Raw genomic sequence first — 144179 nt, 5'->3', positions numbered from 1 at the left:
AAGGGAAAAGATGAAGGTGTAAGTCAGGTCACAGGCCAGGGTCAATAACAAGACACACATAGCGGATAACAAGCCAAAGGCCAAGACACAGGGATAGTCAGAACATGGTCCGAAGGGTCAGGCAGCAGAAGATCAGAACTAAGAGTAACAGAATCAAACTAGCACTCACCAAGAAGCACAAACTACATCTGGCAGGGATCGGGGGCAGACAGCTCAGTTAAGTAGCTGGGCAATCACCAGAACACCGAACACCTGGAGAAAGTCCCGCTGCTCCCAATCACAGATTGGTCAGCTGATCTGTCAATCAAAGCACCGATAGCCCAGCAACTCCATCCTAGGATTGGACCGCTAAGGTGTCAATCAAGACATAGACAGCTCATCAGGACAGTTTCCATAGAACAGCATAACAATCACTCACTGAACGGAGGAATCGTGACACGTTTACTTTTTATTTTCACCATGTCTGTTATACAGCTAACTGTAACAATTACATTTCTACTTATTCTAGCTCTATATATAATAAGTAGACCTATAATGGCTCAGAATGTAGTTTGGTGATTTGATTTCTATAGATGAGAGGGGGTGTAGTGTGAACATAAAAATGGATATTTTGAGTCCATATTGAAATATACAGAATGCATTCAGACCATGACCAAGCAGCATTGCTGGTCATACATTACAGACAGACAATGCTCATAATGACACAATCTTGAGAACTGTTTACTTATTGTCTAAAAGCCTTTACCTCACAAAATAGTTCTATATTTCTCTGTTTGTTGTTTGTTATTGTAAAAACTAAAGGTTTATTTAACCTCTGTCTGTTGTGGACTTATCTAATCCTTGAGAGCTTTTGATTTGTCAGGGTTTATTGCCCATTGTCTGATGTTTGCCTGGAATCCTTGATTCATCTTATCTTGAAAGCTGGCCACTGGAGGTGGAAGGTGAAACCAGAGTTACTACATAGTGTAAATCATTATATAAGGCCAGAGAAACATGACTAAGATAGAAGCAGAAATTTGGGTACCTGTAGTTACACGTGTACAGTGTTGTGATACCTGCATAAGTGGGGACGCCCATGCAGTGTTGTGAATTTTCCAGGGGCTCTCTGTCTTGGTGTTGCTTCTTAGATTTTCCAGACGGATGAAGTTTAAAAGCTCCTTGATGATGATGTGAGTATGTGTAGTTAATCTTTATGTGTACTTAATCTTCATAGATATTTAATCTTTATATGTACTTAACCTCTGTATGTTAAAATATACAAAAGTGTACACAATCATACTATTCCTTTAATTTTGTACCTTGAAATAAAATTGCGTTATATCGCAAGTATTAGCCTTCTTTAAAGCTGTATCCGAACCTTAGTGTTAAAAACTTGGCAATACAGGGGGTCAAGATCATGCGGGATTTCTATTAGGGTTTGGGGTTTTCTGAACCTTGGATAGACTGTCAGACAATGCGCCTGTGAAGGACGACACCGGAGAGATCACGCAGATCCCACTGCTGCCACCACATGTGACGAAGCTGCACCTCGCCACCCGCCTGATGTCACTATTATGTTGGAGGGATCACGCGGTATGGTCTCCGCATTGGCACCAACGTGACGTTCTGCACCCACTGGGGACATGTAAGGTCAGCTTGGCCTAGTTTTACACAGACACAAAGAATGTGGTCCATGCAATTGCTGACATGGCACCACACTCGCTCATAACCCTGACAGGCAGAGAGGCCCTTTTCACTGCACCAATTGAAACAGTGCCTGGTGAGCCCGGTAGGACTGCCACCAATTCCTCGTTAGATATAATCCTGGTCCGTTAACGGGATTATATCAGGCTAGAAACCAGCCCCGATAGCATGGAAAATTAAAGGGGTTGTTCACTACTAGGGCAAGCGCTTCTTGAACTAAATGTTTGGTCCCGATAAAATAAACAATCCTATACTCACCTTCCGTGCCGGCTCTGTTTCTGCACTCTCACCACTTGTGGTCCCGGAGCTGTAATGCAGTGGAATGACACGTGATTCCCAGCACCCAATCAGCGGGGGCCTCAGTGTCAGGAAGAGGAATCCAGGGATCAGCTGCAGGCCGGACTTCCTCTTTATGTTCAGTTCATATGAAGGCGTGGACAGGGACACCAGCTCTCATTGGGCGCCAAGCATCACGTGTGTTATTCCACCGCATCACAGCCCCGGAACCGCAAGTGCCGAGACCGCAGGAACAGAGTCGGCACAGGAGGTGAGTATAGGTTTGTTTATTTTATCGGGGCCGAACACTTAGTTTAAGAAGGGGATGTTCTAGCAGTGGATAACCCTTTTAAAGCCAACAAGAACATGGGCGTATGGATTCGTGGATCAAGATAAAAGAGCAGCCCAAGGTTAAATTATATATTTAATCTCCTTAAGGGCGCACTAGACAATACACTATATACACAAAGGATATATAGACTCAAAGGTCAGATATGCAAATACGGGTGAAGTACAAAAGATATGAGCAGATGATATAAAAGTCAGTTCCTGGCGTGATGTTCGGCCGTTGGATGCTGGCAACATGGAAGGTGTAGGGGCCAGCTATTTTCGGTTTCTTCCAACCCGCTGCACAGCATGACCTCCTTTGGCAGAAAATGAGGGCCCACATCGTCACACGCACACTTAACCCCTTGGTCAGTCACTCCCATCCCCTCCCCCAGGATGGCCCTAGTCTCCCTCCCACTTGCTCTGGCAGTTAAAATTCCAAAGCCTATGATGGATCATGACTTCTGTATAGAAGATCACAAGGAGGCGGGTTGGGCGCCATCGGATCTGGCTGGGTCCCCGTTAGACTAGGCATGGCTTCTGTACCTGGCTTCTACTAGCTGTTCTACATATCTCCCTATCCCTTTGTGCTAGAATGGATCGAGACCCCGCTTGGCGTTCGGCCTGTTCCCGAGATCTCGAAAATGTAGCCAGTATACAGGTAGGACGTACGATAACTCTTTATGACATTATGGTTCCCGTCCGGCTGGGGGAATTCTTTCATCAGTTAATTAGCTTGGCCACTTACTGAGAATGGTTTCATGACTCAGCTTCACACTTTGTAAGGCTAGTTTCACATTTGCGTTAGAGGCCTTTCAGATGTGTGAAAACCTACTGAAGCCATATTCCAGTCGGGATTTGAACCACACTAAAAGGATTTATAACTACAGACTGACCAGGGCCCGAAGAATAGTAGAGTGTACCTTTGGGATTCTTGTCTCAAAATGGCGCATTCTTGGGACAGCCATTAATCTAAAAATGGAGACAGTCGATGAGGTTGTCAAAGCCTGTGTGGTTCTCCACAATTACATAATGGCTAAGGAGCGACCCAACATTGAACTGGATGAACCAGTTGCAAACCCATTGCCAGATTACCAGCATCACCCGCTGCGGTCAACTGTTGAAGTTGGCCACATGCGGTACCAATTTGCTGCCTATTTTGTTTCTGATATTGGACGTGAGGCATGGCAAGACAATATTGTGTAAAATGTGCCATTGGGTTTTGGCCCTGTTCCAGATATGTTTTAAATGTTACTACCGTTACCGAGTCTCCTATGTATTTCCTCTAAAAACCACTTAGGTTGCTAGTGGTAAGGTAGTTGACGTCATTACATCCTGATTCTGTTCTGCAGTATGACTGAAGAGACGATGGAGGTATAATACAAAGCCGATCTATACTCACCAGTTCATGTGTGAGAAATAATGAATTCATGATGCACAAAACCCAGCCTCATGAATTCACTATTTCTGACACCTCTCCAGGTGAGTATAGATATGCCTTGTATGACCTACATCGTCTCTTCAGTTTGTGTGAAATAGATTACTCACCAGGTCAGGTGTCATAAATAATGAGTTTTTTGACACATGACCTGTTGAGTATAGTTCTGCCTTGTATTACCACCATTGTCTCTTCAGTCTGCGACACAGATTAAGCAGGCTGAAGAGATTATGGAGAAAATACAAGTAATATTATTTTTTGACAACTCATAGCTCCATACCAAACACACAAAGCTGCAATGTTGTACTTAATAACTACTGGAGCTATGAGGTGGCAAAAAAATAAAGTGTACGGCGCAGTGTGTTTAATCGGCGCACACCGGCGGAAAAATACACAAATAAACAAACAGTATTGGGGGCAAAAAACATTAACATTTATTTAAAAAAAAAAGCAACAAACCACAAATTAACTGCGCCTGCTTGGGGTAGAGTGACGGAACTGGGGGATGTGTAGCTGTGAGGCCTGGCTAACTGTAGACGACACAGGAGTTGCAGGAGAAGGGGCAATTAAAGTAGTTGGGTCTGGGAGTTCGGGGATGGTGCTAGACGCATGAGAAGGCAGAGACGCACTGGAAGGGTGAGACAAACCTGACATTACAGACACATTGGGAGGTGAGGGGGAGGAATAGCAATAGTCCGCTGTTTTTTTTGTTTTCCTTTCCCTTTTTGGGCTCTGTGCCGCGGGCTGGTGAGCCTCGTGGGCTCATTTGTTGCGGCCTGGTCATGGTGGCCGACCTATCAGGGTCCGTGTGCTGCTGCTGCTGCATGGTTGTGGTGGGAAGGAAGGCCATGCCAGGGTCCTGCTGCTGCATGGTGGTGGTGGGGATGGCCATTCCAGGGTCCGGCTACTGCTGCATGGTGGTGGTGGGAATGGCCATGCCAGGGTCCGGGTGCTGCTGCTGCTGCATGGTGGTGCTGAAAAGCATGCCAGGATCCGGGTGCTGCTGCTGCAGCTGGGACCTGGTGATGGTGGCCGACCTGTCCTGAACCGGGTGCTGCTGCATGGTGGTGGCAGTGGAGGATGTCCAAGCAGGAGCAGCAGTTGGCATGGTGGTGGCGGTGGGCTGTCCAACAGCACTAATGGTGGTAGCCATGCAGTGGTATGCAGCAGAGCTCGGCATTGAGCTCAAACGTGACAGTGTTGGCACAGGTGGAAATGCCACAACTGACTGCTGAAAATACCAACTCTGCTGCATAGCCTGCACGTAAGCAGCATTGCAGGCCTGCATGACACTAAGCTGGAGATCAGGAGTAAGGTGTTCCGACATGCCCTGCTCTATTTGATTAAAAAAATGATGTGCTGGTCTCTGGAGGTCAGCTTTCACTTGGTCAAGGCTTTTGGTGACATCCTGGATAAGTGTATTCATATGGTTTATGGCACTATCCAGTTGGTCTCCCATCGTCTTGAGTCCATCATGAAAGACCGAGCTCAAGTGCAAAAACTCGGGCATGAGTGACCTGTCCGAGGCCCTCTGACGCTGATGGGAAGAGCCCCAAAAAAAGGAGGCAGAGGTAGAGGACTGGGACAGGGGAACACCTGATGGACCAGCTTCCTGGTCTCCAGTCTGTGTGGCAGGCCCACTTGCTGCAGCGCTGCTGGATGGCTGGGACGGGTCCGTGGCTGTTTGATGAAGGACCACTCCAGAACCAGAGTCAAGAGTGCTGCTCCATGTGCTGTGAAAAAAACCCCCAAAAAACATTATTACCAAACATTTACAATAGTAAAAGCGCCAACTCCTGTGGAATAGAAAAATACAGATTAGGCAATACAACACAATCCAATACACCACAAAAATTACTTACATTCTCAGGGCAAGGACCGGTCTCAAAAATGCCAGGATGAGGTGATATTTATATTTTCGGATCCTTGCTCCCGAACCACTAGGAACACGGCACTCTTGACGAAGGTCCTTGTTGAAGCGAACCTTCATCGAACGCCAACCTGTTTTGACTTTGAGCACTGTTGAAAAATAAAAATTATGGTTAGACAATGCACTTTTGAACGTGATCACACAACTTTGTGTGATGAGAGAAACTCTCAGGAGTTTCTCTCATCACACACAGTTGTGTGATCCCAGCCAAGGTCAGTGCTACATCATACCGCATTGCAATACTTACAAAATGCATTGCGGACCCGAGTCGGGGTGTTGTCCCAGCCATCCCACATCGCTTTGGCCACCTCATTCCATAGCCGCACTTTGTCCGAGTGCTGCGGAACCCGGGTGTCCCACAACGGGACTCGCTCATGGACCAGGGAGATGAGGATATCGTTGTCAATGAGGTCCTCATCCCGTGCTGGAACCTAAAAAATAAATAAATACATTAATGTTGGAGACCTTAACATAAGGAAAAGAAAGAAAAAAACAGAGACAGAAAAGTGGCAAGAATATTCAAAGTCAAGAAAAAAAAGGAGTCAAGAAGAAAAAGGGAAAGAAAGAGGAAAGTAAAGAAATGAACAGTCAAGAACAGTAAAGTCAGGATACAATAAAGAGAGTACAGTCAGCCAGGTATACTTACACGCCGCCTTGCCACACGACCGTGTGCACGCTGCTCCTGCTCGGCCTCTGCCACAGTGGAAGAATTGTTCTGAAAAATAAAAAAAAATGAAAAATTTGTCACATGTGTAGATGTGACAGAGAAAACTTACCAATCTGAGGAGGTGAGTACTCACTTCACTGTCATTTCCACCTTGTGCAGGCCCAAGACATTGCTCCTCAGAAGAAGAAGATGACATTCTGATGCATGCAGCAAGAAAAAAAAAAGAAATTATTAGGACATATAGAGACAGAAAAAAGAAAATAAAGACATTTGCTTTGATACTCACATTGTTCAGAGTGTAGATTCCTCCCAGGTTCTTTCCAGCGTCTGATCTGCTTCCCAGTCTGCTGAGTAGTGACCTGCCAATGCCCACTCCCTCCCATTATCAGTTTGTATGTCGGGGGTGGCTAATCAGTGTCTAGACAGGTTTTCCTGTGGTACAACGCATGCGTTTACAAATGCAAACAAACGCATGTGCTTACGAACGCATGCGTTCACATTGACTGTAATGCGTTTTTTCAACGCATTCCTTCCGCTAACAACCGCATACGTTTCGAGGCGGCAAATTGACTCCTCTGAAATTCCAACATGTAGCGTTTACCACGCCAACGAAACAACGTATGCGTCGTCAAATGCGGCAAAACGCAACCTATCGCAGGCATCTGCATCCCTAATGTTAAAGATAGAAATACACGACGCATGCGGAAAATTGCGGCACAAACGCTGCGGACACAACCGCAAATGTGAAACCAGCCGAAGAGAACTATAATCTTGATCCAGATATGATAGTTCATTGGCAAGAAATTATAGCCCCCATAGCCTTAGCAGACCCCAAACCCAGTTAATTCTGTAGATACAATATTAGGGTGCGGGTGTCACCACCTTATAGCAAAGTTACTGAAACCCATCAGGGCTTGTCCAGGGCCTCATGGTTGATAAACTTGCTACCTCCGTGGGATATATAGAATTGATATTACACATATGGACATTTTGTACAAACTTTAATTTGCTTCCTGTAAGATAATATTCAGGGGATGGTGCATGATACTGGGTGTAATGGGATGTAGAGCTTAGAGGATGATGTAGTGCTATGCAGTGGGCTCTTTATGAGCAGATGCGATGCTGCCATTAATGGGTGGCACTGGTGCTCAGAACAGACTTACTGGAGAAATGTCCTTAATGTATTCATGTATTTGGTGCAGCATGGTGGCTCAGTGGTTTGCACTATATACGGTGGCTCAGTTGTTAGCACTATATACAATGGCTCAGTGGTTAGTACTATCTACGGTGGCTCAGTGGTTAGCACCATATACAGTAGTTCAGTGGTTAGCACTATATACAGTGGCTTGGTGATTAGCACTATATAAGGTGGTTCAATGCTTAGCACTATATAAGGTGGTTCACTGGTTAGTACTATATACAATGGCTCAGTGGTTAGCACTATATACGGTGGCTCAGTGGTTAGCACTATATACGGTGGCTCAGTGGTTAGCACTATATACGGTGGCTCAGTGATTAGCGCTACATATGGTGGCTCAGTGGTAAGCACTATCTATAGTGGCTCAGTGGTTAGCACCATATACAGTGGTTCAGTGGTTAGCACTATATACAGTGGCTCAGTGATTAGCACTATATACGGTGGCTCGTGATTAGCACTATATAAGGTGGTTCAGTGGTTAGTACTATATACAATGGCTCAGTGGTTAGCACTATATAGCAGTGGCTCAGTGATTAGCACTATATACAGAGGGTCAGTGATTAGCACTGTTGCCTTGCAGTGCTGGGGTCCTGGGTTAAAATCCCACCAAGGGCAACAGCTAGAAGGAGTTTGTATGTTCTCCCCGTGTTTACCTTGTTTCCTTTGGATTCTCCGGTTTCTTCCCACACTCCTAAGACATACTGATAGGGAACCTAGATAGTGAGCCCCATTGGGGACAGCGCTGTCTGTAAAGCGCTGTGGTATATGATGGCGCTCTATAAGCAATGCATAATAAATAAATGTATTCACAGTAAGAAGAAGCGGATTCCTGCAGAGACTGCATGAACCTCAGAATTTCCGCATCGCTGTTTTCTTTTCTTTGTTTCTTGTCGGTTCAATGTGTTAGAGGAAGAAACAACATAAGATTGTATTATGTGGAGATTATTATACTGGGAAACCAAGGACTGAGCATGGAGGAGCTGGGTCTTCAGACGCCCGGATTACACCCACACAGGTGCAGGGTCACGTGATGACATCCGCAATGCCCCCTGTGGGAAGTTGTATCTCCAAAAGTGCAACAATAATAAAGATTGTTACATTGTGACAACGGGTCTGAGAGATACGGCGCTGTCAGAGAAGAATGCTTGTGCGTCTGAGCTCCATTTGGGGATGCTCTTTGCTTCTGGAGTGCCCTCGTGAGAATCTGGAATGTTTTCATGTATTATTTTTATGTGATGATGGTTGTAGTTATGTACATTTGATGAGCGAGTAAAAAGTCTCTGCTTTCTGGGAAAATGAAGCTATTTCATCCTCATAATGTTTTTCATGTCCATATGTCAACTGGGCCTTCATTATTTACATATATTTTAAAGCCAAATGAGGCCCACCTTTGTCCCAACCCAGTGAGAACACCCCCAGGGAGGTTTGATGACGGCACTTACACCATTTACTGTAGCAATATTACATAGACAATTGGGCTTTATCAGTTTATGGACATTCTGCATTTGGAAAGAGTAAAGAATGATCAATTTGCCCTTGACACCCGCTTGCTGGTTCCTCCCATTGTTTATTAGAGGGCCAGCAAAGACCATGGCCATGTAATGCACTGAGCTAACGGAACCCAGAGAGGAGCGTCCTGTAGTCCCCATTTTTAAACTAAAAGACTGTTTTATCATGTAAAATAGAATTCCAAAACGATGGGAACTCCACTGTATCAGTGGTGCAGGAGGAGGGTGAATAGCGCAAAATCAGAGAAGTCCCGGCTCTCACGGAAGGTGTAACTTTATGTCTTTACTTCTGAGACCCTTGTCCCGTGTGTAATTATGGGTGATGAGGATTTTGAATGGTCTACAAATGTGCTGTGATCATTTCTTCATCTATTCTGGAGGCACATTGTTATCTATCAGTGAGACTGTAGACGTCTATGAAGCCTCCATTACCGGGGTATCATGACCCGTACATAGGATCAAATCATTGTGGATCCAATTATAGGGATACTCCTATTTTCACCAGTGCAGTGGAGTAGTATAGGTGGCCAGCATCCGGACAAGATAAATACTCTGCACCCCCAACCTGTGGACCGTTCACACCCCCAGAATTTCTTCCACCAGTCCAGTATAGAACCAAGCACATGTACGATAATTATGTAATTAGTTTGCTCCTTTGAACCGCTACAAAAATAACGTTATACATTTTCTATGGTTTATTTTTTTATTACACTGTCACAGCTCTGGAACAATTATTAAATAAGGATGATGCAAAAGTAAGACCATTCCTCCCCCATCTTTATAATAAAAGAAAATCATTCCCCCTTCAAACTTGTGTCGGTAGAGATGATGGTAGAGATATTTGTTAGGTTGGTGGAACAGGAAAGAATGAAAACAAGTGATAATAACTAGAACTTTACCACTTGGAAATGTTGTTACCTTGAAATGATGTAGTGTTCTCACCGGCCAATAAAGGGGGAATGTGGCAATCTGTGCAATTAAGAAACTTGAGGAACAGACTTTTAAACTATTAAGAGATCAGAAATGCTAGAAAAAAACTCTTTCATCTAACTCAGGGGTCCCCAACCTGTAGCTCGGGAACCACATGTGGTTCGCGGTCCCATGAATTGTGGCTCGTGGCTGTCTGCCAGCTTGGTGCATTACCTCAAGATTTAGTAAACTGGTATGAAGAGCACATCTCAAAATGGTGAACTTTGTGAGTAGCCGTGCACAGAAGAGCAGATTTGGGTACACTTCTACTGGTCTTGGGGGTTTAGCGATAATTTATGGTAAGTATGGTACACTGGAGACAGGATGATACTATTGGTCAGAGGAGGTGCTTGAAGATGGATGTGACTGTGTTGGGAGTGTGTGATGGGAGAATGCTGAATGTGGTGGGAACCACTGGATCTTGGTATAATGCTTCGGGGAGATTTGTGTGGATAAGCTTTAGTTATCATTGTACCTGTAATAGAGGCTTTGGTTGCCACAACTGTGAGGGGGGACAGGAGATGGATGTGGCTCGTGACCCTCTTGCAGAGCTGAATGTGGCTCTCAAGGTCAGAAAGGTTGGGGACCACTGATCTAACCGCATTGTTTCCTTACAAAGAAAACTGGTGTTGATCATGAGTGAAGCAAATGGTAGGGAAATCACCCCAAAGAAAAAAATTTGAAGTCCTTCAAGTGACAAATCCGTGCAGATCTACTTTTAATTTAATTCAGAAAATTCGTAAAAATGTTGAGCACCCTCCAGCCAGGCTGATTGTGGCAGGTAATGTCAGTTTGCATGGCGGGGTGTGCCAATTCATGGGTTATTATTTAAAACCTATAGTGTATGAGCTGCCCTCTCTTGTTAAATACACAACTTCAGTCTTGAACAGACTAGACAATCTGGTTTTGGATGGAGCCGCCATTTTAGTTACAGCAGATGTTGAATCATTGTGTACCTCAATCAAACACGAAGATGATATTGAAGCTGTGTCTTGGCTTCTGTGAAGAAGCAGCATGGATTGAGAATTATGTAGTCTATATCTATTGATGGACTTATGTCTACCTTCAACCTTAAAAAATATGAAACTATGATATTTTTAGAGTTTATACTCAAAGATACTTACTTTTGTTTTCAAGGACCGCTACTATCTTCAACTGCAAGGTACCGCCAAGGGGGCCACTTTTACCCCCTTTTTAGCAAATCTATTTTTGGGAGCATGAAGCATATCTTCATAAAGCATATTGGGGTGTGTGACCCCTTCCAGGGTTCAGCACCCTTATCCACTCATCTTTCCCATATAAGGTTTTAATTGCTAGCTAGCTATGCCTGGTTTCCTTTTCACTCCCCATTCAATTAAGGCCTGGTTTGGCACATGGAGAGGTAGGACATATACACTGATGAGCAAAAGGGTAACAATGTTTTGAACTTTTGATTTTCAGGCTCCATATCTCACCATATCTTGCTTTGAATGGGAGACTAACATCATTTTATAGACAATCATTCTGGCTATCTCATACATAAATTTAACTTGCAACTATTTAGCATATGATTAGTTATGCAGTTTCTTGTCATGTCACTGTTGTGCTCCTGGTGGTGGAAAAATCTTTTTCTTCCTGTATACTACAAAATACTTACTTAATTTCGTATTCTCCCAGCTGTCATGGCGCTTACATGATACAGTTCAGCAATTTTCTTGGCCGAGAGACGGCTATCGATGAGATGGATGATGCTGTTTTTCTTTTCTTGGGAAATCGTCTTCATGGTGGATCCTCGATTCGAACCAGCAATCTTTCACTTGGGATTCATTCTAATAATACACTGAGCTATTAGGGAATGTGAGAACAGGTTGTAATTTGTAGTATTCAGGAAGAAAAAAAATATTCCTCCACCAGGAGCAAAACAGTAACAATGCAGTGGAATGACGAGAATCTGCATAACTAATCATATGCTAAATAGTTACAAGTCACATTTATGTATGAGAGCCAAGATTATTGTGTATAAAATGATGGTTGTCTCACATCCAGAGCGGTAGTGATGGTGAGATATGGAGCCTGAAGGTCAGAACACTGTTACCCATTTGCTTGTCAGTGTAGTGATTAGGGACCACCCATATTAAAAGGTATGCCTTAACGTTGTTGGATGGGTTTTATGCTATTTGATTAAAAAATGCTACTGTAAGTACCTAAAGGTTTTAACATTTACAGCAATATTGGATTTCATGTATTCATTAATTGAAGTGTGCTGTTGCATCGTGTATGTATATGTTTATCTATTGGCCACATAATGTATTTGTGTGCCTGTACTTTAATTTAATGCTAAAGGTGTGTGGAACCTGTTTTTTCTTTTTTGTAATACTGTTGTGAAGAAGCAGCTTGGATCAAGAATTATGTAGCCTATAGGTTGAACTCGATGGACTTACTGTATGTCTACCTTCAATGTTGTGAATTTGGTTTTTGGGCTCCCCCGGTGGTCACTGGTGGTACTGGACTTGTGTGCTTCACTTTCTCTGTTCACCTGTTTCCATCAGGATATGGGTGTATCCTATTTAGCCTTGCTGCTCAGTTATTCTAGTGCCGGCCATCAATGTAACCAGAGCCTTTCTGTTGCATGTTCCTGCTTCTAGACTACTATCAGCTAAGTTGGACTCTTAGTCCTAAGTTTGTTTGCATTTTTGTTCCAGTTCACAGTTATGTTATGTTTCTGTAGCTGGAAGCTCTTGTGGGCCGAAATTACCACTCCGGTGTCATGAGTTGACACATGAGTCTTAAAGTAATTTCGGGATGGTATTTTAATAGGGTTTTCAGCTGACCGTGAAGTTCCCTTTTGTATCTTCTTACTATCTAGTAAGCGGACCTCGCTTTGCTGAACCTACCTTCATACTGCGTGTGTCTTTTCCTCTGAACTCACCGTCAATATATGTGGGGGGCTTCTGTCTCCTTTTTGGGGGAATTTCCCTAGAGGTAAGCCAGGTCTGTTTTTTCCTCTATTAGGGTTAGTTAGTTCTCCGGCTGGCGCTGGGCATCTAGGGATAAAACGTAGGTACGCCACCCGGCCACTGTTAGTTGTGTGATAGGTTTAGCTCACGGTCAGCTCGAGATTCCATCACCCAAGAGCTAGTCTGTTATTTAAGTTCTCTGACGTTCCCTTGCCATTGGGAACCATGACAGTATGGCCGGCCAAGGGTTAAAACCGTTGGCAGAAGAAAGGAGAGAAAAAGAAGTCTGCAGATTTTTTTTGTTTTTTTTCCTCTGAGCTTGCTCTATAGTTGACTTAGTTGCATTTCTGCTCTAATTACAGCCTTTGCCTCTCTCTCTCCTTCTAATCCTTGAATGGCTCTGATCTCACCTGATTAAAATGGATCCTCAGAGTTTGGCTACAGGTTTGAATAATCTTGCTACGAAGGTTCAAAATTTACAGGATTTTGTTGTTCATGCTCCTATATCTGAACCTAGAATTCCTATACCAGAATTTTTCTCCGGGGATAGATCTCGTTTCCTGAATTTCAAATATAATTGTAAATTATTTCTTTCCCTGAGATCTCGCTCCGCTGGAGATCCCACACAGCAGGTTAGGATAGTCATTTCCTTGCTGCGGGGTGACCCTCAGGATTGGGCATTTGCGTTGGTACCCGGGGATCCTGCGTTGCTCAATGTGGATGCGTTTTTTCTGGCTTTGGGGTTGCTTTATGAGGAACCTAATTTAGAGATTCAGGCTGAAAAAACCTTGATGGCCCTATCTCAAGGGCAAGATGAAGCTGAAATATACTGCCAAAAATTTCGTAAATGGTCTGTGCTTACTCAGTGGAATGAGTGCGCCCTGGCGGCGAATTTCAGAGAGGGTCTCTCTGATGCCATTAAAGATGTTATGGTGGGGTTCCCTGCACCTACAGGTCTGAATGAGTCCATGACAATGGCTATTCAGATTGATCGGCGTTTGCGGGAGCGCAAACCTGTGCACCATTTGGCGGTGTCTTCTGAGAAGGCTCCAGAAAATATGCAATGTGATAGAATTCTGTCCAGAAGCGAACGGCAGAATTTTAGGCGAAAAAATGGGTTGTGCTTCTATTGTGGTGATTCAACTCATGTTATATCAGCATGCTCTAAACGTACAAAAAAGGTTGATAAGTCTATTTCAATTGGCACTTTACAGTCTAAGTTTATTTTGTCTGTGACCTTGATTTGTTCATTATCGTCAATTACCGCGGATGCCTATGTCGACTCTGGCGCCGCTTTGAGTCTCATGGATTGGTCCTTTGCCAGGTGCTGTGGGTTTGATCTAGAGCCTCTGGAAGTTCCTATACCTCTGAAGGGTATTGACTCTACACCATTGGCTAGTAATAAACCACAATACTGGACACAAGTGACTATGCGTATGAATCCAGACCATCAGGAGACGATTCGCTTCCTTGTGTTGTACAATCTACATGATGTTTTGGTGCTCGGATTGCCATGGTTACAATCTCATAACCCAGTTCTTGACTGGAAAGCAATGTCTGTGTTAAGCTGGGGATGTCAGGGGGCTCATGGGGACGTACCTTTGGTTTCCATTTCGTCATCTATTCCCTCTGAGATTCCGGAATTTTTATCTGATTATCGTGATGTTTTTGAGGAGCCTAAGCTTGGTTCACTACCTCCTCACAGAGATTGCGATTGCACCATAGATCTGATTCCGGGCAGTAAATTTCCAAAGGGTCGTTTATTTAATCTATCTGTACCTGAACATGCTGCTATGCGAGAATATATTAAGGAGTCCCTGGAAAAGGGACATATTCGTCCTTCTTCATCTCCCTTAGGAGCCGGTTTTTTCTTTGTATCTAAAAAAGATGGCTCTTTGAGGCCATGTATTGATTATCGACTCTTGAATAAAATTACAGTCAGATATCAGTATCCTCTGCCACTGCTGACTGATTTGTTTGCTCGAATAAAAGGGGCTAAGTGGTTCTCTAAGATTGATCTCCGTGGGGCGTATAATTTGGTGCGAATTAAGCAGGGGGATGAGTGGAAAACCGCATTTAATACGCCCGAGGGCCATTTTGAGTATTTAGTAATGCCTTTTGGTCTTTCAAATGCCCCTTCAGTCTTTCAGTCCTTTATGCATGACATTTTCCGGGAATATTTGGATAAATTCATGATCGTGTATCTGGATGATATTTTGATTTTTTCGGATGACTGGGATTCTCATGTCCAACAGGTCAGGAGGGTTTTTCAGGTTTTGCGGGCTAATTCCTTGTGTGTGAAGGGTTCTAAGTGTATTTTTGGGGTTCAAAAGATTTCTTTTTTGGGGTACATTTTTTCCCCCTCTTCCATTGAGATGGATCCTGTCAAGGTTCGGGCTATTTGTGATTGGACGCAACCTTCTTCGCTTAAGAGCCTTCAGAAATTTTTGGGCTTTGCTAATTTTTATCGTCGATTTATAACTGGTTTTTCTGATGTTGCTAAACCTTTGACTGATTTGACCAAAAAGGGTGCTGATGTTGCTGATTGGTCCCCTGCTGCTGCGGAGGCCTTTCGGGAGCTTAAGCGCCGCTTTTCTTCCGCCCCTGTGTTGCGTCAGCCTGATGTTACTCTTCCTTTTCAGGTTGAGGTCGATGCTTCCGAGATCGGAGCTGGGGCGGTCTTGTCGCAGAAAAGTTCCGATTGCTCCGTGATGAGACCTTGTGCGTTCTTTTCTCGAAAATTTTCGCCCGCCGAGCGAAATTATGATATTGGTAATCGGGAGCTTTTGGCTATGAAGTGGGCTTTTGAGGAGTGGCGTCATTGGCTTGAGGGGGCTAGACATCAGGTGGTGGTATTGACCGATCACAAGAATTTGATTTATCTTGAGTCTGCCAGGCGCCTGAATCCTAGACAGGCGCGCTGGTCGTTGTTTTTCTCTCGGTTTAATTTTGTGGTCTCATACTTACCAGGTTCTAAAAATGTGAAGGCGGATGCCCTTTCTAGGAGTTTTGAGCCTGATTTCCCTGGTGATTCTGAACCTACAGGTATCCTTAAGGATGGGGTGATATTATCTGCTGTTTCCCCAGACCTGCGACGGGCTTTGCAGGAGTTTCAGGCGGATAGACCTGATCGTTGCCCGCCTGGTAGACTGTTTGTTCCTGATGATTGGACCAGTAGAGTCATCTCGGAGGTTCATTCTTCTGCGTTGGCAGGTCATCCCGGGATCTTTGGTACCAGGGATTTGGTGGCTAGGTCCTTCTGGTGGCCTTCTCTGTCTCGAGATGTACGAGTTTTTGTGCAGTCTTGTGATGTTTGTGCTCGGGCCAAACCTTGTTGTTCTCGGGCTAGCGGATTGTTGTTATCTTTGCCTATTCCAAAGAGGCCTTGGACTCACATCTCTATGGATTTTATTTCTGATCTCCCTGTTTCTCAGAAAATGTCTGTCATCTGGGTGGTGTGTGACCGTTTTTCAAAGATGGTTCATTTGGTGCCCTTGCCTAAGTTGCCGTCCTCTTCCGAGTTGGTTCCTCTGTTTTTTCAAAATGTGGTTCGCTTGCATGGTATTCCGGAGAATATCGTTTCTGACAGGGGGACCCAGTTCGTGTCTAGATTTTGGCGGGCGTTCTGTGCTAGGATGGGCATTGATTTGTCTTTTTCGTCTGCGTTCCATCCTCAGACTAATGGCCAGACTGAGCGAACTAATCAGACCTTGGAGACTTATTTGAGGTGTTTTGTGTCTGCGGATCAGGATGACTGGGTTGCCTTTTTGCCGTTGGCGGAGTTTGCCCTCAATAATCGGGCTAGTTCTGCCACTTTGGTTTCTCCTTTCTTTTGCAATTCGGGGTTTCATCCTCGCTTTTCTTCTGGTCAGGTGGAGTCTTCGGATTGTCCTGGAGTGGATACTGTGGTGGATAGGTTGCATCGGATTTGGGGAAAGGTGGTGGACAATTTGGAGTTGTCCCAGGAGAAGACTCGGCATTTTGCTAACCGCCGTCGTCGTGTTGGTCCTCGTCTTCGTGTTGGGGACTTGGTGTGGTTGTCTTCTCGTTTTGTCCCTATGAGGGTTTCTTCTCCTAAGTTTAAGCCTCGGTTCATCGGCCCGTATAAGATTTTGGAGATTCTTAACCCTGTGTCCTTTCGATTGGACCTCCCGGCATCTTTTTCTATCCATAATGTCTTCCATCGGTCATTATTGCGCAGGTATGAGGTACCGGTTGTGCCTTCCGTTGAGCCTCCCGCTCCGGTGTTGGTTGAGGGTGAATTGGAGTACGTTGTGGAGAAGATCTTGGACTCCCGTGTTTCCAGACGGAAACTTCAGTATCTGGTCAAGTGGAAGGGCTACGGTCAGGAGGATAATTCTTGGGTGACAGCCTCTGATGTTCATGCCTCTGATTTGGTCCGTGCCTTTCATAGGGCTCATCCTGATCGCCCTGGTGGTTCTTGTGAGGGTTCGGTGCCCCCTCCTTGAGGGGGGGGTACTGTTGTGAATTTGGTTTTTGGGCTCCCCCGGTGGTCACTGGTGGTACTGGACTTGTGTGCTTCACTTTCTCTGTTCACCTGTTTCCATCAGGATATGGGTGTATCCTATTTAGCCTTGCTGCTCAGTTATTCTAGTGCCGGCCATCAATGTAACCAGAGCCTTTCTGTTGCATGTTCCTGCTTCTAGACTACTATCAGCTAAGTTGGACTCTTAGTCCTAAGTTTGTTTGCATTTTTGTTCCAGTTCACAGTTATGTTATGTTTCTGTAGCTGGAAGCTCTTGTGGGCCGAAATTACCACTCCGGTGTCATGAGTTGACACATGAGTCTTAAAGTAATTTCGGGATGGTATTTTAATAGGGTTTTCAGCTGACCGTGAAGTTCCCTTTTGTATCTTCTTACTATCTAGTAAGCGGACCTCGCTTTGCTGAACCTACCTTCATACTGCGTGTGTCTTTTCCTCTGAACTCACCGTCAATATATGTGGGGGGCTTCTGTCTCCTTTTTGGGGGAATTTCCCTAGAGGTAAGCCAGGTCTGTTTTTTCCTCTATTAGGGTTAGTTAGTTCTCCGGCTGGCGCTGGGCATCTAGGGATAAAACGTAGGTACGCCACCCGGCCACTGTTAGTTGTGTGATAGGTTTAGCTCACGGTCAGCTCGAGATTCCATCACCCAAGAGCTAGTCTGTTATTTAAGTTCTCTGACGTTCCCTTGCCATTGGGAACCATGACAGTATGGCCGGCCAAGGGTTAAAACCGTTGGCAGAAGAAAGGAGAGAAAAAGAAGTCTGCAGATTTTTTTTGTTTTTTTTCCTCTGAGCTTGCTCTATAGTTGACTTAGTTGCATTTCTGCTCTAATTACAGCCTTTGCCTCTCTCTCTCCTTCTAATCCTTGAATGGCTCTGATCTCACCTGATTAAAATGGATCCTCAGAGTTTGGCTACAGGTTTGAATAATCTTGCTACGAAGGTTCAAAATTTACAGGATTTTGTTGTTCATGCTCCTATATCTGAACCTAGAATTCCTATACCAGAATTTTTCTCCGGGGATAGATCTCGTTTCCTGAATTTCAAATATAATTGTAAATTATTTCTTTCCCTGAGATCTCGCTCCGCTGGAGATCCCACACAGCAGGTTAGGATAGTCATTTCCTTGCTGCGGGGTGACCCTCAGGATTGGGCATTTGCGTTGGTACCCGGGGATCCTGCGTTGCTCAATGTGGATGCGTTTTTTCTGGCTTTGGGGTTGCTTTATGAGGAACCTAATTTAGAGATTCAGGCTGAAAAAACCTTGATGGCCCTATCTCAAGGGCAAGATGAAGCTGAAATATACTGCCAAAAATTTCGTAAATGGTCTGTGCTTACTCAGTGGAATGAGTGCGCCCTGGCGGCGAATTTCAGAGAGGGTCTCTCTGATGCCATTAAAGATGTTATGGTGGGGTTCCCTGCACCTACAGGTCTGAATGAGTCCATGACAATGGCTATTCAGATTGATCGGCGTTTGCGGGAGCGCAAACCTGTGCACCATTTGGCGGTGTCTTCTGAGAAGGCTCCAGAAAATATGCAATGTGATAGAATTCTGTCCAGAAGCGAACGGCAGAATTTTAGGCGAAAAAATGGGTTGTGCTTCTATTGTGGTGATTCAACTCATGTTATATCAGCATGCTCTAAACGTACAAAAAAGGTTGATAAGTCTATTTCAATTGGCACTTTACAGTCTAAGTTTATTTTGTCTGTGACCTTGATTTGTTCATTATCGTCAATTACCGCGGATGCCTATGTCGACTCTGGCGCCGCTTTGAGTCTCATGGATTGGTCCTTTGCCAGGTGCTGTGGGTTTGATCTAGAGCCTCTGGAAGTTCCTATACCTCTGAAGGGTATTGACTCTACACCATTGGCTAGTAATAAACCACAATACTGGACACAAGTGACTATGCGTATGAATCCAGACCATCAGGAGACGATTCGCTTCCTTGTGTTGTACAATCTACATGATGTTTTGGTGCTCGGATTGCCATGGTTACAATCTCATAACCCAGTTCTTGACTGGAAAGCAATGTCTGTGTTAAGCTGGGGATGTCAGGGGGCTCATGGGGACGTACCTTTGGTTTCCATTTCGTCATCTATTCCCTCTGAGATTCCGGAATTTTTATCTGATTATCGTGATGTTTTTGAGGAGCCTAAGCTTGGTTCACTACCTCCTCACAGAGATTGCGATTGCACCATAGATCTGATTCCGGGCAGTAAATTTCCAAAGGGTCGTTTATTTAATCTATCTGTACCTGAACATGCTGCTATGCGAGAATATATTAAGGAGTCCCTGGAAAAGGGACATATTCGTCCTTCTTCATCTCCCTTAGGAGCCGGTTTTTTCTTTGTATCTAAAAAAGATGGCTCTTTGAGGCCATGTATTGATTATCGACTCTTGAATAAAATTACAGTCAGATATCAGTATCCTCTGCCACTGCTGACTGATTTGTTTGCTCGAATAAAAGGGGCTAAGTGGTTCTCTAAGATTGATCTCCGTGGGGCGTATAATTTGGTGCGAATTAAGCAGGGGGATGAGTGGAAAACCGCATTTAATACGCCCGAGGGCCATTTTGAGTATTTAGTAATGCCTTTTGGTCTTTCAAATGCCCCTTCAGTCTTTCAGTCCTTTATGCATGACATTTTCCGGGAATATTTGGATAAATTCATGATCGTGTATCTGGATGATATTTTGATTTTTTCGGATGACTGGGATTCTCATGTCCAACAGGTCAGGAGGGTTTTTCAGGTTTTGCGGGCTAATTCCTTGTGTGTGAAGGGTTCTAAGTGTATTTTTGGGGTTCAAAAGATTTCTTTTTTGGGGTACATTTTTTCCCCCTCTTCCATTGAGATGGATCCTGTCAAGGTTCGGGCTATTTGTGATTGGACGCAACCTTCTTCGCTTAAGAGCCTTTAGAAATTTTTGGGCTTTGCTAATTTTTATCGTCGATTTATAACTGGTTTTTCTGATGTTGCTAAACCTTTGACTGATTTGACCAAAAAGGGTGCTGATGTTGCTGATTGGTCCCCTGCTGCTGCGGAGGCCTTTCGGGAGCTTAAGCGCCGCTTTTCTTCCGCCCCTGTGTTGCGTCAGCCTGATGTTACTCTTCCTTTTCAGGTTGAGGTCGATGCTTCCGAGATCGGAGCTGGGGCGGTCTTGTCGCAGAAAAGTTCCGATTGCTCCGTGATGAGACCTTGTGCGTTCTTTTCTCGAAAATTTTCGCCCGCCGAGCGAAATTATGATATTGGTAATCGGGAGCTTTTGGCTATGAAGTGGGCTTTTGAGGAGTGGCGTCATTGGCTTGAGGGGGCTAGACATCAGGTGGTGGTATTGACCGATCACAAGAATTTGATTTATCTTGAGTCTGCCAGGCGCCTGAATCCTAGACAGGCGCGCTGGTCGTTGTTTTTCTCTCGGTTTAATTTTGTGGTCTCATACTTACCAGGTTCTAAAAATGTGAAGGCGGATGCCCTTTCTAGGAGTTTTGAGCCTGATTTCCCTGGTGATTCTGAACCTACAGGTATCCTTAAGGATGGGGTGATATTATCTGCTGTTTCCCCAGACCTGCGACGGGCTTTGCAGGAGTTTCAGGCGGATAGACCTGATCGTTGCCCGCCTGGTAGACTGTTTGTTCCTGATGATTGGACCAGTAGAGTCATCTCGGAGGTTCATTCTTCTGCGTTGGCAGGTCATCCCGGGATCTTTGGTACCAGGGATTTGGTGGCTAGGTCCTTCTGGTGGCCTTCTCTGTCTCGAGATGTACGAGTTTTTGTGCAGTCTTGTGATGTTTGTGCTCGGGCCAAACCTTGTTGTTCTCGGGCTAGCGGATTGTTGTTATCTTTGCCTATTCCAAAGAGGCCTTGGACTCACATCTCTATGGATTTTATTTCTGATCTCCCTGTTTCTCAGAAAATGTCTGTCATCTGGGTGGTGTGTGACCGTTTTTCAAAGATGGTTCATTTGGTGCCCTTGCCTAAGTTGCCGTCCTCTTCCGAGTTGGTTCCTCTGTTTTTTCAAAATGTGGTTCGCTTGCATGGTATTCCGGAGAATATCGTTTCTGACAGGGGGACCCAGTTCGTGTCTAGATTTTGGCGGGCGTTCTGTGCTAGGATGGGCATTGATTTGTCTTTTTCGTCTGCGTTCCATCCTCAGACTAATGGCCAGACTGAGCGAACTAATCAGACCTTGGAGACTTATTTGAGGTGTTTTGTGTCTGCGGATCAGGATGACTGGGTTGCCTTTTTGCCGTTGGCGGAGTTTGCCCTCAATAATCGGGCTAGTTCTGCCACTTTGGTTTCTCCTTTCTTTTGCAATTCGGGGTTTCATCCTCGCTTTTCTTCTGGTCAGGTGGAGTCTTCGGATTGTCCTGGAGTGGATACTGTGGTGGATAGGTTGCATCGGATTTGGGGAAAGGTGGTGGACAATTTGGAGTTGTCCCAGGAGAAGACTCGGCATTTTGCTAACCGCCGTCGTCGTGTTGGTCCTCGTCTTCGTGTTGGGGACTTGGTGTGGTTGTCTTCTCGTTTTGTCCCTATGAGGGTTTCTTCTCCTAAGTTTAAGCCTCGGTTCATCGGCCCGTATAAGATTTTGGAGATTCTTAACCCTGTGTCCTTTCGATTGGACCTCCCGGCATCTTTTTCTATCCATAATGTCTTCCATCGGTCATTATTGCGCAGGTATGAGGTACCGGTTGTGCCTTCCGTTGAGCCTCCCGCTCCGGTGTTGGTTGAGGGTGAATTGGAGTACGTTGTGGAGAAGATCTTGGACTCCCGTGTTTCCAGACGGAAACTTCAGTATCTGGTCAAGTGGAAGGGCTACGGTCAGGAGGATAATTCTTGGGTGACAGCCTCTGATGTTCATGCCTCTGATTTGGTCCGTGCCTTTCATAGGGCTCATCCTGATCGCCCTGGTGGTTCTTGTGAGGGTTCGGTGCCCCCTCCTTGAGGGGGGGGTACTGTTGTGAATTTGGTTTTTGGGCTCCCCCGGTGGTCACTGGTGGTACTGGACTTGTGTGCTTCACTTTCTCTGTTCACCTGTTTCCATCAGGATATGGGTGTATCCTATTTAGCCTTGCTGCTCAGTTATTCTAGTGCCGGCCATCAATGTAACCAGAGCCTTTCTGTTGCATGTTCCTGCTTCTAGACTACTATCAGCTAAGTTGGACTCTTAGTCCTAAGTTTGTTTGCATTTTTGTTCCAGTTCACAGTTATGTTATGTTTCTGTAGCTGGAAGCTCTTGTGGGCCGAAATTACCACTCCGGTGTCATGAGTTGACACATGAGTCTTAAAGTAATTTCTGGATGGTATTTTAATAGGGTTTTCAGCTGACCGTGAAGTTCCCTTTTGTATCTTCTTACTATCTAGTAAGCGGACCTCGCTTTGCTGAACCTACCTTCATACTGCGTATGTCTTTTCCTCTGAACTCACCGTCAATATATGTGGGGGGCTTCTGTCTCCTTTTTGGGGGAATTTCCCTAGAGGTAAGCCAGGTCTGTTTTTTCCTCTATTAGGGTTAGTTAGTTCTCCGGCTGGCGCTGGGCGTCTAGGGATAAAACGTAGGTACGCCACCCGGCCACTGTTAGTTGTGTGATAGGTTTAGCTCACGGTCAGCTCGAGATTCCATCACCCAAGAGCTAGTCTGTTATTTAAGTTCTCTGACGTTCCCTTGCCATTGGGAACCATGACAGTATGGCCGGCCAAGGGTTAAAACCGTTGGCAGAAGAAAGGAGAGAAAAAGAAGTCTGCAGATTTTTTTTTTTTTTTTTTCCTCTGAGCTTGCTCTATAGTTGACTTAGTTGCATTTCTGCTCTAATTGCAGCCTTTGCCTCTCTCTCTCCTTCTAATCCTTGAATGGCTCTGATCTCACCTGATTAAAATGGATCCTCAGAGTTTGGCTACAGGTTTGAATAATCTTGCTACGAAGGTTCAAAATTTACAGGATTTTGTTGTTCATGCTCCTATATCTGAACCTAGAATTCCTATACCAGAATTTTTCTCCGGGGATAGATCTCGTTTCCTGAATTTCAAATATAATTGTAAATTATTTCTTTCCCTGAGATCTCGCTCCGCTGGAGATCCCGCACAGCAGGTTAGGATAGTAATTTCCTTGCTGCGGGGTGACCCTCAGGATTGGGCATTTGCGTTGGTACCCGGGGATCCTGCGTTGCTCAATGTGGATGCGTTTTTTCTGGCTTTGGGGTTGCTTTATGAGGAACCTAATTTAGAGATTCAGGCTGAAAAAACCTTGATGGCCCTATCTCAAGGGCAAGATGAAGCTGAAATATAATGCCAAAAATTTCGTAAATGGTCTGTGCTTACTCAGTGGAATGAGTGCGCCCTGGCGGCGAATTTCAGAGAGGGTCTCTCTGATGCCATTAAAGATGTTATGGTGGGGTTCCCTGCACCTACAGGTCTGAATGAGTCCATGACAATGGCTATTCAGATTGATCGGCGTTTGCGGGAGCGCAAACCTGTGCACCATTTGGCGGTGCCTTCTGAGAAGGCTCCAGAAAATATGCAATGTGATAGAATTCTGTCCAGAAGCGAACGGCAGAATTTTAGGCGAAAAAATGGGTTGTGCTTCTATTGTGGTGATTCAACTCATGTTATATCAGCATGCTCTAAACGTACAAAAAAGGTTGATAAGTCTATTTCAATTGGCACTTTACAGTCTAAGTTTATTTTGTCTGTGACCTTGATTTGTTCATTATCGTCAATTACCGCGGATGCCTATGTCGACTCTGGCGCCGCTTTGAGTCTCATGGATTGGTCCTTTGCCAGGCGCTGTGGGTTTGATCTAGAGCCTCTGAAAGTTCCTATACCTCTGAAGGGTATTGACTCTACACCATTGGCTAGTAATAAACCACAATACTGGACACAAGTGACTATGCGTATGAATCCAGACCATCAGGAGACGATTCGCTTCCTTGTGTTGTACAATCTACATGATGTTTTGGTGCTCGGATTGCCATGGTTACAATCTCATAACCCAGTTCTTGACTGGAAAGCAATGTCTGTGTTAAGCTGGGGATGTCAGGGGGCTCATGGGGACGTACCTTTGGTTTCCATTTCGTCATCTATTCCCTCTGAGATTCCGGAATTTTTATCTGATTATCATGATGTTTTTGAGGAGCCTAAGCTTGGTTCACTACCTCCTCACAGAGATTGCGATTGTACTATAGATCTGATTCCGGGCAGTAAATTTCCAAAGGGTCGTTTATTTAATCTATCTGTACCTGAACATGCTGCTATGCGAGAATATATTAAGGAGTCCCTGGAAAAGGGACATATTCGTCCTTCTTCATCTCCCTTAGGAGCCGGTTTTTTCTTTGTATCTAAAAAAGATGGCTCTTTGAGGCCGTGTATTGATTATCGACTCTTGAATAAAATTACAGTCAGATATCAGTATCCTCTGCCACTGCTGACTGATTTGTTTGCTCGAATAAAAGGGGCTAAGTGGTTCTCTAAGATTGATCTCCGTGGGGCGTATAATTTGGTGCGAATTAAGCAGGGGGATGAGTGGAAAACCGCATTTAATACGCCCGAGGGCCATTTTGAGTATTTAGTAATGCCTTTTGGTCTTTCAAATGCCCCTTCAGTCTTTCAGTCCTTTATGCATGACATTTTCCGGGAATATTTGGATAAATTCATGATCGTGTATCTGGATGATATTTTGATTTTTTCGGATGACTGGGATTCTCATGTCCAACAGGTCAGGAGGGTTTTTCAGGTTTTGCGGGCTAATTCCTTGTGTGTGAAGGGTTCTAAGTGTATTTTTGGGGTTCAAAAGATTTCTTTTTTGGGGTACATTTTTTCCCCCTCTTCCATTGAGATGGATCCTGTCAAGGTTCGGGCTATTTGTGATTGGACGCAACCTTCTTCGCTTAAGAGCCTTTAGAAATTTTTGGGCTTTGCTAATTTTTATCGTCGATTTATAACTGGTTTTTCTGATGTTGCTAAACCTTTGACTGATTTGACCAAAAAGGGTGCTGATGTTGCTGATTGGTCCCCTGCTGCTGCGGAGGCCTTTCGGGAGCTTAAGCGCCGCTTTTCTTCCGCCCCTGTGTTGCGTCAGCCTGATGTTACTCTTCCTTTTCAGGTTGAGGTCGATGCTTCCGAGATCGGAGCTGGGGCGGTCTTGTCGCAGAAAAGTTCCGATTGCTCCGTGATGAGACCTTGTGCGTTCTTTTCTCGAAAATTTTCGCCCGCCGAGCGAAATTATGATATTGGTAATCGGGAGCTTTTGGCTATGAAGTGGGCTTTTGAGGAGTGGCGTCATTGGCTTGAGGGGGCTAGACATCAGGTGGTGGTATTGACCGATCACAAGAATTTGATTTATCTTGAGTCTGCCAGGCGCCTGAATCCTAGACAGGCGCGCTGGTCGTTGTTTTTCTCTCGGTTTAATTTTGTGGTCTCATACTTACCAGGTTCTAAAAATGTGAAGGCGGATGCCCTTTCTAGGAGTTTTGAGCCTGATTTCCCTGGTGATTCTGAACCTACAGGTATCCTTAAGGATGGGGTGATATTATCTGCTGTTTCCCCAGACCTGCGACGGGCTTTGCAGGAGTTTCAGGCGGATAGACCTGATCGTTGCCCGCCTGGTAGACTGTTTGTTCCTGATGATTGGACCAGTAGAGTCATCTCGGAGGTTCATTCTTCTGCGTTGGCAGGTCATCCCGGGATCTTTGGTACCAGGGATTTGGTGGCTAGGTCCTTCTGGTGGCCTTCTCTGTCTCGAGATGTACGAGTTTTTGTGCAGTCTTGTGATGTTTGTGCTCGGGCCAAACCTTGTTGTTCTCGGGCTAGCGGATTGTTGTTATCTTTGCCTATTCCAAAGAGGCCTTGGTCTCACATCTCTATGGATTTTATTTCTGATCTCCCTGTTTCTCAGAAAATGTCTGTCATCTGGGTGGTGTGTGACCGTTTTTCAAAGATGGTTCATTTGGTGCCCTTGCCTAAGTTGCCGTCCTCTTCCGAGTTGGTTCCTCTGTTTTTTCAAAATGTGGTTCGCTTGCATGGTATTCCGGAGAATATCGTTTCTGACAGGGGGACCCAGTTCGTGTCTAGATTTTGGCGGGCGTTCTGTGCTAGGATGGGCATTGATTTGTCTTTTTCGTCTGCGTTCCATCCTCAGACTAATGGCCAGACTGAGCGAACTAATCAGACCTTGGAGACTTATTTGAGGTGTTTTGTGTCTGCGGATCAGGATGACTGGGTTGCCTTTTTGCCGTTGGCGGAGTTTGCCCTCAATAATCGGGCTAGTTCTGCCACTTTGGTTTCTCCTTTCTTTTGCAATTCGGGGTTTCATCCTCGCTTTTCTTCTGGTCAGGTGGAGTCTTCGGATTGTCCTGGAGTGGATACTGTGGTGGATAGGTTGCATCGGATTTGGGGAAAGGTGGTGGACAATTTGGAGTTGTCCCAGGAGAAGACTCGGCATTTTGCTAACCGCCGTCGTCGTGTTGGTCCTCGTCTTCGTGTTGGGGACTTGGTGTGGTTGTCTTCTCGTTTTGTCCCTATGAGGGTTTCTTCTCCTAAGTTTAAGCCTCGGTTCATCGGCCCGTATAAGATTTTGGAGATTCTTAACCCTGTGTCCTTTCGATTGGACCTCCCGGCATCTTTTTCTATCCATAATGTCTTCCATCGGTCATTATTGCGCAGGTATGAGGTACCGGTTGTGCCTTCCGTTGAGCCTCCCGCTCCGGTGTTGGTTGAGGGTGAATTGGAGTACGTTGTGGAGAAGATCTTGGACTCCCGTGTTTCCAGACGGAAACTTCAGTATCTGGTCAAGTGGAAGGGCTACGGTCAGGAGGATAATTCTTGGGTGACAGCCTCTGATGTTCATGCCTCTGATTTGGTCCGTGCCTTTCATAGGGCTCATCCTGATCGCCCTGGTGGTTCTTGTGAGGGTTCGGTGCCCCCTCCTTGAGGGGGGGGTACTGTTGTGAATTTGGTTTTTGGGCTCCCCCGGTGGTCACTGGTGGTACTGGACTTGTGTGCTTCACTTTCTCTGTTCACCTGTTTCCATCAGGATATGGGTGTATCCTATTTAGCCTTGCTGCTCAGTTATTCTAGTGCCGGTCATCAATGTAACCAGAGCCTTTCTGTTGCATGTTCCTGCTTCTAGACTACTATCAGCTAAGTTGGACTCTTAGTCCTAAGTTTGTTTGCATTTTTGTTCCAGTTCACAGTTATGTTATGTTTCTAGTTAATAGAAGAGAACAAAGGAAGCTTTCTCAAATATATAAAAGCGATAAATTTATTAGTTACAAAAAACACTCATACAAAAAAGACCAATAAAATAGACATGATACAAAAACACATGAACACGTTATCTGTAAATACCCGTGTACAGAACACAAGAGTGTAAAGAAAGACACCAGGATTAATAGAGGAGCGTACCACATAAACCATTAGCTGTACATGTTCTTAATGTGGACCATAACTAAGGTGCTACCAAGCCAAAATCTCCATGTGTAACTATGAATAAAATACTATGTCTATCACCCTCTGTGTGTCCTATGCCATATGGACACGAGTAGTGAAAGAGCTATAGACCATGCGTTATGTGCACCCTAAGGTCCTAGACACAAAAACCTTGTGGACCCTGGAAACGCTAGTGGTCCTGAAAAAACGGTTATCATATTGAACACATGGGAGGCTGGTCTCACCTGGTATGCGGACGCTCCAGCACGCACCCCAACGCACGTTTCGCTACCTGTAAGTACTTGCTTTATCAAGGGGAATAGTACATATGGAATAGGACACACAGAGGGTGATAGACATAGTATTTTATTCATAGTTACACATGGAGATTTTGGCTTGGTAGCACCTTAGTTATGGTCCACATTAAGAACATGTACAGCTAATGGTTTATGTGGTACGCTCCTCTATTAATCCTGGTGTCTTTCTTTACACTCTTGTGTTCTGTACACGGGTATTTACAGATAACGTGTTCATGTGTTTTTGTATCATGTCTATTTTATTGGTCTTTTTTGTATGAGTGTTTTTTGTAACTAATAAATTTATCGCTTTTATATATTTGAGAAAGCTTCCTTTGTTCTCTTCTATTAACTATGATCTATAAGGAGGATGTTTATGGTTTTTTGTGACATATGGGGGTCACAATGATGTTTCTGGAAAATTGGTTAATTATGTTATGTTTCTGTAGCTGGAAGCTCTTGTGGGCCGAAATTACCACTCCGGTGTCATGAGTTGACACATGAGTCTTAAAGTAATTTCTGGATGGTATTTTAATAGGGTTTTCAGCTGACCGTGAAGTTCCCTTTTGTATCTTCTTACTATCTAGTAAGCGGACCTCGCTTTGCTGAACCTACCTTCATACTGCGTATGTCTTTTCCTCTGAACTCACCGTCAATATATGTGGGGGGCTTCTGTCTCCTTTTTGGGGGAATTTCCCTAGAGGTAAGCCAGGTCTGTTTTTTCCTCTATTAGGGTTAGTTAGTTCTCCGGCTGGCGCTGGGCGTCTAGGGATAAAACGTAGGTACGCCACCCGGCCACTGTTAGTTGTGTGATAGGTTTAGCTCACGGTCAGCTCGAGATTCCATCACCCAAGAGCTAGTCTGTTATTTAAGTTCTCTGACGTTCCCTTGCCATTGGGAACCATGACAGTATGGCCGGCCAAGGGTTAAAACCGTTGGCAGAAGAAAGGAGAGAAAAAGAAGTCTGCAGATTTTTTTTTTTTTTTTTTCCTCTGAGCTTGCTCTATAGTTGACTTAGTTGCATTTCTGCTCTAATTGCAGCCTTTGCCTCTCTCTCTCCTTCTAATCCTTGAATGGCTCTGATCTCACCTGATTAAAATGGATCCTCAGAGTTTGGCTACAGGTTTGAATAATCTTGCTACGAAGGTTCAAAATTTACAGGATTTTGTTGTTCATGCTCCTATATCTGAACCTAGAATTCCTATACCAGAATTTTTCTCCGGGGATAGATCTCGTTTCCTGAATTTCAAATATAATTGTAAATTATTTCTTTCCCTGAGATCTCGCTCCGCTGGAGATCCCGCACAGCAGGTTAGGATAGTAATTTCCTTGCTGCGGGGTGACCCTCAGGATTGGGCATTTGCGTTGGTACCCGGGGATCCTGCGTTGCTCAATGTGGATGCGTTTTTTCTGGCTTTGGGGTTGCTTTATGAGGAACCTAATTTAGAGATTCAGGCTGAAAAAACCTTGATGGCCCTATCTCAAGGGCAAGATGAAGCTGAAATATAATGCCAAAAATTTCGTAAATGGTCTGTGCTTACTCAGTGGAATGAGTGCGCCCTGGCGGCGAATTTCAGAGAGGGTCTCTCTGATGCCATTAAAGATGTTATGGTGGGGTTCCCTGCACCTACAGGTCTGAATGAGTCCATGACAATGGCTATTCAGATTGATCGGCGTTTGCGGGAGCGCAAACCTGTGCACCATTTGGCGGTGCCTTCTGAGAAGGCTCCAGAAAATATGCAATGTGATAGAATTCTGTCCAGAAGCGAACGGCAGAATTTTAGGCGAAAAAATGGGTTGTGCTTCTATTGTGGTGATTCAACTCATGTTATATCAGCATGCTCTAAACGTACAAAAAAGGTTGATAAGTCTATTTCAATTGGCACTTTACAGTCTAAGTTTATTTTGTCTGTGACCTTGATTTGTTCATTATCGTCAATTACCGCGGATGCCTATGTCGACTCTGGCGCCGCTTTGAGTCTCATGGATTGGTCCTTTGCCAGGCGCTGTGGGTTTGATCTAGAGCCTCTGAAAGTTCCTATACCTCTGAAGGGTATTGACTCTACACCATTGGCTAGTAATAAACCACAATACTGGACACAAGTGACTATGCGTATGAATCCAGACCATCAGGAGACGATTCGCTTCCTTGTGTTGTACAATCTACATGATGTTTTGGTGCTCGGATTGCCATGGTTACAATCTCATAACCCAGTTCTTGACTGGAAAGCAATGTCTGTGTTAAGCTGGGGATGTCAGGGGGCTCATGGGGACGTACCTTTGGTTTCCATTTCGTCATCTATTCCCTCTGAGATTCCGGAATTTTTATCTGATTATCATGATGTTTTTGAGGAGCCTAAGCTTGGTTCACTACCTCCTCACAGAGATTGCGATTGTACTATAGATCTGATTCCGGGCAGTAAATTTCCAAAGGGTCGTTTATTTAATCTATCTGTACCTGAACATGCTGCTATGCGAGAATATATTAAGGAGTCCCTGGAAAAGGGACATATTCGTCCTTCTTCATCTCCCTTAGGAGCCGGTTTTTTCTTTGTATCTAAAAAAGATGGCTCTTTGAGGCCGTGTATTGATTATCGACTCTTGAATAAAATTACAGTCAGATATCAGTATCCTCTGCCACTGCTGACTGATTTGTTTGCTCGAATAAAAGGGGCTAAGTGGTTCTCTAAGATTGATCTCCGTGGGGCGTATAATTTGGTGCGAATTAAGCAGGGGGATGAGTGGAAAACCGCATTTAATACGCCCGAGGGCCATTTTGAGTATTTAGTAATGCCTTTTGGTCTTTCAAATGCCCCTTCAGTCTTTCAGTCCTTTATGCATGACATTTTCCGGGAATATTTGGATAAATTCATGATCGTGTATCTGGATGATATTTTGATTTTTTCGGATGACTGGGATTCTCATGTCCAACAGGTCAGGAGGGTTTTTCAGGTTTTGCGGGCTAATTCCTTGTGTGTGAAGGGTTCTAAGTGTATTTTTGGGGTTCAAAAGATTTCTTTTTTGGGGTACATTTTTTCCCCCTCTTCCATTGAGATGGATCCTGTCAAGGTTCGGGCTATTTGTGATTGGACGCAACCTTCTTCGCTTAAGAGCCTTTAGAAATTTTTGGGCTTTGCTAATTTTTATCGTCGATTTATAACTGGTTTTTCTGATGTTGCTAAACCTTTGACTGATTTGACCAAAAAGGGTGCTGATGTTGCTGATTGGTCCCCTGCTGCTGCGGAGGCCTTTCGGGAGCTTAAGCGCCGCTTTTCTTCCGCCCCTGTGTTGCGTCAGCCTGATGTTACTCTTCCTTTTCAGGTTGAGGTCGATGCTTCCGAGATCGGAGCTGGGGCGGTCTTGTCGCAGAAAAGTTCCGATTGCTCCGTGATGAGACCTTGTGCGTTCTTTTCTCGAAAATTTTCGCCCGCCGAGCGAAATTATGATATTGGTAATCGGGAGCTTTTGGCTATGAAGTGGGCTTTTGAGGAGTGGCGTCATTGGCTTGAGGGGGCTAGACATCAGGTGGTGGTATTGACCGATCACAAGAATTTGATTTATCTTGAGTCTGCCAGGCGCCTGAATCCTAGACAGGCGCGCTGGTCGTTGTTTTTCTCTCGGTTTAATTTTGTGGTCTCATACTTACCAGGTTCTAAAAATGTGAAGGCGGATGCCCTTTCTAGGAGTTTTGAGCCTGATTTCCCTGGTGATTCTGAACCTACAGGTATCCTTAAGGATGGGGTGATATTATCTGCTGTTTCCCCAGACCTGCGACGGGCTTTGCAGGAGTTTCAGGCGGATAGACCTGATCGTTGCCCGCCTGGTAGACTGTTTGTTCCTGATGATTGGACCAGTAGAGTCATCTCGGAGGTTCATTCTTCTGCGTTGGCAGGTCATCCCGGGATCTTTGGTACCAGGGATTTGGTGGCTAGGTCCTTCTGGTGGCCTTCTCTGTCTCGAGATGTACGAGTTTTTGTGCAGTCTTGTGATGTTTGTGCTCGGGCCAAACCTTGTTGTTCTCGGGCTAGCGGATTGTTGTTATCTTTGCCTATTCCAAAGAGGCCTTGGACTCACATCTCTATGGATTTTATTTCTGATCTCCCTGTTTCTCAGAAAATGTCTGTCATCTGGGTGGTGTGTGACCGTTTTTCAAAGATGGTTCATTTGGTGCCCTTGCCTAAGTTGCCGTCCTCTTCCGAGTTGGTTCCTCTGTTTTTTCAAAATGTGGTTCGCTTGCATGGTATTCCGGAGAATATCGTTTCTGACAGGGGGACCCAGTTCGTGTCTAGATTTTGGCGGGCGTTCTGTGCTAGGATGGGCATTGATTTGTCTTTTTCGTCTGCGTTCCATCCTCAGACTAATGGCCAGACTGAGCGAACTAATCAGACCTTGGAGACTTATTTGAGGTGTTTTGTGTCTGCGGATCAGGATGACTGGGTTGCCTTTTTGCCGTTGGCGGAGTTTGCCCTCAATAATCGGGCTAGTTCTGCCACTTTGGTTTCTCCTTTCTTTTGCAATTCGGGGTTTCATCCTCGCTTTTCTTCTGGTCAGGTGGAGTCTTCGGATTGTCCTGGAGTGGATACTGTGGTGGATAGGTTGCATCGGATTTGGGGAAAGGTGGTGGACAATTTGGAGTTGTCCCAGGAGAAGACTCGGCATTTTGCTAACCGCCATCGTCGTGTTGGTCCTCGTCTTCGTGTTGGGGACTTGGTGTGGTTGTCTTCTCGTTTTGTCCCTATGAGGGTTTCTTCTCCTAAGTTTAAGCCTCGGTTCATCGGCCCGTATAAGATTTTGGAGATTCTTAACCCTGTGTCCTTTCGATTGGACCTCCCGGCATCTTTTTCTATCCATAATGTCTTCCATCGGTCATTATTGCGCAGGTATGAGGTACCGGTTGTGCCTTCCGTTGAGCCTCCCGCTCCGGTGTTGGTTGAGGGTGAATTGGAGTACGTTGTGGAGAAGATCTTGGACTCCCGTGTTTCCAGACGGAAACTTCAGTATCTGGTCAAGTGGAAGGGCTACGGTCAGGAGGATAATTCTTGGGTGACAGCCTGTGATGTTCATGCCTCTGATTTGGTCCGTGCCTTTCATAGGGCTCATCCTGATCGCCCTGGTGGTTCTTGTGAGGGTTCGGTGCCCCCTCCTTGAGGGGGGGGTACTGTTGTGAATTTGGTTTTTGGGCTCCCCCGGTGGTCACTGGTGGTACTGGACTTGTGTGCTTCACTTTCTCTGTTCACCTGTTTCCATCAGGATATGGGTGTATCCTATTTAGCCTTGCTGCTCAGTTATTCTAGTGCCGGTCATCAATGTAACCAGAGCCTTTCTGTTGCATGTTCCTGCTTCTAGACTACTATCAGCTAAGTTGGACTCTTAGTCCTAAGTTTGTTTGCATTTTTGTTCCAGTTCACAGTTATGTTATGTTTCTAGTTAATAGAAGAGAACAAAGGAAGCTTTCTCAAATATATAAAAGCGATAAATTTATTAGTTACAAAAAACACTCATACAAAAAAGACCAATAAAATAGACATGATACAAAAACACATGAACACGTTATCTGTAAATACCCGTGTACAGAACACAAGAGTGTAAAGAAAGACACCAGGATTAATAGAGGAGCGTACCACATAAACCATTAGCTGTACATGTTCTTAATGTGGACCATAACTAAGGTGCTACCAAGCCAAAATCTCCATGTGTAACTATGAATAAAATACTATGTCTATCACCCTCTGTGTGTCCTATGCCATATGGACACGAGTGGTGAAAGAGCTATAGACCATGCGTTATGTGCACCCTAAGGTCCTAGACACAAAAACCTTGTGGACCCTGGAAACGCTAGTGGTCCTGAAAAAACGGTTATCATATTGAACACATGGGAGGCTGGTCTCACCTGGTATGCGGACGCTCCAGCACGCACCCCGACGCACGTTTCGCTACCTGTAAGTACTTGCTTTATCAAGGGGAATAGTACATATGGCATAGGACACACAGAGGGTGATAGACATAGTATTTTATTCATAGTTACACATGGAGATTTTGGCTTGGTAGCACCTTAGTTATGGTCCACATTAAGAACATGTACAGCTAATGGTTTATGTGGTACGCTCCTCTATTAATCCTGGTGTCTTTCTTTACACTCTTGTGTTCTGTACACGGGTATTTACAGATAACGTGTTCATGTGTTTTTGTATCATGTCTATTTTATTGGTCTTTTTTGTATGAGTGTTTTTTGTAACTAATAAATTTATCGCTTTTATATATTTGAGAAAGCTTCCTTTGTTCTCTTCTATTAACTATGATCTATAAGGAGGATGTTTATGGTTTTTTGTGACATATGGGGGTCACAATGATGTTTCTGGAAAATTGGTTAATTATGTTATGTTTCTGTAGCTGGAAGCTCTTGTGGGCCGAAATTACCACTCCGGTGTCATGAGTTGACACATGAGTCTTAAAGTAATTTCTGGATGGTATTTTAATAGGGTTTTCAGCTGACCGTGAAGTTCCCTTTTGTATCTTCTTACTATCTAGTAAGCGGACCTCGCTTTGCTGAACCTACCTTCATACTGCGTATGTCTTTTCCTCTGAACTCACCGTCAATATATGTGGGGGGCTTCTGTCTCCTTTTTGGGGGAATTTCCCTAGAGGTAAGCCAGGTCTGTTTTTTCCTCTATTAGGGTTAGTTAGTTCTCCGGCTGGCGCTGGGCGTCTAGGGATAAAACGTAGGTACGCCACCCGGCCACTGTTAGTTGTGTGATAGGTTTAGCTCACGGTCAGCTCGAGATTCCATCACCCAAGAGCTAGTCTGTTATTTAAGTTCTCTGACGTTCCCTTGCCATTGGGAACCATGACAGTATGGCCGGCCAAGGGTTAAAACCGTTGGCAGAAGAAAGGAGAGAAAAAGAAGTCTGCAGATTTTTTTTTTTTTTTTTTCCTCTGAGCTTGCTCTATAGTTGACTTAGTTGCATTTCTGCTCTAATTGCAGCCTTTGCCTCTCTCTCTCCTTCTAATCCTTGAATGGCTCTGATCTCACCTGATTAAAATGGATCCTCAGAGTTTGGCTACAGGTTTGAATAATCTTGCTACGAAGGTTCAAAATTTACAGGATTTTGTTGTTCATGCTCCTATATCTGAACCTAGAATTCCTATACCAGAATTTTTCTCCGGGGATAGATCTCGTTTCCTGAATTTCAAATATAATTGTAAATTATTTCTTTCCCTGAGATCTCGCTCCGCTGGAGATCCCGCACAGCAGGTTAGGATAGTAATTTCCTTGCTGCGGGGTGACCCTCAGGATTGGGCATTTGCGTTGGTACCCGGGGATCCTGCGTTGCTCAATGTGGATGCGTTTTTTCTGGCTTTGGGGTTGCTTTATGAGGAACCTAATTTAGAGATTCAGGCTGAAAAAACCTTGATGGCCCTATCTCAAGGGCAAGATGAAGCTGAAATATAATGCCAAAAATTTCGTAAATGGTCTGTGCTTACTCAGTGGAATGAGTGCGCCCTGGCGGCGAATTTCAGAGAGGGTCTCTCTGATGCCATTAAAGATGTTATGGTGGGGTTCCCTGCACCTACAGGTCTGAATGAGTCCATGACAATGGCTATTCAGATTGATCGGCGTTTGCGGGAGCGCAAACCTGTGCACCATTTGGCGGTGCCTTCTGAGAAGGCTCCAGAAAATATGCAATGTGATAGAATTCTGTCCAGAAGCGAACGGCAGAATTTTAGGCGAAAAAATGGGTTGTGCTTCTATTGTGGTGATTCAACTCATGTTATATCAGCATGCTCTAAACGTACAAAAAAGGTTGATAAGTCTATTTCAATTGGCACTTTACAGTCTAAGTTTATTTTGTCTGTGACCTTGATTTGTTCATTATCGTCAATTACCGCGGATGCCTATGTCGACTCTGGCGCCGCTTTGAGTCTCATGGATTGGTCCTTTGCCAGGCGCTGTGGGTTTGATCTAGAGCCTCTGAAAGTTCCTATACCTCTGAAGGGTATTGACTCTACACCATTGGCTAGTAATAAACCACAATACTGGACACAAGTGACTATGCGTATGAATCCAGACCATCAGGAGACGATTCGCTTCCTTGTGTTGTACAATCTACATGATGTTTTGGTGCTCGGATTGCCATGGTTACAATCTCATAACCCAGTTCTTGACTGGAAAGCAATGTCTGTGTTAAGCTGGGGATGTCAGGAGGCTCATGGGGACGTACCTTTGGTTTCCATTTCGTCATCTATTCCCTCTGAGATTCCGGAATTTTTATCTGATTATCATGATGTTTTTGAGGAGCCTAAGCTTGGTTCACTACCTCCTCACAGAGATTGCGATTGTACTATAGATCTGATTCCGGGCAGTAAATTTCCAAAGGGTCGTTTATTTAATCTATCTGTACCTGAACATGCTGCTATGCGAGAATATATTAAGGAGTCCCTGGAAAAGGGACATATTCGTCCTTCTTCATCTCCCTTAGGAGCCGGTTTTTTCTTTGTATCTAAAAAAGATGGCTCTTTGAGGCCGTGTATTGATTATCGACTCTTGAATAAAATTACAGTCAGATATCAGTATCCTCTGCCACTGCTGACTGATTTGTTTGCTCGAATAAAAGGGGCTAAGTGGTTCTCTAAGATTGATCTCCGTGGGGCGTATAATTTGGTGCGAATTAAGCAGGGGGATGAGTGGAAAACCGCATTTAATACGCCCGAGGGCCATTTTGAGTATTTAGTAATGCCTTTTGGTCTTTCAAATGCCCCTTCAGTCTTTCAGTCCTTTATGCATGACATTTTCCGGGAATATTTGGATAAATTCATGATCGTGTATCTGGATGATATTTTGATTTTTTCGGATGACTGGGATTCTCATGTCCAACAGGTCAGGAGGGTTTTTCAGGTTTTGCGGGCTAATTCCTTGTGTGTGAAGGGTTCTAAGTGTATTTTTGGGGTTCAAAAGATTTCTTTTTTGGGGTACATTTTTTCCCCCTCTTCCATTGAGATGGATCCTGTCAAGGTTCGGGCTATTTGTGATTGGACGCAACCTTCTTCGCTTAAGAGCCTTTAGAAATTTTTGGGCTTTGCTAATTTTTATCGTCGATTTATAACTGGTTTTTCTGATGTTGCTAAACCTTTGACTGATTTGACCAAAAAGGGTGCTGATGTTGCTGATTGGTCCCCTGCTGCTGCGGAGGCCTTTCGGGAGCTTAAGCGCCGCTTTTCTTCCGCCCCTGTGTTGCGTCAGCCTGATGTTACTCTTCCTTTTCAGGTTGAGGTCGATGCTTCCGAGATCGGAGCTGGGGCGGTCTTGTCGCAGAAAAGTTCCGATTGCTCCGTGATGAGACCTTGTGCGTTCTTTTCTCGAAAATTTTCGCCCGCCGAGCGAAATTATGATATTGGTAATCGGGAGCTTTTGGCTATGAAGTGGGCTTTTGAGGAGTGGCGTCATTGGCTTGAGGGGGCTAGACATCAGGTGGTGGTATTGACCGATCACAAGAATTTGATTTATCTTGAGTCTGCCAGGCGCCTGAATCCTAGACAGGCGCGCTGGTCGTTGTTTTTCTCTCGGTTTAATTTTGTGGTCTCATACTTACCAGGTTCTAAAAATGTGAAGGCGGATGCCCTTTCTAGGAGTTTTGAGCCTGATTTCCCTGGTGATTCTGAACCTACAGGTATCCTTAAGGATGGGGTGATATTATCTGCTGTTTCCCCAGACCTGCGACGGGCTTTGCAGGAGTTTCAGGCGGATAGACCTGATCGTTGCCCGCCTGGTAGACTGTTTGTTCCTGATGATTGGACCAGTAGAGTCATCTCGGAGGTTCATTCTTCTGCGTTGGCAGGTCATCCCGGGATCTTTGGTACCAGGGATTTGGTGGCTAGGTCCTTCTGGTGGCCTTCTCTGTCTCGAGATGTACGAGTTTTTGTGCAGTCTTGTGATGTTTGTGCTCGGGCCAAACCTTGTTGTTCTCGGGCTAGCGGATTGTTGTTATCTTTGCCTATTCCAAAGAGGCCTTGGACTCACATCTCTATGGATTTTATTTCTGATCTCCCTGTTTCTCAGAAAATGTCTGTCATCTGGGTGGTGTGTGACCGTTTTTCAAAGATGGTTCATTTGGTGCCCTTGCCTAAGTTGCCGTCCTCTTCCGAGTTGGTTCCTCTGTTTTTTCAAAATGTGGTTCGCTTGCATGGTATTCCGGAGAATATCGTTTCTGACAGGGGGACCCAGTTCGTGTCTAGATTTTGGCGGGCGTTCTGTGCTAGGATGGGCATTGATTTGTCTTTTTCGTCTGCGTTCCATCCTCAGACTAATGGCCAGACTGAGCGAACTAATCAGACCTTGGAGACTTATTTGAGGTGTTTTGTGTCTGCGGATCAGGATGACTGGGTTGCCTTTTTGCCGTTGGCGGAGTTTGCCCTCAATAATCGGGCTAGTTCTGCCACTTTGGTTTCTCCTTTCTTTTGCAATTCGGGGTTTCATCCTCGCTTTTCTTCTGGTCAGGTGGAGTCTTCGGATTGTCCTGGAGTGGATACTGTGGTGGATAGGTTGCATCGGATTTGGGGAAAGGTGGTGGACAATTTGGAGTTGTCCCAGGAGAAGACTCGGCATTTTGCTAACCGCCATCGTCGTGTTGGTCCTCGTCTTCGTGTTGGGGACTTGGTGTGGTTGTCTTCTCGTTTTGTCCCTATGAGGGTTTCTTCTCCTAAGTTTAAGCCTCGGTTCATCGGCCCGTATAAGATTTTGGAGATTCTTAACCCTGTGTCCTTTCGATTGGACCTCCCGGCATCTTTTTCTATCCATAATGTCTTCCATCGGTCATTATTGCGCAGGTATGAGGTACCGGTTGTGCCTTCCGTTGAGCCTCCCGCTCTGGTGTTGGTTGAGGGTGAATTGGAGTACGTTGTGGAGAAGATCTTGGACTCCCGTGTTTCCAGACGGAAACTTCAGTATCTGGTCAAGTGGAAGGGCTACGGTCAGGAGGATAATTCTTGGGTGACAGCCTGTGATGTTCATGCCTCTGATTTGGTCCGTGCCTTTCATAGGGCTCATCCTGATCGCCCTGGTGGTTCTTGTGAGGGTTCGGTGCCCCCTCCTTGAGGGGGGGGTACTGTTGTGAATTTGGTTTTTGGGCTCCCCCGGTGGTCACTGGTGGTACTGGACTTGTGTGCTTCACTTTCTCTGTTCACCTGTTTCCATCAGGATATGGGTGTATCCTATTTAGCCTTGCTGCTCAGTTATTCTAGTGCCGGTCATCAATGTAACCAGAGCCTTTCTGTTGCATGTTCCTGCTTCTAGACTACTATCAGCTAAGTTGGACTCTTAGTCCTAAGTTTGTTTGCATTTTTGTTCCAGTTCACAGTTATGTTATGTTTCTAGTTAATAGAAGAGAACAAAGGAAGCTTTCTCAAATATATAAAAGCGATAAATTTATTAGTTACAAAAAACACTCATACAAAAAAGACCAATAAAATAGACATGATACAAAAACACATGAACACGTTATCTGTAAATACCCGTGTACAGAACACAAGAGTGTAAAGAAAGACACCAGGATTAATAGAGGAGCGTACCACATAAACCATTAGCTGTACATGTTCTTAATGTGGACCATAACTAAGGTGCTACCAAGCCAAAATCTCCATGTGTAACTATGAATAAAATACTATGTCTATCACCCTCTGTGTGTCCTATGCCATATGGACACGAGTGGTGAAAGAGCTATAGACCATGCGTTATGTGCACCCTAAGGTCCTAGACACAAAAACCTTGTGGACCCTGGAAACGCTAGTGGTCCTGAAAAAACGGTTATCATATTGAACACATGGGAGGCTGGTCTCACCTGGTATGCGGACGCTCCAGCACGCACCCCGACGCACGTTTCGCTACCTGTAAGTACTTGCTTTATCAAGGGGAATAGTACATATGGCATAGGACACACAGAGGGTGATAGACATAGTATTTTATTCATAGTTACACATGGAGATTTTGGCTTGGTAGCACCTTAGTTATGGTCCACATTAAGAACATGTACAGCTAATGGTTTATGTGGTACGCTCCTCTATTAATCCTGGTGTCTTTCTTTACACTCTTGTGTTCTGTACACGGGTATTTACAGATAACGTGTTCATGTGTTTTTGTATCATGTCTATTTTATTGGTCTTTTTTGTATGAGTGTTTTTTGTAACTAATAAATTTATCGCTTTTATATATTTGAGAAAGCTTCCTTTGTTCTCTTCTATTAACTATGATCTATAAGGAGGATGTTTATGGTTTTTTGTGACATATGGGGGTCACAATGATGTTTCTGGAAAATTGGTTAATTATGTTATGTTTCTGTAGCTGGAAGCTCTTGTGGGCCGAAATTACCACTCCGGTGTCATGAGTTGACACATGAGTCTTAAAGTAATTTCTGGATGGTATTTTAATAGGGTTTTCAGCTGACCGTGAAGTTCCCTTTTGTATCTTCTTACTATCTAGTAAGCGGACCTCGCTTTGCTGAACCTACCTTCATACTGCGTATGTCTTTTCCTCTGAACTCACCGTCAATATATGTGGGGGGCTTCTGTCTCCTTTTTGGGGGAATTTCCCTAGAGGTAAGCCAGGTCTGTTTTTTCCTCTATTAGGGTTAGTTAGTTCTCCGGCTGGCGCTGGGCGTCTAGGGATAAAACGTAGGTACGCCACCCGGCCACTGTTAGTTGTGTGATAGGTTTAGCTCACGGTCAGCTCGAGATTCCATCACCCAAGAGCTAGTCTGTTATTTAAGTTCTCTGACGTTCCCTTGCCATTGGGAACCATGACAGTATGGCCGGCCAAGGGTTAAAACCGTTGGCAGAAGAAAGGAGAGAAAAAGAAGTCTGCAGATTTTTTTTTTTTTTTTTTCCTCTGAGCTTGCTCTATAGTTGACTTAGTTGCATTTCTGCTCTAATTGCAGCCTTTGCCTCTCTCTCTCCTTCTAATCCTTGAATGGCTCTGATCTCACCTGATTAAAATGGATCCTCAGAGTTTGGCTACAGGTTTGAATAATCTTGCTACGAAGGTTCAAAATTTACAGGATTTTGTTGTTCATGCTCCTATATCTGAACCTAGAATTCCTATACCAGAATTTTTCTCCGGGGATAGATCTCGTTTCCTGAATTTCAAATATAATTGTAAATTATTTCTTTCCCTGAGATCTCGCTCCGCTGGAGATCCCGCACAGCAGGTTAGGATAGTAATTTCCTTGCTGCGGGGTGACCCTCAGGATTGGGCATTTGCGTTGGTACCCGGGGATCCTGCGTTGCTCAATGTGGATGCGTTTTTTCTGGCTTTGGGGTTGCTTTATGAGGAACCTAATTTAGAGATTCAGGCTGAAAAAACCTTGATGGCCCTATCTCAAGGGCAAGATGAAGCTGAAATATAATGCCAAAAATTTCGTAAATGGTCTGTGCTTACTCAGTGGAATGAGTGCGCCCTGGCGGCGAATTTCAGAGAGGGTCTCTCTGATGCCATTAAAGATGTTATGGTGGGGTTCCCTGCACCTACAGGTCTGAATGAGTCCATGACAATGGCTATTCAGATTGATCGGCGTTTGCGGGAGCGCAAACCTGTGCACCATTTGGCGGTGCCTTCTGAGAAGGCTCCAGAAAATATGCAATGTGATAGAATTCTGTCCAGAAGCGAACGGCAGAATTTTAGGCGAAAAAATGGGTTGTGCTTCTATTGTGGTGATTCAACTCATGTTATATCAGCATGCTCTAAACGTACAAAAAAGGTTGATAAGTCTATTTCAATTGGCACTTTACAGTCTAAGTTTATTTTGTCTGTGACCTTGATTTGTTCATTATCGTCAATTACCGCGGATGCCTATGTCGACTCTGGCGCCGCTTTGAGTCTCATGGATTGGTCCTTTGCCAGGCGCTGTGGGTTTGATCTAGAGCCTCTGAAAGTTCCTATACCTCTGAAGGGTATTGACTCTACACCATTGGCTAGTAATAAACCACAATACTGGACACAAGTGACTATGCGTATGAATCCAGACCATCAGGAGACGATTCGCTTCCTTGTGTTGTACAATCTACATGATGTTTTGGTGCTCGGATTGCCATGGTTACAATCTCATAACCCAGTTCTTGACTGGAAAGCAATGTCTGTGTTAAGCTGGGGATGTCAGGGGGCTCATGGGGACGTACCTTTGGTTTCCATTTCGTCATCTATTCCCTCTGAGATTCCGGAATTTTTATCTGATTATCATGATGTTTTTGAGGAGCCTAAGCTTGGTTCACTACCTCCTCACAGAGATTGCGATTGTACTATAGATCTGATTCCGGGCAGTAAATTTCCAAAGGGTCGTTTATTTAATCTATCTGTACCTGAACATGCTGCTATGCGAGAATATATTAAGGAGTCCCTGGAAAAGGGACATATTCGTCCTTCTTCATCTCCCTTAGGAGCCGGTTTTTTCTTTGTATCTAAAAAAGATGGCTCTTTGAGGCCGTGTATTGATTATCGACTCTTGAATAAAATTACAGTCAGATATCAGTATCCTCTGCCACTGCTGACTGATTTGTTTGCTCGAATAAAAGGGGCTAAGTGGTTCTCTAAGATTGATCTCCGTGGGGCGTATAATTTGGTGCGAATTAAGCAGGGGGATGAGTGGAAAACCGCATTTAATACGCCCGAGGGCCATTTTGAGTATTTAGTAATGCCTTTTGGTCTTTCAAATGCCCCTTCAGTCTTTCAGTCCTTTATGCATGACATTTTCCGGGAATATTTGGATAAATTCATGATCGTGTATCTGGATGATATTTTGATTTTTTCGGATGACTGGGATTCTCATGTCCAACAGGTCAGGAGGGTTTTTCAGGTTTTGCGGGCTAATTCCTTGTGTGTGAAGGGTTCTAAGTGTATTTTTGGGGTTCAAAAGATTTCTTTTTTGGGGTACATTTTTTCCCCCTCTTCCATTGAGATGGATCCTGTCAAGGTTCGGGCTATTTGTGATTGGACGCAACCTTCTTCGCTTAAGAGCCTTTAGAAATTTTTGGGCTTTGCTAATTTTTATCGTCGATTTATAACTGGTTTTTCTGATGTTGCTAAACCTTTGACTGATTTGACCAAAAAGGGTGCTGATGTTGCTGATTGGTCCCCTGCTGCTGCGGAGGCCTTTCGGGAGCTTAAGCGCCGCTTTTCTTCCGCCCCTGTGTTGCGTCAGCCTGATGTTACTCTTCCTTTTCAGGTTGAGGTCGATGCTTCCGAGATCGGAGCTGGGGCGGTCTTGTCGCAGAAAAGTTCCGATTGCTCCGTGATGAGACCTTGTGCGTTCTTTTCTCGAAAATTTTCGCCCGCCGAGCGAAATTATGATATTGGTAATCGGGAGCTTTTGGCTATGAAGTGGGCTTTTGAGGAGTGGCGTCATTGGCTTGAGGGGGCTAGACATCAGGTGGTGGTATTGACCGATCACAAGAATTTGATTTATCTTGAGTCTGCCAGGCGCCTGAATCCTAGACAGGCGCGCTGGTCGTTGTTTTTCTCTCGGTTTAATTTTGTGGTCTCATACTTACCAGGTTCTAAAAATGTGAAGGCGGATGCCCTTTCTAGGAGTTTTGAGCCTGATTTCCCTGGTGATTCTGAACCTACAGGTATCCTTAAGGATGGGGTGATATTATCTGCTGTTTCCCCAGACCTGCGACGGGCTTTGCAGGAGTTTCAGGCGGATAGACCTGATCGTTGCCCGCCTGGTAGACTGTTTGTTCCTGATGATTGGACCAGTAGAGTCATCTCGGAGGTTCATTCTTCTGCGTTGGCAGGTCATCCCGGGATCTTTGGTACCAGGGATTTGGTGGCTAGGTCCTTCTGGTGGCCTTCTCTGTCTCGAGATGTACGAGTTTTTGTGCAGTCTTGTGATGTTTGTGCTCGGGCCAAACCTTGTTGTTCTCGGGCTAGCGGATTGTTGTTATCTTTGCCTATTCCAAAGAGGCCTTGGACTCACATCTCTATGGATTTTATTTCTGATCTCCCTGTTTCTCAGAAAATGTCTGTCATCTGGGTGGTGTGTGACCGTTTTTCAAAGATGGTTCATTTGGTGCCCTTGCCTAAGTTGCCGTCCTCTTCCGAGTTGGTTCCTCTGTTTTTTCAAAATGTGGTTCGCTTGCATGGTATTCCGGAGAATATCGTTTCTGACAGGGGGACCCAGTTCGTGTCTAGATTTTGGCGGGCGTTCTGTGCTAGGATGGGCATTGATTTGTCTTTTTCGTCTGCGTTCCATCCTCAGACTAATGGCCAGACTGAGCGAACTAATCAGACCTTGGAGACTTATTTGAGGTGTTTTGTGTCTGCGGATCAGGATGACTGGGTTGCCTTTTTGCCGTTGGCGGAGTTTGCCCTCAATAATCGGGCTAGTTCTGCCACTTTGGTTTCTCCTTTCTTTTGCAATTCGGGGTTTCATCCTCGCTTTTCTTCTGGTCAGGTGGAGTCTTCGGATTGTCCTGGAGTGGATACTGTGGTGGATAGGTTGCATCGGATTTGGGGAAAGGTGGTGGACAATTTGGAGTTGTCCCAGGAGAAGACTCGGCATTTTGCTAACCGCCATCGTCGTGTTGGTCCTCGTCTTCGTGTTGGGGACTTGGTGTGGTTGTCTTCTCGTTTTGTCCCTATGAGGGTTTCTTCTCCTAAGTTTAAGCCTCGGTTCATCGGCCCGTATAAGATTTTGGAGATTCTTAACCCTGTGTCCTTTCGATTGGACCTCCCGGCATCTTTTTCTATCCATAATGTCTTCCATCGGTCATTATTGCGCAGGTATGAGGTACCGGTTGTGCCTTCCGTTGAGCCTCCCGCTCCGGTGTTGGTTGAGGGTGAATTGGAGTACGTTGTGGAGAAGATCTTGGACTCCCGTGTTTCCAGACGGAAACTTCAGTATCTGGTCAAGTGGAAGGGCTACGGTCAGGAGGATAATTCTTGGGTGACAGCCTGTGATGTTCATGCCTCTGATTTGGTCCGTGCCTTTCATAGGGCTCATCCTGATCGCCCTGGTGGTTCTTGTGAGGGTTCGGTGCCCCCTCCTTGAGGGGGGGGTACTGTTGTGAATTTGGTTTTTGGGCTCCCCCGGTGGTCACTGGTGGTACTGGACTTGTGTGCTTCACTTTCTCTGTTCACCTGTTTCCATCAGGATATGGGTGTATCCTATTTAGCCTTGCTGCTCAGTTATTCTAGTGCCGGTCATCAATGTAACCAGAGCCTTTCTGTTGCATGTTCCTGCTTCTAGACTACTATCAGCTAAGTTGGACTCTTAGTCCTAAGTTTGTTTGCATTTTTGTTCCAGTTCACAGTTATGTTATGTTTCTAGTTAATAGAAGAGAACAAAGGAAGCTTTCTCAAATATATAAAAGCGATAAATTTATTAGTTACAAAAAACACTCATACAAAAAAGACCAATAAAATAGACATGATACAAAAACACATGAACACGTTATCTGTAAATACCCGTGTACAGAACACAAGAGTGTAAAGAAAGACACCAGGATTAATAGAGGAGCGTACCACATAAACCATTAGCTGTACATGTTCTTAATGTGGACCATAACTAAGGTGCTACCAAGCCAAAATCTCCATGTGTAACTATGAATAAAATACTATGTCTATCACCCTCTGTGTGTCCTATGCCATATGGACACGAGTGGTGAAAGAGCTATAGACCATGCGTTATGTGCACCCTAAGGTCCTAGACACAAAAACCTTGTGGACCCTGGAAACGCTAGTGGTCCTGAAAAAACGGTTATCATATTGAACACATGGGAGGCTGGTCTCACCTGGTATGCGGACGCTCCAGCACGCACCCCGACGCACGTTTCGCTACCTGTAAGTACTTGCTTTATCAAGGGGAATAGTACATATGGCATAGGACACACAGAGGGTGATAGACATAGTATTTTATTCATAGTTACACATGGAGATTTTGGCTTGGTAGCACCTTAGTTATGGTCCACATTAAGAACATGTACAGCTAATGGTTTATGTGGTACGCTCCTCTATTAATCCTGGTGTCTTTCTTTACACTCTTGTGTTCTGTACACGGGTATTTACAGATAACGTGTTCATGTGTTTTTGTATCATGTCTATTTTATTGGTCTTTTTTGTATGAGTGTTTTTTGTAACTAATAAATTTATCGCTTTTATATATTTGAGAAAGCTTCCTTTGTTCTCTTCTATTAACTATGATCTATAAGGAGGATGTTTATGGTTTTTTGTGACATATGGGGGTCACAATGATGTTTCTGGAAAATTGGTTAATTATGTTATGTTTCTGTAGCTGGAAGCTCTTGTGGGCCGAAATTACCACTCCGGTGTCATGAGTTGACACATGAGTCTTAAAGTAATTTCTGGATGGTATTTTAATAGGGTTTTCAGCTGACCGTGAAGTTCCCTTTTGTATCTTCTTACTATCTAGTAAGCGGACCTCGCTTTGCTGAACCTACCTTCATACTGCGTATGTCTTTTCCTCTGAACTCACCGTCAATATATGTGGGGGGCTTCTGTCTCCTTTTTGGGGGAATTTCCCTAGAGGTAAGCCAGGTCTGTTTTTTCCTCTATTAGGGTTAGTTAGTTCTCCGGCTGGCGCTGGGCGTCTAGGGATAAAACGTAGGTACGCCACCCGGCCACTGTTAGTTGTGTGATAGGTTTAGCTCACGGTCAGCTCGAGATTCCATCACCCAAGAGCTAGTCTGTTATTTAAGTTCTCTGACGTTCCCTTGCCATTGGGAACCATGACAGTATGGCCGGCCAAGGGTTAAAACCGTTGGCAGAAGAAAGGAGAGAAAAAGAAGTCTGCAGATTTTTTTTTTTTTTTTTTCCTCTGAGCTTGCTCTATAGTTGACTTAGTTGCATTTCTGCTCTAATTGCAGCCTTTGCCTCTCTCTCTCCTTCTAATCCTTGAATGGCTCTGATCTCACCTGATTAAAATGGATCCTCAGAGTTTGGCTACAGGTTTGAATAATCTTGCTACGAAGGTTCAAAATTTACAGGATTTTGTTGTTCATGCTCCTATATCTGAACCTAGAATTCCTATACCAGAATTTTTCTCCGGGGATAGATCTCGTTTCCTGAATTTCAAATATAATTGTAAATTATTTCTTTCCCTGAGATCTCGCTCCGCTGGAGATCCCGCACAGCAGGTTAGGATAGTAATTTCCTTGCTGCGGGGTGACCCTCAGGATTGGGCATTTGCGTTGGTACCCGGGGATCCTGCGTTGCTCAATGTGGATGCGTTTTTTCTGGCTTTGGGGTTGCTTTATGAGGAACCTAATTTAGAGATTCAGGCTGAAAAAACCTTGATGGCCCTATCTCAAGGGCAAGATGAAGCTGAAATATAATGCCAAAAATTTCGTAAATGGTCTGTGCTTACTCAGTGGAATGAGTGCGCCCTGGCGGCGAATTTCAGAGAGGGTCTCTCTGATGCCATTAAAGATGTTATGGTGGGGTTCCCTGCACCTACAGGTCTGAATGAGTCCATGACAATGGCTATTCAGATTGATCGGCGTTTGCGGGAGCGCAAACCTGTGCACCATTTGGCGGTGCCTTCTGAGAAGGCTCCAGAAAATATGCAATGTGATAGAATTCTGTCCAGAAGCGAACGGCAGAATTTTAGGCGAAAAAATGGGTTGTGCTTCTATTGTGGTGATTCAACTCATGTTATATCAGCATGCTCTAAACGTACAAAAAAGGTTGATAAGTCTATTTCAATTGGCACTTTACAGTCTAAGTTTATTTTGTCTGTGACCTTGATTTGTTCATTATCGTCAATTACCGCGGATGCCTATGTCGACTCTGGCGCCGCTTTGAGTCTCATGGATTGGTCCTTTGCCAGGCGCAGTGGGTTTGATCTAGAGCCTCTGAAAGTTCCTATACCTCTGAAGGGTATTGACTCTACACCATTGGCTAGTAATAAACCACAATACTGGACACAAGTGACTATGCGTATGAATCCAGACCATCAGGAGACGATTCGCTTCCTTGTGTTGTACAATCTACATGATGTTTTGGTGCTCGGATTGCCATGGTTACAATCTCATAACCCAGTTCTTGACTGGAAAGCAATGTCTGTGTTAAGCTGGGGATGTCAGGGGGCTCATGGGGACGTACCTTTGGTTTCCATTTCGTCATCTATTCCCTCTGAGATTCCGGAATTTTTATCTGATTATCATGATGTTTTTGAGGAGCCTAAGCTTGGTTCACTACCTCCTCACAGAGATTGCGATTGTACTATAGATCTGATTCCGGGCAGTAAATTTCCAAAGGGTCGTTTATTTAATCTATCTGTACCTGAACATGCTGCTATGCGAGAATATATTAAGGAGTCCCTGGAAAAGGGACATATTCGTCCTTCTTCATCTCCCTTAGGAGCCGGTTTTTTCTTTGTATCTAAAAAAGATGGCTCTTTGAGGCCGTGTATTGATTATCGACTCTTGAATAAAATTACAGTCAGATATCAGTATCCTCTGCCACTGCTGACTGATTTGTTTGCTCGAATAAAAGGGGCTAAGTGGTTCTCTAAGATTGATCTCCGTGGGGCGTATAATTTGGTGCGAATTAAGCAGGGGGATGAGTGGAAAACCGCATTTAATACGCCCGAGGGCCATTTTGAGTATTTAGTAATGCCTTTTGGTCTTTCAAATGCCCCTTCAGTCTTTCAGTCCTTTATGCATGACATTTTCCGGGAATATTTGGATAAATTCATGATCGTGTATCTGGATGATATTTTGATTTTTTCGGATGACTGGGATTCTCATGTCCAACAGGTCAGGAGGGTTTTTCAGGTTTTGCGGGCTAATTCCTTGTGTGTGAAGGGTTCTAAGTGTATTTTTGGGGTTCAAAAGATTTCTTTTTTGGGGTACATTTTTTCCCCCTCTTCCATTGAGATGGATCCTGTCAAGGTTCGGGCTATTTGTGATTGGACGCAACCTTCTTCGCTTAAGAGCCTTTAGAAATTTTTGGGCTTTGCTAATTTTTATCGTCGATTTATAACTGGTTTTTCTGATGTTGCTAAACCTTTGACTGATTTGACCAAAAAGGGTGCTGATGTTGCTGATTGGTCCCCTGCTGCTGCGGAGGCCTTTCGGGAGCTTAAGCGCCGCTTTTCTTCCGCCCCTGTGTTGCGTCAGCCTGATGTTACTCTTCCTTTTCAGGTTGAGGTCGATGCTTCCGAGATCGGAGCTGGGGCGGTCTTGTCGCAGAAAAGTTCCGATTGCTCCGTGATGAGACCTTGTGCGTTCTTTTCTCGAAAATTTTCGCCCGCCGAGCGAAATTATGATATTGGTAATCGGGAGCTTTTGGCTATGAAGTGGGCTTTTGAGGAGTGGCGTCATTGGCTTGAGGGGGCTAGACATCAGGTGGTGGTATTGACCGATCACAAGAATTTGATTTATCTTGAGTCTGCCAGGCGCCTGAATCCTAGACAGGCGCGCTGGTCGTTGTTTTTCTCTCGGTTTAATTTTGTGGTCTCATACTTACCAGGTTCTAAAAATGTGAAGGCGGATGCCCTTTCTAGGAGTTTTGAGCCTGATTTCCCTGGTGATTCTGAACCTACAGGTATCCTTAAGGATGGGGTGATATTATCTGCTGTTTCCCCAGACCTGCGACGGGCTTTGCAGGAGTTTCAGGCGGATAGACCTGATCGTTGCCCGCCTGGTAGACTGTTTGTTCCTGATGATTGGACCAGTAGAGTCATCTCGGAGGTTCATTCTTCTGCGTTGGCAGGTCATCCCGGGATCTTTGGTACCAGGGATTTGGTGGCTAGGTCCTTCTGGTGGCCTTCTCTGTCTCGAGATGTACGAGTTTTTGTGCAGTCTTGTGATGTTTGTGCTCGGGCCAAACCTTGTTGTTCTCGGGCTAGCGGATTGTTGTTATCTTTGCCTATTCCAAAGAGGCCTTGGACTCACATCTCTATGGATTTTATTTCTGATCTCCCTGTTTCTCAGAAAATGTCTGTCATCTGGGTGGTGTGTGACCGTTTTTCAAAGATGGTTCATTTGGTGCCCTTGCCTAAGTTGCCGTCCTCTTCCGAGTTGGTTCCTCTGTTTTTTCAAAATGTGGTTCGCTTGCATGGTATTCCGGAGAATATCGTTTCTGACAGGGGGACCCAGTTCGTGTCTAGATTTTGGCGGGCGTTCTGTGCTAGGATGGGCATTGATTTGTCTTTTTCGTCTGCGTTCCATCCTCAGACTAATGGCCAGACTGAGCGAACTAATCAGACCTTGGAGACTTATTTGAGGTGTTTTGTGTCTGCGGATCAGGATGACTGGGTTGCCTTTTTGCCGTTGGCGGAGTTTGCCCTCAATAATCGGGCTAGTTCTGCCACTTTGGTTTCTCCTTTCTTTTGCAATTCGGGGTTTCATCCTCGCTTTTCTTCTGGTCAGGTGGAGTCTTCGGATTGTCCTGGAGTGGATACTGTGGTGGATAGGTTGCATCGGATTTGGGGAAAGGTGGTGGACAATTTGGAGTTGTCCCAGGAGAAGACTCGGCATTTTGCTAACCGCCGTCGTCGTGTTGGTCCTCGTCTTCGTGTTGGGGACTTGGTGTGGTTGTCTTCTCGTTTTGTCCCTATGAGGGTTTCTTCTCCTAAGTTTAAGCCTCGGTTCATCGGCCCGTATAAGATTTTGGAGATTCTTAACCCTGTGTCCTTTCGATTGGACCTCCCGGCATCTTTTTCTATCCATAATGTCTTCCATCGGTCATTATTGCGCAGGTATAAGGTACCGGTTGTGCCTTCCGTTGAGCCTCCCGCTCCGGTGTTGGTTGAGGGTGAATTGGAGTACGTTGTGGAGAAGATCTTGGACTCCCGTGTTTCCAGACGGAAACTTCAGTATCTGGTCAAGTGGAAGGGCTACGGTCAGGAGGATAATTCTTGGGTGACAGCCTGTGATGTTCATGCCTCTGATTTGGTCCGTGCCTTTCATAGGGCTCATCCTGATCGCCCTGGTGGTTCTTGTGAGGGTTCGGTGCCCCCTCCTTGAGGGGGGGGTACTGTTGTGAATTTGGTTTTTGGGCTCCCCCGGTGGTCACTGGTGGTACTGGACTTGTGTGCTTCACTTTCTCTGTTCACCTGTTTCCATCAGGATATGGGTGTATCCTATTTAGCCTTGCTGCTCAGTTATTCTAGTGCCGGTCATCAATGTAACCAGAGCCTTTCTGTTGCATGTTCCTGCTTCTAGACTACTATCAGCTAAGTTGGACTCTTAGTCCTAAGTTTGTTTGCATTTTTGTTCCAGTTCACAGTTATGTTATGTTTCTAGTTAATAGAAGAGAACAAAGGAAGCTTTCTCAAATATATAAAAGCGATAAATTTATTAGTTACAAAAAACACTCATACAAAAAAGACCAATAAAATAGACATGATACAAAAACACATGAACACGTTATCTGTAAATACCCGTGTACAGAACACAAGAGTGTAAAGAAAGACACCAGGATTAATAGAGGAGCGTACCACATAAACCATTAGCTGTACATGTTCTTAATGTGGACCATAACTAAGGTGCTACCAAGCCAAAATCTCCATGTGTAACTATGAATAAAATACTATGTCTATCACCCTCTGTGTGTCCTATGCCATATGGACACGAGTGGTGAAAGAGCTATAGACCATGCGTTATGTGCACCCTAAGGTCCTAGACACAAAAACCTTGTGGACCCTGGAAACGCTAGTGGTCCTGAAAAAACGGTTATCATATTGAACACATGGGAGGCTGGTCTCACCTGGTATGCGGACGCTCCAGCACGCACCCCGACGCACGTTTCGCTACCTGTAAGTACTTGCTTTATCAAGGGGAATAGTACATATGGCATAGGACACACAGAGGGTGATAGACATAGTATTTTATTCATAGTTACACATGGAGATTTTGGCTTGGTAGCACCTTAGTTATGGTCCACATTAAGAACATGTACAGCTAATGGTTTATGTGGTACGCTCCTCTATTAATCCTGGTGTCTTTCTTTACACTCTTGTGTTCTGTACACGGGTATTTACAGATAACGTGTTCATGTGTTTTTGTATCATGTCTATTTTATTGGTCTTTTTTGTATGAGTGTTTTTTGTAACTAATAAATTTATCGCTTTTATATATTTGAGAAAGCTTCCTTTGTTCTCTTCTATTAACTATGATCTATAAGGAGGATGTTTATGGTTTTTTGTGACATATGGGGGTCACAATGATGTTTCTGGAAAATTGGTTAATTATGTTATGTTTCTGTAGCTGGAAGCTCTTGTGGGCCGAAATTACCACTCCGGTGTCATGAGTTGACACATGAGTCTTAAAGTAATTTCTGGATGGTATTTTAATAGGGTTTTCAGCTGACCGTGAAGTTCCCTTTTGTATCTTCTTACTATCTAGTAAGCGGACCTCGCTTTGCTGAACCTACCTTCATACTGCGTATGTCTTTTCCTCTGAACTCACCGTCAATATATGTGGGGGGCTTCTGTCTCCTTTTTGGGGGAATTTCCCTAGAGGTAAGCCAGGTCTGTTTTTTCCTCTATTAGGGTTAGTTAGTTCTCCGGCTGGCGCTGGGCGTCTAGGGATAAAACGTAGGTACGCCACCCGGCCACTGTTAGTTGTGTGATAGGTTTAGCTCACGGTCAGCTCGAGATTCCATCACCCAAGAGCTAGTCTGTTATTTAAGTTCTCTGACGTTCCCTTGCCATTGGGAACCATGACAGTATGGCCGGCCAAGGGTTAAAACCGTTGGCAGAAGAAAGGAGAGAAAAAGAAGTCTGCAGATTTTTTTTTTTTTTTTTCCTCTGAGCTTGCTCTATAGTTGACTTAGTTGCATTTCTGCTCTAATTGCAGCCTTTGCCTCTCTCTCTCCTTCTAATCCTTGAATGGCTCTGATCTCACCTGATTAAAATGGATCCTCAGAGTTTGGCTACAGGTTTGAATAATCTTGCTACGAAGGTTCAAAATTTACAGGATTTTGTTGTTCATGCTCCTATATCTGAACCTAGAATTCCTATACCAGAATTTTTCTCCGGGGATAGATCTCGTTTCCTGAATTTCAAATATAATTGTAAATTATTTCTTTCCCTGAGATCTCGCTCCGCTGGAGATCCCGCACAGCAGGTTAGGATAGTAATTTCCTTGCTGCGGGGTGACCCTCAGGATTGGGCATTTGCGTTGGTACCCGGGGATCCTGCGTTGCTCAATGTGGATGCGTTTTTTCTGGCTTTGGGGTTGCTTTATGAGGAACCTAATTTAGAGATTCAGGCTGAAAAAACCTTGATGGCCCTATCTCAAGGGCAAGATGAAGCTGAAATATAATGCCAAAAATTTCGTAAATGGTCTGTGCTTACTCAGTGGAATGAGTGCGCCCTGGCGGCGAATTTCAGAGAGGGTCTCTCTGATGCCATTAAAGATGTTATGATGGGGTTCCCTGCACCTACAGGTCTGAATGAGTCCATGACAATGGCTATTCAGATTGATCGGCGTTTGCGGGAGCGCAAACCTGTGCACCATTTGGCGGTGCCTTCTGAGAAGGCTCCAGAAAATATGCAATGTGATAGAATTCTGTCCAGAAGCGAACGGCAGAATTTTAGGCGAAAAAATGGGTTGTGCTTCTATTGTGGTGATTCAACTCATGTTATATCAGCATGCTCTAAACGTACAAAAAAGGTTGATAAGTCTATTTCAATTGGCACTTTACAGTCTAAGTTTATTTTGTCTGTGACCTTGATTTGTTCATTATCGTCAATTACCGCGGATGCCTATGTCGACTCTGGCGCCGCTTTGAGTCTCATGGATTGGTCCTTTGCCAGGCGCTGTGGGTTTGATCTAGAGCCTCTGAAAGTTCCTATACCTCTGAAGGGTATTGACTCTACACCATTGGCTAGTAATAAACCACAATACTGGACACAAGTGACTATGCGTATGAATCCAGACCATCAGGAGACGATTCGCTTCCTTGTGTTGTACAATCTACATGATGTTTTGGTGCTCGGATTGCCATGGTTACAATCTCATAACCCAGTTCTTGACTGGAAAGCAATGTCTGTGTTAAGCTGGCGATGTCAGGGGGCTCATGGGGACGTACCTTTGGTTTCCATTTCGTCATCTATTCCCTCTGAGATTCCGGAATTTTTATCTGATTATCATGATGTTTTTGAGGAGCCTAAGCTTGGTTCACTACCTCCTCACAGAGATTGCGATTGTACTATAGATCTGATTCCGGGCAGTAAATTTCCAAAGGGTCGTTTATTTAATCTATCTGTACCTGAACATGCTGCTATGCGAGAATATATTAAGGAGTCCCTGGAAAAGGGACATATTCGTCCTTCTTCATCTCCCTTAGGAGCCGGTTTTTTCTTTGTATCTAAAAAAGATGGCTCTTTGAGGCCGTGTATTGATTATCGACTCTTGAATAAAATTACAGTCAGATATCAGTATCCTCTGCCACTGCTGACTGATTTGTTTGCTCGAATAAAAGGGGCTAAGTGGTTCTCTAAGATTGATCTCCGTGGGGCGTATAATTTGGTGCGAATTAAGCAGGGGGATGAGTGGAAAACCGCATTTAATACGCCCGAGGGCCATTTTGAGTATTTAGTAATGCCTTTTGGTCTTTCAAATGCCCCTTCAGTCTTTCAGTCCTTTATGCATGACATTTTCCGGGAATATTTGGATAAATTCATGATCGTGTATCTGGATGATATTTTGATTTTTTCGGATGACTGGGATTCTCATGTCCAACAGGTCAGGAGGGTTTTTCAGGTTTTGCGGGCTAATTCCTTGTGTGTGAAGGGTTCTAAGTGTATTTTTGGGGTTCAAAAGATTTCTTTTTTGGGGTACATTTTTTCCCCCTCTTCCATTGAGATGGATCCTGTCAAGGTTCGGGCTATTTGTGATTGGACGCAACCTTCTTCGCTTAAGAGCCTTTAGAAATTTTTGGGCTTTGCTAATTTTTATCGTCGATTTATAACTGGTTTTTCTGATGTTGCTAAACCTTTGACTGATTTGACCAAAAAGGGTGCTGATGTTGCTGATTGGTCCCCTGCTGCTGCGGAGGCCTTTCGGGAGCTTAAGCGCCGCTTTTCTTCCGCCCCTGTGTTGCGTCAGCCTGATGTTACTCTTCCTTTTCAGGTTGAGGTCGATGCTTCCGAGATCGGAGCTGGGGCGGTCTTGTCGCAGAAAAGTTCCGATTGCTCCGTGATGAGACCTTGTGCGTTCTTTTCTCGAAAATTTTCGCCCGCCGAGCGAAATTATGATATTGGTAATCGGGAGCTTTTGGCTATGAAGTGGGCTTTTGAGGAGTGGCGTCATTGGCTTGAGGGGGCTAGACATCAGGTGGTGGTATTGACCGATCACAAGAATTTGATTTATCTTGAGTCTGCCAGGCGCCTGAATCCTAGACAGGCGCGCTGGTCGTTGTTTTTCTCTCGGTTTAATTTTGTGGTCTCATACTTACCAGGTTCTAAAAATGTGAAGGCGGATGCCCTTTCTAGGAGTTTTGAGCCTGATTTCCCTGGTGATTCTGAACCTACAGGTATCCTTAAGGATGGGGTGATATTATCTGCTGTTTCCCCAGACCTGCGACGGGCTTTGCAGGAGTTTCAGGCGGATAGACCTGATCGTTGCCCGCCTGGTAGACTGTTTGTTCCTGATGATTGGACCAGTAGAGTCATCTCGGAGGTTCATTCTTCTGCGTTGGCAGGTCATCCCGGGATCTTTGGTACCAGGGATTTGGTGGCTAGGTCCTTCTGGTGGCCTTCTCTGTCTCGAGATGTACGAGTTTTTGTGCAGTCTTGTGATGTTTGTGCTCGGGCCAAACCTTGTTGTTCTCGGGCTAGCGGATTGTTGTTATCTTTGCCTATTCCAAAGAGGCCTTGGACTCACATCTCTATGGATTTTATTTCTGATCTCCCTGTTTCTCAGAAAATGTCTGTCATCTGGGTGGTGTGTGACCGTTTTTCAAAGATGGTTCATTTGGTGCCCTTGCCTAAGTTGCCGTCCTCTTCCGAGTTGGTTCCTCTGTTTTTTCAAAATGTGGTTCGCTTGCATGGTATTCCGGAGAATATCGTTTCTGACAGGGGGACCCAGTTCGTGTCTAGATTTTGGCGGGCGTTCTGTGCTAGGATGGGCATTGATTTGTCTTTTTCGTCTGCGTTCCATCCTCAGACTAATGGCCAGACTGAGCGAACTAATCAGACCTTGGAGACTTATTTGAGGTGTTTTGTGTCTGCGGATCAGGATGACTGGGTTGCCTTTTTGCCGTTGGCGGAGTTTGCCCTCAATAATCGGGCTAGTTCTGCCACTTTGGTTTCTCCTTTCTTTTGCAATTCGGGGTTTCATCCTCGCTTTTCTTCTGGTCAGGTGGAGTCTTCGGATTGTCCTGGAGTGGATACTGTGGTGGATAGGTTGCATCGGATTTGGGGAAAGGTGGTGGACAATTTGGAGTTGTCCCAGGAGAAGACTCGGCATTTTGCTAACCGCCGTCGTCGTGTTGGTCCTCGTCTTCGTGTTGGGGACTTGGTGTGGTTGTCTTCTCGTTTTGTCCCTATGAGGGTTTCTTCTCCTAAGTTTAAGCCTCGGTTCATCGGCCCGTATAAGATTTTGGAGATTCTTAACCCTGTGTCCTTTCGATTGGACCTCCCGGCATCTTTTTCTATCCATAATGTCTTCCATCGGTCATTATTGCGCAGGTATGAGGTACCGGTTGTGCCTTCCGTTGAGCCTCCCGCTCCGGTGTTGGTTGAGGGTGAATTGGAGTACGTTGTGGAGAAGATCTTGGACTCCCGTGTTTCCAGACGGAAACTTCAGTATCTGGTCAAGTGGAAGGGCTACGGTCAGGAGGATAATTCTTGGGTGACAGCCTCTGATGTTCATGCCTCTGATTTGGTCCGTGCCTTTCATAGGGCTCATCCTGATCGCCCTGGTGGTTCTTGTGAGGGTTCGGTGCCCCCTCCTTGAGGGGGGGGTACTGTTGTGAATTTGGTTTTTGGGCTCCCCCGGTGGTCACTGGTGGTACTGGACTTGTGTGCTTCACTTTCTCTGTTCACCTGTTTCCATCAGGATATGGGTGTATCCTATTTAGCCTTGCTGCTCAGTTATTCTAGTGCCGGTCATCAATGTAACCAGAGCCTTTCTGTTGCATGTTCCTGCTTCTAGACTACTATCAGCTAAGTTGGACTCTTAGTCCTAAGTTTGTTTGCATTTTTGTTCCAGTTCACAGTTATGTTATGTTTCTAGTTAATAGAAGAGAACAAAGGAAGCTTTCTCAAATATATAAAAGCGATAAATTTATTAGTTACAAAAAACACTCATACAAAAAAGACCAATAAAATAGACATGATACAAAAACACATGAACACGTTATCTGTAAATACCCGTGTACAGAACACAAGAGTGTAAAGAAAGACACCAGGATTAATAGAGGAGCGTACCACATAAACCATTAGCTGTACATGTTCTTAATGTGGACCATAACTAAGGTGCTACCAAGCCAAAATCTCCATGTGTAACTATGAATAAAATACTATGTCTATCACCCTCTGTGTGTCCTATGCCATATGGACACGAGTGGTGAAAGAGCTATAGACCATGCGTTATGTGCACCCTAAGGTCCTAGACACAAAAACCTTGTGGACCCTGGAAACGCTAGTGGTCCTGAAAAAACGGTTATCATATTGAACACATGGGAGGCTGGTCTCACCTGGTATGCGGACGCTCCAGCACGCACCCCGACGCACGTTTCGCTACCTGTAAGTACTTGCTTTATCAAGGGGAATAGTACATATGGCATAGGACACACAGAGGGTGATAGACATAGTATTTTATTCATAGTTACACATGGAGATTTTGGCTTGGTAGCACCTTAGTTATGGTCCACATTAAGAACATGTACAGCTAATGGTTTATGTGGTACGCTCCTCTATTAATCCTGGTGTCTTTCTTTACACTCTTGTGTTCTGTACACGGGTATTTACAGATAACGTGTTCATGTGTTTTTGTATCATGTCTATTTTATTGGTCTTTTTTGTATGAGTGTTTTTTGTAACTAATAAATTTATCGCTTTTATATATTTGAGAAAGCTTCCTTTGTTCTCTTCTATTAACTATGATCTATAAGGAGGATGTTTATGGTTTTTTGTGACATATGGGGGTCACAATGATGTTTCTGGAAAATTGGTTAATTATGTTATGTTTCTGTAGCTGGAAGCTCTTGTGGGCCGAAATTACCACTCCGGTGTCATGAGTTGACACATGAGTCTTAAAGTAATTTCTGGATGGTATTTTAATAGGGTTTTCAGCTGACCGTGAAGTTCCCTTTTGTATCTTCTTACTATCTAGTAAGCGGACCTCGCTTTGCTGAACCTACCTTCATACTGCGTATGTCTTTTCCTCTGAACTCACCGTCAATATATGTGGGGGGCTTCTGTCTCCTTTTTGGGGGAATTTCCCTAGAGGTAAGCCAGGTCTGTTTTTTCCTCTATTAGGGTTAGTTAGTTCTCCGGCTGGCGCTGGGCGTCTAGGGATAAAACGTAGGTACGCCACCCGGCCACTGTTAGTTGTGTGATAGGTTTAGCTCACGGTCAGCTCGAGATTCCATCACCCAAGAGCTAGTCTGTTATTTAAGTTCTCTGACGTTCCCTTGCCATTGGGAACCATGACAGTATGGCCGGCCAAGGGTTAAAACCGTTGGCAGAAGAAAGGAGAGAAAAAGAAGTCTGCAGATTTTTTTTTTTTTTTTTTCCTCTGAGCTTGCTCTATAGTTGACTTAGTTGCATTTCTGCTCTAATTGCAGCCTTTGCCTCTCTCTCTCCTTCTAATCCTTGAATGGCTCTGATCTCACCTGATTAAAATGGATCCTCAGAGTTTGGCTACAGGTTTGAATAATCTTGCTACGAAGGTTCAAAATTTACAGGATTTTGTTGTTCATGCTCCTATATCTGAACCTAGAATTCCTATACCAGAATTTTTCTCCGGGGATAGATCTCGTTTCCTGAATTTCAAATATAATTGTAAATTATTTCTTTCCCTGAGATCTCGCTCCGCTGGAGATCCCGCACAGCAGGTTAGGATAGTAATTTCCTTGCTGCGGGGTGACCCTCAGGATTGGGCATTTGCGTTGGTACCCGGGGATCCTGCGTTGCTCAATGTGGATGCGTTTTTTCTGGCTTTGGGGTTGCTTTATGAGGAACCTAATTTAGAGATTCAGGCTGAAAAAACCTTGATGGCCCTATCTCAAGGGCAAGATGAAGCTGAAATATAATGCCAAAAATTTCGTAAATGGTCTGTGCTTACTCAGTGGAATGAGTGCGCCCTGGCGGCGAATTTCAGAGAGGGTCTCTCTGATGCCATTAAAGATGTTATGGTGGGGTTCCCTGCACCTACAGGTCTGAATGAGTCCATGACAATGGCTATTCAGATTGATCGGCGTTTGCGGGAGCGCAAACCTGTGCACCATTTGGCGGTGCCTTCTGAAAAGGCTCCAGAAAATATGCAATGTGATAGAATTCTGTCCAGAAGCGAACGGCAGAATTTTAGGCGAAAAAATGGGTTGTGCTTCTATTGTGGTGATTCAACTCATGTTATATCAGCATGCTCTAAACGTACAAAAAAGGTTGATAAGTCTATTTCAATTGGCACTTTACAGTCTAAGTTTATTTTGTCTGTGACCTTGATTTGTTCATTATCGTCAATTACCGCGGATGCCTATGTCGACTCTGGCGCCGCTTTGAGTCTCATGGATTGGTCCTTTGCCAGGCGCTGTGGGTTTGATCTAGAGCCTCTGAAAGTTCCTATACCTCTGAAGGGTATTGACTCTACACCATTGGCTAGTAATAAACCACAATACTGGACACAAGTGACTATGCGTATGAATCCAGACCATCAGGAGACGATTCGCTTCCTTGTGTTGTACAATCTACATGATGTTTTGGTGCTCGGATTGCCATGGTTACAATCTCATAACCCAGTTCTTGACTGGAAAGCAATGTCTGTGTTAAGCTGGGGATGTCAGGGGGCTCATGGGGACGTACCTTTGGTTTCCATTTCGTCATCTATTCCCTCTGAGATTCCGGAATTTTTATCTGATTATCATGATGTTTTTGAGGAGCCTAAGCTTGGTTCACTACCTCCTCACAGAGATTGCGATTGTACTATAGATCTGATTCCGGGCAGTAAATTTCCAAAGGGTCGTTTATTTAATCTATCTGTACCTGAACATGCTGCTATGCGAGAATATATTAAGGAGTCCCTGGAAAAGGGACATATTCGTCCTTCTTCATCTCCCTTAGGAGCCGGTTTTTTCTTTGTATCTAAAAAAGATGGCTCTTTGAGGCCGTGTATTGATTATCGACTCTTGAATAAAATTACAGTCAGATATCAGTATCCTCTGCCACTGCTGACTGATTTGTTTGCTCGAATAAAAGGGGCTAAGTGGTTCTCTAAGATTGATCTCCGTGGGGCGTATAATTTGGTACGAATTAAGCAGGGGGATGAGTGGAAAACCGCATTTAATACGCCCGAGGGCCATTTTGAGTATTTAGTAATGCCTTTTGGTCTTTCAAATGCCCCTTCAGTCTTTCAGTCCTTTATGCATGACATTTTCCGGGAATATTTGGATAAATTCATGATCGTGTATCTGGATGATATTTTGATTTTTTCGGATGACTGGGATTCTCATGTCCAACAGGTCAGGAGGGTTTTTCAGGTTTTGCGGGCTAATTCCTTGTGTGTGAAGGGTTCTAAGTGTATTTTTGGGGTTCAAAAGATTTCTTTTTTGGGGTACATTTTTTCCCCCTCTTCCATTGAGATGGATCCTGTCAAGGTTCGGGCTATTTGTGATTGGACGCAACCTTCTTCGCTTAAGAGCCTTTAGAAATTTTTGGGCTTTGCTAATTTTTATCGTCGATTTATAACTGGTTTTTCTGATGTTGCTAAACCTTTGACTGATTTGACCAAAAAGGGTGCTGATGTTGCTGATTGGTCCCCTGCTGCTGCGGAGGCCTTTCGGGAGCTTAAGCGCCGCTTTTCTTCCGCCCCTGTGTTGCGTCAGCCTGATGTTACTCTTCCTTTTCAGGTTGAGGTCGATGCTTCCGAGATCGGAGCTGGGGCGGTCTTGTCGCAGAAAAGTTCCGATTGCTCCGTGATGAGACCTTGTGCGTTCTTTTCTCGAAAATTTTCGCCCGCCGAGCGAAATTATGATATTGGTAATCGGGAGCTTTTGGCTATGAAGTGGGCTTTTGAGGAGTGGCGTCATTGGCTTGAGGGGGCTAGACATCAGGTGGTGGTATTGACCGATCACAAGAATTTGATTTATCTTGAGTCTGCCAGGCGCCTGAATCCTAGACAGGCGCGCTGGTCGTTGTTTTTCTCTCGGTTTAATTTTGTGGTCTCATACTTACCAGGTTCTAAAAATGTGAAGGCGGATGCCCTTTCTAGGAGTTTTGAGCCTGATTTCCCTGGTGATTCTGAACCTACAGGTATCCTTAAGGATGGGGTGATATTATCTGCTGTTTCCCCAGACCTGCGACGGGCTTTGCAGGAGTTTCAGGCGGATAGACCTGATCGTTGCCCGCCTGGTAGACTGTTTGTTCCTGATGATTGGACCAGTAGAGTCATCTCGGAGGTTCATTCTTCTGCGTTGGCAGGTCATCCCGGGATCTTTGGTACCAGGGATTTGGTGGCTAGGTCCTTCTGGTGGCCTTCTCTGTCTCGAGATGTACGAGTTTTTGTGCAGTCTTGTGATGTTTGTGCTCGGGCCAAACCTTGTTGTTCTCGGGCTAGCGGATTGTTGTTATCTTTGCCTATTCCAAAGAGGCCTTGGACTCACATCTCTATGGATTTTATTTCTGATCTCCCTGTTTCTCAGAAAATGTCTGTCATCTGGGTGGTGTGTGACCGTTTTTCAAAGATGGTTCATTTGGTGCCCTTGCCTAAGTTGCCGTCCTCTTCCGAGTTGGTTCCTCTGTTTTTTCAAAATGTGGTTCGCTTGCATGGTATTCCGGAGAATATCGTTTCTGACAGGGGGACCCAGTTCGTGTCTAGATTTTGGCGGGCGTTCTGTGCTAGGATGGGCATTGATTTGTCTTTTTCGTCTGCGTTCCATCCTCAGACTAATGGCCAGACTGAGCGAACTAATCAGACCTTGGAGACTTATTTGAGGTGTTTTGTGTCTGCGGATCAGGATGACTGGGTTGCCTTTTTGCCGTTGGCGGAGTTTGCCCTCAATAATCGGGCTAGTTCTGCCACTTTGGTTTCTCCTTTCTTTTGCAATTCGGGGTTTCATCCTCGCTTTTCTTCTGGTCAGGTGGAGTCTTCGGATTGTCCTGGAGTGGATACTGTGGTGGATAGGTTGCATCGGATTTGGGGACAGGTGGTGGACAATTTGGAGTTGTCCCAGGAGAAGACTCGGCATTTTGCTAACCGCCGTCGTCGTGTTGGTCCTCGTCTTCGTGTTGGGGACTTGGTGTGGTTGTCTTCTCGTTTTGTCCCTATGAGGGTTTCTTCTCCTAAGTTTAAGCCTCGGTTCATCGGCCCGTATAAGATTTTGGAGATTCTTAACCCTGTGTCCTTTCGATTGGACCTCCCGGCATCTTTTTCTATCCATAATGTCTTCCATCGGTCATTATTGCGCAGGTATGAGGTACCGGTTGTGCCTTCCGTTGAGCCTCCCGCTCCGGTGTTGGTTGAGGGTGAATTGGAGTACGTTGTGGAGAAGATCTTGGACTCCCGTGTTTCCAGACGGAAACTTCAGTATCTGGTCAAGTGGAAGGGCTACGGTCAGGAGGATAATTCTTGGGTGACAGCCTGTGATGTTCATGCCTCTGATTTGGTCCGTGCCTTTCATAGGGCTCATCCTGATCGCCCTGGTGGTTCTTGTGAGGGTTCGGTGCCCCCTCCTTGAGGGGGGGGTACTGTTGTGAATTTGGTTTTTGGGCTCCCCCGGTGGTCACTGGTGGTACTGGACTTGTGTGCTTCACTTTCTCTGTTCACCTGTTTCCATCAGGATATGGGTGTATCCTATTTAGCCTTGCTGCTCAGTTATTCTAGTGCCGGCCATCAATGTAACCAGAGCCTTTCTGTTGCATGTTCCTGCTTCTAGACTACTATCAGCTAAGTTGGACTCTTAGTCCTAAGTTTGTTTGCATTTTTGTTCCAGTTCACAGTTATGTTATGTTTCTGTAGCTGGAAGCTCTTGTGGGCCGAAATTACCACTCCGGTGTCATGAGTTGACACATGAGTCTTAAAGTAATTTCTGGATGGTATTTTAATAGGGTTTTCAGCTGACCGTGAAGTTCCCTTTTGTATCTTCTTACTATCTAGTAAGCGGACCTCGCTTTGCTGAACCTACCTTCATACTGCGTATGTCTTTTCCTCTGAACTCACCGTCAATATATGTGGGGGGCTTCTGTCTCCTTTTTGGGGGAATTTCCCTAGAGGTAAGCCAGGTCTGTTTTTTCCTCTATTAGGGTTAGTTAGTTCTCCGGCTGGCGCTGGGCGTCTAGGGATAAAACGTAGGTACGCCACCCGGCCACTGTTAGTTGTGTGATAGGTTTAGCTCACGGTCAGCTCGAGATTCCATCACCCAAGAGCTAGTCTGTTATTTAAGTTCTCTGACGTTCCCTTGCCATTGGGAACCATGACACTTCAACCTTAAAAAAGTATGAAACTATGATATTATTAGAGTTCATTCTCAAACATAATTACTTTTGTTTTCAAGGACTGCTACTATCGCTATCTGCAAGTTACCGCCATGGGGTCCACTCTTACCCCCTTTCTGCAAATCTATTTTTGGGAGCATGAAGCACCACAACTTCCTGATACATCCAGTTTGTGGCATTGTCAGTGTCCAGAACTGGATGCGTTACATTGATGACATTCTGTTCTTGGGGGAAGAGACTTGACATAAGTTGCAGTTATTTATGCAAGAATTTAATAACATTGGCAACAACATCCGTTTAACATAAATAAGTGACAGAGATCCAGATTTCTTGGAAACACACATTACAAATACAGATAAGGGCAAGGAATTGATGGTTGTCATAAGTCCACAGCTGTAAAATCATGGTTCCATGCTGATTATGCTCATCTTCCTCCCACGGTACAAAATATACCCGTGGGGCAATTTTTGAGGATAATGTGGATTTGTACCTCCACTGACCACTTTGAACGACAATCTGAAGGTCTCAGGTTTCATTTTCAGGACAGAGGTTATAGTAACTGACAAATAATGAATGGATATCAACAGGCAATAAAAAACAGTAGGCGCAAGCTGCCTATATCCAAATTATGAAAGAGAGAGAATTGAATCTGGAAACAAATCCAGAACGACCGATCACAAGGTATAATGCCGAGGGGAAGGAGACGACTGACAATTAGCAAGGGGAAGAGGGAAAAGAAGGAAGAGGAGTGATTCTTTAGTGATGTTTGCAATCAGGTGATTTAATTTACTATATATATATATATATATATATATATATATATATATATATATATATATATATATTAATATATTAAATAGATCAACTGACCGAACAATGTATATATATATATATATATATATATATATAAATAATTTGTAGCCAAAAAAATTCAAATACAAAAATAGATCAATGACTACATTAGTCTGTGCTAAAAACTAAGGAAAATGTGAAATATGTGAAATAGGAAATAGCATACTGGCTTATGAACTTTATGAACAAACACATGAGATTTTTAGCACAAGATTTGCAAACGTTGTGAGCCCATTCACCAAAACGTCAAGGTAATCTCAGATCGAATGGGTAACTACACTGACTGTCTGGTGTGAACACTTACCTATGGTTTCTGAGCTGAATGCCTAATGTGAACACTTACTTGTGGCTAATGTCAGGGTAAAGCCTACTTATATAGGAGGCTCAGAACCAACTGTGTTGAGATGTAATTAAAACCTGGAGAAGGGCGGGACGTTCAAGTCAGAAAATAGTATATAGTAAATAGATCAACTGACCGAACAATGTATATATATATATATATATATATAAATAATTTGTAGCCAAAAAATTAATTTTGGCTACAAATTATTTATATATATATATATACATTGTTCGGTCAGTTGATCTATTTACTATATACTATTTTCTGACTTGAACGTCCCGCCCTTCTCCAGGTTTTAATTACATCTCAACACAGTTGGTTCTGAGCCTCCTATATAAGTAGGCTTTACCCTGACATTAGCCACAAGTAAGTGTTCACATTAGGCATTCAGCTCAGAAACCATAGGTAAGTGTTCACACCAGACAGTCAGTGTAGTTACCCATTCGATCTGAGATTACCTTGACGTTTTGGTGAATGGGCTCACAACGTTTGCAAATCTTGTGCTAAAAATCTCATGTGTTTGTTCATAAAGTTCATAAGCCAGTATGCTATTTCCTATTTCACATATTTCACATTTTCCTTAGTTTAAAGCACAGACTAATGTAGTCATTGATCTATTTTTATATATATATACACTCACCGGCCACTTTATTAGGTACACCTGTCCAACTTCTTGTTAACACTTAATTTCTAATCAGCCAATCACATGGCGGCAACTCAGTGCATTTAGGCATGTAGACATGGTCAAGACAATCTCCTGCAGTTCAAACCGAGCATCAGTATGGGGAAGAAAGGTGATTTGAGTGCCTTTGAACGTGGCATGGTTGTTGGTGCCAGAAGGGCTGGTCTGAGTATTTCAGAAACTGCTGATCTACTAAGATTTTCACGCACAACCATCTCTAGGGTTTACAGAGAATGGTCCGAAAAAGAAAAAAAATCCAGTGAGCGGCAGTTCTGTGGGCGGAAATGCCTTGTTGATGCCAGAGGTCAGAGGAGAATGGGCAGACTGGTTCGAGCTGATAGAAAGGCAACAGTGACTCAAATCGCCACCCGTTACAACCAAGGTAGGCCTAAGAGCATCTCTGAACGCACAGTGCGTCGAACTTTGAGGCAGATGGGCTACAGCAGCAGAAGACCAGGATAATGATGCTGACACTGGGGGTACAGGATAATGACACTGACACTCGGGGTACAGGATAATGACACTGACACTGGGGGTACAGGATAATGACACTGACACTGGGGGTACAGGATAATGACACTGACACTGGGGGTACAGGATAATGACACTGACACTCGGGGTACAGGATAATGACACTGACACTGGGGGTACAGGATAATGACACTGACACTGGGGGTACAGGATAATGACACTGACACTGGGGGTACAGGATAATGACACTGACACTGGGGGTACAGGATAATGACACTGACACTCGGGGTACAGGATAATGACACTGACACTGGGGGTACAGGATAATGACACTGACACTCGGGGTACAGGATAATGACACTGACACTGAGGGTACAGGATAATGACACTGACACTCGGGGTACAGGATAATGACGCTGACACTGGGGGTACAGGATAATGTCGCTGACACTGGGGGTACAGGATAATGACACTGACACTCGGGGTACAGGATAATGACACTGACACTGGGGGTACAGGATAATGACACTGACACTGGGGGTACAGGATAATGACACTGACACTGGGGGTACAGGATAATGACACTGACACTCGGGGTACAGGATAATGACACTGACACTGGGGGTACAGGATAATGACACTGACACTGGGGGTACAGGATAATGACACTGACACTGGGGGTACAGGATAATGACACTGACACTGGGGGTACAGGATAATGACACTGACACTCGGGGTACAGGATAATGACACTGACACTGGGGGTACAGGATAATGACACTGACACTCGGGGTACAGGATAATGACACTGACACTCGGGGTACAGGATAATGACACTGACACTGAGGGTACAGGATAATGACACTGACACTCGGGGTACAGGATAATGACGCTGACACTGGGGGTACAGGATAATGACGCTGACACTGGGGGTACAGGATAATGACACTGACACTCGGGGTACAGGATAATGACACTGACACTCGGGGTACAGGATAATGACACTGACACTCGGGGTACAGGATAATGACACTGACACTCGGGGTACAGGATAATGACACTGACACTGGGGGTACAGGATAATGACACTGACACTGGGGGTACAGGATAATGACACTGACACTCGGGGTACAGGATAATGACACTGACACTCGGGGTACAGGATAATGACACTGACACTCGGGGTACAGGATAATGACACTGACACTCGGGGTACAGGATAATGACACTGACACTCGGGGTACAGGATAATGACGCTGACACTGGGGGTACAGGATAATGACACTGACACTGGGGGTACAGGATAATGACACTGACACTGGGGGTACAGGATAATGACACTGACACTCGGGGTACAGGATAATGACACTGACACTCGGGGTACAGGATAATGACAGTGACACTCGGGGTACAGGATAATGACACTGACACTCGGGGTACAGGATAATGACACTGACACTCGGGGTACAGGATAATGACACTGACACTGGGGGTACAGGATAATGACACTGACACTCGGGGTACAGGATAATGACACTGACACTGGGGGTACAGGATAATGACACTGACACTGGGGGTACAGGATAATGACACTGACACTGGGGGTACAGGATAATGACACTGACACTCGGGGTACAGGACAGTCACTGCATGTTGGGTGAGAGATATCAGTAGGTGGATGATGGGTGGAGTAGTAATCTCAGTTTCTCGGATCTCAGCTTCCTGTCTGGGAACCTTCCAGGATCTGATTATGGAGCGCTCACGACATCTTGGGATTCTGCCACTGGAAGAGGTAATTAATTCAATCAGGTGAAGAGCCCCTCGGTGCAGATTGCCTCTCATCCTCCATAGTGGAGCGCGGCGGGTTGGAGAAGGAGAGGACGAGTGCTGGTGATGTGCTTCCTCTGCGGCTCTTCAGGTGTGACAGGTCTCGGCCTCATGACTGATAGGGAAGATGGCAGCAGGTAATGCTTTTCACCGACACCGCTGTGCACAGAGACACTGCACAGCCAGACTATCGCATATTACACCAGCAATGGAGGATGGATGATTCAGTGACGCTTTATTATCACTGTCCCCATCGGGGCTCACAATCTATATTCCCTATCAGCCTTTGGAGTGTGGGAGAATCCGGAGGAAACTGGAGAAAACTCACGGAACACAGGGAGAACATAGAAACTCCTTACACTTTCTCAGGACACTGATGAGGGGTTCTGGTCGCCCCAGTCCTTAGTTTGGTACCAGGCCAGAAATGATATGAAGGGTCGAGATACTGGATCCAATGGGAGAAGCAGCTCCTATCAGAGCGGATCCTGGTGGGACAAGTAAAATGTTACTTTGTGTCACTCGGCAGCTTGTGTCCTGCTTCCTCCTTTTCTCAATTCAAAAATGTATATATATAAAACTCAAAATCTGTAGTAGGCCGCTCTATACAAATCCACAGTTCTGGCCCGATTTGGGTGAAGTTTGGCACTCCTCCTCTCCACCTAATGGAGCAGAATACTGCGCACGTTAAATCTCGCTAGCGTCCCCTCGTCATGAGATTGGGGCCCCCGAAGTTAGGCCCTATACATATAATGGAGAAATGTGAAGGTGAAAGTCAAACTGCTGAGGGGAAAACAACAGTTGTGACTGACAGGGACGGATTATAGCGACGGCGCGAAAAACTCGCTGCTAAAGGGGCTGCACCACTACACACAACACACAAACATTTCACAAACACCATACAAACATCACACAGACATCACACATACACCAGACCACTGTAGGCACACACAACACAAACACCACCCCACAAATACCCCATGCACACCACTCCATAAATACCACATGCACACCACACACACACACACGCAAGGACCACACACGCATGCAAACACACTCAGATGGATGCATCCTACGCACACAGACGAACATTACTGAGCAGCAATATTGGTCAGGCGAAAAATGCCTCATAGTAAGATTGTCATTATTGCTTTCTATACAGGGACCTTTCATCACTGAAGCTGCTGAGCTCTGATTGGTTGCCTGTGAGGCGGTTTTCAATGCTGAGATGTGAGCTCCTTCAGGTCGTAGTAACATACCTCCCAACTTTTGAAGATGGGAAAGAGGGACAAAGTTCAAATTATAGGCCACACCTCTGACCACACCCATTCATAATTAGTCACACCCATATCCACGTCCTAACCACACCCATTTAGCACTGCTGATCACACTCTTTTATATACAATAATTATAAACAAAAAAATATGGCCACACAGTGCTCCATACTGTATAATGACCGCACATGATGCTCCATACTGTATAATGACCGCACATGATGCTCCATACTGTATAATGACTGCACATGATGCTCCATACTGTATAATGACAGTGCAGCGCCCCAGAGTCCTGGTCGTTGCAGTACTGTGGCTCCGCCACTATGGGGAGCTATGGTGCGTCTGATGGCACTGAAGGAGTTCATCTGATCAGGTATCACAGACACCAATACATTTCACAGCTGGGCCTCCGGGGGGAGCTAAGGGTGCTATTCATTAGGCCACTCCCCACCATAGTGGGTAAACTGGGGGTCAGGCAGGAAGTTAGATCAGAAAGCTGACTGAGTTGGAACCAGGCAACACCTTGTGGCAGAGGGTGTTGTGGCGGAAGATACAGTAGGGTCCCTGTCAGGGGTGGGATCCTGACAGAGGCTTGGCAACTTGAACGAACGTAACGGGACCTTGCCTGCTCTGGGTTGCGGCGGTGCCCAAGGAAGGACTAGAAGAGAGATAGATTGTGCTGAGTGAGAAACGAGATCACGCAAAGGAGAAATACCAGTAGGAGTCGTGCTGTGAGACCGAGGCAACACCCTACTGAGGCGCACTACCGGTGGCCGGAACGCCGAGAGGGTATTTCAACATTCAGCTTCAAGCAATACTCTAAACAGCGGCAGGACAGTCAGTCTAAGGCGGGCTGTCTAACCTAAATCACCTATGCAGTCTTGGGGGGCAACTTGTGGAGAGGGGCGACTCTAGGGTCCCGGAAGAGCTCCGAGCCTACCCGTCAAACGGGTGCCGTCCCAACCAGAACACCAGGGAGGGACGGAGGATTAGCAGAACATCATCTAATCAAGTTGTGAGGGAACTTAAGAAACGGACACAACAGTTGTGGGGACTTTCCGTAAGCACAGCAGGGAAGGACCGCAACACATAGCGCTAGAAGGAAGGCACAGATTTCCACCTGTGAAGGGAACTCTGGAGGTGCCATTGGACCGGCCGGACTTGCGCAGCCTGGTGAACCATATTCTGGACTGAGGACCCAGAGATCTTCAGTAAAGAGGTAAAGAGACTGCAACCTGGTGTCCTCGTTATTTACTGCACTGCACCACTACAGCCTCATCACCATCATCCGTTATACCTATTACACTGTGCGCCCCACGACAGGGTCACGGACCAGGCCTAGCCACCGTGACAACCCCGGAGCAGAGACTCAGAGGCCCGGTACCGGGTACCCCTCGGCCCTGCGGCAGTGGGGGCGCTACAACCACACATGATGCTCCATACTATATAATGACCCCACATGATGCTCCATACTGTAAAATGGCCACACACAGTGCTCCATACTGTATAATGGCCACACATGATGCTCCATACTGTATAACGGCCACACATGATGCTCCATACTGTATAACGGCCACACATGATGCTCCATACTGTATAACGACCACACAGTTCTCCATATTGTATAATGATCCCACATGATCCCCCCCTCCTGTATGCATGGCTCATATTCCCCCCCGTATGCATGGCTCATCTCCCTCCCATCCCATATACATGGCTCATATCCCCCCTCCTGTATGCATGGCTCATATTCCCCCTCCTGTATGCATGGCTCATATTCCCCCTCCTGTATGCATGGCTCATATTCCCCCTCCTGTATGCATGGCTCATATTCCCCCTCCTGTATGCATGGCTCATATTCCCCCCCCCCCCGAATGCATGGCTCATATTCCCCCCCCTGAATGCATGGCTCATAGTCTCCCCCTGTATGCATGGCTCATATTCCCCCTCCTGTATGCATGGCTCATATTCCCCCCCCGAATGCATGGCTCATATTCCCCCCCAAATGAATGGCTCATATTCCCCCCCCTGTATGCATGGCTCATATTCCCCCCCATGAATGCATGGCTCATATTCCCCCTCCTGTATGCATGGCTCATATTCCCCCCCCTGTATGCATGGCTCATATTCCCCACCTGTATGCATGGCTCATATTCCCCCCCCCGAATGCATGGCTCATATTCCCCCCCAAATGAATGGCTCATATTCCCCCCCCTGTATGCATGGCTCATATTCCCCCTCCTGTATGCATGGCTCATATTCCCCCTCCTGTATGCATGGCTCATATTCCCCCTCCTGTATGCAGGGCTCATATTCCCCCCCTCTGTATGCATGGCTCATATTCCCCCCCTGTATGCATGGCTCATATTCCCCCGCGAATGCATGGCTCATATTCCCCCCCCGAATGCATGGCTCATATTCCCCCCCCTGTATGCATGGCTCATATTTCCTCCCCCCCTGAATGCAAGGCTCATATTCTCCCCCCCAGATGCATGGCTCATATTCCCCCCTGAATGCATGGCTTATCTCCACCCCCCCGCTCCTGCTCCCATCTTGCATGGTGCGCCGGCTTATGTCCTCCTTCATCCCCCCGTCCCCCGTCCCTCATACTCACCTGTCCCTCACACTCACCTGTCCCACACTGCATGGCCACGCCGACATCCCCCTCGCTCTGTTCCGACTCCCGGCGCAGCACCTTCTTCCTGCGTGAGCGGTCACGTGATACTGCTCATTAAGGTCATGAATATGCGCATATTCATGACCTTAATGAGTGGTACCACGTGACCGCTCATTCAGGATGAGCTGTGTACGCCGAGACCAGGCATCGCTGGAGCAAGGTGAGGTGAGTATCGTCTTCAAGGAGGGAGGGCAGGCGGGGGGCGGGATCAGAGCGTCCCGTGCTGGACAGTGGGGCGAAGCAACAAAACAGGGACAGTCCCGCACAATGAGGGACGGTTGGGAGCTATGCGTAGTAATGCTGTGTGAGGGCTGCTCTGTATTTACTATTCATCCTATTACATCTCTTATCAGTGTCAGGTGAATACTAAAGGGTCACAATACTAAGGACTGTTTTTTAAAATGCCACCCAGAAAACGACCATCTATTGGGCAAGTTCATCCAAAAGCTAAGAAAGCAAAATTGTGTCAAAGATCTGAGACAAGTGAACAACGTGACTCACGGCTTGAAAAGAAACGGATGAGACAGTCTAAATGTAAGGTAGCTGAGACATCAGAGCAACGGGAATGTCGTCTTCAGAAGAATCGGATAAGGCAGGCTGAACCAAGGAATATGGAAACATCTGAACAAAAGGAAGAACGTTGTGAAAATGGTCGCATACGACTTATGCAACGTGTGCAAAGATGGAGGCAGGGTGATTTGAGTTTGGAAGCTTTTCACTACAACCCAATTCAGGACTATAGGTCACATCAGAAAGTCAGAATTGGCCAAATGGACATAATATGCAAACATTGTCAAGCAAAGAAGTGTAACTTGGAATCGCCGGGTATGTGCTGCTTAAACGGCAAAGTCAGTTTGCCATCTTTAGATCTACCTCCTGAACCACTTCTTTCATACATGTCAGGAACAACTCCCGAGTCCAAGCATTTTCTGCAAAATATTAGGAGATTCAATTCATCTTTCCAGATGACATACTTTGGTACGACAGCTGTACTCCAGGAAGCAAGATTAATGCCAACTTTTAAAGTCCGGAGCCAAATATATCACAAAATCGGTTCAATGCTTCCTGTAGCAAATGCAGATCCAAAGTTTTTACAAATGTATGTTTTGGGAGACAAATGCAAGCTTCCACAAGCGAAGCCGCCGGTATTCTACTAGTAAAGAAATAATGAAAACATATTTGGCATCACTGCATGCAAAAAATACAAAAATCATAATCAGTTTATGATAAACGCCACAAACACGCCAGGCCTGCCATTTTCCTGCCAAAAATGCAATGAAAAGTAATCCAAAAGTTGTATGGACCCCGAAATGTTGTCACAAACGACGAACCCTGGCACCGCTGGAAAGGCAAAACAATGAAATAGTTACAAGTCTCAGGAAATGGAGACGGAAAGCAAATTTTATTTTTTGCGAAGTTGTGATTTTTTTCAGTGATAAAATATAAATAAAACAATATAAATTTGCCGTCATTGCTCAGACTTAAAAATCACACAGGTCAATATTGCCTCATATTTAAAAGGTAAAATAAAATCCCAAAACCAATGTCCAAACTGACTTTTATTTTACTAATTTTTTAAATTGAATGTAATCTTTCAAAACTACAAGTCAACCCACAGAAAATAAGCCGTCAAGTGAAAAATAAAAAACTTATGGCACTAGGAAGAAAAGGAGTAAAAACTGACAACACAAAAAATCCTCCGGTGCTGAAGAGTCCATATACCCTGAGATTGGGCAGTCCAGTCCTGACTTCATGGTGTGACATGAAGATTGCGGCGTTGCCCCTGATGACTGACAATGCTTCATCCTGTGGCCTCCACCAACACGGTGCAACAAAAATACAACCACAATATGATTTTGGTCTCACATTGTAAGTTATACAGTATGACCGTCCATGCTGATGTCTCTCCATGCGGCTCCTCTTATGGTCACAGTATGACCGTCCATGCTGATGTCTCTCCATGGGGCTCCTCTTATGGTCACAGTATGACCATCCATGCCTATCTCTCTTCTTGTGGCTCCTCTTATGGTCACAGTATGACTGTCCATGCTTTCTCTCTTCTTGTGGCTCCTCTTATCATCACAGTATGACCGTCCATGCTTTTCTCTCTTCTTGTGGCTCCTCTTATGGTCACAGTATGACCATCCATGCTTTCTCTCTTCTTGTGGCTCCTCTTATGGTCACAGTATGACTGTCCATGCTTTCTCTCTTCTTGTGGCTCCTCTTATCATCACAGTATGACCGTCCATGCTTTTCTCTCTTCTTGTGGCTCCTCTTATGGTCACAGTATGACCATCCATGCTTATCTCTCTCCATGCGGCTCCTCTTATGGTTACAGTATGACCGTCCATGCTGATGTCTCTCCATGCGGCTCCTCTTATGGTCACAGTATGACCGTCCATGCTGATCTCTCTTCTTGTGGCTCCTCTTATGGTCACAGTATGACCATCCATGCCTATCTCTCTTCTTGCAGCTCCTCTTATGGTCACAGTATGACCGTCCATGCTTATCTCTCTCCATGCGGCTCCTCTTATGGTTACAGTATGACCGTCCATGCTGATGTCTCTCCATGCGGCTCCTCTTATGGTCACAGTATGACCGTCCATGCTGATCTCTCTTCTTGTGGCTCCTCTTATGGTCACAGTATGACCGTCCATGCTTATCTCTCTTCTTGTGGCTCCTCTTCTGGTCATAGTATGACCATCCATGCTTTCTCTCTTCTTGTGGCTCCTCTTATGGTCACAGTATGACCGTCCATGCTTTTCTCTCTTCTTGTGGCTCCTCTTATGGTCACAGTATGACCGTCCATGCTTTCTCTCTTCTTGTGGCTCCTCTTATGGTCACAGTATGACCATCCATGCTTTTCTCTCTTCTTGTGGCTCCTCTTATGGTAACAGTATGACCGTCCATGCTTTTCTCTCTTCTTGTGGCTCCTCTTATGGTCACAGTATGACCGTCCATGCTTATCTCTCTTCTTGTGGCTCCTCTTCTGGTCATAGTATGACCATCCATGCTTTCTCTCTTCTTGTGGCTCCTCTTATGGTCACAGTATGACCGTCCATGCTTTTCTCTCTTCTTGTGGCTCCTCTTATGGTCACAGTATGACCGTCCATGCTTTTCTCTCTTCTTTTGGCCCTTCTTCTGGTCACAGTATGACCGTCCATGATTTTCTCTCTTCTTGTGGCTCCTCTTATGGTCACAGTATGACCATCCATGCTTTTCTCTCTTCTTGTGGCTTCTCTTATGGTCACAGTATGACTGTCCATGCTTTTCTCTCTTCTTGTGGCTCCTCTTATGGTCACAGTATGACCGTCCATGCTTTTCTCTCTTCTTTTGGCCCTTCTTCTGGTCACAGTATGACCGTCCATGATTTTCTCTCTTCTTGTGGCTCCTCTTATGGTCACAGTATGACCATCCATGCTTTTCTCTCTTCTTGTGGCTCCTCTTATGGTCACAGTATGACCGTCCATGCTTTTCTCTCTTCTTGCGGCTCCTCTTATCATCACAGTATGACCGTCCATGCTTTCTCTCTTCTTGTGGCTTCTCTTATGGTCACAGTATGACCGTCCATGCTTTTCTCTCTTCTTGTGGCTCCTCTTATGGTTACAGTATGACCGTCCATGCTTTCTCTCTTCTTGTGGCTTCTCTTATGGTTACAGTATGACCGTCCATGCTTTCTCTCTTCTTGTGGCTTCTCTTATGGTTACAGTATGACCGTCCATGCTTTCTCTCTTCTTGTGGCTTCTCTTATGGTCACAGTATGACCGTCCATGCTTTTCTCTCTTCTTGTGGCTCCTCTTATGGTTACAGTATGACCATCCATGCTTTCTCTCTTCTTGTGGCTTCTCTTATGGTCACAGTATGACCGTCCATGCTTTTCCCTCTTCTTGTGGCTCCTCTTATGGTTACAGTATGACCGTCCATGCTTTCTCTCTTCTTGTGGCTTCTCTTATGGTTACAGTATGACCGTCCATGCTTTCTCTCTTCTTGTGGCTTCTCTTATGGTTACAGTATGACCGTCCATGCTTTTCTCTCTTCTTGTGGCTCCTCTTATGGTTACAGTATGACCGTCCATGCTTTCTCTCTTCTTGTGGCTTCTCTTATGGTCACAGTATGACTGTCCATGCTTTTCTCTGTTCTTGTGGCTCCTCTTATGGTCATAGTATGACCGTCCATGCTTTCTCTCTTCTTGTGGCTTCTCTTATGGTTACAGTATGACCGTCCATGCTTTCTCTCTTCTTGTGGCTTCTCTTATGGTCACAGTATGACCGTCCATGCTTTTCTCTCTTCTTGTGGCTTCTCTTATGGTTACAGTATGACCGTCCATGCTTTTCTCTCTTCTTGTGGCTCCTCTTATGGTTACAGTATGACCGTCCATGCTTTCTCTCTTCTTGTGGCTCCTCTTATGGTCACAGTATGACCGTCCATGCTTTTCTCTCTTCTTGCAGCTCCTCTTATGGTCACAGTATGACCGTCCATGCTTTTCTCTCTTCTTGTGGCTTCTCTTATGGTCACAGTATGACCGTCCATGCTTTTCTCTCTTCTTGTGGCTCCTCTTATGGTCACAGTATGACCGTCCATGCTTTCTCTCTTCTTGTGGCTTCTCTTATGGTTACAGTATGACCGTCCATGCTTTTCTCTCTTCTTGTGGCTTCTCTTATGGTCACAGTATGACCATCCATGCTTTTCTCTCTTCTTGCAGCTCCTCTTATGGTTACAGTATGACCATCCATGCTTTTCTCTCTTCTTGCGGCTCCTCTTATCATCACAGTATGACCGTCCATGCTTTCTCTCTTCTTGTGGCTTCTCTTATGGTCACAGTATGACCGTCCATGCTTTTCTCTCTTCTTGCAGCTCCTCTTATGGTCACAGTATGACCGTCCATGCTTTCTCTCTTCTTGTGGCTTCTCTTATGGTCACAGTATGACCATCCATGCTTTCTCTCTTCTTGTGGCTTCTCTTATGGTTACAGTATGACCGTCCATGCTTTTCTCTCTTCTTGTGGCTCCTCTTATGGTCATAGTATGACCGTCCATGCTTTTCTCTCTTCTTGTGGCTTCTCTTATGGTCACAGTATGACTGTCCATGCTTTCTCTCTTCTTGTGGCTTCTCTTATGGTTACAGTATGACCGTCCATGCTTTCTCTCTTCTTGTGGCTTCTCTTATGGTCACAGTATGACCATCCATGCTTTCTCTCTTCTTGTGGCTTCTCTTATGGTTACAGTATGACCGTCCATGCTTTTCTCTCTTCTTGTGGCTCCTCTTATGGTCATAGTATGACCGTCCATGCTTTCTCTCTTCTTGTGGCTCCTCTTATGGTCACAGTATGACCGTCCATGCTTTCTCTCTTCTTGTGGCTTCTCTTATGGTTACAGTATGACCGTCCATGCTTTCTCTCTTCTTGTGGCTTCTCTTATGGTTACAGTATGACCGTCCATGCTTTCTCTCTTCTTGTGGCTCCTCTTATGGTCACAGTATGACCGTCCATGCTTTTCTCTCTTCTTGCAGCTCCTCTTATGGTCACAGTATGACCGTCCATGCTTTCTCTCTTCTTGTGGCTTCTCTTATGGTCACAGTATGACCGTCCACGCTTTCTCTCTTCTTGTGGCTTCTCTTATGGTTACAGTATGACCGTCCATGCTTTCTCTCTTCTTGTGGCTTCTCTTATGGTCACAGTATGACCGTCCATGCTTTCTCTCTTCTTGTGGCTTCTCTTATGGTTACAGTATGACCGTCCATGCTTTTCTCTCTTCTTGTGGCTCCTCTTATGGTCACAGTATGACCGTCCATGCTTTCTCTCTTCTTGTGGCTTCTCTTATGGTTACAGTATGACCGTCCATGCTTTCTCTCTTCTTGTGGCTTCTCTTATGGTTACAGTATGACCGTCCATGCTTTCTCTCTTCTTGTGGCTTCTCTTATGGTCACAGTATGACCGTCCATGCTTTCTCTCCTCTTGTGGCTTCTCTTATGGTTACAGTATGACCGTCCATGCTTTCTCTCTTCTTGTGGCTTCTCTTATGGTTACAGTATGACCGTCCATGCTTTCTCTCTTCTTGTGGCTTCTCTTATGGTTACAGTATGACCATCCATGCTTTCTCTCTTCTTGTGGCTCCTCTTATGGTCATAGTATAACCGTCCATGCTTTCTCTCTTCTTGTGGCTTCTCTTATGGTTACAGTATGACCGTCCATGCTTTCTCTCTTCTTGTGGCTCCTCTTATGGTTACAGTATGACTGTCCATGCTTTCTCTCTTCTTGTGGCTTCTCTTATGGTTACAGTATGACCGTCCATGCTTTCTCTCTTCTTGTGGCTCCTCTTATGGTCATAGTATAACCGTCCATGCTTTCTCTCTTCTTGTGGCTTCTCTTATGGTCACAGTATGACCGTCCATGCTTTCTCTCTTCTTGTGGCTTCTCTTATGGTTACAGTATGACCGTCCATGCTTTTCTCTCTTCTTGTGGCTTCTCTTATGGTTACAGTATGACCGTCCATGCTTTCTCTCTTCTTGTGGCTCCTCTTATGGTCACAGTATGACCGTCCATGCTTTTCTCTCTTCTTGCTGCTCCTCTTATGGTCACAGTATGACCGTCCATGCTTTTCTCTCTTCTTGTGGCTCCTCTTATGGTTACAGTATGACCGTCCATGCTTTCTCTCTTCTTGTGGCTTCTCTTATGGTTACAGTATGACCGTCCATGCTTTTTTCTCTTCTTGTGGCTCCTCTTATGGTTACAGTATGCCCATCCATGCTTTTCTCTCTTCCTGTGGCTTCTCTTATGGTTACAGTATGACCGTCCATGCTTTCTCTCTTCTTGTGGCTTCTCTTATGGTTACAGTATGACCGTCCATGCTTTCTCTCTTCTTGTGGCTTCTCTTATGGTCACAGTATGACTGTCCATGCTTTTCTCTCTTCTTGTGGCTCCTCTTATGGTCATAGTATGACCGTCCATGCTTTCTCTCTTCTTGCTGCTCCTCTTATGGTCACAGTATGACCGTCCATGCTTTTCTCTCTTCTTGTGGCTCCTCTTATGGTTACAGTATGACCGTCCATGCTTTCTCTCTTCTTGTGGCTTCTCTTATGGTTACAGTATGACCGTCCATGCTTTTTTCTCTTCTTGTGGCTCCTCTTATGGTTACAGTATGCCCATCCATGCTTTTCTCTCTTCCTGTGGCTTCTCTTATGGTTACAGTATGACCGTCCATGCTTTTCTCTCTTCTTGTGGCTCCTCTTATGGTTACAGTATGACCGTCCATGCTTTTCTCTCTTCTTGTAGCTCCTCTTATGGTCACAGTATGACCGTCCATGCTTTCTCTCTTCTTGTGGCTCCTCTTATGGTCACAGTATGACCGTCCATGCTTTCTCTCTTCTTGTGGCTTCTCTTATGGTTACAGTATGACCGTCCATGCTTTCTCTCTTCTTGTGGCTTCTCTTATGGTTACAGTATGACCGTCCATGCTTTCTCTCCTCTTGTGGCTTCTCTTATGGTTACAGTATGACCGTCCATGCTTTTCTCTCTTCTTGCGGCTCCTCTTATGGTCACAGTATGACCGTCCATGCTTTTCTCTCTTCTTGTGGCTTCTCTTTTAGTCACAGTATGACCGTCCATGCTTTTCTCTCTTCTTGTGGCTTCTCTTATGGTCACAGTATGACCGTCCATGCTTTTCTCTCTTCTTGTGGCTCCTCTTATGGTTACAGTATGACCGTCCATGCTTTCTCTCCTCTTGTGGCTTCTCTTATGGTTACAGTATGACCGTCCATGCTTTTTTCTCTTCTTGTGGCTCCTCTTATGGTTACAGTATGCCCATCCATGCTTTTCTCTCTTCCTGTGGCTTCTCTTATGGTTACAGTATGACCGTCCATGCTTTTCTCTCTTCTTGTGGCTCCTCTTATGGTTACAGTATGACCGTCCATGCTTTTCTCTCTTCTTGTGGCTCCTCTTATGGTCACAGTATGACCGTCCATGCTTTCTCTCTTCTTGTGGCTTCTCTTATGGTTACAGTATGACCGTCCATGCTTTCTCTCTTCTTGTGGCTCCTCTTATGGTCACAGTATGACCGTCCATGCTTTCTCTCTTCTTGTGGCTTCTCTTATGGTTACAGTATGACCGTCCATGCTTTCTCTCTTCTTGTGGCTTCTCTTATGGTTACAGTATGACCGTCCATGCTTTCTCTCCTCTTGTGGCTTCTCTTATGGTTACAGTATGACCGTCCATGCTTTTCTCTCTTCTTGCGGCTCCTCTTATGGTTACAGTATGACCGTCCATGCTTTTCTCTCTTCTTGTGGCTTCTCTTTTAGTCACAGTATGACCGTCCATGCTTTTCTCTCTTCTTGTGGCTTCTCTTTTAGTCACAGTATGACCGTCCATGCTTTTCTCTCTTCTTGTGGCTTCTCTTATGGTCACAGTATGACCGTCCATGCTTTCTCTCTTCTTGTGGCTTCTCTTATGGTTACAGTATGACTGTCCATGCTTTTCTCTCTTCTTGTGGCTTCTCTTTTAGTCACAGTATGACCGTCCATGCTTTTCTCTCTTCTTGTGGCTTCTCTTTTAGTCACAGTATGACCGTCCATGCTTTTCTCTCTTCTTGTGGCTTCTCTTTTAGTCACAGTATGACCGTCCATGCTTATCTCTCTTCTTGCGGCTCCTCTTATGGTCACATTATGACCGTCCAGTATCACCGTCCATGCAACCTTTGGAAAGGTTTTTCCAAAGTCAGTATCGGAAAGGCTTTTTTGCACTAAGAGCAGTGCATGTTATCAGCTGCAGAATCTGCTACTGATGTTTCTCTTGCAGTCAGCCGTGCAGATGTGTGAGCAGGATTGGCATTCGTTGGGAGAGTTCAGCATCTTACAAGCAGTGATTGGAGGCAGCTGCTTTTTAAGTACAGGGGGCACAGACACACTAGGAGTACCCTCATTATCTCCAGTTATTACATTGTTCAGCTGCTGCAGTCGCTGGTCCTTACTGTACATACGAGATGTGGACGATCCTGGGTCCCTGCCATTCTGTTCAGTTTGCAGCTCCTCCATTGTGGAGATTTCGCTTTTATTTCTTGCCAATATTTACTCTTCTGATTATCGTGATTGCGGCTCCAGAACAGTAAAAATAGATCAGTAATTATACCGAGAATTCAGTGGACGAGAAGATAATTAACAGAACGCAGACACCTCGTTAAATATTAAAGTCTATTGCAGGTTCTCAGCGAATTATGGAGAGTGGTGGATTTTGTCTTAATTATGGATAATATGACATAATGAGGACTGTGTGGGCGCAGAGACCGGATTTACTACCCAGCACTGTCTCTACCGTCCCCCGATCCTGGGCTAAATATTTCACATAAAGTCAGCAAGAGATGGGGCGTCTCCAATCACCCCATTTAGTATCCATAAATGATGTAGGTACAGATAGTGTTACCTTCCTGACACTCCCTATTAGTGATGTAGGTCCAGATATTACTGACTCCCTGTCTCTTCCTATAAATGATGTAGATCCAGATAGTACTGCCTTCCTGCCTCTTCCTATAAATGATGTAGATCCAGATAGTACTGCCTTCCTGCCTCTTCCCATAAATGATGTAGGTACAGATAGTACTGCCTTCCTGCCTCTTCCTATAAATGATGTAGGTACAGATATTACTGACTCCCTGTCATTTCCTATAAATGATGTAGGTACAGATAGTACTGCCTTCCTGTTTCTTCCCATAAATGATGTAGATCCAGATAGTACTGCCTTCCTGCCTCTCATTATAAATGATGTAGGTACAGATAGTACTGCCTTCCTGCCTCTTCCTGTAAATGATGGAGGTACAGATAGTACTGCCTTCCTGCCTCTTCCTATAAATGATGTAGATCCAGATAGTACTGCCTTCCTGCCTCTTCCTATAAATGATGGAGGTACAGATAGTACTGCCTTCCTGTCTCTTAATATAAATGATGTAGGTACAGATAGTACTGCCTTCCTGCCTCTCATTATAAATGATGTAGGTACAGATAGTACTGCCTTCCTGTCTCTTCCTATAAATGATGTAGATCCAGATAGTACTGCCTTCCTGCCTCTTCCTATAAATGATGTAGATCCAGATAGTACTGCCTTCCTGCCTCTCATTATAAATGATGTAGGTACAGATAGTACTGCTTTCCTGTCTCTTCCTATAAATGATGTAGATCCAGATAGTACTGCCTTCCTGCCTCTTCCTATAAATGATGTAGGTACAGATAGTACTGCCTTCCTGTCTCTTCCTATAAATGATGGAGGTACAGATAGTATTGCCTTCCTGTCTCTTAATATAAATGATGTAGATCCAGATAGTACTGCCTTCCTGTCTCTTCCTATAAATGATGTAGATCCAGATAGTACTGCCTTCCTGTCTCTTCCTATAAATGATGGAGGTACAGATAGTATTGCCTTCCTGTCTCTTAATATAAATGATGTAGATCCAGATAGTACTGCCTCCCTGTCTCTTCCTATAAATGATGTAGGTACAGATAGTACTGCCTTCCTGCCTCTTCCTATAAATGATGTAGGTACAGATAGTATTGCCTTCCTGTCTCTTAATATAAATGATGTAGATCCAGATAGTACTGCTTTCCTGTCTCTTAATATAAATGATGCAGGTACAGATAGTACTGCCTTCCTGCCTCTCATTATAAATGATGTAGATCCAGATAGTACTGCCTCCCTGCCTCTTCCTATAAATGATGTAGATCCAGATAGTACTGCCTTCCTGCCTCTTCCTATAAATGATGGAGGTACAGATAGTACTGCCTTCCTGCCTCTCATTATAAATTATGTAGGTACAGATAGTACTGCCTTCCTGTCTCTTCCTATAAATGATGTAGATCCAGATAGTACTGCCTTCCTGCCTCTTCCTATAAATGATGTAGGTACAGATAGTACTGCTTTCCTGTCTCTTAATATAAATGATGTAGATCCAGATAGTACTGCCCTCCTGCCTCTTCCTATAAATGATGTAGATCCAGATAGTACTGCCCTCCTGCCTCTTCCTATAAATGATGTAGATCCAGATAGTACTGCCTTCCTGCCTCTCATTATAAATGATGTAGATCCAGATAGTACTGCCTTCCTGTCTCTTCCTATAAATGATGTAGATCCAGATAGTACTGCCTTCCTGCCTCTTCCTATAAATGATGTAGATCCAGATAGTACTGCCTTCCTGCCTCTCATTATAAATGATGTAGATCCAGATAGTACTGCCTTCCTGTCTCTTAACATAAATGATGTAGATCCAGATAGTACTGCCTTCCTACCTCTTCCTATAAATGATGTAGATCCAGATAGTACTGCCTTCCTGCCTCTTCCTATAAATGATGTAGATCCAGATAGTACTGCCCTCCTGCCTCTTCCTATAAATGATGTAGATCCAGATAGTACTGCCTTCCTGCCTCTCATTATAAATGATGTAGATCCAGATAGTACTGCCTTCCTGTCTCTTCCTATAAATGATGTAGATCCAGATAGTACTGCCTTCCTGTCTCTTCCTATAAATGATGTAGATCCAGATAGTACTGCCTTCCTGCCTCTCATTATAAATGATGTAGATCCAGATAGTACTGCCTTCCTGTCTCTTAACATAAATGATGTAGATCCAGATAGTACTGCTTTCCTACCTCTTCCTATAAATGATGTAGATCCAGATAGTACTGCTTTCCTGTCTCTTAACATAAATGATGTAGATCCAGATAGTACTGCCTTCCTGTCTCTTAACATAAATGATGTAGATCCAGATAGTACTGCTTTCCTACCTCTTCCTATAAATGATGTAGATCCAGATAGTACTGCCTTCCTGTCTCTTAACATAAATGATGTAGATCCAGATAGTACTGCCTTCCTACCTCTTCCTATAAATGATGTAGATCCAGATAGTACTGCCTTCCTGCCTCTCATTATAAATGATGTAGATCCAGATAGTACTGCTTTCATGTCTCTTCCTATAAATGATGTAGATCCAGATAGTACTGCCTTCCTGCCTCTCATTATAAATGATGTAGGTACAGATAGTACTGCTTTCCTGTCTCTATCAGGGCTGATATCCAGCATCCTATAATGATGTATATCTGCCCACAACCCCTCTTGTAAGAGAAGAAAAATAACTTTTATTATGCATACCCGCGGGGTGGTCCGGTCTGATGGGTGTCACTCTTCTTGGTCTGGCGTCTTCCATCTTGCGATGCCGTCCTCCTTGCTTTGTGTGGCTGACATGTCCCTGCATCATCCCCACAGTGTGCTCGGCACAGCGCTCCTGCGCAGGCGTACTTCTCTGCCATGTTGAGGGCAGCACAAGAGCTGGAAAAGGTCAAAGAGCCCCGGCACCTGTGCACTGCAGTAATTTGCTCTGCCCTTAACAGGGTAAGCAAACGGATAAGTACGCCTGTGCAGGAGCACGCTGCCGAGCAGAATGTGTGGATGGTGCAGGGACGCATCAGCCACATGAAGCAAGATGGAAGGCGCCAGACCAAGAAGAGCGACACCCATCGGACCGGACCACCCCGCAGGTGAGTATAATAAAAGTTATTTTTCTCCTCTTGCAGGTCGGGTTGGGGACAGATATACAGCATTATAGAATGATGTAGATAAGCTCTGAAAGGTGATGGTCGTATCTCCTATCGACCAGAACTGCTGACAGGTTCACATTAATGGCGTCAGTGATATGAAACCAGAGTATGTTCTGCCATGAAAAAACAAAACAAGAAACAAACCCATGAACAGCGATCACCGTGTGTAATAAGAAATAGCTTTATTAAGGTATACTGGAAACACTCCAGCTAAAACCAGTTAAAAACAGTAAGATAAATATCACCCATTAATGGCCACAGTGACAATATTGCACAACAGCATACAAAATATATAATATAGCAGTTAGGTATACTATCCAAAATATGAAAAACGGTACAGGTCTGTAAACAGATTGTTCTTGTACAGAGTATGTTCCTCCAGCACATTAGGTGTTGTGATTGTTAAGTTAAAGTTGCATAAGGGGCTGGTTTCATAGAGCGGGAGGGAGAGTGTCCACCTTATCTCCACCTGCAGAGCTGCCAGGACCTGTGTGATGTCATCATCATGTGGTCAGTCACATGATGGAAAGAGTCACATGAGCACTAGAGGCAGTCTTTGATCAGCAAGATTGAAGAGCGGATTCTCCAGTGGTTTTGTGGCTTGTCAAGAAGAGACTGAACCTGTGTTGCTTCAGAGTGGGGTGCCACCCGCATAAGTATGGACTGTGTTGCAGTTATTGTTTTTCTTGCTTTCCTGTTTTAGCCTGAAGGGCTGAGTTAATTTTTCCCCTTGTGTTGGTTTACGCTGACTTATAATAAACCGTTTTAAAATAGAACGACACAACACACAAGGACAGACATGTACATTGACCAACAGTTAATCGGACGGTATTCTGATAATAAGTCCAGAGGCAAATAATCTGTAGACAGACTTGTTCACTGCACAACCCTCATGGTCTCCATTCAAAAGACATCTACTTAGGTGAAGCAAGAGAACGGAATGCAGACATCCACAAAGATAGAAATGTGTCATGATCTCAATGGCAAGAGAACATAGCATAAGCATATATAGGAAATAGCTCTTGGAAGATGGGAACTGAGCTGACCATGAACTAAACCTAACGCACAACTAGCAGTGGCCGGGTAGCATGCCTACGTTGATTCTAGATGCCCAGCCCAGCCGGAGGACTAAATAAAGCTAGCAGAGGAAAATATTAGTCCTAGCTCACCTCTAGAGAAATACCCCGAAAGGAGACAGAGGCCCCCCACATGTATTGGCGGTGAGTTGAGATGAAATAACAAACGTAGTATGAAAATAGGTTTAGCAAATTTGAGGTCCACTTACTACATAGCAGAAGACAGAAAGGACACTTTCATGGTCAGCTGAAAACCCTATCAAAAAACACCATCCAGAAATTACTTTAAAACTCTGGCATTAACTCATAACACCAGAGTGGCAATTCCCGTTCACAAGAGCTTTCCAGACACAGTAACGAAACTACAGCTGTGAACTGGAACAAAATGCAAAAAACAAACATGGACAAGAGTCCAACTTATCTAGTAGTTGTCTAGGAGCAGGAACAAGCACAGAGAGGCTTCTGATAACATTGTTGACCGGCAAGCAACTAACAGAGCAGCAAGGTTATATAGCGACTGCCACATCTTGATGGGAACAGGTGAACAGAGAAGATGAAGACACCAGTTCAATTCCACCAGTAGCCACCGGGGGAGCCCAGAATCCAAATTCACAACAGTACCCCCCCCTCAAGGAGGGGGCACCGAACCCTCACCAGAACCACCAGGGCGATCAGGATGGGCCCTATGAAAGGCACGAACCAGATCGGAGGCATGAACATCAGATGCATTCACCCAAGAATTATCCTCCTGGCCGTATCCCTTCCACTTGACCAGATACTGGAGTCTCCGTCTGGAAACACGAGAGTCCAAGATTTTCTCCACAACGTACTCCAACTCACCCTCAACCAACACCGGAGCAGGAGGCTCAACGGAAGGCACAACCGGCACCTCATACCTGCGCAATAATGACCGATGAAAAACGTTATGAATAGAAAAGGATGCAGGGAGGTCCAAACGGAAGGAAACAGGGTTAAGAATCTCCAATATCTTATACGGGCCGATAAACCGAGGCTTAAACTTAGGAGAAGAGACCCTCATAGGGACAAAACGAGAAGACAACCACACCAAATCCCCAACAGAAAGCCGAGGACCAACACGACGGTGGCGGTTGGCAAAAAGCTGAGTCTTCTCCTGGGACAACCTCAAATTGTCCACCACCTGCCCCCAGATCTGATGCAATCTCTCCACCACAGCATCCACTCCAGGACAATCCGAAGATTCCACCTGACCAGAGGAAAATCGAGGATGAAACCCCGAATTACAGAAAAACGGGGACACCAAAGTGGCAGAGCTGGCCCGATTATTGAGAGCGAACTCCGCCAATGGCAAAAAAGCAACCCAATCATCCTGGTCAGCAGACACAAAACACCTCAGATATGTCTCCAGGGTCTGATTAATCCGCTCGGTCTGGCCATTCGTCTGAGGATGGAAAGCGGACGAAAAAGATAAATCTATGCCCATCCTAGCACAGAATGCCCGCCAAAATCTAGACACGAATTGGGTCCCTCTGTCAGAAACGATATTCTCAGGAATACCATGCAAACGAACAACATTTTGAAAAAACAGAGGAACCAACTCGGAAGAAGAAGGTAACTTGGGCAGAGGAACCAAATGGACCATCTTAGAAAAACGGTCACACACCACCCAGATGACAGACATCTTCTGAGAAACAGGCAGATCTGAAATAAAATCCATCGAGATGTGCGTCCAAGGCCTCTTAGGAATAGGCAAGGGCAACAATAATCCACTAGCCCGAGAACAACAAGGCTTGGCCCGAGCACAAACGTCACAAGACTGCACAAAGCCTCGCACATCTCGTGACAGGGAAGGCCACCAGAAGGACCTTGCCACCAAATCCCTGGTACCAAAAATGCCAGGATGACCTGCCAACGCAGAAGAATGAACCTCAGAGATGACTCTACTGGTCCAATCATCAGGAACAAACAGTTTATCAGGTGGGCAACGATCAGGTCTCTCCGCCTGAAACTCCTGCAAGGCCCGCCGCAGGTCTGGAGAAACGGCTGACAATACCACTCCATCCTTAAGGATACCTGTGGGCTCAGAGTTACCAGGCGAGTCAGGCTCAAAACTCCTAGAAAGGGCATCCGCCTTAACATTCTTAGAACCCGGTAGGTATGACACCACAAAATTAAACCGAGAGAAAAATAATGACCAGCGCGCCTGTCTAGGATTCAGGCGCCTGGCGGTCTCAAGATAAATCAAATTTTTGTGGTCAGTCAATACCACCACCTGATGTCTGGCCCCCTCAAGCCAATGGCGCCACTCCTCAAAAGCCCACTTCATGGCCAAAAGCTCCCGATTCCCAACATCATAATTCCGCTCAGCGGGCGAAAATTTACGGGAAAAGAAGGCACAAGGCCTCATCACGGAGCAGTCAGAACTTTTCTGCGACAACACTGCCCCAGCTCCGATCTCAGAAGCGTCGACCTCAACCTGAAAAGGTAGAGCAACATCAGGCTGACGCAACACAGGGGCAGAGGAAAAACGGCGCTTAAGCTCCCGAAAGGCCTCCACAGCATCAGGGGACCAATCAGCAACATCAGCACCCTTCTTAGTCAAATCGGTCAATGGCTTAGCAATATCCGAAAAACCAGCAATAAATCGACGATAAAAGTTAGCAAAGCCCAAAAATTTCTGAAGACTCTTAAGAGAAGAGGGCTGCGTCCAATCACAAATAGCTTGAACCTTGACAGGATCCATTTCAATGGAAGAGGGGGAAAAAATATATCCCAAAAAGGAAATCCTCTGTACCCCAAAAACACACTTAGAACCCTTCACACACAAAGAATTAGACCGCAAAACCTGAAAAACCCTCCTGACTTGCTGGACATGAGAGTCCCAGTCATCCGAAAAAATCAGAATATCATCCAGATACACAATCATAAATTTATCCAAATAATCGCGAAAAATATCATGCATAAAGGACTGGAAAACTGACGGAGCATTAGAAAGACCAAAAGGCATCACTAAATACTCAAAGTGGCCCTCGGGCGTATTAAATGCGGTTTTCCACTCATCCCCCTGCCTGATTCGCACCAAATTATACGCCCCACGAAGGTCAATCTTAGAGAACCACTTGGCCCCCTTTATGCGAGCAAACAAATCAGTCAGCAACGGCAATGGGTATTGATATTTAACAGTGATTTTATTCAAAAGCCGATAATCAATACATGGTCTCAAAGAGCCGTCTTTTTTTGACACAAAGAAAAAACCGGCTCCTAAGGGAGATGACGATGGACGAATATGTCCCTTTTCCAAGGACTCCTTTATATATTCTCGCATAGCAGCATGTTCAGGCACAGACAGATTAAATAAACGACCCTTTGGGTATTTACTACCCGGGATTAAATCTATGGCACAATCGCACTCTCGGTGCGGAGGTAACGAACCAAGCTTGGATTCTTCAAAGACGTCACGATAGTCAGACAGGAACTCAGGAATTTCAGAGGGAATGGATGATGAAATGGAAACCACAGGTACATCCCCATGAGCCCCCTTACATCCCCAGCTCAACACAGACATAGCTCTCCAGTCGAGGACTGGGTTGTGAGATTGCAGCCAAGGCAATCCTAGCACCAAATCATCATGTAGATTATACAGCACCAGAAAGCGAATAATCTCCTGGTGATCCGGATTAATACGCATAGTTACTTGTGTCCAGTATTGTGGTTTATTATTAGCCAATGGGGTGGAGTCAATCCCCTTCAGAGGAATAGGAGTCTCCAAAGGCTCTAAATCATACCCACAGCGTTTGGCAAAGGACCAATCCATAAGACTCAAAGCGGCGCCAGAGTCGACATAGGCGTCCGTGGTAATAGATGACAAAGAGCAAATCAGGGTCACAGATAGAATAAATTTAGACGGTAAGGTGCAAATGGAAACAGATTTACCAAGCTTTTTAGTGCGCTTAGAGCATGCTGATATAACATGAGTAGAATCACCACAATAGAAACACAACCCATTTTTCCGTCTAAAATTCTGCCGCTCGCTTCGGGACAGAATTCTATCACACTGCATACTCTCTGGCGACTTCTCAGTGGACACCGCCAGATGGTGCACTGGTTTGCGCTCCCGCAAACGCCTATCGATCTGAATAGCCATTGTCATGGACTCATTCAGACCCGCAGGCACAGGGAACCCCACCATAACATCCTTAATGGCATCAGAGAGACCCTCTCTGAAAGTCGCCGCCAGGGCGCACTCATTCCACTGAGTAAGCACAGACCATTTACGGAATCTTTGGCAGTAAATTTCCGCTTCATCTTGCCCCTGAGATAGGGACATCAAAGTTTTTTCTGCCTGAAGCTCCAAATGAGGTTCGTCATAAAGCAACCCCAAGGCCAGAAAAAACGCATCCACATTGAGCAACGCAGGATCTCCTGGTGTCAATGAAAAAGCCCAGTCTTGAGGGTCGCCCCGGAGCAAGGAAATCACAATCCTGACCTGCTGTGCAGGGTCTCCGGCAGAGCGAGATTTCAGAGACAAAAATAATTTGCAATTATTTCGAAAATTCTGAAACCCGGATCTATTCCCCGAGAAAAATTCCGGCAAAGGAATTCTCGGCTCAGATACAGGTGCATGACAAACAAAATCTTGCAAATTTTGTACCTTCGTGGCGAGATTATTCAAACCTGCAGTTACACTCTGAAGATCCATTACAAACAGGTGGACACAGAGCCATTCAAAGAAGGAGAGAAAAAAAAAAAAAAAAAAAATTTCAGCAGACTACTTATTTCTCTCCTTTCTCAGCCAAGGATTTTAACCCTTTAGTGGGCCGGTCAAACTGTCATGATCTCAATGGCAAGAGAACATAGCATCAGCATATATATGAACTAGCTCTTGGAAGATGGAACTGAGCTGACCATGAACTAAACCTAACGCACAACTAGCAGTGGCCGGGTAGCATGCCTACGTTGATTCTAGATGCCCAGCCCAGCCGGAGGACTAAATAAAGCTAGCAGAGGAAAATATTAGTCCTAGCTCACCTCTAGAGAAATACCCCGAAAGGAGACAGAGGCCCCCCACATGTATTGGCGGTGAGTTGAGATGAAATAACAAACGTAGTATGAAAATAGGTTTAGCAAATTTGAGGTCCACTTACTACATAGCAGAAGACAGAAAGGACACTTTCATGGTCAGCTGAAAACCCTATCAAAAAACACCATCCAGAAATTACTTTAAAACTCTGGCATTAACTCATAACACCAGAGTGGCAATTCCCGTTCACAAGAGCTTTCCAGACACAGTAACGAAACTACAGCTGTGAACTGGAACAAAATGCAAAAAACAAACATGGACAAGAGTCCAACTTATCTAGTAGTTGTCTAGGAGCAGGAACAAGCACAGAGAGGCTTCTGATAACATTGTTGACCGGCAAGCAACTAACAGAGCAGCAAGGTTATATAGCGACTCCCACATCTTGATGGGAACAGGTGAACAGAGAAGATGAAGACACCAGTTCAATTCCACCAGTAGCCACCGGGGGAGCCCAGAATCCAAATTCACAACAGAAATGCTCCTGTCAGAAAAGAAAAAACATCTATAGGGTGATAAATCAATACCACTGATGATCACTAGTGTTGAGCATTCCGATACCGCAAGTATCGGGTATCGGCCAATATTTGCTGTATCGGAATTCCGATACCGAGTTCCGATATTTTTGTGATATCGGAAATCGGAATCGGAAGTTCCCAGTGTATGGTTCCCAGGGTCTGGAGGAGAGGAGACTCTCCTTCAGGCCCTGGGATCCATATTCATGTAAAAAATAAAGAATTAAACTAATAAATATGGATATACTCACCCCTCCGGCGGCCCCTGGACCTTACCGATGTAACCGGCAGCCTCCGTTCCTAAGAATGAGGAGTTTAGGACCTGCGATGACGTCGCGGCTTGTGATTGGTCGCGTGAGCGGTCACATGAGCGGTCACGCGACCAATCACAAGCCGCGACATCATCGAAGGTCCTAAACTCCTCATTCTTAGGAACGGAGGCTGCCGGTTAAATCGCTAAGGTCCAGGGGCCGCCGGAGGGGTGAGTATATCCATATTTTTTATTTTAATTCTTTATTTTTTACATGAATATGGATCCCAGGGCCTGAAGGAGAGTTTCCTCTCCTTCAGACCCTGGGAACCATCCAGGATAGCTTCCGATACTTGTGTCCCATTGACTTGCATTGGTATCGGGTATCGGTATCGGCGATATCCGATATTTTTTGGATATCGGCCGATACCATCCGATACCGATACCTTTGAGTATCGGAAGGTATCGCTCAACACTAATGATCACCCGTACTATGTTGTAAACAAGAGGAGACTCATAAACATTAGAACGGTCTCACCCAATTATGACGATGCTTTACACTGAAATGTGTCCCTCTCATCCAGACAAGAATCCAATGGGTCACTTTCCACTTCATTAGATTCGTTATATTCCAGGACCACCTCCCTACGCTTTCATCCCAGGGGGGGAATCATCAGGGGACAGGGCAGTCAGTCTGTGGTCATAATGGTGGAGTGCTCCACCATTATTGGTATCTCTAAGGAGCCTCTCATGAGAGTGATCATCGGTGATCATTGGCTGATCATCAGTGGTATTGATTTATCACCCTATAGATGTTGTTTTTTCTTTTCTGACAGGAGCATTTCTATCTTTGTGGATGTCTGCATTCCGTTCTCTTGCTTCACCTAAGTAGATGTCTTTTGAATGGAGACCATGAGGGTTGTGCAGTGAACAAGTCTGTCTACAGATTATTTGCCTCTGGACTTATTATCAGAATACTGTCCGATTACCTGTTGGTCAATGTACATGTCTGTCCTTGTGTGTTGTGTCGTTCTATTTTAAAACGGTTTAAAATAAACGTTATGTTTTAGTTTCCCTTTCGCTATTCTAAAAATATATTTTGGGTACCCATTTTTTTCATTAATTGAGTGGTTATCAACCTTTTTGCTAGAGCTCTTATAATAAACCAACCAAGATTTAAAGAGACAGTGTTCCTATTTTCTACCTCCATATACCGCCACGTGAGTTGAACTACAATAGTAGGTACAGATAGTGTTACCTTCATGACATTTCCTATTAGTGATTTAGGTCCAGATAGTTCTCTACCTCCCTGTCGCTTCCTATAAATAATGTAGGTCCAGATAGTACTGCCTCCCTATCTCACTATAAATAATGTAGGTCCAGATAGTACTGCCTCCCTATCTCACTATAAATAATGTAGGTATAGATAGCACTGCCTCCCTATCTCTCACTATAAATGATGGAGGTACAGATAGTACTGCCTCCCTATCTCTCACTATAAATGATGGAGGTCCAGATAGTACTGCCTCCCTATCTCTCACTATAAATCATGTAGGTACAGATAGTACTGCCTCCCTATCTCTCACTATAAATGATGGAGGTACAGATAGTACTGCCTCCCTATCTCTCACTATAAATGATGGAGGTACAGATAGTACTGCCTCCCTATCTCTCACTATAAATGATGGAGGTCCAGATAGTACTGCCTCCCTATCTCTCACTATAAATCATGTAGGTACAGATAGTACTGCCTCCTTGTCTTTTTCTGTAAAGTAAGACAATCTAGACTCTGATCTCTAGTTATAAATGATGTAGCACGAGATAATATCACCTTCCTGATCCTCACTTCAAATGATGTAGGTACAGATAGTACTGCCTCCATGTTTCCCTATGTAATGCTGAAATATACATGCTAAATTTCCCAGCAGGAGATTGCTTACATAAAACCACCATGCAGTGCTTAAATAATACTTAAAGTGTTATTCCAAAATTGTTAAGTTAGCCCCTAACTATAGGATATAGGACAAGTTACTGATCATTGGGAGTCCAACAGCGGTGACCCCCAGATATTCTGAGAGCAGGGCTCTGTAGGTATGTATGGATGACCTTTCCATTGTCTATGGGACCTCCAGAGAAAGCTGAATACAGCACTAGAATATTCCCGACAGTCCCATAGACAATGATCGGAGCAGAGGTTGAGCATCCACACCTTCAGAGTACCGATCTGGGGATTGCTGGTGGTCCCACAGTGAGACCCCCAGCGATCAGTAAGCCATCTTACCTCATGGATAGGGGCTCTTTAAATGTAGGTGAAGGCGACTAATGCACCTTTTCACCATGGAATGATCTTTGTTTAGCTGTCCCTTTAAGTTTAGAAGTAGAAAAGCGTTAGGAGAATTCTGATGAAGTGAATTGTGCTTCTCACATTCCGCACATGGGACCGCAGCGTCGCCTGTCACATATCAGATGTCCTTGTAATATACTTCAAGGCTGCACGAAATATACGAGTTCAATCTTATCGTAATTAAGTGTAAATACAAGGGAGCGATGACTGCGGCAATACATTCCCCTAATTATCCTAATACAGAACTTGTCAGGAGGTAGAAGAGCGAGGAGGGCGAAGGAGGGAAGGTGAAGAATTAACCCCTGTGTGACTCTGCTACAAGTCAAGGGGCAATAGGAAACAGTATCTACCCCTGAGGTCATTATACAGAACTATACCAACATTTGTCAATATACTGCCTGCGGGGGACACTGGGGGCATCAGTCTGTGTGTAAGGGGACTGTGGGGGTATTATACATTGTATGGGGGCTGCAGGGGCATCATTCAGGATATGAGGGACACTGGGGGCATCATACTGCGTGTAAGGGGACTGTGGGGGTATTATACTTTGTATGGGGGCTGTAGGGGCATCATTCAGGATATGAGGGACACTGGGGGCATCATACTGCATGCAAGGGGGCTGTGGGGGTATTATACATTGTATGGGGGCTGTAGAGGCATCATTCAGTATATGAGGGACACTGGGGGCATCATCCTGTGTGTAATGGGGCTGTAGGGGCATCATACTATGTGTATCGGGGGCTCTGGGGGTATTATACTTTGTATGGGGGATGAAGGGGCATCATTCAGTATATGAGGGACACTGGGGGCATCATCCTGTGTGTAATGGGGCTGTAGGGGCATCATACTATGTGTATCGGGGGCTCTGGGGGTATTATACTTTGTATGGGGGATGAAGGGGCATCATTCAGTATGTGAGGGACACAGGCGGCATCATACTGTGTGTAAGGGGGCTGTGGGGGTATTATACTTTGTATGGGGGCTGCAGGGGCATCATTCAGGATATGAGGGACACTGGGGGCATCATACTGTGTGTAAGGGGGCTGTGGGGGTATTATACTTTGTATGGGGGCTGCAGGGGCATCATTCAGGATATGAGGGACACTGGGGGCATCATACTGTGTGTAAGGGGGCTGTGGGGGTATTATACATTGTATGGGGGCTGTAGGGGCATCATTCAGGATATGTGGGACACTGGGGGCATCATACTGTGTGTAAGAGGGCTGTGGGGGTATTGTACTTTGTATAGGGGTTGTAGGGGCATCATTTAGGATATGAGAGACACAGGGGGCATCATACTGCGTGTAAGGGGGCTGTGGGGGTATTATACATTGTATGGGGGCTGTAGGGGCATCATTCAGGATATGAGGGACACTGGGGGCATCATACTGTGTGTAAGGGGGCTGTGGGGGTATTATACATTGTATGGGGGCTGCAGGGGCATCATTCAGGATATGAGGGACACTGGGGGCATCATACTGTGTGTAAGGGGGCTGTGGGGGTATTATACATTGTATGGGGGCTGTAGGGGCATCATTCAGGAAATGAGGGACACTGGGGGCATCATACTGTGTGTGAGGAGGCTGTGGGGGTATTATACATTGTATGGGGGCTGCAGGGGCATCATTCAGGATATGAGGGACACTGGGGGCATCATACTGTGTGTAAGGGGGCTGTGGGGGTATTATACTTTGTATGGGGGCTGTAGGGGCATTATTCAGGATGTGAGGAACACTGGGGGCTTCATACTGTGTGCAAGGGGGCTGTGGGGGTATTATACTTTGTATGGGGGCTGTAGGGGCATCATTCAGTATGTGAGGAACACTGGGGGCATCATACTGTATGTAAGGGGGCTGTAGGGGCATCATACTATGCGTATCGGGGGCTGTGGGGGTATTATACTTTGTATGGGGGCTGAAGGGGCATCATTCAGCATGTGAGGGACCCTTGGGGGCATCATACTGTGTGTAAGGGGGCTGTGGGGGTATTATTCTTTGTATGGGGCAGTACGGGCATCATTCAGTATGTGAGGGACTCTGGGGGCATCATACTTTGTGTAAGGGGGCTGTGGGAGTATTATACTTTGTATGGGGGCTGTAGGGGCATCATTCAGTATGCGAGGGACACTGGGGGCATCATACTGTGTGTAAGGGGGCTGTGGGGATATCATACTTTATATGGGGGCTGTAGGGGCATCATTCAGCATGTGAGGGACACTTGGGGGCATTATACTGTGTGTATGTGCTGACTGTGAAATATTATATTGTGTGAAGGGGGCTGTTGGGGAATCTTACTGTGGGGAGTAGACACTGAGAGCATCATACTGTGTGGAGCATGTGTGTGGGTCACCATACTGTGTTTGGAGGAGAGCTGTTGAGGTTTCATACTGTTTGTAGGGGACATTAGGGGCATCATACTAACTAAGGAGCATCCTACCGTTTGGTCAGCTGTTGATGTATCACACTGTATGTGGGGGACATAGAGGAATCATTCAGGGTGGGAAGTATCTTACTGTGTTGGTGACTGTTGAGGTATCATACTGTGTGGGAGACATTGGGGGAATCCTACAGTATGGGGGAAATCTTACTGTATGAGGGGCTGTAGGGTTATCATACTGTATGTGGGGGACACTAGGGGCATTATACTATGTAAGGAGCATCTCACTTTTTTGGGGGGGCGCCGGGTGTCTCATTCTGTATGTGGGGGTATCATATTTTGTTGAGGTGGGGCAGTGGGAGCTTCATCATGTGTGGTGGGCACTGTGGGGTCATAAAACCGGTATCATATTATGTTGGATATAGCATCGGCGTCCGTGCTCGCTCCCTCCCTCCCCCAGCAGGGACGCTGACTCACTCACCGCTGTAATGCCCGCCCCGCACCTCCTCCTCCTTCCTCTGCTGCCTGGGGTCTGCGCACTGCTTGTACATCCCCAGGCACTGTGCTTAGGGTGCATGCTCCCAGTCTCTTAAAGGGACAGCTGGGAGACACTTATCATTTAAGGCAATTCCACCTGTTGTGAGGTGCCTCAGCAAAATGTTATCTCAGTAGTCTGCATACTTGCTAGTTCTAAGTCACCTGTACCTGCCAGTCAGTTTACCTGTCTGCCTGTTCTTGCCATATTCTCTTTTATTCAGTTGTGTCAGTCAGCACCTTCCTACCTGTACATCAGCCGTGCCCACCAGCACCTGCCTGTCTGCATATCAGCCATGACCCCCAGCACCTGTCTGAATATCAGCTGTGCCCACCAGCACCTGCCTGTCTGAATATCAGCTGTGCCCACCAGCACCTGCTTGTCTGCATATCAGCCGTGACCCCCAGCACCTGTCTGCATATCAGCCGTGTCCGCCAACACCTGCCTGTCTGTAAATCAGTTGTGCCCGCCAGCACCTGCCTGCATATCAGCTGTTCCCGCCAGCACCTGCCTGCATATCAGCTGTGCCCACCAGCACCTGCCTGTCTGCATATCAGCCGTGTCCGCCAACACCTGCCTGTCTGCATATCAGCCGTGCCCGCCAGCACCTGCCTGTCTGCATATCAGCCGTGACCACCAGCACCTGTCTGAATATCAGCTGTGCCCACCAGCACCTGCCTGTCTGCATATCAGCCGTGACCACCAGCACCTGTCTGAATATCAGCTGTGCCCACCAGCACCTGCCTGTCTGCATATCAGCCGTGTCCGCCAACACCTGCCTGTCTGTAAATCAGTCGTGCCCGCCAGCACCTGCCTGCATATCAGCTGTTCCCGCCAGCACCTGCCTGCATATAAGCTGTTCCTGCCAGCACCTGCCTGCATATCAGCTGTGCCCACCAGCACCTGCCTGTCTGCATATCAGCCGTGACCCCCAGCACCTGTCTGAATATCAGCTGTGCCCACCAGCACCTGCCTGTCTGCATATCAGCCGTGACCCCCAGCACCTGCCTGTCTGCATATCAGCCGTGACCCCCAGCACCTGTCTGAATATCAGCTGTGCCCACCAGCACCTGCCTGTCTGCATATCAGCCGTGACCCCCAGCACCTGCCTGTCTGCATATCAGCCGTGACCCCCAGCACCTGTCTGAATATCAGCTGTGCCCACCAGCACCTGCCTGTCTGCATATCAGCCGTGACCCCCAGCACCTGCCTGTCTGCATATCAGCCGTGACCCCCAGCACCTGTCTGAATATCAGCTGTGCCCACCAGCACCTGCCTGTCTGCATATCAGCCGTGACCCCCAGCACCTGCCTGTCTGCATATCAGCCGTGACCCCCAGCACCTGTCTGAATATCAGCTGTGCCCACCAGCACCTGCCTGTCTGCATATCAGCCGTGACCCCCAGCACCTGCCTGTCTGCATATCAGCCGTGACCCCCAGCACCTGTCTGAATATCAGCTGTGCCCACCAGCACCTGCCTGTCTGCATATCAGCCGTGACCCCCAGCACCTGTCTGAATATCAGCCGTGTCCGCCAACACCTGCCTGTCTGTAAATCAGTCGTGCCCGCCAGCACCTGTCTGTATATCAGCTGTTCCCGCCAGCACCTGCCTGTCTGTACATAAGCCATGCCCCCCAACGCCTGCCTGTCTGCATACAGTATCAGCCGTGCCCCCCAGCACCTGCCTGTCTGCATATCAGCTGTTCCCGCCAGCACCTGCCTGTACATAAGCCATGGCCCCCAGCATCTGCCTGTATACCAGTCGTGTCTGCCAGTACCTGCTATACCTGCCTGCACGTTCTTGCTATATTCTCTTGTATACAGTTGAGTCGGCCTTCACCTTCCTACCTGTACATCAGCCATGCCCACCAGTACCTGCCATACCTGCCTGCTCTTGCTGTTACATCTTCTTGCCCTTTGGTCCTGGAGGTCTGTCCTGGAGTTGCACCTGGCGTCCAGGTGTTCGCTTAGTCATGCCCCTCCAGGCTCTCCTCGGTCCATGGCACAGCGGTTCCACCACCCAGCCCGCTACATGGGATCACTAATGGGCTTCACTGGCAGCAACACTTCCATGTAGGAGCATATAAAGGATTGGGCAATGTTAGAGAAGTGGTGAGCATAAATTACAAGTTGCCATTTCATGCTTTGAATGTTTCTTATCTTCTTTGAATGTTTCTTATCTTTCAAATTTAGCAGGTATACTGTTGTGAATTCTGCTTTTGGGTTCCCTCCGGTGGTGGTAGGTGGTAATGCAGTTGTCCCTGGGTTTCAGTCCTGGTCAGGTGTTTCTGCTGATTGCAGTTCTGACTGGGGTATTTAGGTGTGCAGGATTCATTAGTCCTTGCCAGTTGTCAATTGTTGTTGGGAGGTGTTAGACCTCTGCCTGGTTCCTCCTGCCTTTCTGCCAAATCAGCAAAGATAAGTGTCTGTTTTTTTTCTGTGGCACACATGCTGTGTGCTTCATGATTCAGTGCTATTCTTTTGTGTTTTCTTGTCCAGCTTAGATTGTGCCAGTATTTTCTCAGTCTTGTTGGATTCTCTGGGGTTGCAGATATTCATTCCACGTCTTTAGTTAGATTGTGGAATTTTTTGTATTATCTGCTGTGGATATTTTTTGAAGGGTTTTAATACTGACCGCCTAGTATTCTGTCCTATCCTTTCCTATTTAGCTAGAGTGGCCTCTTTTGCTAAATCTTTTTTTCTGCCTGCGTATGTCTTTTCTTCTCCTACTCACAGTCAATATTCGTGGGGGCTGTCTATCCTTGGGGGTTCTGCTCTGAGGCAAGGTAGTATTCCTATTTCCATCTATAGGGGTATTTAGTCCTCCGGCTGTGTCGAGGTGTCTAGGATGTGTTAGGTACACCCCACGGCTACTTCTAGTTGCGGTGTTAGTTCAGGATCTGTGGTCAGTATAGTTTCCACCTTCTCCAGAGAAAGTTTCATGCGGCTCCAAGGTCAACGGATCACAACAGTACAACTGGCCAATAATGAGCTAAATGCATCTCAGAAGAAGGGAAGAAAAGTGTTGAGCCGTTTTTTTTTCTGCAGTCTGGTCTTTTCTTCCCTCTTTATCTATGGGTGGCTGAGGAGTCTTGTGCTAGCATGGATGTTCAGGAATTAGCTTCTCGTGTAGACCAGCTTGCTGCTAGGGTACAGGGTATTTCTGATTATATTGTTCAGACTCCTGTTTTAGAACCGAAGATTCCTACTCCTGATTTGTTTTTTGGTGACAGGTCCAAATTTTTGAGTTTTAAAAACAATTGTAAACTGTTTTTTGCTTTGAGACCTCGATCCTCCGGTAATTCCATTCAGCAGGTTAAAATCGTCATCTCCCTGCTGCGTGGTGATCCACAGGATTGGGCATTTTCCCTGGAATCTGGGAATCCTGCTTTGCTTAATGTAGACTCCTTTTTTCAGGCTTTAGGATTATTATATGATGAACCGAATTCTGTGGATCAAGCGGAGAAAACCTTGTTGGCCCTGTCTCAGGGTCAAGAGGCGGCAGAATTGTATTGTCAGAAATTTAGAAAATGGTCTGTGTTGATTAAATGGAATGATGATGCTTTGGCGGCAATTTTCAGAAAGGGTCTTTCTGAATCCGTTAAAGATGTTATGGTGGGGTTTCCCACGCCTTCCGGTCTGAGTGATTCTATGTCTCTGGCCATTCAGATTGATCGGCGCTTGCGGGAGCGTAGAACTGTGCACGCCGTGGCATTGTCCTCAGAGCCAATTCCTGAGCCAATGCAGTGTGATAGGATTTTGTCTAGAACGGAACGACAAGGACTCAGACGTCAGAATAGGTTGTGTTATTATTGTGGCGACGCTTCTCATGTCATTTCAGTCTGCCCTAAGCGGACAAAAAGGATCGCTAGTTCATTTACCATCAGTACTGTACAACCTAAATTTCTGTTATCTGTGTCCTTGATCTGCTCATTGTCATCATTTTCTGTCATGGCGTTTGTGGATTCAGGCGCCGCCTTGAACTTAATGGATTTTGAGTTTGCCAGGCGTTGTGGTTTTCCCTTGCAGCCTTTGCAGAACCCTATTCCTTTAAGGGGGATTGATGCTACACCTTTGGCTAAAAATAAGCCTCAGTTTTGGACACAGGTGACCATGCACATGGCGCCAGCCCATCAGGAAGATTGTCGATTTCTGGTGTTGCATAATTTGCATGATGTTATCGTGCTGGGTTTTCCGTGGTTGCAGGTACATAATCCTGTGTTGGATTGGAAGTCTATGTCTGTGACTAGTTGGGGTTGTCAGGGGGTTCATAATGATGTTCCTTTGATGTCAATCTCCTCTTCTTCCTCCTCTGAAATTCCAGAGTTTTTGTCTGATTTTCAGGATGTATTCGATGAGCCCAAGTCCAGTTCCCTTCCACCGCACAGGGACTGTGATTGTGCGATTGACTTGATTCCAGGCAGTAAGTTTCCTAAGGGCCGACTTTTCAACCTGTCTGTGCCTGAACATACCGCCATGCGGAGTTATGTTAAGGAGTCTTTGGAGAAAGGGCATATTCGGCCATCTTCTTCACCGTTAGGAGCGGGATTTTTTTTTGTTGCTAAGAAGGATGGCTCCTTGAGACCTTGTATTGATTATCGCCTCTTGAATAAGATCACGGTCAAGTTTCAATACCCTTTACCTTTGCTTTCTGATTTGTTTGCTAGGATTAAGGGGGCTAGTTGGTTTACTAAGATTGACCTTCGGGGGGCATATAATCTTATTCGTATTAAGCAGGGTGATGAATGGAAAAATGCGTTTAATACGCCCGAAGGCCATTTTGAATACCTTGTGCTGCCATTCGGGCTCACTAATGCTCCATCGGTGTTTCAATCCTTCATGCATGATATCTTCCGGACTTATATTGATAAATTCTTGATTTGGTTTGATTTGGACGATATTTTGATTTTTTCCGATGATTGGGAGTCTCATGTGGAACAGGTCAGGATGGTATTTCAGATCCTTCGGGACAATGCTTTGTTTGTGAAGGGGTCTAAGTGCCTCTTTGGGGTGCAGAAGGTTTCTTTTTTGGGCTTCATTTTTTCTCCCTCATCTATGGAGATGGATCCGGTTAAGGTTCAGGCCATTTATGATTGGATTCAACCGACATCCGTGAAGAGCCTTCAGAAATTTTTGGGTTTTGCAAATTTTTATCGCCGTTTCATTGCTAATTTCTCCAGCGTGGTTAAACCCTTGACCAATTTGACGAAGAAAGGTGCTGATGTGGCGAATTGGTCCTCTGCGGCTGTCTCTGCCTTTCAGGAGCTTAAACGCCGGTGTTGCGCCAACCAGATGTTTCTCTTCCGTTTCAGGTTGAGATTGATGCTTCTGAGATTGGGGCAGGGGCCGTTTTGTCTCAGAGGGATTCTGTTGGTTCTTTGATGAAACCGTGTGCCTTCTTCTCCCGCAAGTTTTCGCCTGCTGAACGCAATTATGATGTCGACAATCGGGAGTTGTTGGCTATGAAGTGGGCGTTTGAGGAGTGGCGACATTGGCTTGAGGGAGCTAAGCACCGTATTGTGGTCCTGACTGATCATAAGAATCTGATTTACCTCGAATCTGCCAAACGGCTGAGTCCTAGACAGGCTCGATGGTCCTTGTTTTTTTCCCGTTTTGATTTCGTGGTTTCGTATCTTCCGGGTTCTAAGAATATTAAGGCTGATGCCCTTTCTAGGAGTTTTTTGCCTGATTCTCCTGAGGTCCTTGAACCGGTCGGCATTCTGAAAGAAGGGGTGGTCCTTTCTGCCATTTCCCCTGATTTACGGCGGGTTCTTCAGGAATTTCAGGCTGACAGACCTGACCGCTGTCCTGTGGGGAAATTGTTTGTTCCTGACAGATGGACTAGTAGAGTGATTTCTGAGGTTCACTGTTCCGTGTTGGCTGGTCATCCTGGTATTTTTGGTACCAGAGATTTGGTTGGTAGGTCCTTTTGGTGGCCTTCCTTGTCACGTGATGTCCGTTCTTTTGTGCAGTCCTGTGGGACTTGTGTGCGGGCCAAGCCTTGTTGTTCCTGTGCTAGTGGGTTACTTTTGCCATTGCCGGTCCCTGAGAGGCCCAGGATGCATATTTCTATGGATTTTATTTCTGATCTTCCGGTTTCCCAGAGGATGTCGGTTATCTGGGTTGTTTGTGACCGGTTTTCTAAGATGGTTCATTTGGTGCCTTTGCCTAAATTGCCTTCCTCTTCAGATTTGGTTCCGTTGTTTTTTCAGCATGTGGTTCGTTTGCATGGTATTCCGGAGAATATTGTGTCCGACAGAGGTTCCCAGTTTGTTTCTAGGTTTTGGCGGGCCTTTTGTGCTAGACTGGGCATTGATTTGTCTTTTTCTTCTGCATTTCATCCTCAGACAAATGGCCAGACCGAGCGAACTAATCAGACCTTGGAGACCTATTTGAGATGCTTTGTGTCTGCTGATCAGGATGATTGGGTGGCCTTTTTGCCATTGGCCGAGTTTGCCCTTAATAGTCGGGCTAGTTCAGCTACTTTGGTTTCGCCTTTCTTTTGTAATTTTGGTTTTCATCCTCGTTTTTCTTCTGGGCAGGTTGAGCCTTCTGACTGTCCTGGTGTGGATTCTGTGGTTGACAGGTTGCAGCAGATTTGGGCTCATGTGGTGGACAATTTGGTGTTGTCTCAGGAGGAGGCTCAACGTTTTGCTAACCGTCAACGGTGTGTTGGTTCCCGGCTTCGGGTTGGGGATCTGGTTTGGTTGTCTTCCCGTCATGTTCCTATGAAGGTTTCTTCCCCTAAGTTTAAGCCTCGGTTTATTGGTCCTTATAGGATTTCTGGGATTATTAATCCGGTGTCTTTTCGATTGGCGCTTCCGGCCTCTTTTGCTATCCAAAATGTCTTCCATAGATCTTTATTACGGAAATATGTGGTGCCCGTTGTTCCCTCTGTTGATCCTCCGGCCCCTGTGTTGGTTGATGGGGAGTTGGAGTATGTGGTTGAGAAGATTTTGGATTCTCGTTTTTCGAGGCGGAGGCTTCAGTACCTTGTCAAATGGAAGGGTTATGGCCAGGAGGATAATTCTTGGGTTTTTGCTTCTGATGTCCATGCTGCTGATTCAGTCCGTGCTTTTCATCTGGCTCGTCCTGATCGGCCTGGGGGCGCTGGTGAGGGTTCAGTGACCCCTCCTCAAGGGGGGGGTACTGTTGTGAATTCTGCTTTTGGGTTCCCTCCGGTGGTGGTAGGTGGTAATGCAGTTGTCCCTGGGTTTCAGTCCTGGTCAGGTGTTTCTGCTGATTGCAGTTCTGACTGGGGTATTTAGGTGTGCAGGATTCATTAGTCCTTGCCAGTTGTCAATTGTTGTTGGGAGGTGTTGGACCTCTGCCTGGTTCCTCCTGCCTTTCTGCCAAATCAGCAAAGATAAGTGTCTGTTTTTTTTTCTGTGGCACACATGCTGTGTGCTTCATGATTCAGTGCTATTCTTTTGTGTTTTCTTGTCCAGCTTAGATTGTGTCAGTATTTGTCTTGTTGGATTCTCTGGGGGGTTGCAGATATTCATTCCACGTCTTTAGTTAGATTGTGGAATTTTTTGTATTATCTGCTGTGGATATTTTTTGAAGGGTTTTAATACTGACCGCCTAGTATTCTGTCCTATCCTTTCCTATTTAGCTAGAGTGGCCTCTTTTGCTAAATCTTGTTTTCTGCCTGCGTGTGTCTTTTCTTCTCCTACTCACAGTCAATATTCGTGGGGGCTGCCTATCCTTGGGGGTTCTGCTCTGAGGCAAGGTAGTATTCCTATTTCCATCTATAGGGGTATTTAGTCCTCCGGCTGTGTCGAGATGTCTAGGGTTTGTTAGGCACACCCCACGGCTACTTCTAGCTGCGGTGTTAGTTCAGGATCTGCGGTCAGTATAGTTTCCACCTACTCCAGAGAAAGTTTCATGCGGCTCCAAGGTCACCGGATCACAACAGTATACTACTGAAGTCTAGCAATGGTGGACGTGCAGCACAGCACTTACAAGCTATTTTTAATAGAGCTTGTAAGTGCTGATCTAAAGCTGACAAGATCCATCCAGCCTTAGTGCCGATGCTGCTCTGGCAAAGCAACCACGTCACTGGTCCAGCCAACCTTCAGGAGCACACAACACCCCAGCACCCAGGAAGCAATTTGGCAGAGGAGCGGTGCAGTCCTACAGATAGAACATGAGCATTTTCTATATCAGCTGACTATAGAGCTGAGGACGGTAGGACGGCAGCATGGACAGATGATGCGCGAGCAGCCGGACAATCTGGTCCCAACTATGGAGACTTTAGAAACGGTATGGTCTTTGGAAAACAAGAGCAGTAATGGCAGAAGTGAGTAGATCACAGACTCACAGATACAATGTAGCACATGCCAGTCATGAAGCTGAGCTGACTGCAAAAAGTCGGAATGTAGGTCGAGTAGGTCCAAAGACTCACTGTAGAGATATATGAGCGCTGGGTAGGTCCAAAGACGCACTGTAGAGATATAGCAGAGCTTGGTAGGTCCAAAGACTCATTGTAGAGATATAGCAGAGCTGGGTAGTTCTGAAGTCACATGGTAGTAGGTATGTCAGAGGGCCCAACTGGCAGCAATGTAGCAGAGTCCAGGGAAGTAGCATAGCTAGATATGCAGTGCCTTGAAAAAGTCTTCATGGAGCGCCCCATGGGGCAGTGGGGTACTCGGTACCGGGTCCTGCGGTTCACAGGGGGATGTCACGGTGGCTGACCCGGTCCGTGGCCTTGGAACGTCAGCGTAAAAGGGGAAAGGTCTTTAAGGGGAATGTTCGTGACGCCACCTGTGGTATTCGGTCAGGGTGACCGACGCTGCTTTAAGGGGTCCCCTGGGGTGATGTTATGGCAGCTAGATGGTATAACTTCCAACAGGTGAAGTGTGTCCCCAGGGCTTCCCAGTGTGTAGATGGTGGATGGTGAGAGGCGCAGAGAAGAACGAGGACACAAGGTTGCAGTCTCTTTACCTTTACTGAAGACTTCAGCATCCACAGTCCAGAGCACCAGATCACAGGGCAGGCAGAGTCCGGCCGGTTTGGAGGCAAGTCCAGAGTCCCCTTGTCCAGGTGGAAATCAATAGCCTTCCTTTGCGCTGTAGTGGTGTAGTCCCTTACTGCCTATGGCTTCACATAAGGTCCTAGGGTCTAGGATAGGACAAAACCCATATGACTGGTGGCTTGAGGCTGTTTATAAGGACTCTATCATGCCCCGGCCTCTGAGGGGTGCCACCGTGCCTCCTGGGTGTAGGTGCGGACAGGTAACTTGCCATTAGCTGTCCTGCCGGTCTCTGGAGCACAGCATAAAGGTCCTTACTCCCTCGGTGTTCCGGCTACCGAGCTTCTGCGCCTCAGAGGCAGGCAGCCTGTGCAGGGCTGGTCCCCCTCTGGTATCCTCTCCTTTGCTCTGACTTCCTTGCACGCTCGCTGCAATACAGTTCTGCCTTCTGAATGTCTCTTTCTGGGAGCTGCAGCTCTGAGGGCTCCTTTAACCTTCCATCCTCCTCAGACTCTGGTCTGGAACTTTCTAACTCTCCCTACAGACTACCAGTTATATCTATATGGGGAGTGACCTAATAAATAGGAGAAGCTCCCCCTGGTGGTCTGGAGTGTGAAATATGTTGCATTTTTGTGATACTTGGATGCAGTTATCCTTCTTTGCCTCCAAACGTAGCATCACTCTCCCCGAGAGGAAAGCAATACCACTGCGACGACCAGGACCCTGGGGCGCTGCGTTCATACTCCGTGTACTTTTCCACATTTTTTTCAAATTACATCCACAAACTTAAATGCATTTTATTGGGATTTTATGTGATACCAATACAATGTAGGAAGTATTTATGACATATAAAGGAAATGATAGAAGATTTTCTAAATATTATAATAATATAAATCTGAACATTGTTCCATGCATTAGTATTTAGCCCCCCGTGTCAAACTTTGTAAGACCACCTTTTGCTGCAGTTACTGCTGCAGTTTTTTGGGGCCTGTCTCTCCCAACTTTACACATCTAGAGGTGACATTTTGCCTCTTCTTCTTTGCACAGATCGGATGGAGATGTCTGTGATCAGTAATTCTCATGTCTTGTTACAGATTCTCTGGGATTTAGGTCTGGACTGTGACTGGGCCATTCACACACATGAATATGCTCCAATATAAACCCTCCATTGTAGCTCTGGCAGGAGTTGTCCTGCTGGAAGGTGAACCTACTCCCCAGTCTCAAGTCTTTTGCAGACTCCAACAGGTTTTTCCTCAAGATTGCCCCGTATTTAGCTCGCTTCATTTTCCTATCAACTCTGACCAGCTTCCCTGTCTCTGCTGAAGAGAAGCCTCCCTACAGCAGGATTCTGCCACCACCATGTTTGATGGTGGGGATGGTGATTTCAGGGTGATGTGCAATGTTCTAGGGTTTCACATTTGCCCAAAAAGTTCTCCTTTGTTCTCATCACAAGACAAGAGCCCCTTGTTCCACATGCTCACTGTGTCTTCCACATGCTCACTGTGTCTCCTACATGGGTTTTTGCAAACTGCAAACGGGACTTCTTATGGCTTTCAAAATTGGCTTCTTCTTGCCACTCTACCATAATTGCCAGATTTGTGGAGTTTACAACTAATAGTCATCCTGTGAACAGATTCTTCCCCTGAGCTGTGGCTCTCTGCAGCTCCTACAGTGTCCATGGGCCTCTCGGCTGCTTCTCTAATTATTACTCTCCTTGCTTGGGATGTCAGGTTAGGTGGACGGCCATGCCTTGGTAAGTTTTCAGTAGAGCCAAACCCCTTCTGTTGTGAATTCTGCTTTTGGGCTCCTGTTATGATCCTAGTGGCAAGGATCGCAGGTCGGACTAGCTAAGTAACTGAACAGACTACTAGCTCTGGGGAAGTGGTAACTAGATTGACTGCAACCTGATCCTATCCGCAAACAACTATAGGCAGCCGTGGAACGTTACCTAAAAATCCTAGACGTCTCGTCACGGCCTGAGAAACTGACTATTCCTGGAGGGAAAGTAAGTCCTCACTTGCCTCAGTGGAAGACCCCAAAGATATAGAATAGCCCCCCACAAATATTAACGGTGAGTTAAGGGGAAAGCACAAACGCAGAGATGAAATCAGATTTAGCAAATGAGGCCCGCTAATACTAGATAGCAGAAAATAGGAAGGAAACTGTGCGGTCAATAAAAAACCCTATTCAAAATATCCACGCAGAGATTGCTCGAGCCCCCGCACCAACAAACGGTGCGGGGGAAGCAACTCCGTACCCCAGAGCTTACCAGCAAAAAGAAATCACATGTTAGCAAGCTGGACTAGACTCATCATACACAGAAATCATATTGCAGGCAGATGAGCAAAAAATATTCAAACAGAACTTAGCTTATCCTGAAGAGGCAGAAAACGAGATAATCAGGAGTAATCAGAATAGCACTGAATACATTGACAGCCGGCAACAAGTGGAAGTGAAGCAGAGCTAAATAGGAGCCTCCCTGGTGAATAACGAGGCAGCTGATCCAGCAGACCCGCAGGATAATAAACCAAACCACCAGGGGGAGCCAAAAAACCAAAGTCACACAATACCCTCTGTGACCACAAGAGGGAGCCTGAAAACGGAGTTCACAACAGGCTCCCTCCGGTGGTTGTAGGTGGTAATGCAGTTGCCCCTGAGTTGCAGTCCTGGTCAGGTGTATCTGCTGATTGCAGTTCTGACTGGCGTATTTAGGCGTGCAGGATTCATTAGTCCTTGCCAGTTGTCAATTGTTGTTGGGAGGTGTAGGACCTCTGCCTGGTTCCTCCTGCCTTTCTGCCAAATCTGCAAAGATAAGTGTCTGGGCTTTTTTTCCTGTGGCACACATGTTGTGTGCTTCACAATTCAGTGCTATTCTTTGTGTTTTCTTGTCCAGCTTAGATTGTGGCAGTATTTTCTCAGTCTTGTTGGATTCTCTGGAGTGGCAGATATACACTCCATGTCTTTAGTTAGATTGTGTAACTTTTTGTATTATCTGCTGTGGATATTTTTGGAAGGGTTTTAATACTGACCACCTAGTAATCTGTCCTATCCTTTCCTATTTAGCCAGAGTGGCCTCTTTTGCTAAATCCTGTTTTCTACCTGCGTGTGTCTGTTCTTCTGCCTATCCTTTGGGGGTCTGCTCTGAGGCAAGGTAGCATTCCTATTTCCATCTATAGGGGTATTTAGTCCTCCGGCTGTGTCGAGGTGTCTAGGGTATGTTAGGCACACCCCACGGCTACTTCTAGTTGCGGTGTTAGTTCAGGATTTGCGGTCAGTACAGGTTCCACCGACTCCAGAGAGTTTCATGCGGCTCCAAGGTCACCAGATCATAACAGTACAACTGGCCTATAATGAGTTAAATGCATCTCAGAAGAAGGGAAGAAAGGTGTTGAGCCATTTTTTTTTCTGCAGTCTGTTTTGTCTTTTTTTCCCTCTTTATTTATGGGTGGCTGAGGAGTCTTGTGCCAGCATGGATGTTCAGGAATTAGCTTCTCGTGTAGACCAGCTTGCTGCTAGGGTACAGGGTATTTCTGATTATATTGTTCAGACTCCTGCTTTAGAGCCGAAGATTCCTACTCCTGATTTGTTTTTTGGTGATAGGTCCAAATTTTTGGGTTTTAAAAACAATTGTAAACTGTTTTTTGCTCTGAGATCGCGATCCTCCGGTGATTCCATTCAGCAGGTTAAAATTGTCATCTCCCTGCTGCGTGGCGATCCACAGGATTGGGCATTTTCCCTGGAATCTGGGAATCAGGCCTTGCTTAATGTAGATTCCTTTTTTCAGGCTTTAGGATTATTATATGATGAACCGAATTCTGTGGATCAAGCGGAGAAAACCTTGTTGGCCCTGTCTTAGGGTCAAGAGGCGGCAGAATTGTTTTGTCAGAAATTTAGAAAATGGTCTGTGTTGACTAAATGGAATGATGATGCTTTGGCGGCAATTTTCAGAAAGGGTCTTTCTGAATCCGTTAAAGATGTTATGGTGGGGTTTCCCACGCCTTCCGGTCTGAGTGATTCTATGTCTCTGGCCATTCAGGTTGATCGGCGCTTGCGGGAGCGTCAAACTGTGCGCGCTGTGGCGTCGTCCTTAGAGCAAAGTCATTGTGGCGATGCTTCTCATGTCATTTCAGTCTGCCCTAAGCGGACAAAAAGGATCGCTAGTTCATTTACTATCAGTACTGTACAACCTAAATTTCTGTTATCGGTGTCCTTGATCTGCTCATTGTCATCATTTTCTGTCATGGCATTTGTGGATTCAGGCGCCGCCTTGAACTTAATGGATTTTGAGTTTGCCAGGCGTTGTGGTTTTCCCTTGCAGCCTTTGCAGAACCCTATTCCTTTAAGGGGGATTGATGCTACACCTTTGGCTAAAAATAAGCCCCAGTTTTGGACACAGGTGACCATGCACATGGCACCAGCCCATCAGGAAGATTGTCGATTTCTGGTGTTGCATAATTTGCATGATGTTATCGTGCTGGGTTTCCCGTGGTTGCAGGTACATAATCCTGTGTTGGATTGGAAATCTATGTCTGTGACTAGTTAGGGTTGTCAGGGGGTTCATAATGATGTTCCTTTGATGTCAATCTCCTCTTCTTCCTCTTCTGAAATTCCAGAGTTTTTGTCTGATTTTCAGGATGTATTCGATGAGCCCAAGTCCAGTTCCCTTCCACCGCATAGGGACTGTGATTGTGCGATTGACTTGATTCCAGGCAGTAAGTTTCCTAAGGGCCGACTTTTCAACCTGTCTGTGCCTGAACATACCGCCAGGCGGAGTTATGTTAAGGAGTCTTTGGAGAAAGGGCATATTCGGCCATCTTCTTCACCGTTGGGAGCAGGTTTTTTTTTTTGTTGCTAAGAAGGATGGCTCCTTGAGACCTTGTATTGATTATCGCCTCTTGAATAAGATCACGGTCAAGTTTCAATACCCTTTACCTTTGCTTTCCGATTTGTTTGCTAGGATTAAGGGGGGCTAGTTGGTTTACGAAGATTGACCTCCGGGGGGCATATAATCTTGTTTGTATTAAACAGGGTGATGAATGGAAAACTGCGTTTAATACGCCCGAAGGCCATTTTGAATACCTTGTGATGCCATTCGGGCTCACTAACGCTCCATCTGTTTTTCAATCCTTCATGCATGATATCTTCCGGACTTATATTGATAAATTCTTGATTGTATATTTGGACGATATTTTGATTTTTTCCGATGATTGGAAGTCTCATGTGGAACAGGTCAGGATGGTATTTCAGATCCTTAGTGACAATGCTTTGTTTGTGAAGGGGTCTAAGTGTCTCTTTGGGGTGCAGAAGGTTTCTTTTTTGGGCTTTATTTTTTCTCCCTCATCTATGGAGATTGATCCGGTTAAGGTTCAGGCCATTCATGATTGGATTCAACCCACATCCGTGAAGAGCCTTCAGAAATTTTGGGGTTTTGCAAATTTTTATCGCCGTTTCATTGCTAACTTCTCCAGCGTGGTTAAACCCTTGACTGATTTGACGATAAAAGGCGCTGATGTGGCGAATTGGTCCTCTGCGGCTGTCTCTGCTTTTCAGGATCTTAAACGCCGATCTACTTCTGCTCCGGTGTTGCGCCAACCAGATGTTTCTCTTCCGTTTCAGGTTGAGATTGATGCTTCTGAGATTGGGGCAGGGGCCGTTTTGTCTCAGAGGGATTCTGTTGGTTCTTTGATGAAACCGTGTGCCTTCTTCTCCCTCAAGTTTTCGCCTGCTGAACGCAATTATGATGTCGGCAATCGGGAGTTGTTGGCTATGAAGTGGGCGTTTGAGGAGTGGCGACATTGGCTTGAGGGAGCTAAGCACCGTATTGTGGTCCAGACCGATCATAAGAATTTGATTTACCTCGAGTCTGCCTAACGGCTGAGTCCTAGACAGGCCCGATGGTCCCTGTTTTTTTCCCGTTTTGATTTTGTGGTTTCGTATCTTCCGGGTTCTAAGAATATTAAGGCTGATGCCCTTTCTAGGAGTTTTTTGCCTGATTCTCCTGAGGTCCTTGAACCGGTCGGCATTCTGAAAGAAGGGGTGGTCCTTTCTGCCATTTCCCCTGATTTACGGCGGGTTCTTCAGGAATTTCAGGCTGATAGACCTGACAGCTGTCCTGTGGGGAAATTGTTTGTTCCTGACAGATGGACTAGTAGAGTGATTTCTGAGGTTCACTGTTCTGTGTTGGCTGGTCATCCTGGTATTTTTGGTACCAGAGATTTGGTTGGTAGGTCCTTTTGGTGGCCTTCGTTGTCACGTGATGTGCGTTCTTTTGTGCAGTCCTGTGGGACTTGTGCGCGGGCCAAGCCTTGTTGTTCCCGTGCTAGTGGGTTACTTTTGCCATTGCCGGTCCCTGAGAGGCCCTGGACGCATATTTCTATGGATTTTATTTCTGATCTTCCGGTTTCCCAGAGGATGTCGGTTATCTGGATTGTTTGTGACCGGTTTTCTAAGATGGTTCATTTGGTGCCTTTGCCTAAATTGCCTTCCTCTTCAGAGTTGGTTCCGTTGTTTTTTCAGCATGTGGTTCGTTTGCATGGTATTCCGGAGAATATTGTGTCCGACAGAGGTTCCCAGTTTGTTTCTAGGTTTTGGCGGGCCTTTTGTGCTAGGCTGGGCATTGATTTGTCTTTTTCTTCTGCATTTCATCCTCAGACAAATGGCCAGACCGAGCGAACTAATCAGACTTTGGAGACTTATTTGAGATGCTTTGTGTCTGCCGATCAGGATGATTGGGTGGCCTTTTTGCCATTGGCCGAGTTTGCCCTTAATAATCGGGCTAGTTCGGCTACTTTGGTTTCGCCTTTTTTTGTAATTTTGGTTTTCATCCTCGTTTTTCTTCTGGGCAGGTTGAACCTTCTGACTGTCCTGGTGTGGATTCTGTGGTTGACAGGTTGCAGCAGATTTGGGCTCATGTGGTGGACAATTTGGTGTTGTCTCAGGAGGAGGCTCAACGTTTTGCTAACCGTCATCGGTGTGTTGGTTCCCGGCTTCGGGTTGGGGATTTGGTTTGGTTGTCTTCCCGTCATGTTCCTATGAAGGTCTTTTCCCCTAAGTTTAAGCCTCGGTTTATTGGTCCTTATAGGATTTCTGAGATTATTAATCCGGTGTCTTTTCGATTGGCGCTTCCGGCCTCTTTTGCTATCCATAATGTCTTCCATAGATCTTTATTGCGGAAATATGTGGTGCCCGTTGTTCCCTCTGTTGATCCTCTGGCCCCTGTTTTGGTTGATGGGGAGTTGGAGTATGTGGTTGAGAAGATTTTGGATTCTCGTTTTTCGAGGCGGAGGCTTCAGTACCTTGTCAAATAGAAGGGTTATGGCCAGGAGGATAATTCTTGGGTTTTTGCTTCTGATGTCCATGCTGCTGATTTGGTTCATGCTTTTCATCTGGCTCGTCCTGATCGGCCGGGGGGGCTCTGGTGAGGGTTCGGTGACCCCTCCTCAAGGGGGGGTACTGTTGTGAATTCTGCTTTTGGGCTCCCTCTGGTGGCTGTAGGTGGTAATGCAGTTGCCCCGGAGTTGCAGTCCTGGTCAGGTGTATCTGCTGATTGCAGTTCTGACTGGGGTATTTAGGCATGCAGGATTCATTAGTCCTTGCCAGTTGTCAATTGTTGTTGGGAGGTGTAGGACCTCTGCCTGGTTCCTCCTGCCTTTCTGCCAAATCTGCAAAGATAAGTGTCTGGGTTTTTTTTCCTGTGGCACACATGCTGTGTGCTTCACAATTCAGTGCTATTCTTTGTGTTTTCTTGTCCAGCTTAGATTGTGTCAGTATTTTCTCAGTCTTGTTGGATTCTCTGGAGTGGCAGATATACATTCCATGTCTTTAGTTAGATTGTGGAACTTTTTGTATTATCTGTTGTGGATATTTTTGGAAGGGTTTTAATACTGACCGCCTAGTAATCTGTCCTATCCTTTCCTATTTAGCTAGAGTGGCCTCTTTTGCTAAATCCTGTTTTCTACCTGCGTGTGTCTATTCTTCTCCTACTCACAGTCATTATTCGTGGGGGGGCTGCCTATCCTTTGGGGGTCTGCTCTGAGGCAAGGTAGCATTCCTATTTCCATCTATAGGGGTATTTAGTCCTCCGGCTGTGTCGAGGTGTCTAGGGTATGTTAGGCACACCCCACAGCTACTTCTAGTTGCGGTGTTAGTTCAGGATTTGCGGTCAGTACAGGTTCCACCGACTCCAGAGAGTTTCATGCGGCTCCAAGGTCACCAGATCATAACACCCTTCCATTTTTGGATGATGGATTGATGCTCCGTAAGATGTTCAGAGCTTGAGCTCTTTTTTTTTATAATCTAACCCTGCTTTGCTCTTCTCCACAGCTTTATCCCTGACCTGTCTGGTGGGCTCCTTGGCTTTCATGATGCTGTTTGATCCCAAATATTCTCACACAAAAGACTGAGGCCTTCACAGAACAACTGAACAACTGTAGTTATACTGAGAAGAAATCACACCAAGGATGGTGCAATGTCCTAATTATGTGACTTCTGGGGGTGATTTGTCACTCATGATTTTATTTAGGGGCATCATGCTACAGGGGGCTGAATACAAATGCACATCACATTGTTCAGATTTATATTTGGAAAATATTTTGAAAATCCTGTATCATTTCCTTTACACAAATACTTGCTGCATAGTGTTGCTATCACATGAAATCCCAATAAAATACATTTTAAATTTGTGGGTGTGATGTGAAAAAATCTGGAAATGTTCACAGGATATGAATACTTTTTCAAAGCACTGTATCTGGAGGCACCACGTGGCTATATAGGTAGAATAAAGTGCATCAAGAGGTACAGAGTGAGTATGTAGCAGAGCCCAGTGACATAGCAGAGCTGGGCATGTCAGACTCAGGAGGCTTACAGGGGATATTTAGCAGAGCTGGGCATGTCAGGAGGCTTACAGGGGATATTTAGCACAGCTGGGCATGTTAGGAGGCTTACAGGGGATATTTAGCAGAGCTGGGCATGTCAGGAGGCTTGCAGGGGATATTTAGCAGAGCTGGGCATGTCAGGAGGCTTACAGGGGATATTTAGCAGAGCTGGGCATGTCAGGAGGCTTACAGGGGATATTTAGCAGACCTGGGCACGTCAGGAGGCTTACAGGGGATATTTAGCAGAGCTGGGCATGTCAGGAGGCTTACAGGGGGTATTTAGCAGAGCTGGGCATGTCAGGAGGCTTACAGGGGATATTTAGCACAGCTGGGCATGTCAGGAGGCTTACAGGGGATATTTAGCAGAGCTGGGCATGTCAGGAGGCTTACAGGGGATATTTAGCAGAGCTGGGCATGTCAGGAGGCTTACAGGGGATATTTAGCAGAGTGGGCATGTCAGGAGGCTTACAGGGGACATTTAGCAGAGCTGGGCATGTCAGGAGGCTTACAGGGGGTATTTAGCAGAGCTGGGCATGTCAGGAGGCTTACAGGGGGTATTTAGCAGAGCTGGGCATGTCAGGTGGCTTACAGGGGGTATTTAGCAGAGCTGGGCATGTCAGGAGGCTTACAGGGGATATTTAGCAGAGCTGGGCATGTCAGGAGGCTTACAGGGGATATTTAGCAGAGCTGGGCATGTCAGGAGGCTTACAGGGGATATTTAGCAGAGCTGGGCATGTCAGGAGGCTTACAGGGGATATTTAGCAGAGCTGGGCATGTCAGGAGGCTTACAGGGGATATTTAGCAGAGCTGGGCATGTCAGGTGGCTTACAGGGGATATTTAGCAGAGCTGGGCATGTCAGGAGGCTTACAGGGGATATTTAGCAGAGCTGGGCATGTCAGTAGGCTTACAGGGGATATTTAGCAGAGCTGGGCATGTCAGGAGGCTTACAGGGGACATTTAGCAGAGCTGGGCATGTCAGGTGGCTTACATGGGATATTTAGCAGAGCTGAGCATGTCAGGAGGCTTACAGGGGATATTTAGCAGAGTGGGCATGTCAGGAGGCTTGCATGGGATATTTAGCAGAGCTGGGCATGTCAGGAGGCTTACAGGGGATATTTAGCAGAGCTGGGCATGTCAGGAGGCTTACAGGGGACATTCAGCAGAGCTGGGCATGTCAGGAGGCTTACAGGGGATATTTAGCAGAGCTGGGCATGTCAGGAGGCTTACAGGGGATATTTAGCAGAGCTGGACATGTCAGGTGGCTTACAGGGGATATTTAGCAGAGCTGGGCATGTCAGTAGGCTTACAGGGGATATTTAGCAGAGCTGGGCATGTCAGGAGGCTTACAGGGGACATTTAGCAGAGCTGGGCATGTCAGGTGGCTTACAGGGGGTATGTAGCAGAGCTGGGCATGTCAGGAGGCTTACAGGGGATATTTAGCAGAGCTGGGCATGTCAGGAGGCTTACAGAGGATATTTAGCAGTGCTGGGCATGTCAGGAGGCTTACAGGGGACATTTAGCAGAGCTGGGCATGTCAGGTGGCTTACAGGGGGTATGTAGCAGAGCTGGGCATGTCAGGTGGCTTACAGGGGGTATGTAGCAGAGCTGGGCATGTCAGGAGGCTTACAGGGGATATTTAGCAGAGCTGGGCATGTCAGGAGGCTTACAGGGGACATTTAGCAGAGCTGGGCATGTCAGGTGGCTTACAGGGGATATTGTTGTGAATTTGCTTTTTGCTCCCTCTAGTGGTTACTAGTTTTTTGACTCTGGTTTTTCTGTCATTCCTTTTATCCGCACCTGGGTCGTTAGTTAGGGGTGTTGCTATATAAGCTCCCTGGACCTTCAGTTCTATGCCTGGCAACGTAGTTATCAGAGCTAGTCTGCTGTGCTCTTGTCTACTGATCCTGGTTCCAGTTATATCAGCTAAGTCTGCCTTTTGCTTTTTGCTATTTGTTTTGGTTTTGTATTTTTGTCCAGCTTGTTCCAAATCTATATCCTGACCTTTGCTGGAAGCTCTAGGGGGGCTGGTGTTCTCCCCCCGGACCGTTAGACGGTTCGGGGGTTCTTGAATTTCCAGTGTGGATTTTGATAGGGTTTTTGTTGACCATATAAGTTACCTTTCTTTATTCTGCTATTAGTAAGCGGGCCTCTCTGTGCTAAACCTGGTTCATTTCTGTGTTTGTCATTTCCTCTTACCTCACCGTCATTATTTGTGGGGGGCTTCTATCCAGCTTTGGGGTTCCCTTCTCTGGAGGCAAGAAAGGTCTTTGTTTTCCTCTACTAGGGGTAGCTAGATTCTCCGGCTGGCGCCTGTTATCTAGAATCAACGTAGGAATGATCCCCGGCTACTTCTAGTGTTGGCGTTAGGAGTAGATATATGGTCAACCCAGTTACCACTGCCCTATGAGCTGGATTTTTGTATTCTGCAGACTTCCACGTTCCTCTGAGACCCTCGCCATTGGGGTCATAACAGGATATTTAGCAGAGCTGGGCATGTCAGGAGGCTTACAGGGGGTATGTAGCAGAGCTGGGCATGTCAGGAGGCTTACAGGGGATATTTAGCAGAGCTGGGCATGTCAGGAGGCTTACAGGGGATATTTAGCAGAGCTGGGCATGTCAGTAGGCTTGCGGGGGATATTTAGCAGAGCTGGGCATGTCAGGAGGCTTACAGGGGATATTTAGCAGAGCTGGGCATGTCAGTAGGCTTGCGGGGGATATTTAGCAGAGCTGGGCATGTCAGGTGGCTTACAGGGGATATTTAGCAGAGCTGGGCATGTCAGGAGGCTTACAGGGGATATTTAGCAGAGCTGGGCATGTCAGGAGGCTTACAGGGGACATTTAGCAGAGCTGGGCATGTCAGGAGGCTTACAGGGGATATTTAGCAGAGCTGGGCATGTCAGGTGGCTTACAGGGGATATTTAGCAGAGCTGGGCATGTCAGGAGGCTTACAGGGGATATTTAGCAGAGCTGGGCATGTCAGGAGGCTTACAGGGGATATTTAGCAGAGCTGGGCATGTCAGGAGGCTTACAGGGGATATTTAGCAGAGCTGGGCATGTCAGTAGGCTTACAGGGGATATTTAGCAGAGCTGGGCATGTCAGGAGGCTTACAGGGGACATTTAGCAGAGCTGGGCATGTCAGGAGGCTTACAGGGGATATTTAGCAGAGCTGGGCATGTCAGGAGGCTTGCAGGGGATATTTAGCAGAGCTGGGCATGTCAGGAGGCTTACAGGGGATATTTAGCTGAGCTGGGCATGTCAGGAGGCTTACAGGGGATATTTAGCAGAGCTGGGCATGTCAGGAGGCTTGCAGGGGATATTTAGCAGAGCTGGGCATGTCAGGAGGCTTACAGGGGATATTTAGCAGAGCTGGGCATGTCAGGAGGCTTGCAGGGGATATTTAGCAGAGCGGGCATGTCAGGAGGCTTACAGGGGATATTTAGCAGAGCTGGGCATGTCAGGAGGCTTACAGGGGATATTTAGCAGAGCTGGGCATGTCAGGTGGCTTACAGGGGATATTTAGCTGAGCTGGGCATGTCAGGAGGCTTACAGGGGATATTTAGCAGAGCTGGGCATGTCAGGTGGCTTACATGGGATATTTAGCAGAGCTGGGCATGTCAGGAGGCTTACAGGGGGTATGTAGCAGAGCTGGGCATGTCAGGAGGCTTACAGGGGATATTTAGCAGAGTGGGCATGTCAGGAGGCTTACAGGGGATATTTAGCAGAGCTGGGCATGTCAGGAGGCTTACAGGGGATATTTAGCAGAGCTGGGCATGTCAGGAGGCTTACAGGGGATATTTAGCAGAGCTGGGCATGTCAGGAGGCTTACAGGGGGTATGTAGCAGAGCTGGGCATGTCAGGAGGCTTACAGGGGATATTTAGCAGAGCTGGGCATGTCAGGTGGCTTACAGGGGATATTTAGCTGAGCTGGGCATGTCAGGAGGCTTACAGGGGATATTTAGCAGAGCTGGGCATGTCAGTAGGCTTGCGGGGGATATTTAGCAGAGCGGGCATGTCAGGTGGCTTACAGGGGATATTTAGCAGAGCTGGGCATGTCAGGAGGCTTACAGGGGATATTTAGCAGAGCTGGGCATGTCAGTAGGCTTGCGGGGGATATTTAGCAGAGCTGGGCATGTCAGGTGGCTTACAGGGGATATTTAGCAGAGCTGGGCATGTCAGGAGGCTTACAGGGGATATTTAGCAGAGCTGGGCATGTCAGGAGGCTTACAGGGGATATTTAGCAGAGCTGGGCATGTCAGGAGGCTTACAGGGGATATTTAGCAGAGCTGGGCATGTCAGGAGGCTTACAGGGGATATTTAGCAGAGCTGGGCATGTCAGGAGGCTTACAGGGGATATTTAGCTGAGCTGGGCATGTCAGTAGGCTTACAGGGGATATTTAGCTGAGCTGGGCATGTCAGTAGGCTTACAGGGGATATTTAGCTGAGCTGGGCATGTCAGTAGGCTTACAGGGGATATTTAGCAGAGTGGGCATGTCAGGAGGCTTACAGGGGATATTTAGCAGAGCTGGGCATGTCAGGAGGCTTACAGGGGATATTTAGCAGAGCTGGGCATGTCAGGAGGCTTACAGGGGATATTTAGCTGAGCTGGTCATGTCAGGAGGCTTACAGGGGATATTTAGCAGAGCTGGGCATGTCAGGAGGCTTACAGGGGATATTTAGCTGAGCTGGGCATGTCAGGAGGCTTGCAGGGAATATTTAGCAGAGCTGGGCATGTCAGGAGGCTTACAGGGGATATTTAGCAGAGCTGGGCATGTCAGGAGGCTTACAGGGGATATTTAGCAGAGCTGGGCATGTCAGGAGGCTTGCAGGGGATATTTAGCAGAGCTGGGCATGTCAGGAGGCTTACAGGGGATATTTAGCAGAGCTGGGCATGTCAGGAGGCTTACAGGGGATATTTAGCAGAGCTGGGCATGTCAGGAGGCTTGCAGGGGATATTTAGCAGAGCGGGCATGTCAGGAGGCTTACAGGGGATATTTAGCAGAGCTGGGCATGTCAGGAGGCTTACAGGGGATATTTAGCAGAGCTGGGCATGTCAGGTGGCTTACAGGGGATATTTAGCTGAGCTGGGCATGTCAGGAGGCTTACAGGGGATATTTAGCAGAGCTGGGCATGTCAGTAGGCTTACAGGGGATATTTAGCTGAGCTGGGCATGTCAGGAGGCTTACAGGGGATATTTAGCACAGCTGGGCATGTCAGTAGGCTTGCGGGGGATATTTAGCAGAGCGGGCATGTCAGGTGGCTTACAGGGGATATTTAGCAGAGCTGTGCATGTCAGGAGGCTTACAGGGGATATTTAGCAGAGCTGGGCATGTCAGTAGGCTTGCGGGGGATATTTAGCAGAGCTGGGCATGTCAGGTGGCTTACAGGGGATATTTAGCAGAGCTGGGCATGTCAGGAGGCTTACAGGGGACATTTAGCTGAGCTGGGCATGTCAGGAGGCTTACAGGGGATATTTAGCAGAGCTGGGCATGTCAGGAGGCTTACAGGGGATATTTAGCAGAGCTGGGCATGTCAGGAGGCTTACAGGGGATATTTAGCAGAGCTGGGCATGTCAGGAGGCTTACAGGGGACATTTAGCAGAGCTGGGCATGTTAGGAGGCTTACAGGGGATATTTAGCAGAGCTGGGCATGTCAGGAGGCTTACAGGGGATATTTAGCAGAGCTGGGCATGTCAGGAGGCTTACAGGGGATATTTAGCAGAGCTGGGCATGTCAGGAGGCTTACAGGGGATATTTAGCAGAGCTGGGCATGTCAGGAGGCTTACAGGGGATATTTAGCAGAGCTGGGCATGTCAGGAGGCTTACAGGGGATATTTAGCAGAGCTGGGCATGTCAGGTGGCTTACAGGGGATATTTAGCAGAGCTGGGCATGTCAGGAGGCTTACAGGGGATATTTAGCTGAGCTGGGCATGTCAGGAGGCTTACAGGGGATATTTAGCAGAGCTGGGCATGTCAGTAGGCTTACATGGGATATTTAGCAGAGCTGGGCATGTCAGGTGGCTTACAGGGGATATTTAGCAGAGCTGGGCATGTCAGGAGGCTTACAGGGGATATTTAGCTGAGCTGGGCATGTCAGTAGGCTTACAGGGGATATTTAGCTGAGCTGGGCATGTCAGTAGGCTTACAGGGGATATTTAGCAGAGCTGGGCATGTCAGGAGGCTTACAGGGGATATTTAGCAGAGCTGGGCATGTCAGGAGGCTTACAGGGGATATTTAGCTGAGCTGGGCATGTCAGGAGGAGGCTTACAGGGGATATTTAGCAGAGCTGGGCATGTCAGGAGGAGGCTTACAGGGGATATTTAGCAGAGCTGGGCATGTCAGGAGGCTTACAGGGGATATTTAGCAGAGCTGGGCATGTCAGGAGGCTTACAGGGGATATTTAGCAGAGCTGGGCATGTCAGGAGGCTTGCAGGGGATATTTAGCAGAGCTGGGCATGTCAGGAGGCTTACAGGGGATATTTAGCAGAGCTGGGCATGTCAGGAGGCTTACAGGGGATATTTAGCTGAGCTGGGCATGTCAGGAGGCTTACAGGGGATATTTAGCTGAGCTGGGCATGTCAGGAGGAGGCTTACAGGGGATATTTAGCAGAGCTGGGCATGTCAGGAGGCTTACAGGGGATATTTAGCAGAGCTGGGCATGTCAGTAGGCTTGCGGGGGATATTTAGCAGAGCTGGGCATGTCAGGAGGCTTACAGGGGATATTTAGCTGAGCTGGGCATGTCAGGAGGAGGCTTACAGGGGATATTTAGCAGAGCTGGGCATGTCAGGAGGCTTACAGGGGATATTTAGCAGAGCTGGGCATGTCAGGAGGCTTACAGGGGATATTTAGCAGAGCTGGGCATGTCAGGAGGCTTGCAGGGGATATTTAGCAGAGCTGGGCATGTCAGGAGGCTTACAGGGGATATTTAGCAGAGCTGGGCATGTCAGGAGGCTTACAGGGGATATTTAGCTGAGCTGGGCATGTCAGGAGGCTTACAGGGGATATTTAGCTGAGCTGGGCATGTCAGGAGGAGGCTTACAGGGGATATTTAGCAGAGCTGGGCATGTCAGGAGGCTTACAGGGGATATTTAGCAGAGCTGGGCATGTCAGGAGGCTTGCAGGGGATATTTAGCAGAGCTGGGCATGTCAGGAGGCTTACAGGGGATATTTAGCTGAGCTGGGCATGTCAGGAGGCTTACAGGGGATATTTAGCAGAGCTGGGCATGTCAGGAGGCTTGCAGGGGATATTTAGCTGAGCTGGGCATGTCAGTAGGCTTACAGGGGATATTTAGCAGAGCTGGGCATGTCAGGAGGCTTACAGGGGATATTTAGCTGAGCTGGGCATGTCAGGAGGAGGCTTACAGGGGATATTTAGCTGAGCTGGGCATGTCAGGAGGAGGCTTACAGGGGATATTTAGCAGAGCTGGGCATGTCAGGAGGCTTGCAGGGGATATTTAGCAGAGCTGGGCATGTCAGGAGGCTTACAGGGGATATTTAGCTGAGCTGGGCATGTCAGGTGGCTTACAGGGGATATTTAGCAGAGCTGGGCATGTCAGGAGGCTTACAGGGGATATTTAGCTGAGCTGGGCATGTCAGTAGGCTTACAGGGGATATTTAGCTGAGCTGGGCATGTCAGTAGGCTTACAGGGGATATTTAGCAGAGCTGGGCATGTCAGGAGGCTTACAGGGGATATTTAGCAGAGCTGGTCATGTCAGGAGGCTTACAGGGGATATTTAGCAGAGCTGGGCATGTCAGGAGGCTTACAGGGGATATTTAGCAGAGCTGGGCATGTCAGGAGGCTTACAGGGGATATTTAGCAGAGCTGGGCATGTCATGAGGCTTACAGGGGATATTTAGCTGAGCTGGTCATGTCAGGAGGCTTACAGGGGATATTTAGCTGAGCTGGGCATGTCAGGAGGAGGCTTACAGGGGATATTTAGCAGAGCTGGGCATGTCAGGAGGCTTACAGGGGATATTTAGCTGAGCTGGGCATGTCAGGAGGCTTACAGGGGATATTTAGCAGAGCTGGGCATGTCAGGAGGTTTACAGGGGATATTTAGCAGAGCTGGGCATGTCAGTAGGCTTACAGGGGATATTTAGCAGAGCTGGGCATGTCAGGAGGCTTACAGGGGATATTTAGCAGAGCTGGGCATGTCAGTAGGCTTACAGGGGATATTTAGCTGAGCTGGGCATGTCAGGAGGCTTACAGGGGACATTTAGCTGAGCTGGGCATGTCAGGAGGCTTGCAGGGGATATTTAGCAGAGCTGGGCATGTCAGGAGGCTTACAGGGGATATTTAGCAGAGCTGGGCATGTCAGGAGGCTTACAGGGGATATTTAGCAGAGCTGGGCATGTCAGGAGGCTTACAGGGGATATTTAGCAGAGCTGGGCATGTCAGGAGGCTTGCAGGGGATATTTAGCAGAGCTGGGCATGTCAGGAGGCTTACAGGGGATATTTAGCTGAGCTGGGCATGTCAGGAGGCTTGCAGGGGATATTTAGCAGAGCTGGGCATGTCAGGAGGCTTACAGGGGATATTTAGCAGAGCTGGGCATGTCAGGAGGCTTGCAGGGGATATTTAGCAGAGCTGGGCATGTCAGGAGGCTTGCAGGGGATATTTAGCAGAGCGGGCATGTCAGGAGGCTTACAGGGGATATTTAGCAGAGCTGGGCATGTCAGGAGGCTTACAGGGGATATTTAGCAGAGCTGGGCATGTCAGGTGGCTTACAGGGGATATTTAGCAGAGCTGGGCATGTCAGGAGGCTTACATGGGATATTTAGCAGAGCTGAGCATGTCAGGAGGCTTACAGGGGATATTTAGCAGAGCTGGGCATGTCAGGAGGCTTGCGGGGGATATTTAGCAGAGCGGGCATGTCAGGTGGCTTACAGGGGATATTTAGCAGAGCTGGGCATGTCAGGAGGCTTACAGGGGATATTTAGCAGAGCTGGGCATGTCAGTAGGCTTGCGGGGGATATTTAGCAGAGCTGGGCATGTCAGGTGGCTTACAGGGGATATTTAGCAGAGCTGGGCATGTCAGGAGGCTTACAGGGGATATTTAGCAGAGCTGGGCATGTCAGGAGGCTTACAGGGGATATTTAGCAGAGCTGGGCATGTCAGGAGGCTTACAGGGGATATTTAGCAGAGCTGGGCATGTCAGGAGGCTTACAGGGGATATTTAGCAGAGCTGGGCATGTCAGGAGGCTTACAGGGGATATTTAGCAGAGCTGGGCATGTCAGGAGGCTTACAGGGGATATTTAGCTGAGCTGGGCATGTCAGTAGGCTTACAGGGGATATTTAGCAGAGCTGGGCATGTCAGGAGGCTTACAGGGGATATTTAGCAGAGCTGGGCATGTCAGGAGGCTTGCAGGGGATATTTAGCAGAGCTGGGCATGTCAGGAGGCTTACAGGGGATATTTAGCAGAGCTGGGCATGTCAGGAGGCTTACAGGGGATATTTAGCAGAGCTGGGCATGTCAGGAGGCTTACAGGGGATATTTAGCTGAGCTGGGCATGTCAGGAGGCTTACAGGGGATATTTAGCAGAGCTGGGCATGTCAGGAGGTTTACAGGGGATATTTAGCAGAGCTGGGCATGTCAGTAGGCTTACAGGGGATATTTAGCTGAGCTGGGCATGTCAGGAGGCTTACAGGGGATATTTAGCTGAGCTGGGCATGTCAGTATGCTTACAGGGGATATTTAGCTGAGCTGGGCATGTCAGTAGGCTTACAGGGGATATTTAGCAGAGCTGGGCATGTCAGGAGGCTTACAGGGGATATTTAGCAGAGCTTGGCATGTCAGGAGGCTTACAGGGGATATTTAGCTGAGCTGGTCATGTCAGGAGGCTTACAGGGGATATTTAGCAGAGCTGGGCATGTCAGGAGGCTTACAGGGGATATTTAGCAGAGCTGGACATGTCAGGAGGCTTACAGGGGATATTTAGCTGAGCTGGGCATGTCAGGAGGCTTACAGGGGATATTTAGCAGAGCTGGGCATGTCAGGAGGCTTACAGGGGATATTTAGCAGAGCTGGGCATGTCAGGAGGCTTACAGGGGATATTTAGCAGAGCTGGGCATGTCAGGAGGCTTACAGGGGATATTTAGCAGAGCTGGGCATGTCAGGAGGTTTACAGGGGATATTTAGCAGAGCTGGGCATGTCAGTAGGCTTACAGGGGATATTTAGCAGAGCTGGGCATGTCAGGAGGCTTACAGGGGATATTTAGCAGAGCTGGGCATGTCAGGAGGCTTGCATGGGATATTTAGCAGAGCTGGGCATGTCAGGAGGCTTACAGGGGATATTTAGCTGAGCTGGGCATGTCAGGTGGCTTACAGGGGATATTTAGCAGAGCTGGGCATGTCAGGAGGCTTACAGGGGATATTTAGCAGAGCTGGGCATGTCAGGTGGCTTACAGGGGATATTTAGCAGAGCTGGGCATGTCAGGAGGCTTACAGGGGATATTTAGCTGAGCTGGGCATGTCAGGAGGCTTACAGGGGATATTTAGCAGAGCTGGGCATGTCAGTAGGCTTACAGGGGATATTTAGCTGAGCTGGGCATGTCAGTAGGCTTACAGGGGATATTTAGCAGAGCTGGGCATGTCAGGAGGCTTACAGGGGATATTTAGCAGAGCTGGGCATGTCAGGAGGCTTACAGGGGATATTTAGCTGAGCTGGGCATGTCAGGAGGCTTACAGGGGATATTTAGCAGAGCTGGGCATGTCAGGAGGTTTACAGGGGATATTTAGCAGAGCTGGGCATGTCAGGAGGCTTACAGGGGATATTTAGCAGAGCTGGGCATGTCAGGAGGCTTACAGGGGATATTTAGCAGAGCTGGGCATGTCAGGAGGCTTACAGGGGATATTTAGCAGAGCTGGGCATGTCAGGAGGCTTACAGGGGATATTTAGCAGAGCTGGGCATGTCAGGAGGTTTACAGGGGATATTTAGCAGAGCTGGGCATGTCAGTAGGCTTACAGGGGATATTTAGCAGAGCTGGGCATGTCAGGAGGCTTACAGGGGATATTTAGCAGAGCTGGGCATGTCAGGAGGCTTGCATGGGATATTTAGCAGAGCTGGGCATGTCAGGAGGCTTACAGGGGATATTTAGCTGAGCTGGGCATGTCAGGTGGCTTACAGGGGATATTTAGCAGAGCTGGGCATGTCAGGAGGCTTACAGGGGATATTTAGCAGAGCTGGGCATGTCAGGTGGCTTACAGGGGATATTTAGCAGAGCTGGGCATGTCAGGAGGCTTACAGGGGATATTTAGCTGAGCTGGGCATGTCAGGAGGCTTACAGGGGATATTTAGCAGAGCTGGGCATGTCAGTAGGCTTACAGGGGATATTTAGCTGAGCTGGGCATGTCAGTAGGCTTACAGGGGATATTTAGCAGAGCTGGGCATGTCAGGAGGCTTACAGGGGATATTTAGCAGAGCTGGGCATGTCAGGAGGCTTGCAGGGGATATTTAGCAGAGCTGGGCATGTCAGGAGGCTTACAGGGGATATTTAGCAGAGCTGGGCATGTCAGGAGGCTTACAGGGGATATTTAGCAGAGCTGGGCATGTCAGGAGGCTTACAGGGGATATTTAGCTGAGCTGGGCATGTCAGGAGGTTTACAGGGGATATTTAGCAGAGCTGGGCATGTCAGTAGGCTTACAGGGGATATTTAGCTGAGCTGGGCATGTCAGGAGGCTTACAGGGGATATTTAGCTGAGCTGGGCATGTCAGTATGCTTACAGGGGATATTTAGCTGAGCTGGGCATGTCAGTAGGCTTACAGGGGATATTTAGCAGAGCTGGGCATGTCAGGAGGCTTACAGGGGATATTTAGCAGAGCTTGGCATGTCAGGAGGCTTACAGGGGATATTTAGCTGAGCTGGTCATGTCAGGAGGCTTACAGGGGATATTTAGCAGAGCTGGGCATGTCAGGAGGCTTACAGGGGATATTTAGCTGAGCTGGGCATGTCAGGAGGCTTACAGGGGATATTTAGCAGAGCTGGGCATGTCAGGAGGCTTACAGGGGATATTTAGCAGAGCTGGGCATGTCAGGAGGCTTACAGGGGATATTTAGCAGAGCTGGGCATGTCAGGAGGCTTACAGGGGATATTTAGCAGAGCTGGGCATGTCAGGAGGTTTACAGGGGATATTTAGCAGAGCTGGGCATGTCAGTAGGCTTACAGGGGATATTTAGCAGAGCTGGGCATGTCAGGAGGCTTACAGGGGATATTTAGCAGAGCTGGGCATGTCAGGAGGCTTGCATGGGATATTTAGCAGAGCTGGGCATGTCAGGAGGCTTACAGGGGATATTTAGCTGAGCTGGGCATGTCAGGAGGCTTACAGGGGATATTTAGCAGAGCTGGGCATGTCAGGAGGCTTACAGGGGATATTTAGCAGAGCTGGGCATGTCAGGAGGCTTACAGGGGATATTTAGCAGAGCTGGGCATGTCAGGAGGAGGCTTACAGGGGATATTTAGCAGAGCTGGGCATGTCAGGAGGCTTACAGGGGATATTTAGCTGAGCTGGGCATGTCAGGAGGCTTACAGGGGATATTTAGCAGAGCTGGGCATGTCAGGAGGCTTACAGGGGATATTTAGCAGAGCTGGGCATGTCAGGAGGCTTACAGGGGATATTTAGCAGAGCTGGGCATGTCAGTAGGCTTACAGGGGATATTTAGCAGAGCTGGGCATGTCAGGAGGCTTACAGGGGATATTTAGCTGAGCTGGGCATGTCAGGAGGCTTACAGGGGATATTTAGCTGAGCTTGGCATGTCAGGAGGCTTACAGGGGATATTTAGCAGAGCTGGGCATGTCAGTAGGCTTACAGGGGATATTTAGCAGAGCTGGGCATGTCAGGAGGCTTACAGGGGATATTTAGCAGAGCTGGGCATGTCAGGAGGCTTGCAGGGGATATTTAGCTGAGCTGGGCATGTCAGGAGGCTTACAGGGGATATTTAGCAGAGCTGGGCATGTCAGGAGGCTTACAGGGGATATTTAGCAGAGCTGGGCATGTCAGGAGGCTTACAGGGGATATTTAGCAGAGCTGGGCATGTCAGGAGGAGGCTTACAGGGGATATTTAGCAGAGCTGGGCATGTCAGTAGGCTTACAGGGGATATTTAGCAGAGCTGGGCATGTCAGGAGGCTTACAGGGGATATTTAGCTGAGCTGGGCATGTCAGGAGGCTTGCAGGGGATATTTAGCAGAGCTGGGCATGTCAGGAGGCTTACAGGGGATATTTAGCAGAGCTGGGCATGTCAGGAGGCTTACAGGGGATATTTAGCAGAGCTGGGCATGTCAGGAGGCTTACAGGGGATATTTAGCAGAGCTGGGCATGTCAGGAGGCTTACAGGGGATATTTAGCAGAGCTGGGCATGTCAGGAGGAGGCTTACAGGGGATATTTAGCAGAGCTGGGCATGTCAGGTGGCTTACAGGGGATATTTAGCAGAGCTGGGCATGTCAGGAGGCTTGCAGGGGATATTTAGCAGAGCTGGGCATGTCAGGAGGCTTACAGGGGATATTTAGCAGAGCTGGGCATGTCAGGAGGCTTGCAGGGGATATTTAGCAGAGCTGGGCATGTCAGGAGGCTTACAGGGGATATTTAGCAGAGCTGGGCATGTCAGGAGGCTTACAGGGGATATTTAGCAGAGCTGGGCATGTCAGGTGGCTTACAGGGGATATTTAGCAGAGCTGGGCATGTCAGGAGGCTTACATGGGATATTTAGCAGAGCTGAGCATGTCAGGAGGCTTACAGGGGATATTTAGCAGAGCTGGGCATGTCAGTAGGCTTGCGGGGGATATTTAGCAGAGCTGGGCATGTCAGGTGGCTTACAGGGGATATTTAGCAGAGCTGGGCATGTCAGGTGGCTTACAGGGGATATTTAGCAGAGCTGGGCATGTCAGGAGGCTTACAGGGGATATTTAGCAGAGCTGGGCATGTCAGTAGGCTTGCGGGGGATATTTAGCAGTGCTGGGCATGTCAGGTGGCTTACAGGGGATATTTAGCAGAGCTGGGCATGTCAGGAGGCTTACAGGGGATATTTAGCTGAGCTGGGCATGTCAGGAGGCTTACAGGGGATATTTAGCAGAGCTGGGCATGTCAGGAGGCTTACAGGGGATATTTAGCAGAGCTGGGCATGTCAGGTGGCTTACAGGGGGTATTTAGCTGAGCTGGGCATGTCAGGAGGCTTACAGGGGATATTTAGCAGAGCTGGGCATGTCAGTAGGCTTACAGGGGATATTTAGCTGAGCTGGGCATGTCAGTAGGCTTACAGGGGATATTTAGCTGAGCTGGGCATGTCAGTAGGCTTACAGGGGATATTTAGCAGAGCTGGGCATTTCAGGAGGCTTACAGGGGATATTTAGCAGAGCTGGGCATGTCAGGAGGCTTACAGGGGATATTTAGCAGAGCTGGGCATGTCAGGAGGCTTGCAGGGGATATTTAGCAGAGCTGGGCATGTCAGGAGGCTTACAGGGGATATTTAGCTGAGCTGGGCATGTCAGGAGGCTTACAGGGGATATTTAGCAGAGCTGGGCATGTCAGGAGGCTTACAGGGGATATTTAGCAGAGCTGGGCATGTCAGGAGGTTTACAGGGGATATTTAGCAGAGCTGGGCATGTCAGTAGGCTTACAGGGGATATTTAGCAGAGCTGGGCATGTCAGGAGGCTTACAGGGGATATTTAGCTGAGCTGGGCATGTCAGGAGGCTTACAGGGGATATTTAGCTGAGCTGGGCATGTCAGGAGGCTTGCAGGGGATATTTAGCAGAGCTGGGCATGTCAGGAGGCTTACAGGGGATATTTAGCAGAGCTGGGCATGTCAGGAGGCTTACAGGGGATATTTAGCAGAGCTGGGCATGTCAGGAGGCTTGCAGGGGATATTTAGCAGAGCTGGGCATGTCAGGAGGCTTACAGGGGATATTTAGCAGAGCTGGGCATGTCAGGAGGCTTGCAGGGGATATTTAGCAGAGCGGGCATGTCAGGAGGCTTACAGGGGATATTTAGCAGAGCTGGGCATGTCAGGAGGCTTACAGGGGATATTTAGCAGAGCTGGGCATGTCAGGAGGCTTGCGGGGGATATTTAGCAGAGCGGGCATGTCAGGAGGCTTACAGGGGATATTTAGCAGAGCTGTCATGTCAGGAGGCTTACAGGGGATATTTAGCAGAGCTGGGCATGTCAGGAGGCTTGCAGGGGATATTTAGCAGAGCGGTCATGTCAGGAGGCTTACAGGGGATATTTAGCAGAGCTGGGCATGTCAGGAGGCTTACAGGGGATATTTAGCAGAGCGGTCATGTCAGGAGGCTTACAGGGGATATTTAGCAGAGCTGTCATGTCAGGAGGCTTACAGGGGATATTTAGCAGAGCTGGGCATGTCAGGAGGCTTGCAGGGGATATTTAGCAGAGCGGTCATGTCAGGAGGCTTACAGGGGATATTTAGCAGAGCTGGGCATGTCAGGAGGCTTACAGGGGATATTTAGCAGAGCTGGGCATGTCAGGAGGCTTACAGGGGATATTTAGCTGAGCTGGGCATGTCAGTAGGCTTGCGGGGGATATTTATCAGAGCTGGGCATGTCAGGTGGCTTACAGGGGATATTTAGCAGAGCTGGGCATGTCAGGAGGCTTACAGGGGATATTTAGCTGAGCTGGGCATGTCAGGAGGCTTACAGGGGATATTTAGCAGAGCTGGGCATGTCAGTAGGCTTACAGGGGATATTTAGCTGAGCTGGGCATGTCAGTAGGCTTACAGGGGATATTTAGCTGAGCTGGGCATGTCAGTAGGCTTACAGGGGATATTTAGCAGAGCTGGGCATGTCAGGAGGCTTGCAGGGGATATTTAGCAGAGCTGGGCATGTCAGGAGGCTTACAGGGGATGTTTAGCAGAGCTGGGCATGTCAGGAGGCTTACAGGGGATGTTTAGCAGAGCTGGGCATGTCAGGAGGCTTACAGGGGATATTTAGCTGAGCTGGGCATGTCAGTAGGCTTACAGGGGATATTTAGCAGAGTGGGCATGTCAGGAGGCTTGCAGGGGATATTTAGCAGAGCTGGGCATGTCAGGAGGCTTACAGGGGATATTTAGCAGAGCTGGGCATGTCAGGAGGCTTACAGGGGATATTTAGCAGAGCTGGGCATGTCAGGAGGCTTGCAGGGGATATTTAGCAGAGCTGGGCATGTCAGGAGGCTTACAGGGGATATTTAGCTGAGCTGGGCATGTCAGGAGGCTTACAGGGGATATTTAGCAGAGCTGGGCATGTCAGGAGGTTTACAGGGGATATTTAGCAGAGCGGGCATGTCAGGAGGCTTACAGGGGATATTTAGCAGAGCTGGGCATGTCAGGAGGCTTGCAGGGGATATTTAGCAGAGCTGGGCATGTCAGGAGGCTTACAGGGGATGTTTAGCAGAGCTGGGCATGTCAGGAGGCTTACAGGGGATGTTTAGCAGAGCTGGGCATGTCAGGAGGCTTACAGGGGATATTTAGCAGAGCTGGGCATGTCAGGAGGCTTACAGGGGATATTTAGCAGAGCTGGTCATGTCAGGAGGCACAGCTTAGAAATACCCTAGCAATGAGGAGCAGAAACAGTGGAAGATAACAACTGCCTGAATTCTTGGATGGCATTTCGCCATCTGAGCCAGACTAAATGGCCCAGATAGGCGATGTCACTGGAGCGCACCAGGTTGACATGGCACCCTGATGCGCAGAGGAACAGGGTGAGGAAGAGGCTGTAGGTTCTGGAACTCTTTAGGTTCTGGAAAAGATGTAAAAACACGTTAATTTGTGATGTTTTGTTTTTTTTTACAAAATTGATAATGTGTCCACTTACAATAATTTTGTGATCGCAAGATCTATTTTTGCAATCTTTTTGTGTAAGCGGTTTGTGTGGCTTTGTTTGATTAATTATATACAAGCGTATAACATCCATCGCATGCATGCCCCATAGGATGAAACACAATTGAGCCTTCTTATATTTTTCGTCACTGACATGTTTTAGAAAATGCTTGAAACCAATTTGACATATGGGAAGAGTCGTCAGTGGCGATCGCCGGCATGAACGCATACAGGCAAGAACAGTGGTCGCCTGCGGTCGTGAAGAGGAAAGCTGTGAGACGTGACTCGGAACGTGACCACTTTCTTGTCTTTAGGCTTTGATGTGAGAATAAAAAGATGCATCTGACTAATCACCTAGAATACAGAGAACAAGAACAAAAAAGTAAGATATCACAATGACTGCAGTATTGTAAAATGGCCGCTTCAATTAATCAATACAAGTGAATGCAAGAAAAGTGCAATGTATCTTATCACAGAAATCTGCTTCCTTCTCCACTTATGAGCCACTTCTTCTCCTCCTTTCCTGCCTCCTGAACGTAAAGGGAATCTGTCACCAGGTTTTTCCTACATGGGCTGTTTCCTGTAGTTTTGACAATTGTCTGCTGAAACTCTCCCAGTTCTCTGAAAGCTAATCACTGTATAACCCACGGATTGGCAGCTTTCTATGTAACCTGTGCATAGGCAGAAAGCAGGTAATCAGCAGTGGGGGTAAATTATACAGAACCCATGAATATAGAGGATGACCTGGCAGATAAGTGACACATCGCTAGAGTCAGGGTCTCTCTTCTTAATATTATGTTGCTCTCGGATTAGATGAAAACGCCTCACGACAGATTCTATGTAACTGCTAAAATCCATTCAGCTCAAAACATGGCAGAGAGAGTGCCAGCTCACTGAGAGATCAGATCTCAGCTGCTTATTGAAGTTTACAGAGGGAAGAAAGAGGTGGAGCAGGGTGAAGGAGGCAGAGATATACAGATGGTGCTGCTTCCTACTGTTTTATGTCACTCCAGAGCCGAATTCACAGACCTATTGCTTAGTTCTACTGTATAATATTCTCCATGTGTCAAGTGCTAGTGTTCAATCTCACCCCAGAGCTGGGTTCACAGATACACTTCTTAGGACTGCTATAATAATATTCTCCATGCTACTGTTGCTTCCTAGTGTTTTACTTCACTTTCAGAGCTTGGTGCACAAGTACACTGCTCAATACTACTGTACAATGTCAGTCAACATGCTATGATTTCTAGTAAGTGTTTTATAATGTTCTCCATGCTGTTGTTGCTTTCTGGTAAGTGTTTTATCTAACCCCAGAGCTTGATTCATAGCTACACGGTGTTACGCTGGTGGTGCATGTGGTTTGTGGACCCAATGTGCCATGATCCGAGTAGAGCCTAGAAGGACATAGCTAAGCGAGCACCAATCTCTTCACTAGAGCCCCTGATGTTGGGTTAGACCTGACTCCATCTGGACGCTAGGTGCTGCTCCAGGGCAGACCTCGGACACAAGGCAGCTGACATTTAAGGAGGTATGCAGGCACTGGCAGGTCTGGCTGGTATACAGGCAGGCAGGTACTGGCAGGTCTGGCTGGTGTGGAGACATGGGGGTCAGTGGGTGCTCTAGCCCACTAGCTGAAATCACGTGGACCAGGAATCATCCGACACCCACTCTCCTTTCACTATGAGCGTAGTACAACTCAGACAACACAGGGTGAGGGTAACATGGTGTGGCAATACTAACACGTAGAACAGTCCCAGCAAAATACCCAAAATGGTACAAATTACAGAGTCTCACCCTTCCGCTGACTCGCTGAGATAAGAGCAGCTGTGACTAGTGTTGAGCGATACCGTCCGATACTTGAAAGTATCGGTATCGGAAAGTATCAGCCGATACCGGCAAAGTATCGGATCTAATCCGATACCGATACCCGATACCAATACAAGTCAATGGGACTCAAGTATCGGACGGTATCCCTGATGGTTCCCAGGGTCTGAAGGAGAGGAAACTCTCCTTCAGGCCCTGGGATCCATATTAATGTGTAAAAGAAAGAATTAAAATAAAAAAATATTGCTATACTCACCTCTCCGACGCAGCCTGGACCTCACCGAGGGAACCGGCAGCGTTGTTTGTTTAAAATGCGCGCGTTTACTTCCTTCCGTGACGTCACGGCTTGTGATTGGTCGCGTGCCGCCCATGTGGCCGCGACGCGACCAATCACAGCAAGCCGTGACGTAATTTCAGGTCCTGAATACAGAATTAGGCATTCAGGACCTGAAATTACGTCACGGCTTGCTGTGATTGGTCGCGTCGCGGTCACATGGGCGGCACGCAACCAATCACAAGCCGTGACGTAATTTTAAAATGCGCGCGTTTCCTGCCTCCCGTGACGTCACGGCTTGTGATTGGTCGCGTCGCCCATGTGACCGCGACGCGACCAATCACAAGCCGGAACACAATTTTAAAATCCTGAATGCCTAGAATTAGGCATTGAGGACCTGAAAATTATGTCACGGCTTGCTGTGATTGGTCGCGTCGCGGCCACATGGGCGGCACGCGACCAATCACAAGCCGTGACATCACGGAAGGAAGTAAACGCGCGCATTTTAAGCAAAGAACGCTGCCGGTTCCCTCGGTGAGGTCCAGGCTGCGTCGGAGAGGTGAGTATAGCAATATTTTTTATTTTAATTCTTTCTTTTACACATTAATGTTGTTTCGATACCGATACCCGATACCACAAAAGCAACGGATCTCGGTATCGGAATTCCGATACCCGCAAGTATCGGCCGATACCCGATACTTGCGGTATCGGAATGCTCAACACTAGCTGTGACTTCAGAGCTTCGAGAGCCAACTATCCCACCCAGAGAAGAGGTAATGAAAAACTTAGGAAGCTGACAGTCAATTGAGGTAAGAGGTGAGTTGACCGGAGGGTCACAACTTGGCTGCTCCAAACATCTCTATGGATCCAGGTGACCGATAGGTCCCATTCCTGGTATTCCCAAATGTATCCATGGGGTTCAGGTGACCGGTGGGTCCAAATCCTGATTACCCCAATCGTATCTATGGTTCAGTGATGGTCAGTGGAGCAGATCTGTATTCTTTCAGCCAAGGCCATGGTCCCCTAAGCTGGCATCCTGTAGTATGACAATTCTGTGTCGAGATACAGCCGTGATGTCTTGGCTGCTGTCTTGTAAAGAGTCTCCATTTTTTATATCTCTGGATCTCTTGGCTGTTTGGATGGATGGATATGCTAAAGAGGCGTATATCCTCTTTTTTATAGTTAACAATTGTCCTTCAATCTAGAAGCCAGAGGTCAAGAGAAAGATGTGATGAGGTTCACTAGCATTGTTTGACCTCTTTATCAATTTGCATAGTTTTTACTCCTCTGTTTTGCAAATCAACAAGCTAGCTGGCCTGGACAATGTGTAATCAACATATCAGCAAACATAATTGTTCAATTATCCTGCATCTCTAGTTATCCAGGATAATAGCAAAATATTTTACAATGAAAGTCAACTTAAAAGTCAATAATACATGTTTAAAGGAAAAATGTCTGTGTTTTCTTGACCAACCAGAAAGAAACAGATGTCTGGTTAATTAATAAAATGCTGTGTCTTCACAGCTGGTGTACAGGAACAGCTGGTACTGTCAGGCATTCGCAGGAATACAGGAACGGCATGTGCTGGCAGGCACAGCTGTATTCAGGAACGGCATGTTTAGGCAGACAAACAGGCAGGCAAGTGGTGACGGGCATGGCTGATATACAGGAACAGAAGGAACAGGTGGGAACAGCTGATAAACAGGTAGGTGCTGGTGGACATGGCTGATATACAGGCATACAGGTGCAGACAGGCAGAGGAGCGCAGATGTGGTCAGGCAGGGAACCGCAGATGCGGACAGGCAGGGAACTGTAGATTCTCATTGGACAAACAGGAGCAAGTTCACATAGAACAGACAGGACCAGGTTCACACAGGATAAACTCAGAGACAGGTACACAGGACAGACAGGAACAGGTCAGCACAGGACAAATACAAGGACAGGTACACATGGGATCAACAGGGTCAGATTCACACAGGGTACTTACAATGAAGATAGGAACTAATTCAGACACAGCTGGTTTAGGATAGATAGTGCTTCTGACACAGCAGGTTTGGAAATAGATACTGATTCAGACACGGCAGGTTCTGCAGCAAAAAAACAAGGCACAGGTTCAGAGTTCAGACTTGGGTCATACAGACCGAGGAAAGCAGGTTCAGACAAGGTCAGACACCGTGCCAGAACTAATAGATCTTGTGAGGAGCCGACTTGGTGACTGATATTTTGCCAGGTCGTCCACCTCTTGGCTTCTGAATTGATGGATTGACGTCATCTAGTATTCTTCATAGTGTCTTGGCGCTCAAATGATGCAGGTTGGTAATTTTCTTGGCTGATAGACGACTATCAATGACCTGGATGATGCTGTTTCTATTTTCTCAGGAAATCATCTTCATGGTGGCACCTCGATTCGATCCAGTGACCTTTCACTTGGGAATCAGCCTAGTAACTCTCTGAGCTATTAGGGAATGTGAGGACAGGTTGTAATTTGTAGTTTACAGGAAGAAAAAGATTATTCCACCACCAGGAGCAAAACAGTAACAATGCAGCGACATGATGAGAATCTGCATAACTGATCATATACTAAATAGCTACAAGTCACATTTATGTATGAGATAGAAATGGTGACTGTCTCACATCCAAAGCTGTAGTGGATGGTGAGATGCGGAGCCTGAAAGTCAGAAGGTCAAAACATTACCTTTGCTCATCAGTGTATGAAGTTTTCCAGTGCTGTATGCTGGAAACAGTCCCACACCATGATATTCCCACCTCCAAACGTCACTGAGGGTATGGTGTTTTTCAGGTGATATGCAGTGCCTTTTGACCTCCAAACATGGTGTTTATTTTGGCATCCAAAGAGTTCAATTCTAGTCTTATCTGACCAGACCATATTCTCCCAGTAATGTTATTTCATATTATTACATATAATTTATGGACATCTGGAATGCCCTCTAGGGCCGTGGGGTACTCGGTACCGGGTCTGGTACTTAAAGGGATGTGTCACGGCGGCAGTGACCCGATCTGTGGCCCTGGGCGCCCATGTTAAGAGAAAAGTCTTTAAAGGGGTTTGTGAAATAATAAAAGTTTGTGAAGCCACCTGTGGTACTCGGTCAAGGGTGACCGATGCTGCTTAAAGGGGTCCTCTGGGGTGATGTTTTGACAGGAGGGATGGTATGGTTTCCCAAAGGTGAAGCTGGGTTCCCAGGGCTCCCAGTGTATTTGGCAAGGATGGTGTGGTGCCGGGAATAAATGGAGGACACAGGGTATCAGCAGTCTCTTTACCTGGTTTACTGGTGAATTCAGGCAGACACAGTCCCGGGTACCGGATCACGGGTACAGGTAAGATCCGGCCGGCTTGGAAGCGAATCTGGAATCCCCTTTACCTGTTAGGGTTGGAAGCCTTCCTTCTAGCGCTGTGGTGTTGTAGTCCCTTGCTGCCTTAGCCATCACACAAGGTCCTCATGTTTTCTCTCTGTCCCTCTTTAGGTAGGACACTACCCGTACGACAGGTAGCTCGGGCCTTTTTACAGGATTTCTATCATGACCTAGGCTCTATTTGCTACTGTGTGCTCAGGTGTCTATGGTGGACAGGTAACTTGCAATCTGCTGTCCTGCCAGTTTCTACCGTGGGGCATAGAGTTACCCCCACAACCTCGGTCTTCGGGCTACCGGTATCTGCCCAGTCGCAGCTTTTCTCTCCAGCTCTTCACTCTCCTTTGCTCCTTTTCCTCCTTCATGCTCTCTACAGCTTGCGCTGTCCTTCCCTCTCCTGTCCAGGAGCTGCTGCACCTCACATGGCTGCACAGGCCCTTTCAGTCTTCCTGACTCTCAGGGTATGTGCACACGTTGTGGATTTGCATGCAGATCCGCAGAAGATTGGACGCTGTGGATTCGCAGCAGTTTTCCATCCGGTTTACAGTACCATGTAAACCTATGGAAAACAAAGTCCGCAGTGCACATGCTGTGGAAAATACTGCGGAAACGCTGCTGGTTATTTTCCACAGCATGTCAATTCTTCTGTGCGGATTCCGCAGCGTTTTACACCTGCTCCATAATAGGAATCCACAGGTGTTAAAACGCAGGTGAAATCCGCACAAAAAACGCTGGAAATCCGCGGGTAATCAAAATCTGAGTGGAAAACTCTGCACAGAAATCAGCAACGTGGGCACATAGCCTCACTGTCTGACTACTCTCTCCTCTGTCCCTCTGACAGACTACTCACTACTCAGTAACTTCCCCTCCAGCCAGAATATATATAGGGGAGCCACCCATAAGCTGGATCAGAACTCCCCCTTCTGGCCTGGAGTAAGAACATGTTGCATGTTTGTGAATACCTGATAAAGGGATCCTTCCTTGCTTCCAAGCATGACATCACTCTCCCCGCGAGGAAAGCAATGCCACTGTAGCAACCAGGAACCTTGGGTGTTACACATCTACAGTGATTTCTGTCCTGTGTGGATTGGATGGGTTGTTACCGACATCTGGGGAACATTTCTTGTCAATAGCATCTTTAGAACTAGACTTACATAGAAAATTGGTGACATGTTCAATACTTATTTCACCCGCTGTATGTACTGTATATATACATATATATATATATATGCTATTATTGACTCTGAAGATGATTTATTTGTTTCTTTGGCCTCATTCTGTGATTCAGATCGTTATGCAATAAAATATTACTTTGAATCTAACAACGGATGTAAATATTTTGTGTAACATTTCTTGGTCTGTGAAATAGGAATGTTATTCTGTAATCTTTGCTTTGCTGTAAATGCATTTCTCCATATTATACAGTCCGCACATCAGGCTTATGACTGCCGTCAGCACAAAATACATCATGTAAACCTACAAATTCACAAAAGCGGTTTTATGATTGCAAAATTTATTTTATTAGGATTTTACAGATTATTCCTGAAACACAAAACACTTTTTTTTCCTCAAAAAATACCATACAGGAAAACTACAGGAGAGCGAAAGTAAAATGTCACCCCGAGCCTGACATAATAAGCAGATTTGTCTCCTTTTATTTCAGCACTGGGGAAATTTGGAAAAAATACATTATGTTAATCTGCGCGGCCACAAACTGCACCTCTGCTCTTAGAAACCTCACAGAGGCGTAAATGAAATGGAAAACTCCGCTGGTGCAGTTTAACAATGACAAGCTGCATTTTAGAAGCCATATATTTTGCTTAGTGTTATATAGAAGGACGTTAATTGGTCAATTAGCTGATAATTAGGTAATTCCCTGGGCGGCGTTCAGCTACGAAATGCGCTTTCCCAGCTAAAAGGTAAGAGAACACTTGAATGTTATGTGTTGTTCTTCAGGATCAGCGCTCCTCTCCGTTCACATGTTGCGTCGCCCCTATGACGCCCGCTCGGTGCACCGGCTGCCCCCGATTCTCTTACCGCGCTCTTCCTTCCTTGTCTACTTTGTTCATTTTTTTAAAGGGGAAATGCAGATAAAATTATATTTTTAAGTATCACAGAGACGAGGTGGGAGACGACTTTATTCTTTGACCACTAATGATCTCCAGAATGAAGGAGTCCTGTAGAGAGTAGTGATGAGCGAGTATACTCGTTACTCCAGATTTCCCGAGCACGCTCGGGTGATCTCCGAGTATTTTGCCGTGCTCGGAGATTTAGTTTTTGTCAACGCAGCTGCTAGACAGCTTGACGATATGTGGGGATTGCCTGTTTGTTAGTTTGTTAGAGACCAGGAGACTGGGTGTTGGTGAAAAAGTTTGTAAGGAGAACACTCGATCCCAGATTTGATCGTCCTCTCCAAATGCTGCTGACAACACCGACCTCTGTGAAACTGGAGGGAAGACCCACTTGGATCCACGTATCGCATTGCAAGAAAGCTCCCATACCAGAAGATACACCCAAGCCAGAATGAAGCTGTGGATGTCCTGCCTGACCAGATAGATGACCTACCTGATGAAGACTGCACACCGCTGACTGAGCATGCTGTTGAATACGAGACTATGATTACAAAGCCATGAACCCCCATTAGGGACAGATCTCCTGACTGCCCAGTTGCAAAAGTCTGTACTTAGGGGGGTGTATGCACTAGGCATGCGTCAGCTCACCGGCAGCATAAAAGAGTTCCAGCACTTTGGGACAGGAGGTTAGGATTAGGGCAAGTGATATCTGAGGGGGATTATGATGGAAACATATATTTCATATGCAGAGGGTACGGAAAGTATTCAGACCCCTTTACATTTTTCACTCTTTGCTTCTTTGTTTCTAATTAATGTCCACTCTGCACCCCATCTTGACTGAAAAAAAACAGAAAAGCAGAATTTTTTGCAAATTTATTAAAAAATAAAAAATTAAATATCACATGGTCATAAGTCTTCAGCCCCTTTGCTCAGTATTGAGTAGAAGCACCTTTTGAGCTAGTACAGCCATGAGTCTTCTTGGGAATGATGCAACAAGTTTCCCCCCCTGGAATTGGGGATCCTCTGCCAATCTTCCTTGCAGATCCTCTCCAGCTCCGTCTTGTTGGATGGTGAATGTTGGTAGACAGCCATTTTCAGGTCTCTCCAGAGATGCTCAATTGGGTTTAGGTCAGAGCTCTGGCTGGGCCGGTCAAGAATGGTCTGAAGCCGCTCCTTTGTGATTTTAGCTGTGTGCTTAGGGTTATTGTCTTGTTGGAAGGTGAACCTTTGGCCAAGTCTGAGGTCCAGAGCACTCTGGAAGAGGTTTTCATTCAGGATATCTCTGTATTTGACCATATTCATGTTTCCTTCAATAACAACCAGTCATCCTGGCCCTGCAGCTGAAAAACACCCCCATAGCATGATGCTGCCACCACCATGTTTCATTGTTGGGATTGTATTGGGCAGGTGATGAGCAGTGCCTGGTTTTCTCCACACATACCGCTTAGAATTATCACAAGAAAGGTCTATCTTCATCTCATCAGACCAGAGAATCTTATTTCTCATAGCCTGGGAGACCTTCATGTGTTTTTTTAGCAAACTCTATGCGGCTTTCATATGTCTTGCACTGAGGAGAGGCTTCATTAGGGTCACTCTGCCATAAAGGCCTGACTGGTGGAGGGCTGCAGTGATAGTTGACTTTGTGGAACTTTCTCCCATCTCCCTACTGCATCTCTGGAACTCAGCCACAGTGATCTTGGGGTTCTTCTTTACCTCTCTCACCAAGGCTCTTCTCCCACAATTGCTCAGTTTGGCTGGACGGCCAAGTCTAGGAAGACTTCTGGTGGTCACAAACTTCTTCCATTTAAGGATTATGGAGGCCACTGTGCTCTTAGGAACCTTGAGTCCTTCAGAAATTCTGTTGTTATCTTGGCCAGATCTGTTGTGAATTAGACTTTTTTGGCTCCCTCTTGTGGTCACTAGTGATATGACTCTGGGATTGTCTTCCCTCTGTTTGGCACCCACCTGGGTCGTTAGTCCAGGGGTGTTGCTATATAAACTTCCTGAATTCACAGTCTGGTGCCTGGCATCGTTGTAATCAGTCCTTTCTGTTTGCTCCTGTCTGCTGGTCCTGGTTCTTGCAAAATTAAGCTAAGTCCTGCTTCCTTGTTTTTTGGTTATTTGCATTACTCTTATTTTTTGTCCAGCTTGTACTAAATGTGATTCCTGATTTTGCTGGAAGCTCTAGGGGGCTGGTATTCTCCCCCCGGGCCGTTAGACGGTTCAGGGGTTCTTGGATATCCAGCGTGGAAATTTTGATATGGTTTTTAAGCTGACCGTATAAGTCATCTTACTATATTCTGCTATTAGTCAGTGGGCCTCTCTTTGCTAAATACCTAGGTCATTCTTACGTTTGTCTTTTCTTCTTACATCACCGTTATTATTTGTTGGGGGCTTGTATCCAACTTTTGGGGTCTTTTCTCTGGAGGCAAGAAAGGTCTATCTTTTCCCTTCTAGTGTTAGTTAGTTAGTTCTCCGGCTGGCGCGAGACGTCTAGAACCAACGTAGGCACGTTCCCCGGCTGCTGCTATTTGTGGTGCTAGGATTAGATATACGGTCAGCCCAGTTACCACTGCCCTATGAGCTGGTTTTTTGTGTTTGCAGACTTGGTATTTATTTCTGAGACCCTCTGCCATTGGGGTCATAACAGTATGCCAGGCCAAAGTTGAATGTTTAATGCATTGCAGAAGTGGGATTATAAGAAAGGAAATTCTGATTTTTTATTTTTTTTTCCCTCTCTTTCTTCCTCCCCTTTACCTCTGAGTGGCTTAAGCTTGCTGCAGACATGAATGTTCAGACCTTGATTACTAGTGTGGATCAGCTTGCTGCTCGTGTGCAGGGCATACAAGATTTTGTTACCAGTAGTCCTATGTCTGAACCTAAAATACCTATTCCTGAACTGTTCTCTGGAGACCGATTTAAGTTTAGGAATTTCAGGGATAATTGTAAATTGTTTCTATCTCTGAGACCCCGTTCGTCTGGAGACTCAGCTCAGCAAGTTAAAATTGTTATTTCTTTCTTGCGGGGCGACCCTCAGGATTGGGCTTTCTCGCTAGCGCCAGGAGATCCGGCATTGGCGAATATTGATGCGTTTTTTCTGGCGCTCGGATTGCTTTACGAGGAACCCAATCTTGAAATTCAGGCAGAAAAAGCCTTGCTGGCTATTTCTCAGGGCCAGGATGAAGCGGAAGTGTATTGCCAAAAATTTCGGAATTGGTCCGTGCTTACTCGGTGGAATGAGTGTGCTCTGGCCGCAAATTTCAGAAATGGCCTTTCTGAAGCCATTAAGAATGTGATGGTGGGTTTCTCCATTCCTACAAGTCTGAATGATTCCATGGCGCTAGCTATTCAAATTGACCGGCGTTTGCGGGAGTGCAAAACTGCTAATCCTCTGGTGGTGTTGTCTGAACAAACACCTGATTTAATGCAATGTGATAGAATTCAGACTAGAAATGAACGGAAAAATCATAGACGTCAGAATGGGTTGTGTTTTTACTGTGGTGATTCTACACATGTTATATCAGCATGCTCTAAACGCCTCACAAGGGTTGTTAGCCCTGTCGCCATTGGTAATTTGCAACCTAAATTTATTTTGTCTGTGACTTTAATTTGCTCATTGTCTTCCTACCCTGTCATGGCGTTTGTGGATTCAGGTGCTGCCCTAAGTCTTATGGATCTGTCATTTGCCAAGCGCTGTGGTTTTGTTCTTGAGCCATTGGTAAATCCTATCCCTCTTAGAGGTATTGATGCTACGCCATTGGCGGAAAATAAACCGCAGTTTTGGACACAGGTAACCATGTGCATGACTCCTGAACATCGGGAGGTGATTCGTTTTCTTGTTCTGCATAAAATGCATGATTTGGTCGTTTTGGGTCTGCCATGGTTACAGACCCATAATCCAGTCTTGGATTGGAAGGCAATGTCTGTGTCAAGTTGGGGCTGTCAGGGAATTCATGGTGATTCCCCACCGGTGTCTATTGCTTCCTCTACTCCTTCGGAAGTTCCTGAGTATTTGTCTGATTTTCAGGATGTATTCAGCGAGTCCAGGTCCAGTGCGCTGCCTCCTCATAGGGACTGTGACTGCGCTATAGATTTGATTCCAGGTAGTAAATTTCCTAAGGGAAGACTATTTAATCTGTCTGTACCTGAGCATACCGGAATGCGTTCGTATATCAAGGAATCTCTGGAGAAGGGGCATATCCGTCCATCCTCTTCCCCTCTTGGTGCGGGATTCTTTTTTGTGACCAAGAAGGACAGATCTTTGAGACCTTGTATTGACTATCGGCTTCTGAATAAAATCACTGTTAAATTTCAATATCCTTTGCCACTGTTGTCGGACTTGTTTGCCCGGATTAAAGGTGCCAAGTGGTTCACCAAGATAGATCTTCGTGGTGCGTACAACCTTGTGCGCATTAAGCAAGGAGATGAATGGAAAACTGCATTTAATACGCCCGAAGGTCATTTTGAGTACTTGGTGATGCCTTTTGGGCTCTCTAATGCTCCTTCAGTGTTTCAGTCCTTTATGCATGATATTTTCCGGAAGTATCTGGATAAATTTATGATTGTTTATCTGGATGATATTCTGTTTTTTTCTGATGATTGGGACTCGCATGTAGAGCAGGTCAGGATGGTGTTTCAGGTTTTGCGTGAGAATGCTTTGTTTGTTAAGGGCTCAAAGTGTCTCTTTGGAGTACAGAAGGTTCCCTTTTTGGGTTTTATTGTTTCCCCTTCTGCGGTGGAGATGGACCCAGTCAAGGTCCGAGCTATTCATGATTGGACTCAACCCACGTCAATTAAGAGTCTTCAGAAGTTCTTGGGTTTTGCTAACTTCTACCATCGTTTTATCGCTAATTTTTCGAGCGTTGTTAAACCTTTGACGGATATGACCAATAAAGGTTCTGATGTTGCTAACTGGGCTCCTGCAGCCGTGGAAGCTTTCCAAGAGTTGAAGCGCCGGTTTACTTCAGCGCCTGTTTTGTGCCAGCCTGATGTCTCACTTCCCTTTCAGGTTGAAGTGGATGCTTCTGAGATTGGGGCAGGGGCCGTTTTGTCGCAGAGAGGCCCTGGTTGCTCTGTAATGAGACCATGTGCCTTTTTCTCTAGGAAGTTTTCGCCTGCTGAGCGGAATTATGATGTTGGCAATCGGGAGTTGTTGGCCATGAAGTGGGCATTTGAGGAGTGGCGTCATTGGCTCGAGGGTGCTAAGCATCGTGTGGTGGTCTTGACTGATCACAAAAATCTGATGTATCGGGGCGCATGCGCGGATCTTAGCCGAGACAGACATGGCCGGCTGAGCTCTGCTTCCCTTTCAACCGTCACAACCCTAAAGAGCACCGAGATCTCATCGAAAACCTCCGGAGCGGCACGTACCTATCACCGAGA

Source organism: Ranitomeya variabilis, chromosome 2, assembly GCF_051348905.1.
Source record: "Ranitomeya variabilis isolate aRanVar5 chromosome 2, aRanVar5.hap1, whole genome shotgun sequence".
In the NCBI taxonomy this organism is placed as follows: Eukaryota; Metazoa; Chordata; class Amphibia; order Anura; family Dendrobatidae; genus Ranitomeya; species Ranitomeya variabilis.
Note: the sequence above shows the minus strand (reverse complement) of the source record.